Below are 144,179 nucleotides of genomic sequence, written 5' to 3'. Positions count from 1 at the left end.
TCTTATCTGTCAGGTAAAATTTGTGGAATGGAGAATTATGGGATCTGTAGTCCCAAAATCCAAAACTCCCATCTCTACTTCAGACTGCAAGTGGGATTAGTCACATTTTTCCTTTCCTTTCCCTCTTAAGCTTACAAAAAATTCTTGAACAACATAAAATGAAATATTTGGATAACATGAAGTAGTTCAGTTATCTTGGAAGAATGAACAACAATAAATTTAGCAATTACTCCTGAAAAATGACAATTTTTGTCTTCTAATAGTTTAGGAACAAGGTCTTTAGAGAGTGGTGTTTCCAGTAAAGCAAATAAAGTTTAATGAAATAGTTTCTCAAATTTACATAAAAAGCACAGGAGCACAATTTATAACACACCTCCATTTATAAGACAACCCCCCCTTTTCTAACCCCAGAATCAAGAAAACCTTGCTTTGAGGATTCAGCCTCTTGGCTCAGAATGTCGGACATTTTGTCTCTGTTGAACCTACAGGCTCCACCTCTGAGGAAGTGTGTTCCAATTGGTTTGTACAGCATCAGCTGACATCAGTTCCATAAGGCTCATGACTGGAGGAAGCTAAGTCTCTTGACTGTAGGAAACTAAACCTCTTGGCTGAAGGAAGCCTGTTTACAGAGGCATGGTATGTTTGGTTTTGTTCTCTCCTCAGCCATCTCAGCTTACTTCTGTGTAAAATATGTGATAAGCTTGGTTATGAAAGTTCATAAAATGATTTATTGGTGGGATTTGCAATCACAAAGTTAGCCAGAATGAATTCATCTTGGTTTCTGTGTGTGAGTTGAGAGTGGAAATTTCCAAAGTTGATTCCTAGTTGTGCCTCTGTACCGTCCAGCGTGGCCTTATCTCGTAACTAAGCAACCTGGCTAGTACAGAGTGAGGAAGACTCAACAACTTTTCCCTAAGCCTCATGGGAAGAAGAAGGTGAGGAGAATTCCAACACGAGGGAAGCAAGAAGATGGATGCCAACAAGGACTCGGGATGGACTATATAATTCTAAGGACAGTAAGACTGAGCTTTTCTTATTGAGCAAACATATTTTTGGATTTCCAGAAGCCTGATGTATTGTTGTTTTTATAATGAACAATGGAATCTACAGTTTTGCTTTAAAATGTAGATTTTGCTGAAGTTGGAGGGGAGGTCCGCCTTCCCCTTCTTTTTGTTAGTTAGCTGTTTTATTATTTTCATTTTTTCTAGAGGAATTCAATCTCTTGTCAATGGGGATTGGATTGGAAATATGTAAATATGCTTTGCTATGTTTTGCTTAAACTGATTTCTCACAGAACTATATTTTTCTAATAAAAGTAAATATGCCTAAGATCTGGAAATTAGCTTCTTGAATAGACACAAGCTGTTATAAATAATTAGCTTATCTAAATTGATGCATTTTACAAGGCCACGTATACTTAACGCTACCAATTTGGGTCCAACTGATTCATGAGTGCTAGAAGGATGGAATTCCCTGGTACTCACATGTGTGGCTTAGTTCTCAATGAAATCGGTTAGACTTGGTGCCAGAGTAAATTTTAGCTGCCCTAAGGTAAAATTTACGGACCCTATTTTGCCTGGTAAAGGAGCGATTTACTTTGGAACCTCTCTGCCCGTGGCTGAGCAATTTCTTAAGAAATTGGCTTTGCTCACAAAATATGCCCCTCAATTTTTAGGGTAATGATTTTAGGAAAAAGTAGCATTTTCTTTCCTTTTTTAAAAAAAAATACATTATATTAGCTGGGGTTCCGGTTCCGGTCTGAGGGAGGAACCCCGTTGGTATCAAGCTCTGCTCCCTTTTTAATCTTTATTTTTAATACTTACAAAGTATTCAACTGCTCAAGTTGATTCATTAAAATAACTTTGCTTCCCAGTGGTGGCTGGAACTAGAGAGAGCAAGAAGCATTTAGTCTCCCTGAAGGAGTTTGTCAACAACACAATTTTTGGAAAGGACAGATTGTTTCGAGGAAAATTCAAGGCTGTACAAGAACTACACCGCAATACTGTGAGTTATTTAGAAGATACTTAGAAGTCAAATGTCGGGGGTTGCCTGAGCTATCTGATAAGGAGACATCACAGAAGGCAAGGTAATAACAAAACAAAGAAACCACAATAGGATCTACACTAGATTTTGCAGACAGCTCTAACTCTCTTGGTTGCAGCTGTGATTCAACGGCATGTATAAACATTACCAATGGTTGTTACTAGAGCTCAGAAAAATTGTGCTGGAAGTAACAGTGCTCCCAGAAGTAAAAGTAAAAGGCTATAGTAGACTTCTGTGTGCCTTTAACCTCCATCAGTCAACAGGACTTTTCCAGTTCCGTTGAGCAAAAGTTTCTAAGGGAATTTATCTGAAGTACTCCATCTATCTCAGACAATCAAGATTTGAATGTGACCATCAGAGATTCCCAAAGAAATGATGTGGCTGAAGACCTTTCTGGCTACTTGATTGGCAATTGGTCAGTGGACCCAGAATTGCAGGAAAGGTCATCAATTTTATCAATGGACCTTCCTGAGAAAAATCCAAATTTATCAAACTCTGATCCAACTACAGTAATATATCCATAGAAGAACAAATAGACAAATCTTATGGGCTTGATAATGAAGACATCAAAATTATCTGCAATCAATTGCGTGAACAGTGCTTCCTATCTGCAAAATCAACTCAAAGCATCTTCAATAAACTACATGCATTACATCAAGAAATATTCAACCTGAAAGCAACTCTCCAACTCATAGCCACCCTGATAAAAACAGGGATTTTGACAGCAGCACCCACCCAGACATTTCCTAACCCAGACTCAAACTTCCACCAAACAGGAAGTGCAATTCATACACTAGAAACAAACAAGAACAATCCCTGCCTAACTCAAAAAGAACAGCATCTTATACAGCGATTGGTGGACATAGAGTTGGCCACAAACTTTGAAAAGATTCCAGAAACTCAGGCTGAGAATTGCAATGCAAGTAAAGCTGCTGAGGACCTGAATTTAACCTTTTCAAATGTAGACTTCATATTAATTGATGAATGACAAGATGTTATCCTAGACATAAATGGCCCACAGTCCTCATTTATAGCTCCTACAGATAGGGACAACATACTGCCGGACAATACCTACCTACGACCTTATGGAAGTAGACTCCGGAACAGAGAAGCCACAGTCTACAGTCTCACCAACTAACACTGTGAGTCATATTACTATATACAACTGGCCTTTAAAAAGGTCAAATAATACATGGGAAATGAACACTGATGTAACACGGGATATCTTGGACATTCTGAGTAAAGACTGGGATCCCTTAATGTATATGAATTGCTCATGTATATATCCTTTAAAGACTGAAATGTGGAGGGGGAGGGTGTATCTGTCATTTAAAGAAAACGGATATGCTTATCTTTTTTGAAGTTTAATATATAAGTTTGAAGACATACCAATATCATTCAAATGGGGAATGCATATAACACACTGTAGGCCTAATTTCAAGTCAACTGCAAAATGAAATTTACAAAGACCATTCAAAACAAACAGACAGCCGTATGCTGTGAATCACGGGGGCACTTTTGATGGGAGGGTAATGGTTGATGAATTTGGACACGATGTAAATTTTAAAAATATTCCAATAACTCATGGAAAATCAGAAAGAACTGTTGAGCCCTGTGCTAATTATGAGTACTCTAGGTACAGGGGAAATGCCCCCACCCACGCTGGTGTTGCACCCCCTGAGCCTAACTTAAACTATAGAGGGAATGTCCACCTTTTGTATCTGCCCCCAATAATATCTTGATTAATCAACCCTGTGGTTTCGTAAACCTATGTAACAACCAGAGAACACAAAAAAGAGATGCTCCATTGGTGTCAACAAGTCACAGAATTTATCAGACCATCAAGGGAAAGAGCCACCTACCCAGTCACTTCAGAATTTCCAGTAGGTCTAACTCTGAATGGCACCTGGACAACAGAGATGCCCCTCTAGCAGCCCTCTCCCAAGACTGTCTAACATCAGATAAGATACAATGTCAGACTCTGAATTTTGGAATATTGCAGGATGGAAGAATAAATTGGTTGACTCAGATTTCATACAGTACCTTCATTCATTTGACATAATTTGCCTGCCAGAGACTTGGCTTCTGGAGAAAGACTCTTTAAATTTACAGGGATATAGGACATGGGAATTCCCAGCTCAAAAAACTTCAACTTCATGCCGAGGAAGTGGGGGCTTGGCTATTTCAATTTCCTCCACTACTGGCTTGAAAGCAACAGAGATAGTTGAACTAAACTCTAGCTATTGGCAAGTTCTAACAATACATGGCTGCAAACCGGGTCCTTTGATCTGTGTCAACATCTGTCTCCCACCGAGAACAATTGGTACTGCTTCAGAGGCTTGGGCTAAATTGGAGGACCTTCTTGATACATTACTTTCTGAATGTCCCAACTATATTTTTATAATTTGTGGTCACTTTAATGCTAAAATGGGCAACAGTGTTTGTATGATGGGGAAAGCCCCTGGCTTGGAGCTTGAAATGGATAAAAGCACCTCCCAAAACTCCCAAGACAAGGCAACCAACAACTATAACAAATTCCTCTTTCAATTGATTTCAATTGATTTACAAATTCCATCTTGTATGCCTAAATGGTTCTCACCTGGACACCTCAAATGCCTACTACACTTTTCTAAGAGAAAAAAGGGTGCTAGTGTGGTAAACTATGTTATAGGATCTTCTGCTGTTCTCCCTCATGTGTACTCTCTAGCAATCGATGACAGGCCAGAAAGTGACCATCTCCCCTTTAGAGTGTCTTTAAGATTCTAACAAAATCAGTTAGAGGTATTAACAGACCACAAAATGCTGGGCCACGTTTTAGGTGAGAAAAGGCTTAAATGGTCTATTAAAACTGATGACAGTATAAGGCAGATGCTGAGCAATAATAAGCTCCAAGAGCTATGACAGCATGCTCTTCTGGGGATCCAGAAGAGGACTACAAGGATATAATTCTTGCGCTTAAACCACACCTAACCATCACACACCCAGAAAGAACATCTGAAGCTCAATGGTCCTGGTTCAACATGGAATGTAAGACCAAGAAAAAAGAGCTGAGCAGAGCAACAAGACAGGCTAAATATATTGGCACTGATGAAGCTACAGCTTTCCTGCAACATCTACGGAGAGAATAGGAATCTCTACTTAGAGGAAGAAAGGAGGCTTTCTGCTTAGAGAACTGGGAATCTTTGGGCCAGGCCCTCATTAAGGGTAATGACATCAAATTCTGGAAGCAGATAGAAAGAGGCTTCTCACAGAAAGCCTTTGAGATCACCAGCTCCATCACACCAGAGGTATGGGTCTCCCACTTCAGTTGCATTTTTGGGGTAGTATTCATAGAAATATTACACATGAGACCCTCTCTAATTCCACTGAATGGCCACCCATTTCCCCCAAAGAAATTGGGGACCTGATTCAAATTTTTTGGAATGGCAAGGCTCCCGGTGAAGATATGATCCCTGCTGAGGTTTTTGCTATTGACATTCAGTGGTGGTCTCCCATTCTAGGCAGTCTATTCATCCACATTAATAGTACAGGCAACCTTCCAACAGGTTGGCAAACTAGTATTGTTGTGCCAATTTTTAAGAAAGGTGATCCTCTAGATCCTTGTATCTTTAGACCTATCAGGCTTCTCAGTGTGGCCTTTAAGCTTTATGCTAGATACCTCCTGAATAGGCTTCTAGATTGGGACAGCAAACATTCTATCATTTTTGAAGAACAGGCAGGCTTCAGAAAAGGCAATAAAATAGATCAAGCCTTTGTTTTACATTATGTAATTAGTAAATACACCAAACCTCCAAACAAATATATTTACACTGCCTTTGTGGATTTTTCATCTGTCTTTGACCTGATAGATAGAGAACGCCTATGGTATAAAATGGGAAAAAAAAACATTGATAAGAGACTCCTGTGGCTCATACAGCAACTACATAAAGTATGATGCAAGTGCGTATAGGCTTACAGGGAGCTCTATCACAACAGGTTCACAATAGCCGAGGGGTGAAACAAGGTTGTATTTTAGCACTTTTTCTCTTCAACTTTTATATAAACAGCCTTATCCCTCAAATGGCTTCCCCCACATTCTTCCCTCCAACCATTGACTGTAGGAAGATGTCGATACTGCTTTAAGCTGATGATCTGTTTTTGCTATCTTTGAATAAAATTGGTCTTAAAAGAATGCTGTCCAAATTTGGGCAGCTCTGTAAAGAGGAACAGCTAACCATCAACTATACCAAAACAAAAATCATGGTCTGTGGGAAGAGAGACCCTAAGCATAACTGGTCACTGGATGGGCGTGCTATTGAGCAGGTACACTCATTTAAACATTTGAGCCTTCAGTTTTGTGAGAAACTCTCAAGGACACAGCATTTAAATGCTACCATCTTATTGAGCACCAGATCAATACTGCAATTAAAATATTTTTCTACAGCAGAGGAGGCCAGCTGGTAAATTCTGCTCTTAAGGTGTTCATTGTCAAAATTCTAGCACAAATGCTCTACAGGACAGAACTATGGAGAGAGTCAGCTAAGCCCAAATTAGAAATCCTGCAGAACAAATTCATGAGGCTGATACTGGGGCTCCCCCCAGGAATTGATTTAGGCCTACCCTCAATTGCCGCCAGAATTGATCTGGCTTATCTTAGATATTGACATAGACTGAACAGTTTGGAGGACTCCTCCCTGACAAAGTGCTGCTGGTTAGAACAATTAAAGTCTGGTGGATGGGCACAACAATGTCGCCAAAAATTAAAGGTCCACAACCTTCTGATGGAAAAGTTCCTTTAAGCTCTCGTGACCTTAGGAACTGGATCTTTGATCTTGATGCTAGTCAGGATAGGGTGGCTATTGTTGGGTCCCATTTTTCTACCTAGTATCCCCAACTTCAAGTGAATCATGCAAAACCAAAATATTTTGAATCATTGATTTTTTTCCCCAGATTCACAGAGCTTTTACAGAACTTAGATGTGAACAGATGGCCTCAGCATACCTCGAAGGGAGATATAAAGGAAGCCCAGTTGAGGAACGAAAATGTCTCTTTGGCTGCAACCAGATTGAGGATCTAACTCATTATCTACTGTTTTTCCCCTCTATAAAAACCCTAGAGAAAGATTTCTGTCAACCACCATTCAGATGTATTTTAACTGTACCACCACTGAAACAGTAGTAGGATTGCTTGCTGATGCACAGTTGCACATTACATATACTGTAGCACAATTTGCACTAGCAGCTAAGAAGGGATCATAATGCCACATAAATGCTGAATAGACCGTATGTATGTATGTATGTATGTATGTATGTATGTATGTATGTATGTATGTATGTATGTATGTATCTATCTATCTATCTATCTATCTATCTATCTATCTATCTATCTATCTATCTATCTATCTATGTATCTATGTATGTATCTATGTATGTATCTATGTATGTATCTATGTATTCTATTAGTTTTTAATTTTTTAATTTTTATTTTAATACAACATAAATCTACTACCACACAAAAAAACTATAAAAACAATTTAAAAAATACAGAACAATAAAATACAATTACACAAGTGCCCCCATCACCTTCAGGACTAGCATTAAACTTCATTCAATCCATTTTCACTCCAAAATTTCATTGTTTCTTCCCTCGGTGTATACCCCTTCCCTCTCCGAAATACATATTTCAAAAATACATTCCATATTTTCTTAAAATCATTATTTTTCAATTGGCCTCTTCTTATTTTCATATCACATGTCAGTTTATTATTAATTGCCATATCCCATAATTCTCTATACCATTCCTCTAAATTAAATTGATTATCATTTTTCCAGTTTCTTGAAAAAATTAACCTTGCAGCCGTAATCATTATTACTATTAAATCCTTATTTTCTTTCAACAATTGATCCTTCTTAATCACATTCAGTAAAACCATTAGCCATTAAATAATTAAAATATTCAATCCAATTATTTCAGATATTTCTTTAAAAATTAAATTCCATTCTTTCTTTCTTGTTTCACATAACTACCACATATGTAGATACGCCCCCTTCTCTTTTTTACACCTCCAACATAATGTTGACACACTTTCATCTATTATATTCATTTTAACCTGCATTAAATACCACCTCCATATTACTTTGTAACAATTTTCTTGTATCCTTACTGACATGTTCTTCATAATTTCCTGATCCCATATTTTATCCCATTCTTCACTTATTAATTCTTCATCCAAATCATTTTCCCATTGCATTTTAATCCTTGTGTATCCTGTTCAGCTTGCATTAATAATTTATATATTTGGCTTACAATTCCTTTTCTTTCTGTCTTTTCCTCTGATTTCAATCTTTTTTCTATAATCTCTTCAAATTTTGTCATTTTTCTACCTTTCCCTTCTTTAGTATTCCAGTCACTTGTCCACCTTTCTAATTGAATTATATTTAACCATGAAGTTCCCTCTCCTCCTAATACCTTTTTATATCTTCTTTTCTCTCTCCAATCTTTTAATCTATTTATTTCTTTACTTTTTAATATATTCTTGAAGTTTTTTAGATTTTCCAGAAAGTTCCTTAATTCCACCACGTGAGATAAAGGAGAGTTCGGTGGACTTAATAAACCTCTAAATTTTTTCCAGTTTTCTAACATACTTTTAAGGAAAGGATTATTAATCTTTTTAACCTCTTCTCTAATTTTTTCTTTAAAGAATATACTCTCCACTCTTTCTTGTAGACCCTTCATTTCTATATCTGTCAAGATTAAATTTTTATTACCCTTAATTATATCTGGGATATGTCTAAGCTGATTCACTATAAAATATAATTTTATGTTAGGTAATCCAAGACCTCCCTTTTTTGTTTAACATACCATAATTTTTTATTGATCCTCACTCATTTATTTCCGTTACAATAACAATTTATCATTGTCTGCCACTCTTTCAGTTGTTTTTCTGTAATCTTTATAGGAAGCATCCAAAATATAAAGTTCAATTTAGTAATTATTTTCATTTTACATAATGCCACTCTGCCAAACCATGAAATCTTTAATTTCTGATTTTCTTTTATCCTTCTGTTTATCTGTTTTTAATCTATCCAGGTTTATTTTAATTATTTCTTGTAAGTTCCAGGTGATATTAATCCCTAAGTATTTCATAACATTTCCAATGTTATCTTCAAATATTATTTTCATTTTTTTCTCCTCATCTGAAGGATTTAACAATAAACATTCTGACTTTCCCCAATTTACCCTTAACCCCGTTATACTCTGAAATTCCTTCAAATGTATTTTAAGCCTTTCAATTGTTTCAACTGGATTTTTAACTATTAATAATGTATCATCAGCAAATAATTTTATCTTACTATTTTCTTTATTATCTCTCCCTCTAATCTGTTTATTGTCTCTAATTATCTGTGCCAATAATTCAATTATCATTGTAAATAGTACTGGAGATAAGGGGCAACCTTGTCTTGTACCTTGGCCTAGATGTATTATCTCAGTTATACCATCATTAACTATTAATCCGACTGTATTCTGTGAATAAAGTTGGTGGATTATCTGATTAAAATTAGGTCCAAACCCGAAATAATTAATTAATATCTTTAAAGAATCCCATTCCACTGAATCAAATGCTTTAAATATGTCTAACAATATTACTCCAGCCTTAGAATTAATTTCTTTAGCTAGGTGCATTAAGTTAAGTACCCTCCTCATTAAATCTGACATTTGCCTACCTAATATGAATCCATTCTGATCTTTTTAATATATTTCCACATAAACCTATTCAATATCTTTGCCATTATTGCCATGAATAGCATCTTGATTTATCAGTGATATGGGTCTGTATGCTTCCATAGTTATAGGATTTTTATCTGGTTTCAATATTAAAACAATGAGTGATTCTCTCCATGATAGTGGGATTTTTTCTCCCTTTAATATCTTATTAAATAACTCTTTTAATTTTGGTATGAGAAACTTTTTAAATGCTTTATAATACTCTGGGCTAATCCATCTGTTCCAGGGGTCTTTCCTGCCTTTACATTATTTATAATATCCTCTGTTTCTTTATCCATAATCAGCTGTTCCATTATGTTTTTATCCTCATCCGAGACTTTCTTATTAAAATTATTTTTATGTACTCTTCAATTTTTATTATGGAAGGATTTTTACTATTATATAAGGTTTTATAAAATAATTGAAAAGCTTCCAGTTTCTCCTTCATTTTATTACATCTTTTTCCATTCATATCTTGTATTACACCTATATTGCTTTTATTCTTTTTATAGAAGATGCTCTAGCTAGTAAGTTACAATTCTTATTACTATATTCAAAAAAATCTTTTTAAATAAATTAAATTTCTTTGTATCTTTTCCAAATGAATTCCTTCCAACTCCTTCCTCTTTGCTTGCAATTCTATTATTCCTTTTTATCTCTATAACTATTTTTTCTAATTCCTTTATATTATCTTCTAATTCCCATATTCTTTTCCCCTGGTTTTTCTTAAGCATATGTGACATCTTTCATGCATACATACCCTCTTTTCTTTATATAATCGTTTAACCATTTCTGTCTCCACATTTTCTATCCTGTCTATAACAATATCATATCTAATGCATGTTCATTAAGTACTATTTGTTTGTCCCAACCTTATATCTAGCTTCAATATACCACAGAAACTGTCTTTGGACAAACGCTGGCTCTATTTCTGCCATTGGAATTGTCTCATAAATGGAAAAATACAGTACCTTAATAATGGCCCACATTTCTCTATAATGCAAATGGTCTCTGTTCAGCATATGCAGTTGATGTCTGAAGAAAGTGTTTTCTGGGTGGTAGAAAGCTTAAAAGACTACTGGCATAGGTTAATTCTTTAGAGATGACATTTAACCTAAATCTGTGGTTCCCAACCTTTTTTGAGTTGTGACCACCTTTTATAATAGCCAGGTAACACACTCCACCACACTGGTATAAAGAAGGCACTTTTAATGTGGTAAAGTCACCCTTTGTCAGAAAGTAGAGACTTATTTCTCCTCCCCACTGGCCTTTTTCTCATACATACCATATACGCTAACTTTAATATCCCTCTCTAAAGAGTCAAGGAAGAAATTATTAAACAAGTGCTACAATATATATAAGATGACCCCACATACACAAACTCCAGAAAAGCCTCCAAAGAATAAAGTACGATCAAAGATCAGTCTTAGGATATAAGATACTCTCATCAGGCCTCAGGTTGGCCAAGACCTGCACAGGTGTCAACCTGGGAGCCCCATTGTAGGCTACTCTGACTCCCCAAAGAGGGACATAATGACCACATTGGTAAATAAACAGCAGTTTGCCTTTATGTAATATCGAGATTAGATTACTGTAATGCACTCTACGTGAAGCTTCCTTTGAGACTGATGCGGAAACTTCAAATGGTGTAGAATATGGCAGCCAGACTTCTCAGTGGGATAAGAAAATATCAGCATATTTCCCCCACTCTGGCTGTCTTACATTGGCTGCCTGTTTGTTTCCACATTGATTTCAAAGTGTTAATGATGACATATAAAGCCCTAAATGGTTTAGGATCTCGATATCTAGTGTAACGCCTCCTCCCACCATCACTTGTTCTAGCCAGGAAGGGCGGTTAAGGGGCCTACACAAGGGAGAGAGAAAGAAAAAGAAACCGGGCCTTCTCAGCAGTGACTCCTCGCCTTTGGAACAATCTGTCCTCAGAGATCTGTCTGGCTCCCTCTCTGGGTTTTTTTAAGAGTAAACTTAAGACCTGGTTCTTTAGGCAGGATTTCCCTCCTGTCATCACTTGAATTTTTTCCCCATCTTGAACTACATTACTATTGTTGTTTTTCATTTTATTATATTGTTTTTATTCTATTTTTTTTATTGTTAGCCACCCAGAGTAGACTTCGGTCTAGATGGGTGGGGTATAAATGAATGAATGAATGAATGAATGAATGAATGAATGAATGAATGAATGAATGAATGAATGAATGAATGAATGAATGAATGAATGAATGAATGAAAATAAGGAGCTAGAAAATAAGGCCAGATCTGAAGAAAAACAAATGGAACTAGAAATGAAACAAAGAGAAATTGATAGGAATTTTGAACTAGAAAAGGAGAGAATGGCATTTGAGATTAGGAGGCTAGAGCTGCCAGCCCAAGCCAATAATAACAATAACAACAATGGCAGATCTAATTCTGAAGAGAGACATCTGTCCAAGGCAGACCTTAAAAGATTCCCAGTATTTAGAAAGGGGGATGACCCTGAATCTTTCATGATTATGTTTGAGAGAGTGTGTGAGGATTTTGAAGTGAGGGGATCTGAACGCATGATGGTGATGAGGTCACAAATTACTGGAGGCCTCGCGGACATTTACGCAGAGATGCCAGAGGAATTAATAAAAGATTATGATGAGTATAAAAAGTTAGTTTTTACTCAATATGGCATCAATGCTGAGCATTTGAGACAGAAGTTCAGGGCTCTAACAAAGAAACCTGAAGAGTCTTACTCTCAGTTAGGGGCAAACTTGACCAGATGTCTGAACAAATGGCTTTTACAGGAGGGAGTTGAGACAGTACAAGATATTAAAAACATCATTGGACTTGAGTAATTTTATTCACTCCTACCTGGAGAACTGAGGTATCTAGTCAGGGACAAGAAACCCAGAAATTTGCAAGAGGTGGGGGAGGCTGCTGATTTTATTTTCCATATTAGAAAACCAATCTTTTCTGAGGGAAAAGTAGTGAGGAAAACGTGGGAGGGCACAAATAAAAATCCCAGAGGGCAGTTTAAGAACCAACAGAAAGGGCCATTTTGGAGAGAAGCCCTCAGAGTCTAACCAGATCAGAAACCAGAATTTGGAGGGAAAAGGAATTAAGAGCTCTGGTAATGATCAAATGAACTTTAGAACTTGTTTTCTTTGTGGAGAAAAGGGACACATTTCAACCCAGTGTGGTAAAAACAGAGAAATTGTGCCACAAAAGGGAAATTTGACTAGGCTGAAAGCTGTATACTGTTTACAGCAAGACCAGGTTACCACTCAGAGGGAGGAGTTGGGCGCCATGGCAACCCAAGCTGAGCTCCCTACACAAGCTGAGAATATAGAACCAGATCTTCCTGTGGCATAAATTAGGTATTGTTACCTGATTAAAATGAACCAAGAGCTTTTTAAAACATCTGCTGATAGTATTTATATTAATAACAATAAATATATGGCTCTGAAGGACTCATGCTTTCAAGTAACCTTATGTCATCCTGAAATTGTCCCTCAGGAATTCATGTTGAAAGGGGAAAGCATGACTGTTAAGGGGATTGGAGAAGCAGCTGTTATTTTGCCAGTCGCTGAAATACCCATCAGATATCAAGGGTGGGAAGGAAAATGGAGGGCTGGTGTAACTGCGCAATTGCCAACGGCGGTTTTGATTGGGATTGATCTCTCTGAGCATGTGAAGAGAGTTTTAGTATTGACTCGTTCCCAAAAGGAAAATGAAAGGACAGCTGAGGAAAAAGATGAAACTCCTGTGGAGATAATGACAGACAATAGTGACTCAGCTGAGTTACTACAGCTTAGTAATCCCCAAAATAATACATTTACTCAGGAACAAAAAGCATATTCCACGCTGAAACGCTGCTTTGGAAAAGTTAGTGTAGGACCATTGTCCACAGTTACCCTGAGGGGAGAGGAACCTACAGCTGAATCAGTACTAATGGAGAGACCACTAGAAAACTCCTTTAAAAGGGAACAAAGTACAGATCCCACGTTGTATCAGTGTTTTGAGCCTATTGGTGAAAAGCAGTTAAACCCAGAGAGTCCAGATAGGGTCTTCCCAAGAAAAGACCATTTGGATAGGGAGGCCTTTGTGGATCCCAGTGGGGGAGGGGAGAATCACCACCAGCAGCTGGTAGTGCCTCTCAAAAATCCAGTGGGGATAGAGGAGCAGGGGCATGCTGGTACCCTTGTATCCCATATGGACAGGACAAGTACTAACCAAAGATTAGTACAAAACTGTGACTGCCTTAAAATGGAGGAGCAGTTAAAAGAATTTGGCCAGAGGGGTGAAGGAGGTCAGAGGCCAGAGGAGGGCAGTGACAAAACTGACACCAGGTGATGTCCTTTACCTGCCATTTCGAACTCAGTACAACGCAGTGGTTTGGATATAGGTAGACGGTTGCCCAGAGTTACCCTGAGGGGAAACGAATTCAGTTGGAACATAACTGAGGGTGCCGCACGTTATCCCAAAGGAGTTCCCCTGAATAATATTCAGGCTCAGAACATTGGAGATGCTCTGCTGAGGCAGTTGGGTAGCAGCAAGTTTACTTCTGAGCTCATCAAGATTTTGGGAACCTATTCCCCTCACAAGATGATGCGAGTAACTTCCCAGGTGAACGAGGGAGATTACCTCAATATGTTAGAGGGAAAGACAAGCCAGACAGGGGACTAGGGGAAAATAATCAAGCCCTTCTATGAGAAAGGAGACCTTGTCTTGATAGCATTGAAAGGGGCAGACAAGGAAAGAATCAAGTTACCTTGCAGGGAAGGAAGGTGTGAACTCAAATACCCATCAGAGGAGGACCAAGTCAGTACCTTAGTTTCCCCAGAAAACCAAAAAGGAGCTAGAGCCATGCTTCAGAGGGCCAGGCAGGTTTTCTCCAACAAGCCTGGATTAGCCAGGGGTGTAGTGCGCAGGTTTGACACTGGGGATGCACGCCCACAGTGGGTTACACCTTATAGAGGTTGAACCTATCTAGCCAAACTTTGGGGCTGGAATGCAAGGTTTGTCCAGAATAAGAGAAAGGAAAAGACCCTGCGAAAACATGCATGGCCATATTGGGAAGGCAGAGGGGTGACCTATCAAAAGATAAATAGACCCAGCCTAACCCAGCCAGGGGTGCTGACAGAAAAAGGATTGAAAGTTAGGCTAGTTCTGGCTAGGCCTTGCTTAAAGGGCTTAACCAAGAGCAGCATGTTAGCAGCTCCAGAGGGAGAGGTGAAACTCTGTAGAGCAGCTAAAATTACAAGGCAGAAAGAGAGATGGAAGACAGTGCCGGAAGCAGACCGCTTGTGGAGAGGTCCCAAGGGCCAGAGAGGTGTCACCATCGCGAAGAGGTCCAGATTCCAGACAGGAGCCATGCCGAGCCAGGCAGATGACTGCAAGATCCTTCATCTGAGGTTGTGCTGGAGAGGGAAGCAGCAGGTTGGCGAGGGACCCCAGCTATCTGCAAGTCGTGAGTTTTGTGATGGTACAGAGGGAGTTGGACTTCACCACACCTCCTGGTGCGCAGGAGGGTAGGACATTTCCTTAATGCGCACTACTACTCCACCATAACTACAGTTTTGGACTCTCGAAGAGGACAAGAACGTGGTGGTAAGAGAGAACTCTTATGCCACACAACCTGGACTGAGAAAGATTAAAGTGCAGGTGAAAGAGACTCATAACGGTGTTGCGGATGCATTCTCAAGAAGACCAGAAAACTAAATAAGATGTAAAAAGATTCTAGTATAACGGTGTAAGCAATAAAATGTTTATGTACATATTGTCGAATATTATATGCTTTGTTCAAAGGAAATTACATGTAAGTATTTTTAAATGTTTTGGTAAGTTTGATTATATTGTTGGGTTGATGTTATAGTGTATAGCTCCTTGTTGTTCATGAGGGTAAAGCACTATAACTTTCCCCCCATGAAACAACTTGTTAAGGGGGGAGGTATGTAGCGTTCAGCCCTGCCCTCACCTGTCTGTCACAGCTGAGCAGTGGAACAGCAGCCAATGAGGGGATGGAAGGTGGTGCTAAAGGGGGAGGAGCTGGGATATAAATGGGGGTGTGTGGAGTGTGTGAGGGATTTGTGAGAGAGATTTAGTGAATCTGTGGGCCTGTGAGCCAATAAGTCAGTGAGAGTAGAGTTCTGTGTGTCAGTGAGTTCACTGAGTGAGAAATATTGATTATCAACTTGTGATTTACCTATTTTATTTTGTTAACCAAATAAACATGTTTTTAGTTTCAAAGCAACACTTGTCTCCTTATATACTTGATACTGAACTGAAGTATTGGTGGCAGCAACTGAGTAGAAGAGGGAGCAGCTCCTAGAGGCCTGAGATATTAGAGGCTTCAGTGCGCTCGCTACAATAGAAAGAGTGGAAGGGTACACTTTGAACCATGGCCCTTACGGTAAAATCTGATGGTACACAGCATTTATCACTGTTAAGCAAAGCAAAGCATGCTGCTTATATACTTCTCCATAGTGCTTAAAGCACTCTCTGGGAGGTTTACAATTTAAAGCAAACTGGATACTCAATTTACCAACCTTGGGAGGATGGAAAGCTGAACCTCATGCCAGCTACCTGGGATTGAACCTGGGTCCTGAGCAGAGTTTTGGCTGCAGTATTCCAGTTTAGTCACTTCACCACAAGGTTCCTTAAGCTATTTTAGCACAAACCTGTACCAGTATTATCACTTCTTTGAGATCCTCATATGCCCTGCAATGTCTGTCTATTGTCACTACCAATGCCAAAGGTGAAAGGTCTTCCATTCCCCATTGAATTTGTTTGGTCTAGTGCTGCATCAGCGCATTAGCACTTTCCTTCACCTTTCACATGATTTATCAGAGAAAGTGACAAAATACACTGCACTGATCAATCTCTCTGGTTTAATTGTGCAAGACAAATCATAATGACTATGTTCCTTGGCCAATGAGGCCAAAATGCTGTTTCTCCATACTTAATGTGACACAACTTGGATAACTGTAATTACTGTGACAAGATAAGGGGAATTAGTTAAAACTTAATTAAAGCATGTGACTTGCAAATTTGACACTGTACGTATTTAATAACTTTAATACTTTGTTTTCTGGTTTATTAAAAGGGGAAAGGGTTCCATATGAATTTTCCTTTGCATTTGAAGTGCACCAATTATGGAAGAAAATTAAAACACTGATTGTGAATAACAAGATAAAAACCAAAACTAAAATTAGATATATACTTTGGATCATGGCCAGAAATGAATTTCCACAAGGATACCTGTTTGCAAAGGTTTCTTGCCCTTGATTGTTTGCATTTAATTTTCTTCCTTATCCCAAAGTGACGTAAAAATGTAAAGACATATGTGACAGTGCCAGATAACAGAGAGCACAACACTTCACTCACTGCATTAAGCTAGCTCCATGTATTTCTTATCATGTGTACATACTTGCCAATAGGCTAATGGATCATTTTTGTTATGTTCATTTTTTTACTTTCTTTTACTCCTCAAACATTGTTCTGCCTTATTATAATTAAAACTGCATATACATACACATTGATTCCTCAGCTTTAAAGCAATTTATTTATGTCTAAAAACGCTTGCAAAACTGCTGCAGTCATTGGGGAAGACTGAAAACTTCCTACAATGTTAGTTTTTTATTTTAGTAAAATGTAGACTGAACTGATTGGGAAAACAGAACATTAACGTTGCTTGACTTCTTAATTATTATTTCTATTCATTAAATTGGGGTGGAAAAGAAAAGAAATAAGAGGGGAATCATGGGGTCCAAATGCTGTCCCACAAGTTCCTGTTGAGGCAGGCAGTGGGAGAAACAGAGACAGAGAATGGGATGTGTGTGAAAATGAGCTGACCACTAAGACTGAAGAGGATAGATGGATAGACAGATACTGAGTGCATGGAAAACAAAGAGCAAGATGAGGGGTTTGAATGCTGAAATGGGATCACGAGCAGAAGGCAGGAAATGGACAGGCTAGTTGAACTCAAACTTTAAACCTGGAATTTCAAGGAAGGTGTTACCTTTCAAGCATAGGTTGAATCCATATTCCCTGATTTGCTGTCTAATTGATCACAAGTACCTTTGTCTTGTCTGACATGTATCACTGGTTTAGGTATCTTGTTGCGGAACCAGAGGTTGGGATTTCGACTCCCCACTGTGCCTCTTTGATAGAGGCTAGACTTGATGATCCATCAATAATCCATAGGGTCCCTTCCAGCTCTGCAGTTCTATGATGATGATTTGTCTTCATGCAGATGATTACTGAAAGTGGGTTAGAACTAAAACTGCTTCCTCAGTCTACATGGAAAGAAGCAATAGAATTGGATGTAACTGGCATACTGGTGGCACAAATCCTGAAACTTTGGTGCATACTTTGGGAATCTCTGCCCTTGGCAAAATTTTCCAACAACATTTGGTTCTGCTTTGTTCCCTACTTTTGTGTTCCAGTCACCTATGGTTATAAACATGTTTTGTTTTGGTGTGTGATCAGTAGTTTCCTCTTGGATGCTCATGCAAAAGTCTTCAATCTCATCTTCTTCAGCATCTGTACTTGCAGCATAGACTTGAATGGTTATGTTGATGGGTTTTCCCAGAATTCTGACTGATATTATCCAGTCAGACCTTGCATTATTTAGCCCCTAACTGCCTGTGCTACATATTGCCCCAGTATTAGCCACTCAATTTCTTTTGGGTTTGTCATATCTGAAGTACTGTAGCTCTTTATAGCTGTCTGACTGTAAATATTCCATTCCAGTCCACTTTAGTTCACTGACACCAAGCACTGCAATGTTTATACATTCCGTGTATTGCTTTACTGTTTCAAAATTACCTTGATTCACATTCCTCACATTCCATGTTTCAAAGTGTTGTGCAGCATCAGACTCTCCTTTTACCTCTCTGCCTGTCAGCCACTAAATATCCATCCAGCTTGATTTTTGCTGTCTCAATAGTGGCAGCGCTATTTGTAGTTCTTTGCTCTTCCTCATTAGCTGCTTGCTTCCCAACCTGGGAATCTTATCTTCCAGCACTATCTCTTGCTTCACTTTGAACTGTTTCATCATAGGGTTCTCATGGTAAGAAAAGTTCAAGAGGGGTTTACCATTGCCATCTTCTGTGCAGTGCTAACAAAAATTACCTTGAGTATTACCACCGTTGTCTCCTCTGCCAGTATCACCTTCAGCTACTACCGCTGCCCAGTAGCTGCCTTAAAGAGGGTGAATGCATCTTAGTCTGGAGTCTCAAATGTGACCATTCTACCTCAGGTCAGCCTGCTAGGAGTCCAGGCTCGTAATGGTCTAGTCTCTTGATAGCATTACTCTCTCCTTCATTGCCATATTCAAACCTTTTCATGTTAAAAGGTCCAAGAGGGTTGTGTCTGGTGAAATCATTTATGACAGCTAAGAATTACTGGTGCTGAATTTTTGTTTGGAATTAATATCTGAATCACACTCCACTCCATTAGTGCCTTGATGTATAGCTTGCAAGGCTTCCAGGTCAGCCCACTTTTTGACGGAAAGAACAGAGACAGTTCCTAGCATATCCTTTACATACCTTCCTTACTCCTGATGCCCTCCCTTGTTTTCCAACTTTGCTGATGCCCCTTGAGAGAGAAAAGCTTTAGCAAATCTGCAACCTCTTTTTCTGGCAAACGTCCGACGCCAAGGGACAAGTGCCAAAATATGTGCCAGAGAAAACTGACAGCAATCCAAGGTAAATGGAGCCCAGGATTTCTCAAGTGTCTCCATTTTAGCTCAGAGAATGTGTTTTCCTGATGTTTAACACATTTACTCTGCAATCTTGCCAACTTGCCTGGATATTAACTCCACAGAAAATAAGGACACTTACTCTTGAGAAGATATATGTAGAATTCCTCTCTCTAATTTTTTAGCCCTAAATGATATCTGAACCCACCATATTTAGAAAAGGAAATGGCACTGTGCTTGAAAAGACATATTGATTAATTGTTTCATAGCAGAGCTAAATCCAACATTAGTTCTATTTAGAGTAGACACATTATTTCAATGGCACTTGTATAATGCTGCAACTACACAGTGAGAGGAATGTGAATCCATGTTTCCCTGGGTCTGTTTGTATTAATTGGCCACACAGGGAGGAAGAAATTGGCTAAATAGCCTTCTTTGCAGCTTGTTAACACAGGTCTCCTATAGCCTTGCAGGATGTGTGGTTACAGGAGAACTACTTAAACAAGGGCTGAGTGGCAATTTCTTCCTATTACTTGTTTCTTTCTTGCCCTTCCTTTTCTTTTTTCTTTCTTTTTCTGTTTTCTTTTTCTAGATGTTCTAGCACAACACCCCACTAGCACCAAAATGTTTTTTAAAAAAATATATTTGCCCCCTTCCCCAGCTGCCATACCATCACACCACGCACAGCATACACTTTCATGCATCCTTTCAAGTGATCACGTTTTTGAACCAATTAAAATGGATCCACTGTGGAAAAAGGTAGAAGCCTCAGGAGTGGAGGGAAAAACTAGATTGGTTCTGAGCTGATTTGCTTTTGCTTTTATGTGGTCAATAACAAAAACATACGAATCAGACCATTGCAATCCTGTAGCATTTCCGACATTTTGGCTGAGTCAGGCATGTTTTCATTCATATTTTTAAGAAAATATATTCATTTTGAGTTTATTTCTCATATCACTGCATGGATCAAAGCTTTTGTTTGTTTTTCTTTGAATTCAATACAGTGGTACCTCAACTTACGAACTTAATCTGTATTGGAACAGCGTTCGTAAGTCAAAATGTTCATAAGTCAAAGCACCATTTCCCATTGAAATGCATGGGATCAGGATTAATCGGTTCCAGCATTTTAAAAAAATACCAAAAACAAAAATAAAAATAAACAGACCAAATCCCACACTGGGACTGCAAACACACACACACACACACACACACACACACAAATCCAAAAACAAGACAACACAGCACAAAAACATAAACCTCCCAGTCCAAACCCACCCTCCAAAACCCACCCAGAACAGTTTTATAAAAAGGAAAAACCAACACCTTACCAGTCCCGGACTTCCACTGCTGCTGTGACCACTGCCGGCGGGAGGCTTGAGCTTGGCAGGGGTTCTTTGGCCTCTCGCCTCCCAACTCGCCTTCCACTTGCTCCACACCACCCTCCATGGGCTGATGGTGGGAAATTCAAATGGCGGAGGGTGGTGGGAACAAGCTGGAGGCGAGCCAGGAGGCGAGCAGCCAAAGAAACCCGGCCAGCCCAAGCCTCCTGGCACTCCGCTGCCTCCGCCACAACTGGGGGTGAGTGGCCAAGCACCAGGCCGGCTCACGCCTCAAGGCACTCCATTTTCCCTGCTGGGGCCAGGGGTGAGTGGCCAAGCGCCCAGCCAGCTCAAGTCTCCCGGCTCTGCGCTGCCTCTGCCATGGCCGGGGGCGAGCGGCCAAGCACCCGGCCAGCTCAAGCCTCCTGGTGCTCTGCTGCCTCTGCTGCAGCCGGGGGTGAGCGGCCAAGCACCCTGCAAGTTGAAGCCTCCCGGCACTCCGTTGCCTCTGCCTCGGCCAGGGGTAAGCAGCCAAGTGCCCGGTGAGCTCAATCCTCCCGGTACTGGGCTACCGCTGCTCCGCCACCCCCAACGCTGCCGCCAGAGCACCCAGGAGGCTCAAGCCTCCTGGCTCTTGGTCACCTCTGCCCCTGCTGACCATGCCAGACCACCCAGGAGGCTCAAGCCTCCTGGCTCTGGGCTACTCCTGGGTGCTCTGATGGGGTGGCGGGTGGTGAGGGTGACCCAGAGCCAAGAGGCTTGAGCCTCCTGGGTGCTCCAGCGGCAGCATCGGAGGTGGCGGAGGCAGCAGTTGCCCAGTGCCAGGAGGCTTGAGCTGGCCGGACGCTTGGGCAGAGGAGCACCGGGAGGCGTGAGCTGGCCGGGTTTCTTTGGCTGCGTGCCTCCTCGCTTGCCTCCTGCTCGCTCCTTGCCGCCCTCAGCAAATTGAATTTCCCACCATCAGCCCATGGAGGGTGGCGTGGAGCAAGTGGGAGGCCAGCTTGGAGGTGAGCGGCCAAAGAACCCCTGCCAGGCTCAAGCCTCCCACTGGCGGTGGTCACAGCAGCAGTGGAAGCCCGGGACTGGTAAGGTGCTGGTTTTTCCTTTTTTAAAAACTGTTCTGGGTGGGTTTTGGAGGGTGGGTTTGGACTGGGGCGTTTATGTTTCTGTGCTGTGTTATCTTGTTTTTGGATTTGTGGGACTTGCTCTGTTTATTTTTATTTTGGTTTTTGGTTTTTAAAAAAATGCTAGAATGGATTAATCCCATTCCAATGTATTTCAATAGGAAATGGTGCTTCGACTTATGAATAGTTCGATTTAGGAACGCCGTTCCAATACAGATTAAGTTCGTAAGTCGAGGTACCACTGTAATGCCAACAGCTCAACTTTCAGTGGCAAACTGTTGCACATTAAGATAACTTAACAGAGAGCACAACCCTGGCTGGTGCAAAACAACATGGCTGCACTAACTTGTGACAATTCACCCCTCAAAGTTCACCAAAGGCTTGTTGCTGATGTGCCAAACAAATAGGATTTTGTAATTGTGATTCTTGTGCACTTGAACAACACCAGCTTGCAGAATGATCCTGAAATGGGGATCAAACTGGAAATAGACTGGTCTATCCCTTTCTAGCTGGACCCTAAAAGTATCCCTCTGAAGCAGTAGATATAATTTTAGACAGTGGTGTCCAGGACTAGATACAGTATTCCAGATAAGGCCTCATCAGTGCAGAACAGAACAGTGCTATTCTCTTGGTCTGAACACTCTTTATCAGTACAAGCAACCTACTATTACATTATGAGTTTTGCCACCTCATCACACTGCTGAGCTCTATTTTAGCTTGTTTTCTTAAAGTGTATGTCCTTTTCACATATACAATCATGTGAATAGGAATTAAGAGGGGTGATATGATAGCGCTTTCCAAATATTTGAAAAGCTATCATAAAGAGGAGGAGCAAGATCTGTTCTCAATCATCCCAGAGCGCAGGACATGCAACAATGGGCTCAAGTTAAAGGTAGCCAGATTTCGGTTGAAGATCAGGAAAAACTTCCTGTTAGAGCAGTACAACAGTGGAACCAGTTACCTCGGGAGTTGGTGAGTGCTCGAACACTGGAGGCATTCAAGAAAAACTTGGATAATCACCTGGCAGATATGCTTTGATTGTATTCCTGCACTGTCAGGGGTTGGACTTCATGGCCTTGTAGGCCCCTTCCAACTTCATTTTTCTAGGAGTCTATGATTTTATGTGAAAAAAAGTACATCCTCTTTGAATTGTATGGTTTTATGTATCATGACATAATAAAAATCATCTGGTCCTTAGCAGGTCTGAAAATTAAGTAAATAAAACCTCAGATGAACAACAACATATGGCATATTACTCCATGTCATGATTTATTTTACAAAAATAAAGTCAAAATGGAGAAACCATGTGTGAAAAACTAAGTACACCCTTACTGCTTCCATAGGAATTAAGAAGCTAAGTAGTAGCCAGGTGCTGCTAGCCAAATACACTGAATTGATCATCAGCAAGTGTGACCACCTCTATACAAGCCAAAGTTTTAGCATTTTGCTTGTCTAGAGTATTCAGGTGTGTGTTAACACAATGCCAAGGAGGAAACACATCACTCTGGAAACAGATAAAAGGCCATTTCCAATCAATTCAAAGTCCATCATTCTACAGTGAGAAAGATCATTCACAAGTGGAAAACATTCAAGACAGTTGTTAATCTTCCCAGGAGTGGACATCCAAGCAAATTCACCCCAAGGTCAGACCATGCAATGCTCAGAAAAACTGCAAAACTCCCAAAAGTTACATCTTGGACTCTACATGCCTCAGTTAGCATGTTAAATGTAAAAAGTTCACGACAGTACAACTAGAAAAATACTTCTCATGTATGGTTTGTTTGGAAGAGTTGTCAGGGGAAAGCCTCTTCTCTCTGAAAAGAACATGGCAGCATGACTTAGATTTGCAAAGTTGCATCTGGGCAAACAGCAAGACTTCTGGAACAATGTCCTTTGGACAGACTGCAGAGCATTATGTTTGGTGAAAACCAAACACAGCATATCAGCACAAACACCTCATACCAACTGTTCTGATACATAAAACCATAGAATTCAAAGAGGGTGTGTTTTCTTTTTCACATGACTATACAACTATAAAGCCAGATATTACTCACCTGATACCTTTGCACCTAATTTTTTCCTGCCAAAATGCAGGACTTTACTTTTTTTTTCTCCTGTTGACACTAATTTTTGTTTGTTTTGACCTAGTTCACACAAAAAGAAAGGTACCACAGAGAAAAATACTTTTGATAGAAATTATAATTTCTAATAATTTCATAGAACGGTAGGATCATAGGAGACTAGGGCTAGAAGGGACCACAGAAAGCATGAAATCTTCCTTAAGCATCCCCAAGCACCTTCAGTGTTCATGAATCCACCACCGTACAATTGTCAAACAGCTTTCTTCTATTGTCAAACAGCTTTCACTGTGAGTAGGTTATTCCTAATGCTGAGTCAAAATCCATTAGTTTGGGTCCTGTGGAACTGAAGAAAACAAGCCTGGTCTGTCTTCTATGTGACAGCTCTTCAAATATTTGGAGATGGCTATCATATTACCTTTCAATCTTCTTTTCTCCAGCCTAAACATTCCAACGTCCCTCAGTCATTCCTCATGGTGACATGGTAATACAAATAAATAAATACAGTACTAGTACACCTCCTCTGGATATATTCCAGCTTCTCAATATTTTTTTAAACAGTGGTGCCCAGAACTGTTCCAGGTGAGGTCTGGCCAATGCAGCATAGAGTGGTATCACCTTCATTTGGATATCATACATCTGTTGATACAGTTGAGTATTGTGTTAGCTTTTTTTACTGCCCCATCACACTGTAGGCTCATCTGTAGACTCATGTTACCATGCGGTCTAATAAGATCCTTGGATCCTTTTCACCTATACTTGTGCCAAGCCAGCTATCTCTAGTTAGTTATGTACTGTCAAGTCAGAACTGAAATATAGTGACCCTAATAGGCCTTTCAAGGTCTTTTAAAGATTTTTATGAAGTGTTTTTACATGTTCTACTCCCCTAATGAGTTTCCATGCCCAAGTGGTATTCAAATCCTAGTCTCCAGAGTCTTAGTGTATTACTCTACACCATTTAGATCTCAGTATCAGTTATATAGCACAACAGGATTGTACTGGCTTGCCAATAAAAATGCTGTTTGGCTCTGAGCCTCTGTTGTTTTGTCCTTATGGTACAGCTGTTCACACAATCCAGTCTTACATTGAATATGTAGAGAAGAATGACATGTTTCATACTTCATCAACCTACAGTTTGTTTGAAAACTGCTTATTTTGGAGAAATAATGCAAGATAAATTGAATGTTTTTCTCCTTCAAATCTCCTAATTTTTCTCCTGTTGCTTCAGATACAAACTACAATAACAAAGTAATATTTTATATTATAAACATATTGGGGGGTGGAAGTGGTGAAGATATAAACAAATATTAAGGATAGGGCTGCCTGATGACTGGCTTTAGCTGAAAAAGATAATTCTATGGGCTTTGGCTATTTTTCTTATTATGTTTTAAATTGTATTTTATGCTGTATTTAACCATACTTTAGCAATGGTAGGTAGCTGTCAGCTGTATGGTCTAAGAAGGGGAAACAATTTTAGAAACAAAGAAAACATATTTAGCTTGTGGTGTGAATACATTTATGTCATTATTATCATTTTCCACCTTTATGACTGAGAACACACAGAACTTCCTGATACCATAAAATCATAGAATCATAGAAAAGTGATGTTTGGAGGGGCCTACAAGGCCATCAAGCCCAACCCCCTGCTCAATGCAGGAATACAATCAAAGCATATCTGCCAGGTGATTATCTAAGTTTTTCTTCAATGTCTCCAGTGTTTGAGTACAAACCAACTCCCAAGGTAACTGGTTCCACTGTCATATTGCTCTAAAAGTTAGGAAGTTTTTCCTGATATTCAATGGAAATCTGGCTTCTTCACTCTCAATATAGAGAGATTAAAGAGCTTTCCATCTGATCTAGTCCAGAGATAGAAACCTTCTGTTGCAGTTCCAAAGGTGTGCTTCAGCATGACAGCAAAAAAGATCCCAAACAGTTTTGGCACAAGGACACAGCCCTGTTTCACTCCGCTTCGGATGTCAAAGGGATCTGATGTTGAACCACCAAAAACTACAGTGCCCTTCATTTCCTCATGAAAGGACTTGATGTTGTTAAGGAGTCAAGGTGGACATCCACTCTTGGGAAGTATTTTAAAAAGGCCATCCCTGCTAACCAGATCAAAGGTCTTTGTTAGATCTATGAAGGCCACAAAGAGTGGCTGTTGTTGTTCCCTACATTTTTCCTGCAGCTGTTGGAGGGAGAATACCATGTCAGTGGTGGATCTATTAGCTCGAAATCCACACTGTGATTCTGGATAGACTCTGTCTGCAAGTACCTGGAGCCTCTTCCGCACAACACAGGCAAGCAGCTTCCCTACAACGCTGAGAAGAGAGATGCCACAGTGGTTATTGCAGTCACCCCTGTCTCCTTTGTTCTTAAGCAATGTGACTATGTTTGCATCCTTCGTGTCCTGTGGTATTCCACCTTCCCTCCAGCAAAGACAGAAGATTTCATACAGCTCAATGGTGATGATCTCTTTACAGCACTTTAGCACTTCAACAGAAATGTTATCCTTTCCAGGTGCCTTGCCGGAGGTGAGGGAAACCAAGGCAGCTTTTATTTCTGCTAAGGTTGGTTTGCTGTCCAACTCTTCCAATACAGGTAAAGGTAAAGGTTCCCCTTGACAATTTTTGTCCAGTCGTGTTCGACTCTAGGGGGCAGTGCTCATCCCCATTTCCAAGCCATAGAGCCAGCGTTTTGTCTGAAGATAATCTTCCGTGGTCACATGGTCAGTGCGACTTAGACACGAACGCTGTTACCTTCCCACCGAGGTGGTCCCTATTAATCTACTCGCATTTACATGCTTTCGAACCGCTAGGTTAGTGGGAGCTGGGACAAGTGACGGGCGCTCACTCCGTCACGTGGATTCGATCTTACAACTGCTTGGTCTTCTGACCCTGCAGCACAGGCTTCTGCGGTTTAGCCCACAGCACCACCACATCCCCAAGACAGGTAGCCACTCAATATTATTTAATGCATCTTCGGTTACTACATTCTTTCTGGAATACAGCTCAGAGTAGTGCTGCACCCAGTGTTCCATCTGCTGTGCTCGGTCCTGGATGATCACGCCTGTAGCAGACTTCAAAGGAGCAGATTTCTTCTGTATTGGACCTGCTTGATACCATCATACATTCCCTTGATGTTACCTGTGTCCACTGCTATCTGTATCTGAGAGCAGAGCTGAAGCCAATAATCGTTGGAATATCTCCTGGCAGCCTGTTTGACTTGGCTACAAGCAGCTCAAAGAGCTTGCAAGTTGTACTCACTAGGACAGGCTTTGTATGCTGCTAGAGCTCTCCTCTTATCCTCAATGGCTGGCATCTCCTCCTCCGAATGGGCTTCGAACCAGTCGGCCATCTTTTTGGTCTTCTTGCCAAATGTTGACAAAGCAGTGTTATAAATAGTGTTCTTGAAATTTTCCCATCGTTCAGGCGCATTTGCAAATTTCTCCACTTTTCTTTGATCCAGAGTCTTGCTGATGTCAATACATGGTCTTCCTTTTTATGTGATACAATCTCTTGTTCGCAGTTTTACTCTACTACACACCAGGGAGTGATCAGTATCGCAATCAGCACCCTGATAACTGCGTGACTGTAATACTAGGAAAGCTACAGCGTCTAGTGAGGAAAATTAAGAGGAATGTCAAAAACTAATGATTTTAAAGAAATATGGAATGTATTTCTAGAGTATGTCTTTCTGAAAGGGAAGGGGTATACACCAGGAGAAGAATCAATGTATTTCTGGAGAGAAATAGGCTGATATGAATGGTAACAACAAAGAATATGAACCTAGTCCGGAGGAGAAAAGTGGCATGGGTGGAGAAATGCCAATATGTGGTTTAATTATAGCTGATGCAATGTTCAGTTCTGTATTTTGTATTTTTGTTTATTATCTGTTTTATAAAAAAATTAAAAAATTAAGTCCTGTTCTCAGAAAGTCATCACCTTTTTATGTTTCATGATGCCTAAAAGGCTACACTGAATTCCTGTACCTGAGAAACAAACCTGCTGATTGCCTTTTTATTATAATCACACCCATCTGTTCATTTAGCCAGATGTCCACTTACAATTTATATTTCAGTGAATAACTATACTACACCTGAGGTGCTAATGCAGACAGATGCTCTGTTTGATGCCATATGTGGACTTTTTTTTCCAAAAGAGGCTTCAGTTTTCACCTATACTAGTAACAACAGACAACCTTATTATTTAATTGCATGGGTGGACAGTTCATGTTCCTCCAAAAACCTGAAAGCAAGCATGAATGAAAGGTGATAAGAGTTAACTAATCTTGTATTCCACTTGTACATTAAGTAATGAGCCTATGAAGTTACGTTGAGGTAAATCACAGAATGTTCCATGGGCCCAAAGAGAGTCAAGACAGTACACTGGAAGGAGAAGGCTTTCATAGGAAATCTGAGGGTTGTAAAACATTTAGTCATTTTCCTAATGAAGTCTTACAAGACTCAGAAGATTGATAAGAGCTTTACTGTAAATTTCTGCCTTGGGAGAAAAAAAGATGACATTCTCCACAGCTTAACCTGTCTTGAGAAATTAGCACCTTTTGTGTTCCTAGAAAAGGTGAGAGAAGCAGGAGCACTCAATGCCTTTACCCAAAATGTCAAGGTTTCTTTCTGTCTGTCTTTTTAGTAGTGTGACAGGGTAAGATGGGAGCTATGGAAGCCACAGCAGTGTGGTCTTTTATATACATTCATTTTCCCATGTGGTCTTTTATGAAACATTATTTAGGAAGAAAACAAACTATATTAGGGGGTAACACCAATGGATACAAGAGGCCATGCAGACCTCTCCTTCAGCAGGTGTTATGAAAATATTTCTTGATTAAACTGTCAAAAGCTGTGAGGTATAAAGTGGTATCTCAGATACATCATCTTGCACATTATACAGAACAAGATGGACGGCCTGTGGCTTCTTTAGACAATTCAGCTCATATTTTTGAAATATTCTCCTATGCAATATGCTAGTACATGAAAGAAAAATATGAAGCACATACCTTTCACCGGTGTGCTAATTTTCAACACAATGGGAATAAAAATATGAGTCATTGATCTAATCACCTTCCATTCACAATGGTATACCTAATTGTATGGCTCTAAAATTGTTGTGCAACAAAACCCAAAACACAGGAGCATACGGTAATGATGGGCAACTAATTTGTCTCACTGGATTAATTTTAAGGTTTACAGTAGGACTGCAGTTTCCATGGGGATTGGTTCCAACTGCCCCCCCGATGCCAAAAGATGCAGTAGTGAACACTATACATAGCATTACCATATTTTTTCCATATATGAAATGACACTTTTTCCTAAAATAATTAGATGAAAAATTGACTGTTGTTTTATACAGGGGAGGCAGCAGCAGGAGGTGGAGACTGAGCAAAGAAGCAGCCACGCTTTGCCACCTCTCGTGGCTGCCCATTGACTGCTGCCGCCCCCTCCAGCGATCATCTCCTTGTGATTGGGCAGCAGTGGCAGCTGTCAATAGGTAGTAGTGAGAGGTGGCCGAGCCGGGCTGCTTCTTTGCCTCAGTCTCTGCCTCCTGCTGCTGCTGCCTCCTCCACTGGAACCCTTTTCCATCACTTTTCCCTTCCTTTTGCTAAGCTCCGTGGCTTCACAAAAGGAAGAGAAAAGCGGCTGTCAAAGTGACCACCACTTTTCCCTGCCTTTTGCAAAGCCATGGGGCTTAGCAAAAAGGAAAGGAAAAGCAGCGCTTCACATTCGGCTTCGTAAAAAAGGGAAAAGCAACGGTCACTTTGATAGCCATTTCCCACTGCCTTTTGCTAAGCTCCATAGCTTAGCAAAAGGAAGGGAAAAGAAGGGATCAAATTTTCTATTTTGGGATTAGAAAAGGGGGGTCATTTTATACATTGGGTCATCTTATAAACAGAAAAATCTGTTATCTCTGGCTACCTCTAGTGGCTTGTTCTGGTAAATACACCATGGAAATACATATACGTACAGAAGAACTATGGTATCCATGGGTGATCAGTTTCAAGCCCCCCTGCAGATGCTGAAAAACATGGATATATCAAGTGCTATACATTGCACAGTTCTTGCAAATACACACAGAAAATTCATATAAATAGGTATTTTGAGGGGTGGAGTATTTGGTATTTTTAGCCAATGGATAAGTGAATCCATGGATGCTGATTAAGCAGATGGGGGGATCCTACAGTATTTCCCATATGGTACAGTCCAACCTTTCCAAAGCAACTGTCTCCCCTTCATATACAGTGTTTATAATGGGCTGAAGGTAGAAATTAGACTGCAGAATCAGCAGCACACAAACATTCTCTCAAGATTGCCAGAACCAGCATAAAAGGAAATTGCCCAATATTGCTGCAAAATATTGTGCCAATGATGCCAGCAGGAAAAAGGATGACAAGCTTTATATAGCAAAGGCCAGCCTGAATGGTGGCAACACCAATGGCAGCAGTCAAGATGGTCTACAGGACACCCTTTTCTCCTCATTATCATTCACGCTTGTTGAAAAACAGCCCTGATCATTTTTTGTGTTTGGGTGAGAAGTGATGAACTGATGAAAAAAGGAATCAGCTTCTGGGATTTCCCCTTGCATGGTGTCATTTTGTGAATGGTAGTGGTGTTAGGGGACTTCAGTTCAACACCATGACCTATGGAGTGTCTCAGGGTTCCATGATTCCCCATACTATTACCTACATGAAAAACCTGAAACAGGCTGTCGAGAATTTTGTAGTCTGATACCACCAGTGTGCTGATGACACTCAACTCCATCCGGTTTTTAAGATCTTCCAGGAGGCCCTTCTCTCAGTCTCTCTCAGATCTCCACCACCTCTGCCAATTTCACCCTAGTATCTACAGTACTCTCTTAAAGAGCTGAAATTCTATTATTAAAAAATAACCTTACAGTCATTATGTGTTTTCTGTTTCATCAATTAAGAAATTCAGTGTGAAAAACAACAGTATGCCCCAAGAAGAAGAAAATGGCAAACCATTTTTGAATACTCTGTATCATTTGCTACCATTCACAAAGTGACCTCATGGGAGCGGAAATCTGTCTCCTTTTTTCATCAGTTCACCACTGCTCACCCAAACACAAAGCCATTGTCAGGGCTGTTTTTCAACAAGTCTGAATGGTGGTGAGCAGAAGAGGCTGTCCTGCTGCCATTGGTGATGTCAACAAACAGGCTACCGTTTGCTACCGTACTCTTTTTCCTGTTGGCAACATGGGAACAATATTGTGCAGCAGTATCGGGCCATTTCCTGGAATTTTGAATCATGGATACAGAAGCCCAATATCCTACATTCATAAACCAGAGGGTTTTTTAATCCACAGACTTGATTTTACAAGAGCTGTTGAGGACAAGGTCACCATGAGTCAGGGGTACCCAACAACAACAGAGCAATACAGCTCCAAAAAGAAAATGGCAGTTTAACATAGTTCTCCACATCTACTTTGTCACTTTGAGAATTATCATTCTAGGTAAAACATAATTCAAGCCACAATACAAAAATGCATTCCATTTTTCTCTTCTCCATATAACATAAATGATCTATTATTTTCCTTTCACCATGGAAACTGGCATGGAGTTAAATCAGCTTATTCTGCCAGGTTATCTTACTGTACTGAAACTGTAGTATAAGCTGTAATCATGGAGCATACTATTCTAATATACTTTCACTTTTAATGCACTAATCTTAGACATATTTATTGAAAAAAGTTTCACTTTTAGAGCAACAACCTAGCATCCCATAAATTCAATATTGTTGGATTTTAAAATCAGAATGAACTAAACCTTAAAAGGGTTCAACACAATTAGTCCTAAAGGTAAAAACAGAACAACAGAACAATATTTATTCCCATTGCTTGAGTAAAAAAAAAATTCTTAACAAAGTAAATAAGCATTTCAAACATTACGAATATAAAAAAACGTAAAATATTCTGAAACAGAGGCATGAATAAATAATGCAAATGGGCTAGTTTATTTGGAGAACACTTATCTCAGGACAAAAAAAATGTGTCTGGTATGCCTATAACAGAAATGTAAGTGTTTTTGCAAAGAGTTTGTGTCATATGTAATTCGGAAACTGCTCTTTTCCCTCAGGAAGGCATATCCCACAAACATTAGGGTGATCTGTAAGTACTCCCACTTGCTGGAATCTTTTTTTTATTTATTTGACTTCTCCTTAGCTTTTTCTGTCATAAATTTGCATATTTCCACAGGGAGAGTAACAATGTTTCAAATCTCAATAATATCTTAGTATATGTATATAAACACCATCCACAACAATCACTTTCATGTTTAACTAAAAAGTATGACATTTATAAAGGCAAATAAAAAAATTTAAAAAATACAGGCTGTATTCACGAAGGCTTTCATGGCCGGGATCTAATGGTTTAATGGTAAAAATACAGGCTGCTTATGTTTTGGTATATCAATACATAGCTCAGTTACCTTTTGAGCTAGGAGTGTCCGCAATAGCATAATAATGTTCCTGTCCAATCTTTTCTAAGAGAGAAAGAGTACCAAGTACCCGAGGGAAGGGCAAATGTCTTTTTTCAAGGAATATTATCCAGATTTACATATTTATTGTAGAAACATGTGGCTCTAAACAAGGAAGGAACCCAGGCAAGCTAAGGGCCGTATCATGAACCAGAAACAAAATAATGAATCTGAGCATGAAAAAAGGACACCAAATCATAAGCCAGATAAAGTTTTCTTATAAAATACCTCTTTCCATCAGATTTACAAATAACTTGTGGTGACAAAGGATTTTCAAAAAGAGTCAGATTTCTGGCAATAATAACTCCTAGCCTTTTCAGTATTCAACCTCTTCTGAAGGTTGAGTTGTTTTGTGGTACCAGCTATATGGGCATCTACTGGCAGTAATATAATTTGGTCACTAAATCTGACCTGTTCAGAAGTCAAAACATGGTCATTCATACTTTCAAAAAAAGGGGGGCACACACATGATTTCACAGAATTCTTCCTCAGTTGCAAGTAATTCTGGGGAATACTCTTGAGCCTGGCTACAAAACATTCTTGGAAGAAAAGAGTGGGAGATTTTTCTCAATTTTAAAGGCAAAACTAGTTTTTTCTGTGTTACATAGCAGTCCTCAGCAAAATTTACTACATTACAGTGGTGCCCTGCATAGCAACATTAATCCGTTCCAGGATTAACGTCGCTAATCAGATTCGTCACTATGCGGGGTGGGGGAACCCATAGGAACGCATTAAACTCCATTTAATGTGTTCCTATAGGATGAAAACTCACTGCTATGCGAAGATTCCCCCATCTGGCCGCCATTTTTGCCGCCCGGTAAGCAAGGGCAGGGCGTGAAAACGGAGCGGGCAGCCATTTTTTCTTCCGGTGGCCATTTTGGAACTGCTGATCAGCTGTTTTTAGAACATCACAATGCGAAGATCGGTAAGCGAAACGCTTACCGATCATCGCAATGCGATGTTTTGCCATTCAAAACATTGCAATGCAATCACATTAGCGATCGCAAAAAAATGTGTCGCTATGCGGATTTTTCGTTAAACTGTGCCCTCGTTAAGCGAGGCACCACTGTATTTAGATTTGCAATCTTCCTTCTTTGTTCTCCGGTCACCTTTTGAAACCTATCACTCTCTTCCTGAGCAACCCCTCAAAAACCACTGCCGTCTTATACTCCTCCTCCACAGAAGGGCATCTAACCCTGTCCAGTTCCAATGCCTGCTTTTTCTTGTCTCCACTTGTTATTAGCTTAAACACAATTATTTCTTAGTTTAGATGTGTGATGTCTCAATTCTTATTGTGAGGTTTCAAAGTGATTTGAAACAATTTAAAACACTTTGTTCAGCATAAAACATCAAAAAATAAGTTTGTTTTCACAAAACCAATCATAAAACATCCAGTTCAGATGTTTTGAACTTAAAAACATTTAGAACAATGCAAAATTGCTGAGGACTTTCAGTAAGATCCCATTTAGTGTCATCTTCTACAAAAATTTAAATGATAAGACTGAGCCTCGGAAGCCTTCAAGGTGAAATGTCTAGTTTGTCATGGGATTCATAATTTTTCTGTCTCTAGAGCTTTGCTCATCATAATTCAGCCAGCAAAACCATTCTTTTCAATAAACAATACTTTAACAGACATCAAGGATCTAACAAAAAGAGAACACAGACTTGGTGAAAGTAAAATATATTCAGAAAGGAGAGACAACTGATGTGTTGTTTCCAGACTTTCTCCCTTTTCTTATATTAATAACCCAGTTTTTTACGTGCTTGTTGGGGCCCAAAATGTGATGGATGGCTCACTCACTTGGAGTTCTGCAAGGTGCCGGCTTATAGTTGTTGGGGGTGGATGTACCTCCTTTTGCTCATTTATCTGTAGAGCTAAAAGTTCAATTTTGAAAGTTCCATGATAGTCCCGAACTCTGCACCAATTTTTCTGTGCTGGGAAAAAAATTGTCTATACCCAGACTAACCCAAATCAGCAGCTAGTACAGGTGTTGTCTTGAAGATTGCTAACATCCTCCACATGGCAATCGGACAAAACATTCAGCCAGACCTGGGTGTTATGGGAGCTCATACTAGTGCTGCTCCATGATGGCATTAGGTTTGTTTGTTATTGTTTCTTTCTCTTCTTTTCTCTTCTTTCCTCTTCTTTTTCTTCTCTTTTTCCTCCCCCCCCCCGTATTTATGGCAGATTCAACAGTTAAACAGAACACAATTATTTTCTTATTAAACAATGCCAAAAATATTAAAAGAACAGCCAGTATACAGTTCCCAGAACTATCGCTCCACTATCTGCCAATGACTGGATTCACCAACGAGTTATAGGTCCATTAATCCTGGCACTCATGGATACAACACCAGGTAACTGGATACAACACCAGGCTGGATCCCTAGATTCCAAGGGATTTTCCAGAGTCCTGAGTTCTGTCGGTCTCTTCAGTCCCCAGATTCCGGAGATGGTTTTTACAGGGAGGGGGGTGACTGGAGTTCTAACCCAGTCAGAAAAAGGTATTTCACCAAGTTGCTACTTTGGACAAAGACCTTAGGAGTGCTAATCTAGATCTTCCTACCAAAGTGAGAAGCCAAAACCTTTCAGGCATGGGGTTATGCTGCAAACTCAAAAGCCAATCAGTCTCTGTAGGTCTGTTTCCAAGGGTGGTGATGGGTAGGCAGGGATGGAGAAAGGTAAACTTTAAAATTTCAAAGAATAACTCAAAGGCTTGAGAGGAGACTTCAAGCCCTTGAAGAAAAACTTCCAAACCTTAAGGAAAAATAGGTTCAATACTTTTAAATGGGATTTCCAAGAAAGAAAGAAAGAAAGAAAGAAAGAAAGAAAGAAAGAAAGAAAGAAAGAAAGAAAGAAAGAAAGAAAGAAAGAAAGAAAGAAAGAAAGAAAGAAAGAAAGAAAGAAAGAAAGAAAGAAAGAAAATATGGTGTAAAACGAAACCTTTACCTTACCTGGCCGGTGATGATACGTGTGCTTCTTTTTCAGATCCCCACATTACTAACCATCTGAATTTTATATGGGTTGCTTTTCTCTTTTTAAGTTGGATCCTTTTGGAAAGGATGCCTGTCTCCCCCCCCCCTTCCAACCAGTTTTGACCGAAAATTGGTCTATGGGCACCTTGTTGTCAGGGGGAAAGGGGGCAGATGGTCCTACTCACCAAAATCTCCTGATTGGCTGGCCAATTTTGTAAAATGTAGGTGAGTTTACCCTGACAGGGTAAACTCTTTTGGGATACCAAAGGAAGAAAGAATTAACCCAAATTGACACAAAAATATGGATTTTTTAATATATGGGGTTTATTAAAGAATAATAGGATCTGCAGAAACTGAGAGGGCAGGAGCATGAATTTAGCTCAAATCATGCCATCTCAATAGTAGGAAAAGAACACATTACCTTTATAGGTCACAAATCATAACAAACTTGGGAAACAAGATTGAGAAGTTCCTGTGTCAAGGATAGTTTGGCCTGTAATACTATCTGCCTTAACTAGGTTACAATAATATATGATTTGCAGAGATGCACACAAGTGTTAAAGTCACTGGTGGCACTAATACAATGTGTACTGTAGAATATGAAAACAAACTTGAACTTAGAACATGGGTCATGATGGATATTTCAGTTCTAGTTTTTATCATGTCATGAATATGTCAATTGCTTTGAGGTTTCATTTTCCCATTTTTTGGTTTCTTCTCTGGACTTGCTGGAGACATCTGTATTTATGACCTTGCACATCCTAAGAAAGCTCTTATCTAGCAGAGGGTACCTTTTTCTGCTGTTTCTCTGAGTGAGGCTCTGTTACTAATTTCTAAAGCATTAGCAGTTTAAAGACGGGAATATAATGAGTATATACATAATATATGTAATATATGTATTAGGGAGAAAAGAAGGGGAAATAGATTTTTCCTACAGAGGGAATGTTGACCCTACATAAAAATTATGTGGATCCATGCGTATCTGTGCACCAGATACATGTTTTTGCACCACTGCAAAGCCATGCACTGGACAACCCCTAATTTTTATTTTGTAGTCTGTGGCACTGCTGGTCGATATGACTGGACGGTGGTGTTGGGATGATCCTGCATAAAAACCATGTGGATCCATGAGGATCCATATATCATATCCATGTTTTTACACCACTGCAAAGCCATGCACTGGGGATGCATGATTTCTATGGTGTAACCTATGGGCACAAATGGGGCCTATGACTGGACAGTGGTTTAAGGAGGATTCTACATAATAATCATGTGGATCCATGAGCATCTCTGACTTACATTGGTGTTTTGAGTCACTGAAAAACATGGGGGACCAATGATTTCTGTCTTGTAATCTGTGGGCACTGATGGTCCGTATAATTGGACAGTGGTTGGAAGATGATCCTGCAGAAAAATCATATGGATCCATGAGGATGCATGCTTCAGAGTCATTTTTTGCACCACTGCAAAGCCATGCATTGGAGCAGAGGTCATGGAACAGGGGTAAATTACCCCAAATGGGGTAAAAATGAAAATCCTGGGGGTAATGAGCAGAGCACTCCCCCCCACTCCCACCCCCTGCAGCTGAACTTCAAACTGGAAACCACCTCTCCCTCGTTCCTTGGTTGCGGCACTTATAAATCCTCAGTTCTTTTAGAGATCGGAGATAAGGTGGCTTAATTGGTTACAGCTGTAGAACATCCCCAGGCAGTCAATCCAGTTTGTGAATGACTGCTTCCGCCAGAGATGACTGCAAGCAGAAGGAGGGAAAGCTCCAGTTAAGGAGGGAATGAAGGTGCGAGAGCATGACGGATGGCTTCATCAGCTTGTTTAAATGTATGTAGAAAATTGAGGGAGAGAGGGTGGATGTGTGTGTGTGTGTGTGTGTGTGTGTGTGTGTGTGTATGAGATAGACTGACTGAAAACTGAAAAAAGGAACAGGCAAGAAGGATGGAAGGCTTGAATTAAGGGGGGGAAATGGCTTCATCAAGCTTGTTTAAATGTAATGAGAGGAAATGGACATACTGAACTGAAGCAACTAATTGTTGAAAATTGAGTGAGGAAGGGTCTGTGTGCATGTGCATGAGACAGACAGACAGACAGACAGACAGACAGACAGACAGACAGACAGACAGAGAAACCTGACTCTTCCATAAAACATGAAAAGGAACCTTTTAAAATTTAATCTCCACTGCACTTAGCTCTGCAGTTTCTGCTGAGAACAGCAGAAGTGTGAAGTGTGTAGCAATCATGTTTCTCTATTTCTCATCCCCAAAGTAGGCAAGAGTATCATAGTTTATTCCCAAAATCTGAGTCTCAATCTTTCTGCTCCTGGTCCTACTTGGACTGTACCACCAAACAAAAGACTGTGGGTTTCTTTATTGAGTCAATCCATCTCATGTGCAGTTTTCCTCTTTTCCTACTGCATTGCACCTTTTCCTGCATTACTGCCTTTTCCAGTGAGCTTGTCTTCTTATGATGCCACTGTAGTACAGTACCTTTTGTTTGGTTATTTTAGCTGCTAGTGAAAGCTCACACTTAATTTGCTTTACTTATCTTTCTGACAAGTCATAATAGGTTTGTCATCGCTTTCCTCCCAAGAAGCAGGTGTCTTTTAATTCCATGGCTGCTGTCACCATCTGCAGTGATCATGGAGCCCAAGAAAGTAAAATCTGTCACTGCCTCCATATCTTCCCCTTCTATTTGCCAGGAGGTGTTGGGATCAGTGGCCATGATCTTAGTTTTTTTGATGTTGAGCTTCACACCATTTTTGGTGCTCTCTTCTTTCATCCTCATTAAGAGGTTCTTTAATTCCTCCTCACTTTCTGCCATCAGAGTGGTATCATCTGCATATCTGAGGTTGTTGATATTTCTTCTGGCAATCTTAATTCTGGTTTGGGATTCTTCCAGTCCCGCCTTTTGCATGATGTCCCACATACAGATTTCTCAGGAGATAGCTAATTTTATTATTTATTTGATTTATTTGATTTATATCCCGCTAAGGTAGTCAGGCACTCCAATTTCTTTAAGAACTTACCATAGTTTGGTGTGGTCCACACAGTCAAAGGCTTTTGCGTAGTCAATGAAACAGAAGTAGATGTTTTTCTGGAACTCTCTGGCTTTCTCCATAATCCAGCGCGTGTTAGCAATTTGGTCTCTAGTTCCTCTACCCCTTCGAAATCCAGCTTGCACATATTGCTGAAGCCTACCTTGTAGGATTTTGAGCATCACCTTGGTAGCATGTGAAATGAATGCAACTGCACAGTAGTTGGAGCAGTCTTTGGCACTGCCCTTCTTTGGGATTCAGATATAGACTAATCTTTTCCAATCCTTTAGCCATTGCTGAGTTTTCCATTGATGATTATTTCAAAAATAGTGCCCTGGTCCTTTGATATTGGACTGTGGCACCAAGGTGAGTGGCATGATCTTTAGCCTGGCTTGTTCCTTTTTGCACACCACACACAGAATGATTAAAGTGGTAGGAAAAGCCACCACCCCCAACTCTGCCTTGGCTGTCTCTAGCAAGCATGTCATTGCTAGCACCACTCTGACAGCCATTGATGATGATTAAACCTCTGCAAGCTAGCAAAAATTTAATGCAACTTGCTAGGCACATTGGACACCTTACTACCCCCTATACCACCCCATGGCTGGAGTGCAATGTGTTCCAGCAGAAATAGTGCATATCTTTATTAAATTTGGTGCATCCTGCTAGTTTGGTAGATAGCCTGGCAGCCATTGATACTGATGATATATCCTGATAGTTCAGTACACAGCCTGTGTAGATTCAATAATATTTTGAATTCAAATAATGTATGATTTCCTTCCTTTCAAATCAAGGGAGTAACGTTGGCGTATATAAATTTTTTGGGGGGTAAAATGTAAAAAAGTTCCCTGACCCCTGCATTGGGGAAACCCATGAGTTCTGTGGTGCAATGTGTGGGTACAAATGGGATCTACTTACTCATGAGTGAACCAGGTAAATGTACTCATGAGTAAGCCAAGTAAAACATACTTTAAGATCAAAACTAACAACAAAGCAAAAAAACATAATTCCACAGTTTGAATGAGTGAGCTGATGAATATCATTATCTATTTTCAAAAATGTATTTTTAAATATTTTCACAGGTTGGAGCTAAAAATGTGTGGCCAGCAAGGAGTTAAATGCTTTTTTTCACACTGATCACATTCTGATACCTTCCCTGTATTAGCTGCCTGGCTCCAGACACATTCTGATTGACTTTAATGCTATGATATGCAAATAGTTCCTTCGGAATGCTCAAAAGTTATATAAAAAAGGAATGATTTCAGAGGTTTTCTGGATTTATAAAATCTCTGAACCATAAAGGCTCAATTCCCATGGATGAAAAAAAGAGAGGCTAAAACAGATTTTCCCTAAATATGCAATTTTGTCTAATCTATGTTTTTTATCTATTTTCGATCTAACAGCTGAAAGTCACTTGCATGTGGCCAGGGGTAAAACAATGTTACTTTTTTAAAAATCACAACTCAAAAGCCCATTGCCCAAATGTTCCCAACCTTGGCAAATAGCAAGAACAGACTTTCTGCTACACTTATGCCAAATTTGGTGCTGATCCAAGGTGCAGTTTCATAGCTATAATTTATTGTTTGCGGCATCTCTATTTTTATTTGACTTATAGAACACCTTTTGTTTCTAAGAGCAAAATATATTTCAGCTTACAATGTCTCTATTTAAAAGAGAAAGAGATAATCAAAATAATTTCCAATTAAATGCATTAGATTGTTAAAAAAACTAATGAGAAACTGGAAATTGAGAAGTCTAGACAAAACAGAAATACTTTTGAGAAAATAGTGCAGGAGTTAGATATCTTGGTTGTTAAGTCTGGGATACAGAGAATAATTCTTTGCACTAGTCAAGTTAACACTCAACAACCTTGGTAGGAATATACATTTAAGCAGGCTGAGGGTAGCATGATACTACCTTGTATCTGGAAAAAATAGAATAGAAGCGACAAATTATATCACTATCAAAAAAAACCCCACACATTAAATACAGTAGGGTGGGTAGTTTAATTTTAAACTATTATTATTTCTTTTTCTGTCAGGCAGGAATATAAACAAAGTGTTTAAAAGCAATGAAGCATTTTTAATTGAAGAAAGACAGAAATCTCTATTGTGTAGGAGAGAGACTCAGCCTTTTCTCCTCTCCCAGAAGCATCCCATATTCTTATATGTGACGTTGCCTTGGCAACCACACTTGGTGACCTCGTTATTTCAACCTAATCCTGCTTTGAAATTATAGTTGCTCCACCCTTTTGCCTGGCTAGGTTGATAACACAATTGTAAATGTAGATTGGGCAGGGGGAAAACAGCAAGATTCCATTTCTTTAGTGAGGCAGGACAGTCACACCTTATCAGGAAAATATACCAACAATTAAAGTGCATACATCTCAGTGCCCCAGAAAAAGTAGGATTTGGAGATTATTAATTTTTATGAAGTCTGCCATTCCGCTTTGCAAACTGCAACTGCCACAGTGTGTTGCTTGGATTTGGAAATTAAGACCCATTTTACATATAATTTTGTATTATTCTTATTCGCCATGACAAAAAAAATCTAGGCGGCCTTAATTGCACATTTCTTTGGACTTCAGACAGTCATTTAATTACTCATTAAAGGCGGACTCCCTGGTTTTATGTTGTGCTCCTTTCTTCAGCCTTTTGGTTTAAAGCAATAAAAACCAGGAAGAGCTACTTATAGTCTAGCTGCTGTGGAAAAGAAATGTATTTTCCTGTCATGCTACATGAACTTTATTTTTTCTATTAGAAACAAAAGCTTAACTTGACTGAGGAATACATTTTATTGACCTCTTTAGGGTGATTTTTATTTGATAGGTCCTGTCCAGATGGGGGAATTCGGAGCAGTCTGGTTTGCACTTTAAAAAAATCTTATCTGCAATCTATTTTATCTTTCACCTGAGCAATCTTTCTGTTCCTACTGGAGAAGTTTATTACCCTGCAAGAAGAGTCCATGCAAATCTTTCGATTGCTAATTTAATTGCAAGTAAATTCACCCAGTTTCCTTGCAAGTAAGGAAGCAACAGTGGGGCAGGCTCGGGGCAGCCGTGATACTTGTGTGAAGGAAAACCATTGGGGTGAAGGTTGGGGAGATGGGAGGTAACCCACCCCCTTTTCCACCTTTCCTGTTAGCCAGGATGCTGCCAGCATTGCGCCATGCAGATGGAGCCCATAGAATTAACATAGCTGTAGACAATGCACTTTTGTTTTGAACCAAACCATACCAACAGTGTTCCAAATACCGATCTATATATCCCTCTGGACAGTTCCTTAGAATGTGTGGGGTAAATGCAGTTTTATATTTGTATTTTTACTGCAATTAAGGATTTGTAAAAACATTTTAAAACCACCAGTAATAAATTCAGGCAAAAAAGAGAACGTCTATACTGTCATTTTTATCTGTGCATTTATTTTACATTTGTTCTCCCTTTCATCTCAAGTTGATACTGGCAACAAGATTAAACAGGTGCGAATGCAACACAACCAGCTGTTAGTTTCAAAACACAATAAATATATTAGCACATTAATACATAATTAAATCAAAACATATCAATAAACAAAACAGCACCCAGCTATTGAAAGCCCCATCCTCAGCAGGGAGGTATCTGCCGGAAGTAAGAAATGACATTTGCATGGTAGTGAAAGGATAACAGGAAGAAAAGCATTCTTAGAAAACAAACCCACTGTTAAATGTATTGAGAACATAGCTATAGAATAAATTAATAAATGTATAAATCAATTTAAACTCTGTCTTGTTTTAGTGTCCATGACTTCTATTCAAAGACATTTTAGAACATATGTGGCAAGCTCCCGGGTGCAATTTTTAGTCTGCTGGAGCTTCTGCAGTGTGCAACAGCCCTAAAATTTGTAAAATGAAACTAAAATGAAACTGGAAGCAGCCACAAGTTCACATCAAGTTTTATCAGTTTGGGGAACAAAATAAGGCACTGTAATGCTGTATCGTGTTCTAAAAAAGAATAGTTTGTCCTGGATGCTTCCAGGTGTAGGACTCTTTTTTTTTTACAGGCATTTTTTCAAATAAGAACAGTTCAATGTGTCTGGGGATCACAGAAATTTAGCCCACCTGCGAGAGGCGGGGCTTTGTTGCGGTGCTGCCAGCAACTTCAGAGAGGAGCTCTCTGGAAAAAGCTGGAACCCTCCGGTCCGGGATCCCCATTCTGAAATGGGGATCAAAGGAGAGTCTAGAAGAAGTCTCTCTGAAGCAGATGGTGAGCAGCAGAAGGAGAAGAAAGGGAGGCAGACCCGGACTTTTTTCTTCTGAAGAAATCACCGTGCACGGACTGGAGCGGGCGCCATTTTTTGGCACTGAGCCGCGAGGAACCCTTTACCGGGGGAGAGGAGAGCAATCAATATAAACTAAAAATATATAACAAGTAAGTAAGCCGAAGCCTCTGATTTATGAAACAGCCTCATTAAGCTGAAATAAGAATGAAAATATTTGGCTGAAAGAATAAATGCAGCGGCGGGTTTATCTTATCAGTCTGACTCAAAAGTGAAACTAAGCTTCTCCAAGTGAACTATTAAAACGCCAGGCTGATTCTAAAGCCGAGAGTCTGAGATGGAAAAATAAATCTTATGCTTCTGGAGAAGAATCCCAGACAGCAACACCGTCTGACTGGATTTAAGAGACTTCGGTGGATGCAGTGTGGCTGGGATACGTTACTCTTTGCCTTCTCTGGACTTTGTGAACTATAAATAATAGAATCTGGTGGTTTTCGGGAGAAGGAGCTGACGTGGCCGACTGGACTAAGGAGCATTAAGGGGTTAATGAAGATCACAAGACGAGCTCCAAGGACAATCTACTGGACAGTTTGAGACTCTGTGACTGTTGTTTTGTTTGTGACCGCGTGTGAGTCTAATAATAGAAGCTTGCTGAACTCAGGAGAAGAAGAAATAACTGTGTCACGGTTCTAATTGATATTGTATTTGCTGGGCTAAAAGTTGATTTTTATACTACAATATTTGGACAAAGATTGGAGGGAGATCTAAGGGGAGGTTTATGATGAGGGGTTTGAATTGTTGATAAAATTGTGGAAACTGTGGAAGGATTTCTAGGGGGTGATTATTGTGGTATTTATACAAACCCCAAAGCCTGAGATGGACCCCAAAAATTCAAAAGAACAAATGGAGACTTGGTCTGTTCAATCCCAAAGTTCTGGAATAGTGGTGCAAGAAATAGAAAAGGAATGGCAGATTAATATACAAAGGCTAATATTATCAGGGTTCCAGCAAGTGAATGCAGGTCTTAGCAAAATAGAAGATTTGATGAAAGGGACGAAAGAGGGGACAGTAGATGTCAAACAAAACTTAAATGAAGTTGTACAGACTTTAGAATCGTCTGTATTAGACATGACACCAGGTAATATGAATGCAGTAGAGAGTTATCCAGTGACCCATGCAGCTTCCAAAATTAAAAAGCATTATGACAAAAATCTTAAGGAGGCAGAGATACTGAAACCAGATAATTTTATGGTGAAAATATGGGAAGTGAAAAAAATGGATATTCTGTCAGATGGGCTGAAAGACTGTTCAATTCAAAAAGAAACTGAACGATGGGATGTATTGTATAAATGGCAGCAGCTACCAGGCAATGTTGGAATAACATAGAATAAAATTAAAATTAAATGATAAGATAAAAGCAGGAGGGTAATCAAACTGTGAAAAAGCAAAAAGTTGATATGTATTAGTAATATGAATTGATTGGATGATGTTATACTTTATGCTCTCCTATCCCCCAAAACCATTTTTCCTTTCCTATCCCCTCTTTCTTTTTGTACCCTCTATCCCTGTTCCTAAATAATAAAAAAAAGATCCAAAAAAAAAAAAGAAAAAAAAAAGAAATTTAGCCCACCTGCCACTTGTGAGCTAAAGGATTCACCCCTGTTCCACAATTCAAGAAGCAGAGGTGGAATTGGTAGTTCTTCTTTGGGCAACAAACAAACAAACAAAAAACAAGCTTGACTCCACCCTTGAAATCAAGGAAACACCATGGAGATAAGCAAAAGCAAAACAGGCTATGGTTACACAGAACTACAAAGAATGCCACTTTTTGTCCTTTTCAGGAGATTGGGTGATTATGGTGATCTGCGTGTTTTTGTTGTGAGTATATTATTGTGATAAAGGGGAGAAATGACTTATCACCGTGATTAATGAGTGTTGTTAGCTGGTCTTTTGTGTGCAGTGATCACTGGTCCTTGTGGCTGGGTAGAGTTCGTTGACCTTTTGCAGGCTGTGTTTTCCAGTGCTGGGAGCCAGGCTTTGTTAAGTTTTAGACTTTCTTCTTTTTTGTTGAAGCTCTGCTGATGTTTGTGGATTTCAATGGCTTCCCTGTGCAGTCTAACATAATGATTGCTGGTGTTGCCCAGTACTTCTGTGTTTTGAAATAGAATTTCATGCCCAGCTTGTTTCAAGTCATGTTCAGTTACTGCCGATTTTTCTGGTTGTTTTAGTCTGCAGTGTCTCTTATGTTCTTTGATTCTGATGTGGATGCTGCATTTTGTGCTTCCAATATATACCTGGCCACAACTACAAGGTATCTGGTATACTCCTGCAGTGGTGAGGGGGTCCCTTTTGTCCTTTGCTGAACATAACATTTGTTGTATTTTTGTGGTGGGCCTAAATACTGTTTGTAGGTTGTGTTTTTTCAAAAGTTTCCTCATGCACCAGAGCACAGACATAGTTCTGTCCTCCAAAGATGCCAGCCATAGAGACTGGTGAAATGTTAGGAAGAAAAACCTCAAAAACACAGCCAGGCAACCCGAAAAACCTACAACAACCAATGGATCCCAGCCATTAAAGCCTTTGAGAATACATTATCTGAGCTGTTTCATATAGTACACAAGCCAGGGAACTGTGGGGACAATGGCTTGTTGGTACATGCTGCCCCATCAATGCTGCTTGCTGGGGCAATGGCTAAAGAATCTCTGAAGAGACCTTTGGGTAGGGTTGGCGGCATACAAATTAAATAAATAAATAAATAAGTAAATAAATAAGTAAACAATAAAAATAAAAGAGCAAATAAGAAAGACAAAAATGTGGTGGCATCTTAAAGACTAATTGTTATATTTTTAATGTGAGCTATCGTGGATAAGTCCACTTCCTCATACATAAGAGAAAGAGAAAAAGTTTGCTTGGCTGTTCTTGCTGTGAGCAGGAGGAAAGGCTTTGCATTCTCACTGTCTACCAGGGAGATTACCCAATCAAAAAATGAGGTAAGATTAGTCTGGCAGGATTTGTTCTTGACAAATTCGTGTTGGGTTCTATTTATTACTGCATTGTTTCCAAGATACTTGCAGAGTGACTGATTTATAATCTGCTCCAGAATTTTCCCTGAGACTGATTTCAGATTGACTAGCCTTCCCTCTCTGACTATGGCCTTCCCACTCTACCTAGGAGCCCACCAAACAGATAATCAATACGCCCATAGCCAGAAAGCCCCCCCCCCAGCCCTGATGAGAGATGGGTTTGGTAGTTGTGAATAAAATAATAGTGAAAATAGATGCAGCAGAAGTATTACATTTGGTAATGATGTGATGTGTGCAGGTTTGGCCTGGATCAGGTGAAGAACCAGAGAGAATTAGGACACAAAAATGGAGACCAAAAGAACCAGAGGAACTATGGGATTTTGTATTTCTAGTTAGGAGCCCTCATTGTGAGAGATTCAACTTTTGAACTGTGAACGTTTTGAAATAAGTTAACAAAAACCATCTGCTGAGGGAGTGGAGAAAACTTGAGGATTAAGAAGAGCCTGGTACGAGGATCCTCCTGATCATAGCAGATTCCAAACCTGTCCACTAAGTGATGGAAGACATATTAAGTATTCCACACTTCACAATAAGTGATAAGAACCATATATCTAAAGAAATCTCTACCACACATGCCCTGTGAGCAACCTGAGACAAAGAAATGTCTTCTACGCATGCTCTACTTAAAAAACCTGCCTAAATAGAATATAAGAAGAGGGATCTGGGAAAACATTAGACTGTCTGTCTGTCTGCTGAGACCAAAAGGTTTTTGGAACTACTTTCTTTGGAACTTGGACAATGCAAATAAAGATTTCTTCTCTCTTTGGTGAGTATGTATGTGGTATGAATGTGCTAAATGCATGTAACCCCTTTATTTAGAATTGTAATCAATAGATAATAAAGTATATTTATTTTTGCATTTATTAATGTGTCTTGTGAAGTTCTTTGCTGTTTAATGTTGTTCTTCTTGGGATACAAAAGAACCAGTAGTCACCCTTTTGTGACAATGACTTCAGAAACCTAGGCTTATATTCAGTCAATTTATATGTGTCCATCATGCCTATACATTTTATCTCAGCTGTTTCCCTCTGTATTCCTGATTTGTAGTTATTCTATTCTAAAATTGTGACTTTCAAAGCTTCCATGGAGTGTCCTGGTAGGTTGAAGTGATTAGAGACAGGTTTCTGTGTATTGTGTTTTTTGATATCAGATGTGTGACCGTTGACTCATTTTCATAGAGACTGTCCTGTTTGTCCTATTTACGTAGGAGAAACGGGACAGTGCAGAGAGGCAGAGGAACAACTACCAAGCCCAGCTCTCATCACAAGGCTCAAAGGAAAAAACTATCAATATTCCATACATTCACACAATGGGATTCCTCTGCCATCTTCTTTCACCTTTATATTTAATATTCTCTTTTAAAAATCTCTCTTGAGTTAAATGAATCCTCACTTCAAAACACACACACACACACACTTCCTCTTTCTTCTCTGCCCCCCATCTTTGCCCAGGCTTGGTGTCTACTTTTTTTGTCTCCTGAGGAATTTTTACAACAGAGCCCTAAAACAACATAAGCCGAATTAATGCATGTAAATGTACCATACACACAAGAGCCAATAAATATTTAGTAAAAAACTGATATTTCATTCAACATTTAATTCTGTTTCCATATGTCTGACAAAGTGGACGTGTCCATGAAACTCACATTAAAATATAATAGTTAGTCCTTAAGGTGCCACATGTTTTTGTCTTGTCCTGTTTTTTTCTTTTGGATTTTTCCTGATAGACTTGCACAAACTAACATGGCTACCTCTTCCAAAACTACAACCAGATACCCAGTATAGTACAGAGGAAAGTAACTATTGTTAGTAAGACATTCTGTAAAAAATTTGTAGTTCTACACAATTGTCTTCCATTGAGTCAACCAACAACTAGACTATATCAACTATACCAAGTGGATAGCGATAGACTAGGACTTGGGAATCCTGAGTTTGAATCCCCACTCAGTCATGGAGAATCACTGGTGGTGTGGAATTGGTTTAAAAAAAACACTCCTTAAATCAATATCTCATTTACCTTGAAAATCCTATTAGGGTTCTGACTTGACGTCACATAGCAAGGACATAAATAAATAAGATTCTGAACACTTCAGAACACGGCCAAGAAGCCCAAAAAACCCACAACAACCACAAGATTCTGATTCTTTATCTAGAAGTAGTGCACTTTAAGAGGAAAATATTTTCTGTTCAGTCTAATATCTTGCTTTAATCCACATTTGTCAAAACACTTTTCTTTCTTTCTTTCTTTCTTTCTTTCTTTCTTTCTTTCTTTCTTTCTTTCTTTCTTTCTTTCTTGGTTAACTGGAGAGATAGCTAAGCTTTGTTTGATGTCTCAGATAAGCAGCTTTCAAATATTTTCATGTCTTTAGGGATAACATTGTAAGGAGAAGGAAGAAATACATACGTATTTGTCTTAATATGTGATCTGACTCTCAGGTTTTTTGCTACTCTTTGTATACATTAAAATTATTTCCCCAGAAGATTAGTAGCAAAATTAGATTGAAAACAATTTTTGCTCCACTTTTGATTCTGCGTCCTCTTGTTTCCCCCCCCTCTCCCTTAGTGTACATTTGATCAAAATATCGGTGTGGTTCCACATTGATTTGACCGCTGTGATCATGATGTGTAAAATATACACCCCCTCTATGTTAACTCTGCAATTACTCAGTCGGGCTGGCTGAGAATTAGGGAGACTGATGCTACTGATTGACTGTAGAGTTTTGGTGTGTTGAATTCATAAAGCATATACATAAAACAATTTGTAGGTGTAACTATATTGGTTTCTTCTTGCAGCAGAAACAAGAGTCATACAATACATCTAAAGTAATGGACTTCAAGCAAAAAAAAAGGTATTTACTGTTTTCAAATCAGAGTTTTTAGTTTACATTTGAGTCTGATAAGATCTATATAGAAACCTGTCATTGTCCTTATTAAAGTTCAGGATTGCAGCAACAAGTAACAGAGAAATAATAATATTACCTTTGTAATTCAGGATATATCTATACTAAGGAGAATCCTAAGGAAATTTAACAACTAGATCGCTAGCTAAGAAGGCCTTTGGTTAAATTTTTTTCCAGAAAAAAAATGGTTGATGAAATTTGTCATAAATGCTGCATTTTGATGACAATGAAGCAAGTCATTTCTTTTTTCTGGATCACTAGTGACCCCCAGTGATGAAATTGAACAGCAGCATAGAATCAGTAAAAAGCAATGCAGTTAAATTTCCAAATGTAGAACCTGTTGACAAATATAAGTTTCTTAGAATTTATTTGACCAAACAGTGGGACCATAGCTACATAGGATCAGACTGGAGACAACTTCATCTTCTTCCTTAAAATGAAGACAATAATAAACAACAAATTGGCTTTGAATGTATGCATTGTGTAATGTGCATTTTTGGTTTTAAATTACAGCATAGAACGATGGAATTTGACACAAGTTACTGGAAAGAAATGGAGTAAATGCACATTTATCACAGTATACTACGAATTTCATACATTTAGAAGCTAACCAGCAATTAATATATGGAATGAATAAATATCAAGAAATCATAAATGTGGAAAGTCATACTCTTTTGACTTCTTTGTTCATGTAATAAGAAATAAAAACTACTAGATTTTAAAACTGATAATTCAAAGCAAAATCAACGAAAAATAAGTGCAGGAAGGAAAATACTTTATTCACTGAAAGACATTGAAGACTGACCTGAATGCAATTCAGGACCATTTAAAGCCCCTGCATCCAGTGTCAGAACATGATGATGTCCAATCAATGGTAGAAGAGGAATGAGAAGATAAAACCTGTGGGATATAATTTGTATTTGAACGTGGCAACTTACAGGTGGAAAAAGTAACCTCTGTTTAATCTTGTTTATTAATGTGATTAAATAATTATTAAAATATTTAAAATTAATTTAACTTTCTGTATCACCTTCAGAAAGTATCACCATCGGAAAGTTTGATGCTGCAAAGAAAAATACTGTATGGTAACCTGGCATGTAAGATCTATGGACCTTGGTAAGCTGGATGTGGTCAAACAGGAGATGGCAAGAATAAACATTGATATCCTGGGCATCACTGAACTAAAATGGGCGGGAATGGGCAAATTGAATTCAGACAATTGTCATATCTACTATTGTGGGCACGAATCCTGTAGAAGAAATGGAGTAGCCCTCATAGTCAATGAAAGAGTGGGAAAAGCTGTACTGGGATACAATCTCAAAAATGATAGAATGATTTCAATACAAATCCAAGGCAGACTGGGCAAAGGGCAATGCGAATCCAAGGGCAAAGGCTGATGGAGTTTGGTCAAGAGAACAAGCTGGTCATCACAAACACTCTTTTCCAAAAACACAAGAGTTGACTCTATACATGGAAATCAGCAGATGGGCAATATCGAAATCAGATTGATTATATTCTCTGCAGCCAAAGATGGAGAAGCTCTATACAGTCAACAAAAACAAGGCCTGGAGCTGATTGTGGCTCTGATCATCAGATTCTTATAGCAAAACTCAAGCTTAAACTGAAGAAAGTAGGAAAAAACACAGGGTTAGTCAGGTAATGTGGTGGCACTGTGGGTTAGACCACTGAAGCCTCTATGCTGCAAGGTCAGAAAACCCGCAGTCGTAAGATCGAATCCCCGGGATGGAGTGAGCCCCCATTGCTTTTCCCAGCTCCCGCCAACCTAGTGGTTCGAAAGCATGCAAAATGCAAAAATGCAAATAGATAAATAGGTATCACCCCGGTGAGAAGGTAAATGGCGTTCCGTGTCTAGTCATGCTAGCCACGTGACCACGGAGGATTGTCTGTGGACAAAATGGGTTGGAAACGGAGATGAGCACCGCCGCCTAGAGTTGGACACGACTGGACAAATTGTCAAGGGGAACTTTTACCTTTTTAATCAGGTATGACCTAAACCAAATCCCTTATGAATACACAGTGGAAGTGAAGAACAGATTTAAGGAACTAGATTTCATGGACAGAGTGCCTGAAGAACTATGGATGGAGGCCTGTAACATTGTACAGGAGGGCAGCGACAAAACCATCCCAAAGAAAAGCAAATGCCAAGAAAACAAAGTGGCTGTCCAACGAGGCCTTAGAAATAGCAGAGAAGAGAAGGGAAACCAAATGCAAGGGAGATAGGGAAAGTTACAGAAAATGGAATGCAGACTTCCAAAGAATAGCAAGGAGAGACAAGAGGGTCTTCTAAAATGAACAATGCAAAGAAATAGAGGGAAATAATAGAAAGAGAAAACCCAGAGATCTCTTGGAGATATTAAAGGAACATTTTGTGCAAAGATGGACATAATAAAGGACAAAAATGGCAGAGACCTCACAGAAGCTGAAAACATCAAGAAAAGGTGGCAAGTATTGGGAGTTGTAACTCGCTTAAGTTCCAGTAAAATGCACAGCAGAAGGACAGCTACTTAAGGTTAGAATTAGCTAAGGAAGAGAAAGGGATGACAGAGGATGAGATGGTTGGACAGTGTCATCAAAGCTACCAACATGAATTTGACCCAATTCCAGGAGGCAGTGGAGGATAATAGGGCCTGGCATCCCCTTGACATGAAGAGTCGGACAGAACTTAACAACTAGGTAAAGGTAAAGGTAAAGGTTCCCCTTGACACTTTTTTGTCCAGTCGTGTTCGACTCTAGGGGGCGGTGCTCATCCCCATTTCCAAGCCATAGAGCCAGCGTTTGTCCGAAGACAATCTTCCGTGGTCACATGGCCAGTGCGACTTAGACACGGAACGCTGTTACCTTCCCACAGAGGTGGTACCTATTTATCTAGTTGCATTTGCATGCTTTTGAACTGCTAGGTTGGCAGGAGCTGGGACAAGCGACAGGTGCTCACTCCGTCACGTGGATTCGATCTTACGACTGCTTGGTCTTCTGACCCTGCAGCACAAGCTTCTGCAGTTTAGCCCGCAGCGCCACCACGTCTCTACAACTTAACGACTAAGCAACAACAAATCACCTTCGCACTCTTTGTCTTGGTGGCAACTTATTTTGTAAGTAACAGCCATTTTTTCAACATTGTTCTAATGTAACAAAGTCTTAGGTGAACAGACTTACTACACTGGTGCCTCGACTTACGAACATCCCTACCTATGACCATTTTGAGTTACTATGCAGTATTTTTCTTTGCAGTATTGAACTTTCCTTTCACTTCCAGGCACATCTGCAGCTGAGCATCCTTTCGGCTTTGGCCCAACCATTAGCTTTGGAGCTACTTGTTCTTGTCCTCTGCTCTTCCTCAGTAGCATGTTGGATGCCTTCTGACCTGAGGGCCTCATCTTCCAATGTTATATCTTTTAGCCTTTTGTTTCTGTTCATGGAGTTTTCTTGGTAAAGATACTGGAGTGACTTGCCAGTTCCTGCTCCAGGTGGATCGCATTTAGTCAGAACCCTCCACTATGACCTGTCCGTCTTGGGTGTCCCTGCACGGCATAGCCCATAGCTTCTCTGAATTACTCAAGCCCCTTCGCCACGACAAGGCAGCAAACCGTGAAGGAGATTACCTGGTTTACTCATGAATAAAGAAACAGCAGCAACAGCAGTTGAGCACAACTGTAGTATGAGGTGAGAAGATTGGGGTGAAGATTGGGGAGACAGAAGGGATATAACCTTCTCTTTCCCCCTGCCTTTCTCCTCAGACTGGGCTCTGCTGGGTCTGCATTTCTTGTGTGGGTGAAGCCCATGGAGTAATGTAGCCCCCTTCCCTACCTTTCCTCTCAGAGCTCATTTAGGGGCTGGGATGACTTTCCTCTTTTTTTTCTTTTCTTCTTTTTGTTTAAAAATTAAGTGGCATATTGAAATGGCAATGGATCAACCTAGCATAGTTTTAAAATCTCACTGCATAAGTTAGGGAAACATTAGAATTAAAAGATGAAAATAGAGAACAGGGTTTCTCCACCCTCCCTTTCAATGATACAACCCACCTAAAACATCACAAGGTTGACTCCTCAGATACTGCCACTTCTACAGTATCATTTTGGTGAAAGTACCGATCCATGAAAGCTACACAAAGAGTCATTTTGCATCTCAATGAATCATGCCAAATAGATTTGCACATCCTTTGCCAGTTTGGTGCACGACTGCTGTTAGAAGGGAAGTATGGATCATTCTAAGTAGAAACACTATCTGATGAGTTCTTTTCTTTCGTGCTAAAGAGCATCATCAGGGGTCCATATATCATAACTATATGCCAGTGTGGACAGGCTCTATAGAGTTGCTGACTTCTAAAATGTCTTATTATTAACAGCTTTGCTCAGTGTCACATACAGCACTGATGGTACCTGTCTGTCATGGGTTTGGAGGGAAAGTTCCATCCTATGGGGAGTGGAAGGCGGGACATCAGGGGGGAGGAGCTGTACTGTATATATTTGGGGGAAGTCCTTCGTAAGAGAGCTGACGTGGAGAAGTGGAGTTGGAGTCTGTGGGTCAGACTGAGTACAACTGTTCGTCAGATAGTACATACCTGATAGGTTCAGGTTTCTATCTAGGTAGCCAGAACAGATAGGTTCAGGGTCTGTGCGTTACCTTAAAGTGTTCCGTGGGAACCAATCAGTTGTATGTGTATGATTGGGACTATACCAAGTTCCAGTATCCTATTTACCTGATCCTTTTATTTACCTTGTTTGTTTTTTCAATAAACCTTGTTCTCTTGTTTATTAAAATCCATTCCTGGTCTGGGTGACTTGGGAGAGCGAATGGTTGGTGGCAGCATAACTACAGGGTGGGATACTCCAGTAGGTCTGGGGTTGCTACACTCAGATCTTGAAAACCAACAACATATCGTATTAGGTTGTTCGCTTTTCCTACTGCCCCCCTTTTTTCATAAACCATAGGGTTTTTTAAGGATTGAATTATGTACTGCGTGAAAAACAAGCAGCCATCTTACACTCTCTTCATTACAAATGCAGTGAAACATGCAGAAAGTGTGGCAGCAGAAAATCTAAATCTCACTAGAGATCTGATGTAGCTCCCCTGCATCATGCACCTTGTTTTGCCATAACTGAAAGCTGGTTGTTCATAATAACAAGAAAGCTGTTTACTTGTTGTGGCGTTCACCTTTATTATGTTAAATAAGTCATGCATTATTCATGTTTTATGCTGATGTGGTTGAGAGGTGGGACCACTAGAGATGTTAAAAGGCAGAGCCAGAGAGGAGGAGTTTTAGTTTACAGTCTGGATCTGAGTTTGAAAAGAGAGAGAGAGAGGGAGGGAGGGAGGGAGGGAGGGAGGGAGGGAGATAGTTGGGAGATCTGAGGTGTGATTAGTCTGAGGAGTGAATAGTAACCTGTAAGATAATATAGAAGATTGTTATTGATGCTTGGTGAACCTAAAGAAGATACTTATGAATTATTATAGAAACATCTGTAATCAATAAACCTGTTTTATTCAAAAGACTGTGATGAATGGACCTTTGTCTTTCCTAAATAATGTACCTTGATAAAGAAATCAACTGGTGGCAGCAGATGAAAAGGTGTTTTTGTTTAGTTTCCCTTCATTAGCTCTCTGTTTTGGGATGACAAACAGGGGCCTTAAAAGGGCAAATGTCACACTTGAGATAACTATTTTGATGGAAAAGGATGAAAACTTTTTGAATCTCAGAAAACTCTGGACAGGAGAATCTTCTACCAACTCACAAACAATTATGAATTAATGAAATTTAAAAACAAAAGTCCAAAATAATTTATCCAGAATAACATGTACAACAGCATTTACTTCAGGAGTGGTCAGACCGTGGCCTTACAACCTGATAAAGTCTTCAGTCAAATTTCATGTGATCCTCAGCCTAGTTTCAAAAGCCCTTGGCAAGAACAATCAATTTACATGACTAGCAAGAGCAACCATCCTGTTGGTCAGGGGAGCAGGAGGTGAGGAAAGGAAGAGGGATAGTGCCATCCATTTTTGGCCCTGTTGTTTTGGTTGAATATCAGGAGAAACATCCTAACTGTCAGAGCAGTATGGCAATGGAACCAATTACCTTGAGAAAACACTGAAGGAATTCAAGAGAAATTTGAACAACCACTTAGCAGATATCCTTTGATTTATATTCCTGCACTGAACAGGGAGATGGACTCGATTTCCTTACAGGCCCCTTCCAACTTCATTATTTTATGATTCTATCCAGGGGTGCACTGCTGAAGGGCCCCAAGCTGGCACCTCATCTACTTTCCACAATTTCAAGAAAATAATGTACAGTGATTCTGAGAGTTCTTCAGCCAGTTCCTTCAATACTCTCGGATGCAGTTCATCCACCCTTGGACATTCAACTTGTTCAAGCTAATAAGGTAATATTCCTTGATTGTTTGTTTATCAATCTCCAGCTGCAATCCTGGCCCTTCCACTTGAACTTTACATTTGTCTGGAAGGTCAAAATCTGTCCTTTGAGAAGACTGAGCTAAAATAGGAATTCAGCACTGACCCCCAGCTCCCCTGTTTGTTTTCCCTAACACCCAGGTTCGCCTTTGGGCACGACTTTTTCTTTTCCCCCTTTTTATGATGCCACCAGATGATATTCTCCTCACTGTACCAAATATGACTAATGGATCAATGCTGTCAAATATAACAATGTTTATTTATAGGTTAATAGGTAAATCACATAAGCAAAATCATGGATGGCCTTGTATTATTCAGTCATTAAACGTGCTTTGGACTTTAGATATGTTTACTTATATAGATTCACTTTAATCATGGTACTACAATATTCAAACAGTTTATTTTATTTCTCATTACTTTTACGTCCTTCAGTTCTCAAATATACCAACTTTCCAAGTCCTTGTCCTAATCTTAATCTAACTGTCTATCTTAACACTTTCAATCCCTCTATATCTCAGACTCTTCTCTCTAACTCTCCAACTGCCCTAACTGTCCCAAACTGTCTTTTTTTCCTTTAGTTCTGTTGCTTCTGACCCTCTTGTCTTATCATAGGCTCCCACACCACAATTCTAACCTGATGGACAGGAGTGACACGTGAGCTGTCTGTCACAAGCACTTCTGGCTTTTCTTTGTCTTCTGTTATCATTTTTCCATTTCCATTGAGTAGCTGAGCCACTGTTTCCTTTGTCTTTTACTAGGCACACAGCTGAAGAATGCATTTTATTGTTTTTAGTGTCTCTAGCTAACCTTAGCTCATTCTCAGCTTTTGCCCTCCTAATGCAATTCCTTTCTACTTTTCTGTACTCTTCGTTTGTGGCCTGGCCTCCTTTCCATTTCCTATACATGTCCATTTCTGTTTTCAGATCCTCCCTGAGCTTTTTGTGAAGCCATAGTCCCCTTTTTTGCTGTCTCCCACCTTTTTGTCTTTTTTGGAATTGTTTGTAGTTGTGCTTTTAGAATTTACTTTTTTAGAAATTCCAATCCTACTGGGGCTCTTTTTCTGGTTAGGATCTCCTGAAATAGGGCTTTATTTATAGTTGTTCTGAGTTTATTAAAATTGGCTTTTTAAAAATCCAGCATATCGGTGTGGCTACACTCTGGTTTGGGTTCCTTTGAAATCAAGAATTATAGTAGAACATGGTCACTGTTGCCCAGAGTTCCCCTTACTGCCACATCACCAGGTCATCTCTGTTGGTCAGAACCAAGTCAAGGATAGCAAATCCTCTAGTTTCTTTCTCCACTTTTTGTAGGAGAAAATTATCAGCCACACAATCCAGGAATTTCTTGGAAGGGCCATTGTGATTGGGTTCATTTGAAGTCTGGAGCAGTTTCTCTTTTTGGTGGGAAATAAAGACAGAGGTTTTATTTGAACATCATCAACTTTATTTATATTAACATCTGGTGATTCCACGATCACCTCAACGGGATTGAAACAACTTAAACTAGGTAATTGTTCATAATGTGAAGACGTAAATCCAGGTTGGGTATGCGGGAAACTCACGGAGGGACTGGACCAAACTGTTCCCGGTCCATAGGATTTCTCAGAAGGGCACTCCGCACCATGCATATGGTCCCACAGCATGGGTGCCGTGCCCAATCTCCTTCCTTCAGTGGTTGGTTGAAGGTCTGGTCCAGTTACTTTCTTCCCGGGTCCCTGTTCTCCTGGATAAACTACTACTGTCCATTCTAATGCTTCAGCAGCAGGCTTTCTTTTTCTTTCTTTCTTTCTTTCTTTCTTTCTTTCTTTCTTTCTTTCTTTCTTTCTTTCTTTCTTTCTTTCTTTCTTTCTTTCTTTCTTTCTTTCTTTCTTTCTTTCTTTCTTTCTGGGTTGGGTAACAATCCACCTACTTTCAAGTTTGGAAAGTCCTTTAACAATCCGTGGGTTTTCTCATATATAGACTCGTCCTCTTTTTTCTCTTTCACCTCCTCCTTCTCTCTAGTTATCTCTCCTCTCGCCTCTTCTCCCCTTGATCTTTTATATCTTCTTCCCACACTGATACATTTAACTCTTCCTCTTTTCTTTTGTCTCTCTCCTCCACCAGACTTCACCTTTCTTTCTCCTTCTTTCAATTCTATTCTACTCCCTTTTTCTACCATCATTCCTTTCTGTTCAATTACTTCACACTCTTTTATTTCTCTCTTAAACTCCAGTGTTTCTATTCGTGAGGACGGCTCACTCTGTTCTCTTTCCCCTTTCTGTCTCTCCTTCACAACCATACTTGGCAGAATTTGCCTCCCTATATCTGGATAATTGAAATCTCCCATCACTACTACCTCATGTCTTTTTGAAAATCCTGCAATTTGTTTTTCAAGTTTTATCCACTTCCTCTCTTTGATTTGGCGGGCAGTAGTACACTCCAACTACCAAGTTCCTTTTTTGTTGTTGTTTGTTTGTTTTTGCCCCAACTAGATTCATCCAGATGCTCTCAATGGGACAGCCAATTTCCTCCTCCTGCATTTCTGTGCAGGAGTGTGTATTTTTGACACATTTTCTTTTAGAACTACACCTACAAGGTAGGAACTATACAATAATGCCACCTGAGGAACTGTTAACTTCTTCTGGTTACAATCTCTTGCCATGTGCAGATTGATCATTTATTTCTTTATTTGATTTATATACCACCCATCTGGCAGCCAAGGCCACTCTGACTGGTTTACAGGGAGTGCTCAAGGGATGGGACAGCATCCACTGCAGAAGGGAGGAAGGAGAGATAGAGCTGTGTCATCCGCATATTGGTGACATGAAGCTCCAAAACTCCTGATGACATCCTCCAGTGGCCTCATATAGATACTGAATAGCATTGGGGGAATGACTGACCCCTGCAGAACTCCACAACTGAGACTCCACGGAGTGGACAGCATCTCCCCAAGCTAAGCTCTCTAAGGACAGTCCTTGAGTAAGGACCGAAGTCAGGCCAAGGCCTGACCACCAATCCCCAACCCCAAGTGCCTCTCCAGGATATTGTGGTTGACTGTATCGAAAGCTGATGATAGACTGAGGACCAACAAGGATGTATGTATGTCCATTGGCCTCCCTCAAGAGATCATCTTGCAGGGCGACCAGTGCCATCTCCATGCCATGATGCAACCTGAACCTGGACTAGAACGGATCAAGCGTGCTGGTTCCCAGGGGAGCCTGAAGCTGCTCAGCCACCACTCTCTCCACCAGCTTGACAATTAAGGGGATATTGGCCACTGGGTGATAGTTAACATCGTCAGCCACCAGATTAGGTTTTTTTCGGATTGGCCTAATGAGTGTCTCTGTGAGGGCAACAGGGACCCTCCCCTCAAGAAGAGACCCATTAATAATAGCCTCCGCCCATTCAGTTGTTAAAGGTCTGGCTGCTTTCAAGAGCCAGGCTGGGCACGGGTCTAGTGGAGAGGTGGTGGCCCTGTAGCAATCAAGGATCCTGTCATCATCAGCTGACATCACGGGCTGAAATTGTGTTAGGATTGTCGGGCAAGGCAATGTACTGGACGTCTTGGCTCAAGCTACTGGTAAAAAGGAGATATCTAGGTTGTGGCAGATGGCCTCCACTTTGTGTTTTAAAAAGGCCAAAATTGGTCACAGGAGATGCTACTGGGAGGCCTGTCACGGTGGCTGTGATGGAATGCCATCACATTACATCACTCCTGTCTGTCCATCATGCAAGCTCAAAAGGTAAGAGCTTATGATAGGGCAGGAGGGGTGGAGTCAAAGGGACAGTTGAGAAGTAAGAATGACAGTTATGGGGCTAGAGAGAAGCAGGGGATAGATAGGGATTTGAAGAGGAAGAGTTAGGAGATTGAATTGAGAAGGTTAATACATAGATTAAACAGTTGGAGTGACAGAGAAACTAGGGAAAGAGTTATATGGAACAGAGAATAGATAATTAGTAGAAGTATATTGTTGTGAATAAAAACTCATTCAAACCAATGCAGAACCAAATCCTATTTAATGAATGATCCAGAACATCTGTGATTTTCCGATTTACATAATAATAGAACATCTAATTACTCCTGTGATTCTCAAACTTAAAAGTTCAATAAACCTGTTATAGTTGGCAACACACGTGTCTGAAATACTTATTTGGTACTGTGTGAATAATACTTGGTGACAGCATGTAAAGAGGAAACGCATCCAGGGGGTGAACCTATGTTTAAGAGAGAATAAACAAGGGACACTGGGTGGATGCGACAGTGACCAATCCTGGATAAATCACATACAATGCGGAACAGTTCCACTTGATGGTGCCAGGCTTCACTTACCTGGAGAGCGAAGTCAGATTTTCTTATAGCCTTCACCTTGGCTAAATAAATATTCAATGCAATTTTTGCTGCATTTAAATTAGCTGCCATTGGGGCCAGTCTCCAAATGCCCTCTAGCCTGCTCCTACTTCACTTCAACCCCTGCAGCTACTGGTTATATCAAGCAGCTGGCCAGGGGCAAGAATGGAGGAGCGATCATATCAGCTGCCCTGGTGGCTGCCACATACCATTCAGAGCTTTGACAGGAGCGCCAACTAGATCAGCCAATATCTCCCACATTGCATTTTGAAAACCAACAGGATCCAATAACCTGTGGGGATGGACCATCTTAAGGGGTCCCTGCTCCCCACAGGGGGGGGATGCCACTGAGAGGTTGCATGTTATTAGGTGGTGGCCCAACCAGTACAAGGGGACCAAAACCAAGTCAGTCACTGTTGGTCTACTCTCTCCTTGATCTGTTGAGAATACTAGTGTGTGACCTGCCAGAGGAGGGCAGAGCCAGTAGCAGCGAAGCAGCAGGAAACTGGGGCTCCCAGAAGACCTGTTGCATACTGTGGATCTAGGCTCCCTCAATAAATTTGAGGGTGGGGGAGCCAGGAGGCCACCCTGGGTCACAGGGGAGCTGAGAGACCCTGAGAGGAGTGGGCATGCAACCCCCCTCCCTGAGAGACTCTCCTCCTCAGACAGAAGGTCCTGCCAGTACCATCTTTCTAAGGCCAATTCAGCTGTGAGGCTCCGTCAAGAGGGCATTGAGATTGCACCTCAGAGACGTTGGAGATTCCCAGGGGGGAAAGTGAGTAATTGGACTGAAGCAAATGCCCAAGATTTATAGTTAATGAGAGGAAGAACCTTATGACTTGGAATTAGCTGAGCACAGAGGACCACTTTATTTTTGCGTTTTCCACAAACATTGCCTCATGTGGGGGGGAAAAAGGAGGGGAGGAACAAGCAGCTTATAATCGGAGGTCTTAATAAAAGAATTCCAGACAGCAATGAAAACGGGAGAGATTTTCACCCAGAGGAGGAAAGTGTTTGAAAGAACATTTAAAGAAGAGAAGCGGTAGTTTTGGGCTTTACATGTCTGCCGGGGGGGGGGAGGGGCTGTTTTGAACAAACTTTGTAAGATTAAAAAGCCTTAACCTTGGCATGACATTGAAGTCACCCAGACCCAGTAGTCTGGGGAACCTCAGTGCCACAGCCAAGATGAAATCTGCCAGCTCTGGAAAGGAGAGCGCTGGATGGCAGGGCGAATGGTAAACCAGCACCATCCCAAATCTATCCGTTGTCCCCACCAACACGTGGAGGGTCTCGAGGCCTAGGATACTCAAGCTAGAGAGCCTGACGACCTCTAAGGTGTTTTTGTGACAATGGCAAAACTCGCCCTCCCTGACCCTCCCGTCTATCCTGATGTTGGATGGAATATCCGGGTGGGCAAATTGATGAAAGGGTGACACCACCAATGTGCTCACCCAGGTCTCAGTAATGCAAGCCAGATCTGCTAATCATCCAGGATTAAAGATCTGGCATTTAGCACCATCAGGGATAGAGTGAAAGCTCGGATGAGCAAGTTACCTTGTATCAGGCCACTGACATCAAAGCTAGAACAAGGGACAGCTTTCAGATATCTCCCGTTCTTCTAGATCTACTTGCTGTTGTGCCAGCACCATACCTTCCCCTGCCTGTTACAACTGTTATTCATTCCCCTCCATTAGGTAACAGGGCCACAGTCTCTGCTGATAAATACTTGTGATAACTTTTTACAGGCAAAAGAACAGCTGGAACTACAACTGCCCCCCCCAAGAAATCTTTTGTTTTTTGCTACTGGGGTACCTTTTTTTGTCCAAGCCAATGTATCAGAAAAAACAACTTGCACTGTGCCTGGGCAACCCATGACACAGAGACACAAGAATGGCAGATTCTGGTTGTCAGCAGGTTGATCCCATGAGGTGGATTCGGGGTGGAATTGGAATTCTCTAAATGCAAGACCTGCAAATCCTAACCTCATCCCTGCATGGGGTCAGGAAAGCCCAGAAATCATGTAGCCTGTAAGTGTACAGAATTCTACAGAAGTCTAAAACATCACTAAAACGTTGTATTTGAAAAAGATAATGTCTGTCACTCTATATTAACACACATTGTTCCTCTATTGTCTCTTTTAATCATGTTACTGCCTTGTTGGTCTGTGTGTGTGTGGGGGGGGTTTAGGATGTTTACAAAACTAGACTTCAAAAGAACTGAACACTAAACAGGTCATAAATCACTGAGGGTAGTAAATGCAACCATACACCACTGTCCCTTAAGAGTTTGACATGAATGTTTTACTGTGTGATCTCTGTATTCTACCCTCATATGTCTGAAGAAGTGGGCTAAGATGTTTCATGAAAGCTTAGATTAAAATATAACAGTCTTTAAGGTGTCACAAGGTTTTTATGCTTTTTTACTTTGTGTTTTTGCCCAATATTAAAATACATACATTTCTTCAAGATGCCACCATACAGTCCAAATGTTGGAGAAAATGCCTTGAAAAGATGTAAAGTCAGGTCAGCAAAGGTCTGCAGGAGACACGTTTGCTCAGTTTGACAAGGGTTTGATTTGTAGGATATTCTGAGCCTTAGAAGTAGAGCTACCAAGCAATTTTGCAGTTGTCACCAATTAACTGGACACCTTTCCTTTTAACTGGTACCTGCCATTTCACTTCTCTCTCCCCTTTTGAACTTGACTTTCCAGATCATAGTTTTGGCAGCTCCTCCATACAAGATCTATAGAGCTGGGGGGGGGGGGTAAGGACAACTAGGATGGCACCAGAAGCACCCAGGATGCCCAATAAAATCTAAACCACTCTGCTCCTTGTTTAGTCCAGAATTTAACTCATCTACACAAGGCTTTCTCATGTATTGTAATAAAATTTCTGGCTGTCATTTTGCTTCTTAAAAGCAAACAGAACAAAGAAGCAGTAAACCCAATGAAGGCAAGTCATTTGGCCCAGTTCTGCTCAAAGTGCTGCAAAATTTTGTTAGGATCACACAGGAAGTGGCACTTTCTCCTCAGATTGTGCGAAGTATTTTTATGTACATGTAAATATGGAGTTCAGTCCCAAATGGGCACAATGGCTACTGGCCAGCTGAGCGTACATGTGAGCTGAAGCTGTCCTGAATCCAAACCCCTGTTAGCTTAGGGATGCTGGAAATTACTTAGGACTAACCTTGGCCCGTCTTTGTACCATCATTTACTGTGTCCCTTGCCTGCAGAACAATTAGATCTGGAATGACCCATCTTATCCTTCATGAAACCTCCTCCTTTTTTGTCTCTTCTGCTGGCAGATCTTAGCCATTAGAGCAATCTGTCAGATCTCTAAGAGTGGCCACCACAAGAGGAGCCTTCATGTTGAACTGCATATCTGTTGGCAGGAGGCTTGTGCCTAACCCTACCCTGTAGAGCCACTGTATTTTTAGGACTGCACTTTAAAGAAGGTATTAGACTGTTTTATAACTTATCTTGAAGAATCTTCTAGCAATCACAGCATTATAAAGCAAAACTACTACCTCCCACTGTCTCCCAAAATACCTTCTGGTGGATTTGGTTCATACATTAGGAACTATAAAAGGCATATAAACCAATGGGGAGACTTTCAAGAATGAAGAGAATGTTTTGGAAAATTATAAACAAATTTAGGAAAATGCAAGAAGCAAATCCAGTGTTTGGAAATCGATTTATGATTTGCTCCACCATAGACTTTGCAAGCAAGGGCAGGGAAGATAAAAGAAAATAAAAGATTGCTGAAGTGACTCTTTGCTGAGATAAATTTCCATTCTTTTCATTGTATAATCCTCATGAGGACTACCAATTTAGTTTCTTTTGCCAGTTCTGCCGATTACTGAACTGCAGTATTAGGAAAGATCAAAGATATAAGAGAACATCTGCTAGAACAGAGTATCAAGGCTACATTTAAAAACAACAATATACAGACTCCTATGCAACACATTCATTTAGCAAAAACTTGGCTGGTGGCAATGACAGCATCTTGGCTAACGTATGGCCCTCTCTTTCAGGTTTTAGTGAGGTGCTTTGCTGGTGGATAAAATCTGCTGGTAATCATATCTGATCAAGGGTGACCGAAGCAAGGAGAACAATGACCCTCACTAAGCAAATGTGAAGCTGCTGAATGGTTAAATATTTCCCAGCATGTGACTGTAGTATCAATGGGAGGTTACATGATCTTTCCATTTGAACACTGATAATGATACTGCTTTATTATCCCCCGCCTCCAATAGCAGGGTATACTAGCACATGAAACATTCAGAAAGCATAATAAACATCTGGTTTCACTCTTTTCGTTATAGAATAAGGTTTCAATTGTCAACATCTTTGTCATCTATAAATCTTCTTTGTTGTCATGGTTACCTAGCAGATAGAGGATGTGTAGACTTTCCTGACAAGAGTTCCATAGCTTTAAGGCAAATCAGTGGCTTTTTCCCAACCCTGATTTTCACAAACATCTATTTCTTTGCACATTTATACAGATGCCACAAAGGACCCATTTCCACGTACAGTTGAGAGTAAGAGAGAAAGATCTAAATCCAGCTGTTATCCCTATCCAGAGCAGACCCAATTAATTCACTAGGACTTCTATCAAACAGGATCAAACAAGAAAAGTATATGAAATTTGGCCACTAATCTACAAGCAAAAAAGACCTTTTGGAAGAAAATTTTCGAAAGCAATGTCAGGACTATGTACATAAATGTGACTTTCTAAGTAACTACCCTCTCCTAGTCTGAATTCCTATATTTATTGCTTTTGCTTCTTCTCAGCCAATCCTTGCAGATCCTTTAGGTCATTTAACAAGACCCATTCATTCAGTAGACTAAAAACTATTTGGGACTAACAACTGGATTTAGCCTGAAGTGTTTGAATCTTTGAGAAGTAATAGTCTCAAGTAAAAAAAACCCTTTGCAAACACATGTCCACGTGCTTCCCACATGTTTTGTACATCTTTTCAAAAAAAAGAACCAACATTCTTCTCAAAGCATATACATAATCACAAGTGGTACAGTTCAAGAAAGCCACTGTAGTTGTTTCCATGGAACTCATTGAGACAGTAAAGAACATTCAGAAGGGAGGGTTGCAGGATTCCATCTTTGGTCAAGGTTGATGTAACAAGAATTCACAGCCATATCTGACAAAAAGTCATCCTAAATGTCATCCAGGTGGACAACTCATGGAAATACAGAAAAACTTCAGGACAGCAAGCATTCTGCAATAGGTATACATACGCATATTATACAACTGAACTCTGCTTTACCAAGCAGTATCACTGCTTGCTTCTTTTAAGGCAACAAAATGTTAGGCCAATAGTGAATCTTGAAACTCTCCAGCCTGATTTAGAACAAGACACCTTCTGTCTCTCCCCTCCCCTTTTTTTCTTTTCCTTTTTTCCTTTTTTCCTTTTGGTAATTAAGCACAGGAGGCTTACATCTAGCAACACAAACAAAATTTCAGGTCTTCTTCCACGAATAAGATCCTCTAATTGGAACAAACAAAATATGACCACAAAATCACACACTTCATATCTCATGGACTTCACCACTGTGTACACAAACTATCCCTCCCAGCTCAGAGATGGGCAGGTGTAAGTTCAGTCTTCCCTCCGATTGTAACCACCTGGATCAGACTTCCAGAACTTGGGCGGTCTTTTCCAGTAACCCAGTCATAAAACGTTCTGTTAAAAACAAACAAATTTCATTGGTTAATTTCTTATCTATAGCCTCTAAACACTCTTTGAGATACTTTAATAAAACGTAGACATCCTGAAGGTCAAAGATACCATGTTCAGTGCTCTTCACTGTATATTTCACACAGCAATCCTATGCGTGTTCATTCAGAAACAAGTCCCACTGTACTCAAAGGAACCACTCCCTTATCTGTGTGTGTCTACAATCTAAAATGGTCCATTTTAAGGTTCTCATCATTCGTACCTATCCAAAAGTACAGATTTTATCCAAAGACAAGGAGTATCCTCTTTCAATGTTTGGACCCAAACTCTCAGAATTCTCCAAAAATTCCCCTTATAAAATTCTAGGAGTTTCAGCCCACAAACACCTAGATAACACTTAAATGAAAAAAGGCTCACCTCTAAGGCTGGGTGGTCTGTGCATCCTATTAATGTAAGAACAGAAAGCCGTCACAGTGCTTTCTGGGTACCGTAGTTCTTTGGGTGATGCCCTCTAAACAGCATAATGGGCTGTGAGACTACAACTCCCACAAAGCATTGCAGCAGGTTTTTTCATTTGTTCGTTTTTTGCATTAGGAACAAGCAGGACAGGCCATGCAGCCTGAAAGGTAAGCCCTTCTCCAGAGGAGAAAAATGTAATTCTGTAGATGTATTTTTGTAGAATTCTTGGAAAATTCTGGCAGTTTGTGTCCCAAGAAACTAAAATATTTATTTAGACTAAATAAACTTGTTTTGTTATTTGAAACTAACATAACATTTCATGGAGCTTCATAAAGGTAAAACCTTTCAACAAATAGAGAAAGCATGAACATTCCCAATTTACAGGTCCAGGACTAATGCTGAGGCACTAAAGTTGGCTTTACAATGTCCCAGCTTAGTGCTGAATCCACTCTACCCACTGGGTACAGTCATCAGACAATTGGTGAAAGAAATAAATTGAAGACTGCTTCAGGTATAGAAATATTATGGTCCTCATTGAGAAATATTCTCACAGGGATGTAACATTTTCTTATGGACAGAAAAATACACACACGGTTCCACACGATAATAGCAAATATTCATTGCCATATAATGTAAACTATGCTACACAGGCTAGAAAGCTCATTAGAGTTTCTGACTGCCAGCCTTCTCTACTTTCAGATCTAGCTTCACAGCATTTTAAAGGAAGGTCACATCCTTTCATTCACAGGGGATCTGGACCAATGTGCACAGAATAGGTTTTTGTGCACAGAATGGATTTTACAGACAGAAGCAACTGAGATGCAAACAGTGGTGTCCCAAGCCCTTCAGTGAGAAAGCCAATGTTTACTCACTCAGCAATCAAATCTAATGGTGTCCATGAGCTAAAGTCTGCATCAGGCATGGATTTCCTGTTCATAGGTGTATCCAAGGTAACCCTAGAACAGAGACAGATAAGCCCTTCACATGTGCATCTGACAAATGACATCAGCACACCATGTGCAGAATGCTCAGCAGACGATGACAGATTATCCTTTCTTTTAAGATCTAGCATTTTCACTAAAAATACAGAAATAACAATCTTTGAACATTAGAAATTTATTTGCAAGCAAGCATTTATTATGCGAAGGCAAGTAATACACACACACACACACAAGCTTTGAGTGTCATTTGGAAAAAAACAAAAGGAAACATCATTTCAGGAGGGCACACCATTTTGAGTAGACACGAAAGGCTATTGCCATCTCTGGATGTTGGTTCACTGAAATGTGCTTTGGTTTTTCCTTCCAGAGGGTGCATATTTAAAGGCAGCTGATGATGGAAAAGATGGATTAAAGTGAGAGGGGGAAGGAAATCTGGTTAGGAAAGATTACATGCTCCCTCTGTTTCCTTTCGATCCCTCTTACTCTCCTCCCCAGCAACTACTCTGCTCGAAGTCATGTCCATCCATAACAGCTCTTCATTTTGCTTGTGGGACTTCCTTACAGATACTGACTTCTTATATACCATTTCTTCCTCTGATTGTCAGCATGTTTTCCTGTCAAGGAAATATAGTGGCTATCATCACTATATGCCCAGTAATAAGAACTCAGATGCTATTATGCATTGTTTTCAGAAAAATGAATCAGACCCAGTCTAACATAAGATTACTTCCACAGCAGTAATGTCACTTATACTCTTACATGTATTTTGAACTAATTATGCACACGATGAATCTTATTGCTCTAACACTTACGTTTTTTCTCCGATATTCAGTCTAAATCTGGCTTTCTGTAACTTGAATTCATTATTACATATCCTGCACTCTGGAATGATCAAGAACAGATCCTGCCTTTCTTCTGTATGACTATCTTTCAAGTATCTGAAAAGCGTTATCATATCTCCCGTCTTCTTAGTTATGGACATTCAAAAAATTCATTTTCATAACCTTTGTAATTTCAAGTTGCCAAGTTATCTGTTCAAGTAGACTAGAACCCAGTGAGTTAAGAGTTGGTTCATTTAACATGACACATTTTGGGCACACCAGCAGTCTGAAAACAAACAATGTCACCGGACAGATACACAAAACACTTACGGGAGGAGAGCAACTGCAGCAGACCCACGTGGCAAACCACTGCTTGAACCAGAGAGGCTCTGACAAAGCTGGTGGATGGCTGCTTTAGCCATGCCATAACTAATCATTCCTAAAAGAAAAGAAAAAAAGAATTTTGCAATGCGAACGAATTAAGATTAGGAAGCACCGTCTCCTTATAAATTAGCCTTACTGGTTCAATAAAATAGTGTGTCATTTTCCAATGCTTTCTCCTTTATTTAGCAACATTTTTAGAATATCGTAACCCCACTTCCATATTTTTGATCGCAAATGCGTGGGGCCATCTGGGAAGACATTATAGTGCATATTTTGCAGTAAATATGATCCTGCACATTAGACCATATGTGTAGTAAAGGAGAAGTATAAATCAATAGAAAGTGATTCTTTTTGTTGTTGCTACTGTTCATATTCAAGAATACAATCTGTTAGAAAAAAGTTCAGACTATATAGCAAAATTGTATTCTAAGAGGGGTAAAATCAATAAAGTGAAGCACTATTAAATTCCCCTGAAATTCAACTGACAGAAGACTAGGATTGTAATCCTAATACACTAAACAATGAACTATAATGGACTCAGTGCAACTTATTTCTGAATAAATAAAGGCATGATTTTGTTGTTAAGAACGCATTTAAATTCCATTAAAAGACATATACTTCAAGCCCACTCTTATGTTCTCAAAAGTAAGTTTCATTCACTTATTTCAATAGGATTACAACATGAATGTGCCTAAGATTCAAGAGGACTAATTTTTAAGTAGGCAGGTTTAGGACTGTGCTGCACATTCTCCACCACCCTGGAAGGCATGCAGAGGTCCACCACCACCACCGCTGCTGAGAGCCTTCCTGAGGTCTCAAAGGGCTTTCCCCCCAACATTGGAGGAAGCCGTTTGGGAGCTCCAAAGGCAAAAGGGCAGGGAGAAAGGGCTGGAAATTGGAATTTCCAGCCCTTTCTCCCTGCCTTTTTGCCTTCGGAGGTCTCAAATGGCTTCCTCCAATGTCGGGGGGAAAGCCGTTTGAGACCTCCGAAGGCTCCCAGCAGCGGCAGTGGCAGTGAGGAACTTTGGATGCCTTCCAGGGCTTCTCCGCCTGGAAGGTATCTGGAATTCCCCCTCCCGCCGCCGCTGCTGTTGGGAGCCGAGCCACGCCGGGCGAGCCCAGCCATGCTAGGACTCCTGGACTTCCCCCACTGGAGTCTGAGCATGACCGGGATCGCCCGGCACAGCACAGCTCCCAGCAGCGGCAGCGGACCTCCAGATGCCTTCCCTGCCGACGCAGGCTTTCCCGGGCAGTAGACCGGGCCTACCGGGGGAAGCCATCCCCTGGTAGGCCGGGTTCACTCTGGGAAAGTCTGCATCAGCAGGGGAGCTCCGAGAGGCCTCTGGCAGTGGCGCCGAAGCCCTCGGAGTCCTCTAACAGTGGCAATGGCGGCGGCGGAGCTCCGAGAGGCCTCTGGCAGCAGCACTGAAGCCCTCGGAGTCCTCTGGTAGCAGCGATGACGGCAGCGGGGTACCCTGGAAGGCTTCAAAAAGGTAAGGTTATTTTTTTTTACATTTATTTTAATTTTGTGTGTGCATGGGGGGGTGTTTCTTGGGCGGGTTATGAATTAACTGGTTTTCAATGCATTCCTATGGGGACTGCATTTTTGACCTGCGGACTTTTCAACCTATGGACCCCGCTCCAATACGGATTAATTCCGTAGGTCAAAACCCCACTATATAACAGTCCATTCAAATCCAAGGTTGAGCAAAGTGTGTCCCTCTATATATTGTTAACTGTGACTCCTAGCAGCAATAGCCAGTGTAGCCAATAGTGAGAAATGCTAGGAGTGATTTTTTAAATTTTAAAGGCTACTCCTGCCTGTCCCACGGCTCCCAAAGGCTTCCACAGGGCAAAAGGGAGCCTGAAGGAGCCTTGAAAACAGGGGGAATATAAAGCTTTTAATTAGTGTAAATTAAACATTTCTGGCTCCTGATCCAGGTTAGACCAAGTGCAATGTTATGCAACTACATTTTGCCCAGTGTGGCTCTAATGGCAAAGCAAGATGTAATACAAGCACAAGCTATAATGTAAAGTCTGACCACCTGATATCTGACTTAATAAAAAATGTCTAGGCCAAGATCTCCTGTCAGAGTATTAAAAATTTACAGGCCTGAACAGAACAGAACAGAAGCATTAATGAGCTGCCATGATATCCAGGTTTGTAAAGTGCTGAGTCACAGTGAAGAGGTGGTGCCTGGATGATGCAACATCTGCTCTGATTGGGCAAGGGCAGATGCTTGAGTGTATATATTTGAACTGTACAGAAAAGATGTCCCTTCCCTCTTCAACTGATGATTCCATGCTGTGGTGCTGCCACTCTGTATATATGCTGTAAATACATGTGTCGTGCTGGAAGAAGCTGAATGTGTCTGTGTGAGTTATTTTTCCATCAGGACATGATATAGCACTCTCCTAGCTTCCCACGTGTTCATGCATTAACACATCCCTCATTTTTAATTTCAGATTAATCGGGTTTCAATGATTAAAGGGGATACTTGAAGTAATAATACATAAAGACCAAAGAGGCTTCATACTTAAAAGGAAACTCTCATCAAACATAAGGATGATAATAGACATTTTGGAATATTATGAAATGCATCCGGAAAAGCAGATGATATTAATCTTTTTAGATGCAGAAAAAGCCTTTGATAACGTTAATTGGGAGTTTGAAGGGGCTTTGAAGGAACATTTCTACAAACAATTAACGCAATATATACAATATATATAGTTGTCTTCACCAGAAAAAACCAAGCAATTTAATGAAAGAAAATTATCTAGCAATACAGAAAGAAATTCAGAAAAATCTCAAAGAATTGAGCAAATTACAACTCTCATTTATGGGAAGAATATCAACAATAAAAATGATGATTTACCAAAACTATTATTCCTATTTCAAAATCTACCAATACTATTGGACTTTAAGTATTTTAAGGACCTGGATAGCTTGACATCAAAATTTATCTGGAAGTCTAAGAAATCAAGAATAAAACTTAAATTGTTACAAGATTTGAAAGAAAGGGGGGGAGTGGGACTACCGAATTGGTTACTATATTACAAGGCTTGTGCTATGACCTGGATAAAAGAATGGATAACTCTTGAAAATCAAAGACTTATGAAATTGGAGAGACATGATTTAAAAATGGGATGGCATGGATATGTATGGTATGGAAAACATAAGGAACATTCACATTTGGGAGAACGTATCCTCAGGAAGGCTTTAGGGATAGTGTGGCAAAAATTTCAAGCATGTAAGAAAATTCCATTATGGGTGGCCCCTATAGAAGCGTTTACATTGAAAGTGTTGAACCAGAAAGGAGTGCTGACTACATATGAAAATCTGTTAACTAAAGAACAAAATATAAAGGATAAACAAGAGCTAGAAAAACTGGGCGTAGCCGGTGATTGGTCAATGGTGAAATTAGAATCAAGATACAAAAAAGATAAAACTGTGGGTTTCTTTGAGGGCAAAGTTCAGGTGGATAAACCGTAGATATATACTGATGAAAAAGTAATTTTTAAAGGTATATACAGTGGTGCCCCGCATAGCGATGATAATCCGTTCCGGATAAATCGTCGCTATCCGGAAACATCGCTATACGGAACAAAAAACCTCATAGGAACGCATTAAACCCTATGTGTTCCTATGGGGCAAAAACTCACAGCTATGTGGAAATCCTCCATCCGGCCACCATTTTCGCCGCCTTGGTAAGTGAGGAATCAGTGCAAAAACGTTGCAGGTGGCCATTTTGTTGACCCGGTGGCCATTTTGGAACCACCAATCAGCTGTTTTAAAACATCGCAATGCGAAGATCGGTAAGCGAAACGCTTACCAATCATCGCAATGTGATGTTTTCCCTATTTAAACATCGCAATGCGACTGCTTTTGCAATCGCAAAATCCGCATCGCTATGCGGATTCGTCATTAAACGGGGCGCTCGTTATGCGAGGCACCACTGTATATTTATTAGAGTATGATTTGGAGGATGAGAGGGTGAAGGAGATGATGGTAAAATGAGCAAAAAAATTTGGATATAACATTGATATTGATTGCTGGACTAAGATGTGGAATGAAAGTTATAAGATGATTAAACCAGTAAACCTTAGGGAAAATATCCTCAAAATGTTTTATAGATGGCATTATGCACCTGGAAGATTGGCAAAAATTTCAGAGGGTAAAAGCAATATGTGTTGGGAGTGTAAAAAAATGTAGGAACTTATCATATGTGGTGGACATGCGAAAAAGTCAAAAGATATTGGACACAAGTGTGGGAAAGTGAAAGAAATTACTCAGCAAAAATTAGATATAAAACCTGAAATGGCATTATTGAATATCACACCAGAAATTAATAAGAAAATAAAATATTGTCTAATGTACATACTCACAGCAGCCAGATTACCCTGGGCCTAAAAAAGGAAAAGTGAAGAAACTCCAATGATATAAGAGTTGTTAAAGAAGCTATGGGACATAGTAGAACTGGAAGTGTGTCCAGAAGCATTGCGGGAACAACCAAGAGACTATGTGAAACAAAGCTGGAAACGAATATATTCTTGGGCCCAGAGGAGGACAGGAGTTAAGGGCGAATTTGATTATATATGTATTCAGTTCACATTGGGAACCCAGCTGGAGAAAACAGAGTCAAATGAAGCTGGAGTCTCTGACTCCAAAAGGGTGATGGTTTTTTGTTTTTGTTTTTTGTTGGTGTTTTGATTATGTAAGCTGTGTGTTTTGTAGTGTATTAATGCAATAAAATGTTAAAAGAAAAAAAGAAAAGAAAAAAAGATTAATCCGTTCTGTCTGAAGAAAAAAATAACAAAACAAAGAAAATACGTACTGTACAGTAAGCAGAGCAAGCTGTGACAGCTGCCACCGAAGGCTTCCCCAGCCCCGGCTTCCCCATCTCCTGGGGTTCCCCGCTGCCATTACAGCTTCCTGAAGGCTTCCCCGGCTTCCTCACCCCTGGCTTCCTGGGTTCTCCGCTGCCATTACAGCCTCCACCAAAGGCTTCCCCGGCTTCCTTGCCCCGCGCTTCCCTGGCTTCCCCGCCTCCCGAGATTCCCCACCACTGTTACAGCCTCCGCCGAAGGCTTCCCCGGCTTCCTCTTCCCCGGCTTCCTCTCCCCTGGCTTCTCCGCCTCCTGGGATTCCCCGCCACTGTTACAGCCTCTGCAAAAGGCTTCCCCGCCCCCAGCTTCTCCACCTTCCACGGTTCCCAACCGCTGTTACAGCCTCCTGAAGGCTTCCTGGGCCCGACAGGGAACCCCAAGGGGTGGGGAAGCCTTCGGCAGAGGCTGTAATGGCAGAGGGGGATCCCAGGAGGTTGTGAAGCCAGGGGCGGGGAAGCCAGGGAAGGCTTTGGCAGAGGCTGTAATGGTGGTGGGGAATCCCAGGAGGCGGGGAAGCCGGAGATGGGGAAGCCAGGTCAAGGAAGCAGGGGAAACCTTTGGCAGAGGTTGTAACGGCGGTGGGAAATCCCGGGAGGTGGGGAAGCCAGGAGTGAGGAAGCCAGGGGCGAGGAAGCTGGGGAAACCTTTGGCAGAGGCTGTAACGGCAGCGGAGAATCCCAGGAGACAGGGAAGCCAGGGGTGAGGAAGGTGGGGAAGCCTTCAGCAGAGGCTGTAACGGCAGCAGGGAATCCTGGGAGGCGGGGAAGCCTTTGGCAGAGGCTGTAAAAGTGGCAGGGAACCCCGGGAGGCTGAGCCCAGTGAGGATGGTCCGGCAGCTCGTCTTCTGCCAGCGACAGCGGTGGCAGCGACAGCAGCAGGGAAGCCTGGAAGGCTGAGCCTCCCTTTTCCTAACCATTGGGGGTCTAAGAAGCAGCCTCTTCACCACCAACTTTTTGAATTTCCCGCCCTTTACCCCTGCCTTTACCCCTCCCTTTACCCCAAGTCTATAACTCAAAACTCTGGCCGAAAGTCAAAGCAAAGTTTTGCGGCCGGATATTTTCGTATCTCGAAAATTTCGTAAGTAAGGACGTCCGTAAGTCGAAGCCCCACTGTAAAGCAAAACCAAACACTGTTGCTCAATCTGGTCTAGGCGTGCAAAATGAAGCAGGAGAGTGAGTCAGATAACTGTGAAGCCAGTAATCTGTTCATTGCATATACAGGCTTTAAATAACCAAACAAAAAAAATCTACATGTGAATGTTACCAGATGTCCTTTATAAAAACCAGTCTATATCCTATAATTGGAAGTAGAGGATAAAAGAATCTATTCACTCTAATTTCAATAATTTCAATGGCATTCCTAAAGAATGTAAAGGTCCTATAAAGAACAACTTTACATTCCTAAGCTCAAACAACTATGAACCAGAAGAACTATGGATTGAAACTAGAAATACAGTGGTGCCCCGCATTACGACGATAATCAGTTCCATTAAAATCGTTGTCATGCAAAGTTGTTGTCATGCAAAAAAAACCCCATTGGAATGCATTGAAAACCGGTTAATGCATTCCAACAGGGAAATACTTCATCGTCCAGCAAAGATTGCCCACAGATAATCGCCGATCAGCTGTTTTAAATCGCTGTCTTCTGAAGCTTCCGTACGGAAAACAGCCATTTTGCGAAGGGAGGGAAGCCATTCTGCGAAGGGAAGACATTTTGCAGAGCCGGAAAAATTATCATTTTGCAAACAAACGGTTCGCAAAGCAAGGACCTAATCAACGTAAAGCGGATTTTCCCCATAGGAACCATTGTTTTGCGATCGCAAAAAAGTCATCATCAAGCGATTTCGGCATTTACCGGGATAAGCATCTAGCGGGGCACCACTGTATAATCAGCGATAAAGGGAAAGGAGAAGGAAATAATATGACGAAACTATTCCTATAGCCAAAAGATTTGACAGGTAACTGATGAAACTCTTAAAACTGTTGAAGACACGTGAAACAAAACTAAAGAGTGACAGAAAAAGGGTCAGAACATAAATGCAACTTTTCAGCATATGAGTATGAAGAGCATTATTATAATAACCATAGCTAAGAAATAGGGGAACAACAAATACAACATCAAAGGAAACAGATCTCTCCCATAAGACCCAAGATACCAAAGGGACAAGAATGATAGATTACTTCAAAAAAGAATATTTTGATGAAAAACCTGCAATTCAAAGCTCTTGAAAGAAACAAATAACCAGGAAAAGATGGGATACCAATACAGCCGATTTCAAAAATTGCAGAAACTAGCTCTATCAAAATCGTAATAGTATAGGCCAACAAGTATGGACAATACAACAATGGTCCACAGCCTGGAAAAGTTCTACACACAATTGAATCTCAAAGAAAGGATATGCCAAGGAGTGCAGTAACTATAGGGCCACCATATTTATTTCCCAAGGTTTTCCTGATGTGTAACCTATATGCTAGACAAGACAATACTGCTAAATAGATAATGGTTACTGTTTGAATAGAATATGGAGAAGCAGAATTGTTTTTAAAAGACAGATACGGAGCACATTCTGTCTTCCCATCTATTTTATCTATATGCAGAATATACACAATGAAAACTTTGAATAGACTTAGATGGAAAAGTGAAAATTGGTGGAAAATATACAAATAATTTAAAATATGCAAATAACATATTACTGGCAGAAAGTACCAATTACTTGAATTAGTACTGATAAAGGTTGAAAAAGTACAAAAACAGGACTCTGTAACTGATACAGCAATCATTAAAGAATTATGTGACTTTAACACTGACAGTGAAAAACTGAAATTGTTGAAGAGTTTGCATACTTCAATTCAATCTTCCATTAAAATGGAGTGCAGTCAAGAAATTAGACAATTCAGAATGACAGCTACAAAGTAGTAGAAGAGATCCTTAAATATAAGTATGTGTTGTTGGAGACTGAGGCTCAAAATATCCGTATCATGGTATTTTTGATTGTTCTGCATAGAAGTGCTGGACAATGAAGAAACACAACAGATAAATAACTGATTAATTTGGAATGTGGTGTTGCAAGAAAGCCATATACAGATGCCATGGGCTGCTGGAAAAAGCTGAAGGGAGTGTTGAGAAGAGAAAGACACATGACTGCACATAAATCAAAAAAGGAACCCACAGGCTTTAGTTTGTAAAACCTTAACAGGGTTGTTAATAGCAGGATCTTTCAGAGGTCATTAATGCACAGGGTAGCCATAGGTCAGAAGCAAATCAACAGCACATAACAGTAAGTATTATAGTTCTGAAACTGAATCTGCAAGGCTTGCAGATATCCTCAAAGTCACGAGTTGTCTGAATTTTAAAAATTCAGTAGGTTGAATATGAGCTTCTTTTTCTTGCATACCACTCTCCCCATTCTCGTGAATAAGAAAAGCAGAAAAAATCCTGCAAATCTCTTCAATGTGATTAATTCAGGTCACATAATTCAGTGTTTCTTGGTGCAGAATTTCAATCCCGTGTGTAGGTTATTTTTACTTTCGGCATAAGTACAGCAAAATCCTTCCTACTTATAGTTCTTTAAATTGCCTTCTGCAGAAATAGCAGGCATGAAATAATGACAGCAAAGCCCATTTCAAAACTACTGACATGGCTGAAGGTCATTTGTCTTTGAAGCAAGGCAGACTCAGATGTAGTGTAATCCAAGATAAACAAGAAGGGGCACTGCTTACTTTTAGTAAACAAGATATGAGCTTAATCACATCTTGTTTCATAACTTGGGGGGGGGGGAGAGCTATAGCCCTTAAGTCTAGTACCTTTTCTGAGCTCTACTGCACTTGCCACTTTCAACATTTCTTCCAAGAGGATTTCAGTCCTGTGCAACAAAGAATGAAAAACCCAGGATTGGCTTTTCTAAAATGTGAACAACTGAATTCATAAACTCCTGAGCAAATTTAACTCACACACAAGCATGCACACACACCACTTTAATTTTACCTGGTGTTCCACCTAATGCTGCTTTTGCCCCTGTTAGGGTCAATAAGCCTCCTTCCTTCAGGTACCTGGTGGCCAAATGGCTAGAAATCGTTGATGTCCAAACACTTTGCTTCCACATCAGGTCACTGTTTTTGTATAAAGCTGGTAGGCAAAACAATTACAAGACACATGAGACATCAAGGATCCAACACCCCATTTTTTTCTTATTTCTACTTGTACAACTAACCATCTGCTACTATGGGTAACAGTGGATCAGACTTTTCCCTGTCCTACAATAATAGCTGAAAAGACTGACTACTTCACAGGTCCAAGGATTAGGTTTCTTTAGCTGTAGTTGCCATGTACTGCACACTAGGCATGCTGTTCCAATTCAGCTTTCAATACAACCGAATATTATAGTTCTAATTCTATGATTTGTCTGAATCAAGGTAAAAGCTAACATGAAAGCAAAAGTTTATTTTGGATGCCCCTACAAAACCATATTCTCATGCACATCAATTTATGGTTCCTAAAGGATAATGGAGACACCACAGCCCTATTCAAGAATTCAATGCAAGGATTAATCTGAATGTGAAAACAGAGGGAGAAGACTCACTTTGCCTCCTTCATCTTAATCTTTTATGTGTTGCGGCCTAAATGTTAAGGGCACAGTATGGAACACCTCAGTGTAGCCCAGGGGTCTCAAACATGCGGCCCTCCAGGTGATATTGTGGCCCCCATCTTGCCTCCCCCCCCCGAAGCGCCCACCCATCCTCTGCTGTCAAGAGTCAAAAAAGCCTCACCTCGCTCGCTGGATGTCTCCCAAGACAGCACCTCTTGCACCCTCCATCCGGAACTGCAGCCTGCCAGCTGGCCCGCCTGTCTGCCAGCTGGCAGGCTGCAGTTCCAGATGGAGGGTGCAAGAGGTGCTGTCTTGGGGGAGAGCCGGTGAGTGAGGCGCGCTGCCGGCCCTTTTCCCAGAGCGCCCGAGCTGCCGCTGAGTGATGCCTGAGAGCAGAGGTCGCTTCCAACCCATCCTCAAACAGCGCCTCCAGGCCACCAACAGCAGCTGCCACCGCCACCTCTTTCAGGGAAGCGGCTCTCTGGCTCTTTTTCTCTCTTGGCACCCCCAGCACCATCCCGGCCAGTGGCCGCTTCAGCGCCTGGCGGTGCTTCCTCCTCCTCCTCCTCCTCCTGCTTCAGCCGCCTCAGCTCCCTGTCATGATGGGGATAGCTGCTGCTGCTGAGTGCACCTTTTTTTTGAGGCGGCCCTCAGAAGGTTGCCGGACCTCCATGTGTGTTTTTTTTGTGTGCGTGAGTGCGCACACACCTGTGTGGGGGCCGCCCCATTCTGTTTAATTTCACATGTTCTGGTGGGGGCTTTTCTTCTTTGGCAAGGTGAATTCTGTGATTTTTTTAAAATCTTATGTCATGCCCTCCCCCCCTCCAAGGAGGAGAGGCTCGCATGCCTCTCCTCATCCTCGGAGCCCCAGCCGGACTAAGGAAACTCCTGGGCGGCTTTCTCGGGCTCTTGCTCCACTTGGCAGAAAATCTGATGGGGCCCAGCCTCACCCAGACTCTGCCTCCAGCAGCCCCCAGGTAAATTGAGTTTGAGACCCCTGGTGTAGCCCCAATCTGTAATTTTATAAGGGGATTCCACTGCCTGGTGAGTCCCCATAATTAGATTTAGCTCTTTACACTTACACACACACACACATACACACACACACACAGAGAGAGAGAGAGAGAGAGAGAGAGAAGGAGGATTGCTGCTTCCTCTGCTTATGCATTCAAGTTAACCCTATCTTGAACAGCCGAGTAAGGCATTAGTGGAGTGTCAACAGACAAACCATCATTAAAGTGTTCCATCAAACCACAGTATTATGGGTCAGACATCATAAAGAAACTAGTCTCCTCCGAAGCCACACACAGAGAGAAAAAAGAAAAGAAGTTTTCAGAGTTACCCATGTTCAAAAAAAATCATTAATTTGTTGCGACAGGATTTTTTAAATTGTTCCAATGGGTTTGCACAATGAACATTTTAGGGCTATTTATTACACACATGATTCCTACTAAAGATCTAGTCTAGGACTCATATAACAGTTTGTTCTGATGTGGTTTATGTCTCTAACAATGGAGACTGGAAATGCTTTATAGTATTATATGAAAACCTGATGTTGATTTCAGACACTATAACTTCCTGGAATTGAACTGGGGAGCAGAATGCCCACCAAACCACTAAATACTAAGAATTTTCTTCCAGTGGGCTTTGATCTCATTAAATGTCAGACAAACGCAAATATCACTAATATGCAAAAAAATGTACGCTTTGAAACTGGAGGAATTTTCATGAACAGTCTCTTATTAGACAAGACAAATAAAAGAGAAATATTAATTTACAACTTACATTTTGCTTTTGCATTACCTCCAGCCCATCCACCAGCTACACAAAGGATAGCATCAACCTTTTTCTCACCCAAGAGTTTTTCAACATCTTCTGTTACCTTTAAATATGTGAAAATGAAGAGATTTTAAAAGTCCAGGAACATTGCCCTGGAGTTCATAAACATCCTCACATATTGGATTTCAGTTTCCTAGGTCTCAATGAAGTGGTAAAACTGTGTCTCGACTGTATAACTTTAGTGTGTAGGCAGAAGTTTGCTGAACATTCACGTAGTGGTTAGAATGCTAGACATGGATTGGGGAGGCCCAGTTTCAAATCTCCACTGAGCCATGAAACTCACTGAGAGTGGTCTTGGGATAGTCACTCTCTCTCTCAGCCCAACCTAATTCACAAATATGTTCCCCTGGTAAGCTCTTGAAAATTCAGTCTGAACTGGTAACAGTGATGTTACAGATTCACATCTCAATACCCACATCAGGCAGAGACAAAGGCTTGTCTATTCATGTGTACGCCTCACTCATTCATAAATCATAGAGCAGAAGTCTTAATCTTTGTGGACAGATGAGGTGGGAGGGCAGATATCCTTTCAGTAAGAGGGAGAAAACTGCCCTTCTCCAAATGCTGTGCAATTATGTCTCCTCAACTAATTCAGGCAATCATAAAGGATGGTAGGAAGGGCAATCCAACCACAAGAACCCACCCATTTTATGTAAATAGCACAGTCCCCTACCCCCCAAAATCATTACTTCAAGCTATTTTTTCCAATCTGGTGCTAACAAAGAAAGCTAGGAAGAAAACTGGCTGAAAAAGTCATATTGCAGGGTGGCTAGAGGGGAAAAATCAGCTCTTTAATCAGGGTATTACTTTTGATGCAAGGAAAAGGACTCTCTCTGCGTACACACACACCTTACAAGCAGGTCTATCAGGAACCATGATTTTCTTCATTGTGTCACATTCCCCCCCCCCCCGAACCAGATCTTAGAAAGCAATTCAGGGTTCTACGGTTTTACTTTATGGGAACAGGAGACCAAAGTTCAAAGGGCAAGGAGAGCAATAATTATGCTCAGATTGACAGCCCTGGGACACAACCATGGCAACTGAGGAGGATATTATAGGATCCTTTCTCTAATATTTTTCTCTTACAAAGAAGCAATGACAACTTTGCTAATCCTTGCACTAACTGGGATATAAGAAGATATGGGGCAAGGCTTAATATAAGTCTCTGTCTGCCAACATTAAGTCTTGAATCTGTTTTCATACCATAATTCTGGGTTCATCAATTGTTTATAATAAAGGGTATGGCCTGAGCAAGAACAATGGGTGTTTCCTTCACCAATAAAGAATCTCAAAAAGACACTGTCCATCCAGGATTGAAAGGTAGGGCCTCTAGAACAGAGGTCGTCAACCTTTTTCCTACTGCGAACTGGCTGAACCTCTGAGGGAGGCGGGGTGGCCCCTCGCACTCTCAGACGCTTGCACAAAGCGGCGGCAGTGGAAGCCTGGGAGTCTGAGCGTGGCCAGGGTGCTCCCTCTGGCCGCTCACCTCCTGACGGGCTCCAACAAGGCCGGGGGCGTCACTCCTCACCGCCTTCCGAGGGAAATTCAAATACAGCCGCTGGTGCCAGTTCTGGAGCTGGAGGCACCAGCGGGGGCATCGGCCTGCTGAGGGAGGCGAGGAGCTTTCTCTGGAAGCGGTGGCATCTGGGCTTGAGTGTACTAAGTGCTTGGGGAAGTGACCCTAGTGTGCCTTCTGTGCGCCCAATCGGTCCTAGCTTGGAGGGATGGGGAACATTCAAAGGTGTTCTGGGTTTTCTCGAATCACGATGGGGTTGGAAAAAAGGCCTTGCCTGAAGTGCGCACGGCTGCTGCCAGACTGGGCCAGGGACCTGGGTGGCTGACTTTGGTATCGGAGAGAGCTCTCATGGTGCCTGTTTAAACCCACCCTCTGTTTGCCCCTCTCAGCAATTTCTACTTAGGGCAGATGGGGCAGGCGGGGGGCCGCACACAGCCGCTTATGCTTCCCATGCTTTCCTTCAACCCACTGAACCCATTGCTAATTTTTATTTTTATTTTTAAGGAACTGAATGTTTAGCTGTTAATGGGGGTTTTGCTGTAGGGGGGTGACTAGATCATCCTGGCTGGTTCAGGGTCAGAGAGAAGAGGGAATTTAGGCTCCCAGAATTTCCCTCCCTTTGCATGAAGGGGGGAGGGCTGGAGTTTTGCGAGGAGCACCGACCCTGGCCTCGTTGGAGACCACCGGGAGGCCAGCAGTTGGAGCACCTGGCCGTGCTCTGCCTTCTGGCTCTTGGCCACACACCCTGCTGCCGCTGGCCGCGAAGACAGACTTCTTAAGCCCCCCCCGCACGCACTCCCCTCCCCACAACTGCTTTGCATGTGCAGGCATATGCATAAAGGGGTGAGGGGGCGCTCACGCCGGTGCTGGCATGCATGCGCATGAACAAAGCAGTTGTGGGGAGGGGAGTGCGTGTGTGGGGGGGTGGCCAAGAGCTCAAGCCACGGACCGGCAGTGGGCTGTGGACCAGGGGTTGACGACCTCTGCTCTAGAACACAGAACACTATTTCCAGACAGTTTACAAGCGAAAACCCATCATTTTTAGAAAGCAACAGGTGAATATGTTGAAAAGAGATAAAGTAACAGTAAGGCAAGTGAGATGCTGAAGTAGGTGAAGATCACCTGAGATGGACCCTCACTGAGGTTGCATTGCATTCAGTGTTGTGGAGGCAGTTAAAAAGGAATATCAAGCACTGTCCTCTTCATTGTCACTTGCACCTCACCACCACACACAAAAACCTTGACCTTTTGTGCTTGAAGCCCATAAATCTTTAACTAGGTTGATTCTCAGTAGCATTTGTTCACAGATTCATAACGTCCAGCTTCTGTTGGCCTGAGTCAGTTACCAGAGCAGATGCAAAGATTTAGCATGCGACCTTGGCAAGCCTAGAATGAATGGCCTACCTGTTCTCTAAGAGTAGAATTATTTCCTTCCTATCTTGGCACAGTGCCTTTAACAACATTATGACAGGCAGAAATTCAACCAGTATAGCACCTGGAAATCCTGAGGAAGGTAGCCCAACATTTCCATGATTTTTCTTGGCTTGCTCCAAACAACAATACAGAGGACATAAAATCACACATACTACCTGATCTGCTTGTTCAATAAAGGAGTCACTCATCTTCACAATAATGCTGGCATTTGCTTCTTCATTTTCTGCTAAGTCAATGCTGGCCACCCACTGATAAAATAAAATAAGATTTTCCTAACTCAACATGAATTTAAAAACTTGTTGCTTTAATTTAACAGACACACTCACTATATTGTGCAGGTTCATTTCAAATGCAGGAGAGGTGGAAGACAAGTGTCAGCTCTGGAAATGAAACTGAACATCTTGCTAAAATGCACACCAGTTTTCTTCTGACTCTGGAGTGCGTATCTACAAAGTGCTTACTGTGCCTCTTTCATGAGGCAAGATCTGTTAAGGCCGTTTTCATTATACAATCACACTAACTCATTCATGGCAATTTAAGGGTGGTCCAGACAAGATCTTCAACTGGCAACCATCCCCTCTTTCCCCAATGAGGGAGGGGAGCAAAATCTATGAATAGTACCTATGCACCACTCACCTGATTGTAGTTTTTACCTGTGTACATTTAAAGACACACTAAGTTTATGTGTGCCCTCCCCCTGCAGATACCCATGGTCCCAAAACACTTGATTTCTCTCTTCTAAGGAAGGGTGGATGTGTGTGCAAGCATGGCAAACTATAAGAAGCTACCCAACAATTATTTGGGGTGCCGATCAATTAAAATGCCCTTGACTGCTTTGGCCATCCAGATTCTTCAGCCTTGTCTCCCAAACCACACGCTGCAAAGTAAGGAACGCCCCCAAGGTCTGACAAGAACACCTCCTTTAGAAGGAATACAATGCCAAGCTGGGCACTGAACGCCTCCTTTACCAAGCACAACTAAGCGGCAGAAACGGTGGCCTTCTCGTTCGTCAACACGTTCCCGAGTTCAAGAACAGCTTACCCAGTTTTTAGCTCTGAAGCACTGCACGCATTTGGAGCCCAGGGCCCCTCGGCCGCCATACACGAGCACCCGGTGCGCCTCAGCCACTGCCATCATGCTCTCTCTCGGGTGCGCACAGCCACCGCCCCGCCGCGCCAAATCCCCGTCGCCTTCTGCAGAAGGAGCTCCGCGCAGAAGCCTTCCTACCTCCGCCCCCCAACAAGCCCGAAGCGCCCTGCGCGGACCAATCGTCTTCAGCGTCCTTTCTGCTCCCCGGCAGACTGGCAGAAACAGCCTCATCTATTGCGAGTTTGAAGGGGGGAATGGGCGGGTCGTCTGGAAGAGGTGCCATTAGGTTTGCTTGTTGCATGGGAGTAAAACACTGGCGTGGATGTATCCGTTCAGGTAAAAAAGCGGAATCCTGCTCAGCCGTGGAAAATCACTGGAAGGGTGAACCTGGTAAAACCGCTCCTTAAATATCTCACTTACCTTGCAAGCCCTGTTAGTGTCGCTACAAGTCGTTTCTGACCTGACAGTGCGACAACAAAATATAAAAACGTAACATTTAAGAATAGGTAGCTATGTTAGCATGTCCAAACATATCAGGCAAAATCCAAAGAAAGAAAACAAAAAGACAAAAACCTGTGGCACCTTAAAGACTTAACTATGGTAAAGCTCACATTCAAATATAAAGTTTTAAGGTGCCACATGTTTTTGTCTTTTTGTTTTGTTTCATAACATTTAAGGTAACAATGTTCAACAATGTCTCACAATCATGCATAAATACAAGAACAGAGAGAAGCCTAGCCAAGATGTTCAAGCAAGCAAAGCATTCTGTTTAGAACCGATTAAAAAGAAGTTTTAAAACAAATTCATACAGTATTTAAAAACTATTTTTAAAAAGGATGACCATATAAAATAATCAGCCTGAGGAAAACAGAAGTCATGGACCAGGGCGTGGACTCGCCTCCCTTACCGTCTCCACACAAGAATTGGAGGTTGTTCATGACCTCATGTACCTTGGCTCAATGATCTCTGGCACTCTCTCCCTAGATATCGAGCTGGACAAACACATTGGCAAAACAGCTACCATCTAGACTCACAAAGAGAGTATGGCTTAATAAGAAGCTGACAGTGTATACCAAGATCCAGGTCTATGTAGCCTGTGTCCTGAGTACACTCCTGTACTGCAGTGAGTCCTGAACCCTTTGTGCGTGGCAGGAGAAGAAGCTGAACACATTCCATATGCATTGTCTCCGACACATTTTTGGTATCACCTGGCAGGACAAAGTTCCAAACAGAGTAGTCCTAGATCGAGTTGGAATTTTCAGCATGTATACATTACTGAAACAGCCATGTCTATGTTGGCTCGGGCTTGTCGTGAGAATGGCTGATGGTCGGATTCCAAAAGATCTCCTATATGGAGAATTAGTGCAGGGAAATCACCCCAGAGGGAGACCACAGCTGCGATACAAGGATATCTGCAAGCAGGATCTGAAGGCTTTAGGAATAGACCTCAACAAATGGGAAACTTTGACATCTGAGTGTTCAGCCTGGAGGCAGGTGGTGCATCATGGCCTCTCCCATTTTGAAGAGACACTTGTTCAGCAGGCGGAGGCAGAGGCAGTCCCGAAACCAGCAAAATCAGGGAGCTGGACAGGGGTCAGATTGGATTTGTCTTCAGTGTGGAAGGGATTGTCACTCTCAAATTGGCCTTCTCAGCCACACTAGATGCTGTTCCAAGTCCTCTATTCAGAGCACATTATGATAGTCTCTCAAGACTGAAGGATGCCTAATCTAATCTTAATCTTAATGAAATAATGAGACAGATTTGATTGCTATCTGGGAGTTTAGTATGGATGTTGTCTGCTAATTTCCACTTCTTTCCTGGTATTTAACACTATCAGAAGGGTGGTTAGTTTCCTTTTCCCAAATGCTCCAATTCTCAGCTGGACTTTCTGTAACCGCTTGCAACTACCCTCACCACAGCTCTAAAATAGTGGTCCTATGGGTGTGTGTGGTTCCTTCCTCTGTTTATCTATCTATCTATCTATCTATCTATCTATCTATCTATCTATCTATCTATCTATCTATCTATCTATCTATCTATCTATCTATCTATCTATCTATCTATCTATCTATCTATCTATCTATCTATCTATCTATCTATCTATCTGTCTGTCTGTCTGTCTGTCTGTCTGTCTGTCTGTCTGTCTGTCTGTCTGTCTGTCCGTCCGTCTTATTAGATTTATATACCGCCCATCTAGAACGCGTCTACTCTGGGCGGTTTACATGTAATATAAAAAGGAACCAAGATAAAATCCAAATTTGTCCAAGATGGGAAAGAAAAAAGAAGAAGTCTTGTGTAACCCCGTGGAGGTTGCCCACTGGGTTTGTGATAATCCCCATTGAAATGACTGCTGTGGAATTATGGCAGTTGATTGACACAGATGGGATTTTTCACTGGGCCCAAAAGTGGCTAGATACTGCTCTTACCCTGTGCAGACAACAGCTATGGAGGAACTTGGGAATGTGTCCCCTCTCCATCCTTTCCTCAGAAAGGATGGAGAGCGGACACATTCTGAGGAAAGGGTGGAGAGGGCTTAGCTGCTTAGTTGTGGCTGTGGTCTTCTCCAAAAAAGCTATAACATCCAATACAAGTCTCTCTCCCCAGTATTAGCAGTAGCTGGTTGTCAGAAGCAGCCTTACATATGGAAGAGATATCTGAGGGTCAGATCACATTTTAAAACATTTTCTCCTGGGCTCACAAATTTTTCAGTATCACATGACTCTGACAACAGACATGCAAACAGCAAAGCCCTGCCAATCGCCCAGCTAGGAATGTACAAAACGAAAGCATGCCAATTTGCCAAAAGTGTACTGGGAGAAACACGTTAAACACAAATCTGAGGAAATGGACTTGTGCATGAAAGCTCACATTAAAATATAGTAGTTAATTTTTAAGATGCCATGACATTTTTGTGTTCTATGTTTTTTTATTTTCAGTTAGCTCCAGTCAAGACACTACAGCTTTACCAGATCATAGCAGAAAAACAAGTGCTGAAAAATTGCACCTCTGTCTGACAATCACAGTGTTTCTTCTGATTGGTTGTAGCAGGATTATGAATGATTATACTTGATCTAAAGTAACAGATCTAATTGTGTGCTGTTAGCAATAATTTAAAGCTCAGTTGATAGTTATAGTTCCCAATATTGTTTTGGCCCACAGTTTACCCAGACAAAGCTAGTGTGATGTAGTGGATAATGTCAGATAATTCAAGAGACCCAGGTTCAAATCCCTGCTCAGCCATGTAGAGTAGTAATAAACAAATATGTAATATATTTTCAAACCCTATTAAAGTTACAATAATTTAGAAGAAACTCATCAATTTTGCCAGTTGGTAAAAGATTTCAAAGGGCAGTCTTTTACAGAGGTAGTTTCTTCAAAGGATGCTTTATTATAATAAATTTGGAAGGTAAATATGGAAGACTAGCAGTTGCTTGAACATGCCTGCTAACCTTTAAACTGGCATCAAGATTTGTATTTACACAAACAATTGCTTTTTAATGGCTGCTTCTCAAACTGGGAGGAGGTAACAAGTAGTGTACCCCAGGGTTCAATCTTGGACTCAGAATTATGTAACATTTTTATTAATGACCTTGATCAAGGGGTTCAGGGAATGCTAATCAAATTTGTAGATGGCACAAAATTGGGTGGAATAGCTAATACCCTGGAAGACAGAAACAAAATTCAAAATGATCTAGATAGGCCTGAGCACTGGGTCGAAAACAACAGAATGAAATTTAACAAAGATAAATGCAAAGTACTGCATCTAGGAAAAAGCACCAAACACACAGTTACAAGATAGGAGATACCTGGCTCAGCAATACTACAAGTGAGAGGATCTTGGAATTGTCATAGACCACAAGCTGAATATGAGCCAACAGTGTGATGCAGCTACAAAAGAAGTAAATGCAATTTTAGTCTGAATTAATGCTATAGTCTCCAAATCCCATGAGGTACCTTTTCCCCTTATTCAGCAGTGGTTAGATCTCATCTTGAGTACTGTGTCCAGTTCTGGACACCACACTTCAAGAAGGATGCTGACAAATAGGAACAAGTTCAGAGGAGGGCAACAAGGATGATTAGCGGCCTGGAAACCAAGCCCTATGAGGAAAGATTGAAAGAACTGGGCATTTTTAGTCTTGAGAAAAGAAGACTGAGGGGAAATACAATAGCACTTTTCAAATATTTGAAAGGCTGTCACACAGAGGAGGGGCAGTACCTGTTCTCAATCAACCTAGAGTGCAGGGCATGCAACAATGGGCTCAAGTTACAGGAAGCCAGATTTCAGTTGAATATCAGGAAAAACATCCTAACTGTTAGCGCAGTTGTGACAATGGAACCAATTACCTCGAGAGGTGGCGAGTGCTCCAACACTGGAAGCATTCAAGAGAAACAACCACCCGGCATATATGCTTTGACTGTATTCCTGCGTTGAGCAGGGGGTTGGACTTGATGACCTTGTAGTCCCTTCCAACTTCATTATTCTATCATTCTTACCAGTCACCTGCAAAGCTCCTACTATTATTGTCACTTTTGTGGCAGGTGTTGTACAAGGTAGCAACCACAAGCCATAGGAAAAAAACATAATCAGCTATTACTGAGCAAGCTTATTTGTGCTGGCAATCTGGACAAAAAAAGGATAACGTTTACATTTCCAAGCTCAGGCTTGCAACTGTCACACTGCAGGGAAAGTGTACCTCCAAGCTGCAACCCATTTTATGTCCAGAACATTACTCACATGTCAAGGCCAGAAATCAATAAATATTATGTGTCTGTTTCATTTAATAGTCTCAGAAAGCAGAATGCCATCCATTTGCTTGACAGTACTGACATTTAGGAAAAACAAACTCAGAGATGGCTGCTTGATGTTATATAGCCAGGGGAGTTCTGATGCCAAATCTTGACATATTCATCCTGGTTTGCTCCCAGACAAATATGAGAGGTTTCTTAACAAAGTGAACAAACAGATGTTGCAAATAAACATCTCACAGGCCAGAAATGGACGCCATTTGAATATTTAAAACAGCTAAAGAATTTGAGCCTTTGAATGAAACATTAGTCATGTAACAGATACAGTGTTACACTCTCAACAACGAGCACAATTGCTCTGCAGAGCGATTAAGCCATTTGCTTGTGGATTATTACAAGAAATATATCTTTTTGGAGTTATTCTTTTTTTTCAAGCATAATATTTGTAGATTGGAAAAGATGTCATGTGAAACGAGAATTTGGAACCATTTGCATTGCCACCATCAATAATTAAACCTGGAAGGCCTTGAAATATTATTTCTCCAAGCTGTTAGAATGCCCGGCTGCTTCAAATGTACCTTGTTTTTGTTCATTGCTGTATTGAGTTTTATATCTTTTATTTTGATCCTCATTGCACTGGGCACCCAGAAATGGATGGCTGCAAAAATCCTTTGCAAAACAGGAGCTGAGCTGGTCAATGCCACAGATCCAGAGCTTGTTAAATTCATGGGAGAAATTTACTATGGACTTTTTGGAGGTGGCAAGATGCGACAATGTGGGTTAGGTGGGCGGCATTCCAGATTCACAAGTAAGTAGCAGTTTGGTTTCCTTTCTTGAATACATAAAAAAAATTAGATGCATTTGAGACATTGAGAATATGTCACAGACTCTGATATTTACATGAAGTTATTTTATGGCTTCAAGATTTTGAATGGAAATTTATTGGGGGGGGAGAGCTAATTCTTTTCATTGGTCGGGTGGGTTGTGGAGTGAGGGGGTAAAACTATTCCTTCAACTTGGAGAGAGGCCAAGCAATAATATGTAAAAAGTCAGATGGAAAAAGCAGGTAAAGGATATTTGACTTCTTGCTGGGCATGGACAACATTGGTAATAAGCTTCTTCAAAAGGGATCAAGATCCACCCCCCAGTCCTTCTTCATGTACTAACAAAAGGCTAACATTTTCCTTTGATTATTTCGTTGTCTCGTATTTCTATTTTAATTTAAGAAATTATATTAATAACTCTTTTGCATTGAACAAACTTCAGAACAACATCCATAAAAAACCTGATGAATTAAGATAAGTAAAACAGGATAAAACTCAAATGTCTTGAAAAAGTAAGGTCATAAGTAAGGTCATTAAATAAAATGCTCAGTCCTTGTTTAGAACCAAATACTGTAGCTCATTTCTCCTCCCACAATGTGATTTTCTTAGATATGTGCATTTGAACAGGAGACCTGCAACTTAATCATGAGATTACCATCCAGCAACCAGTCACAAAAGAAAATTCACTAGAATAAAAGCTAGGAGCAAAGTGAAATTAAACTGACCTTTACTTTTTCTTTTAATCTCTCCATCTTGGCAAGGATTTATATAATTGTTAAAATTTTGATGTTTTAAATGTTTTTAGGATGTTGTTTTGCTATGTTTTTATGTATGTAAGCTGCCCCGAGTAGACCTTGTCTAGGGGTGCAGGGTAAAAATCCAATGAAAGTAAAAGTAAAGAAAGCTCATGCTGGGACAAACAGAAATCTTTCCGTATTTAAGCCCTCTTTCACCATGTTTTTCAATTTGAACCTCAGATGAGGTTTTTATCACATTCACAATCAGAGAGCACGTCACAGCTACACCACCTTTTCTCATTAAATGATTTACAACAGTGGGGGCAGGGAATGGCAAGAACAGTATGTAAAAATGAGTGGGTTACAATTGGAGGACAATGTTGTCTAAATAAAGAACTCATAATGTCCAGACAATTAAGATGGACAATACCACGATTAAAGTCTTGTCTGAAAGTACCTTAAGTGAAACTTTAGTAGAGGGTCTCCACTTTTTTATACTCCTCAGCAGAGGAGGTGAGTGATTCTAGATCACTACTAGTGGCATTGGAAATGGGGAAAAATAACCTGCCTAATGTGGATGGGCACTTCCCCTAGAAATAGTGTTTCAGGTGATATTGAGCTTTGCCCTAAGTAGTCCCGGTGGCATAGGTCATTAATTTACTAATTATTTATTTGAAATATTTTTATCCCCCTTTTCTCCATAAAAGAACCCAGGGCAGCTTACATCATTACGCATTATCCCATTGTTCCTTAGGTAAGCCTGGGGCATGGCCTGCATCTCCTCCAGCACAGAGAAACTTAGCTCTGATTATGCACTCTCTGATAACATGCAGGATTCATTACAGTAACGTGAGAAAAAGATCTGGATTCTCTTAAGACCTTATTGTGAGGAAGTGGACAGGAAAGCATGCATCCCTGTTCATGTGCCATCCTCTCCCTCATCTCACACAGATAGGGACATCTCCTATTGGTATTGCACAGATGTGGAGGATTCAGGGAGGGAGAAGCTCGATTTAGAAAGTAAGGACAAGAAAGGAACCAAGGAGTGGGGCCACCAATGAGAGAGACTGATTTAGGCAGGAATAAAAATCTGGGAAACCAACCACCAATAACAGAGGGGTATCTGATGGTGGGAGAATCATCGAAGCATCATAGGGTTGGAAGGGACCTTGGAGGTCTTCTAGTCCAATCCCCTGCCCATGGCAGGAGACCTCATACCATCCCAGACCTCATACCATCCTGGACAGATGGCTGTCCAATCTTTTCTTGAAAACCTCCAGCAATGGGGCAACTACAACATTAGGAGGCAAGCTGTTCCACGGCTTAATAGTTCTCACCATCAGAAAATTCCTCCTTGTATTCTCGAAGACTTTCATGGCCGGGATCTGATAGTTGTTGTAGGTTTTTCAGGCTGTTTGGCCGTGTTCTGGAGATTTTTGTTTAGGAAGAAAAACTTCCAGAACACAGCCAAACAGCCCAAAAAACCTACAACAACCAAATTCCTCCTTATTTCCAGGTTGGATCTCCCTCTGATGAGTTTCCACCCATTGGTTCTTGTCCTACCCTCAGACACAATGGAGAATAAATCAATGCCATCTTCGCTGTGGCAACCCTTCAAATATTGGAAGACTGCTATCATGTCTCCCCTCAGTTTTCTCTTTGTTAAGCTAAACATACCTAGTTCTTTTAGTCATTCTTCATAGGATTTAACCTCCAGTCCCCTTATCACCTTTGTTGCTCTTCTCTGCACCCCTTCCAGGGCATCAGCATCTTTTTTGTATTGTGATGACCAGAACTGGACACGGTACTCCAAGTGCAGCCTTACCAGCACGGTATAGAGTGGTACTATCACTTCCCATGATCTTGATGCTATCCCTCTGTTGATGCAGCCGAGGACTGTGTTGGATTTCTTGGCAGCTGCAGCACACTGCTGACTCATCCTTAGGTGGTGGTCCACCAGGACACCTAAATCTCTCACAGGTACTACTGTCAAGCAAGGTACAACCTATCCTGTACCTGTGCATTCTAGTTCCCTCCACCACCTTTTGGATGATAAAGTTGTTAGCCAGGCATGTCAGGAACCTGTTGGATCTCCCACTTGCTGCAGAGTTGGCTTCCCAGTTGATATTCGATTAGTTAAAGTCCCCCCAGAAGAGGAAGATGGCATAGGAACTGAGGAGGATATAAAGAAGGAAGAAATAAAGGGGGAGAAGGAGAGTGACTGGGGCAGAGGAAGGAGAGCAGAAGGAAAGGGTGATAGAGGAATTGCCCGAAGGGTGGGGATGGGTCAAGTTGGAAGTTCCATGGATCAAGGAAATGGTTTGGATGAAATTTGCTAAGGAAGAAATAGAGAAATGATAGAAGTGTAAGCCCTTGCTGAAATTGCTGTATTAGGGAGAAGGAAAAAGGAAGACATTCAGGAAGGAAGAGAGGGAGTATCAGTTCAGTTAGCAGAAACAGAGGGGATAGAATGGACAGTGTTGTCCTAGCCCAAGAAAGGGCTCCCTGGAGGAGGAAGGAGCCTTAAGAAACAACTGTGCCCCAGGAGAGAGTTACCAAAGGGGAACAAGCATGTCACCCATATTGCAGAAACCTTTTGTGAGTTGATTCTCACCCGTTTGCAGACCTACTGACCGCAAGACGTTTGGTGGAATGCCCCATTTTTAAAAAGTGATTGAAGTAAAAGAGTTGGTTTGAGTCCCTATGGTTACTGAGTGAAGAACCCAATGAAGTTGTTGTTGAGAAACCACAGTTACTGTTAAATAAATCTCCATTAGTTAAGCCAGACATCTTCTCATTTTTACAGAGGGAAATGGGAGAACTACCTGAGCCAAAACCCAAACCCAGTCACACCCATGAAAATTTCAGTTAGTTCCCAGGATTATAGCCACAAACCTTATAACTAAAATTATAGATGCCACAGCAGCCCAGTTCTTAAATCATTCTGAGAACAATTTAAATTGCTTTCTGCCCTTTAATACTATACAGCATTGTGAATCTGGGTTCTTGAAGGAATGCCTAGGTTCTTGAAGGTAAATTGCTTATATCAATTAAAATCACTGATATAGACTCTTTTCTGGGAGTCTCTAGGAGGTGAGGTGAGGTGAGGTAAGGCAGAGAAATGGCTTCTTACTGGTGTGCTGTCTTTGCATATCCTGCATGGGATTCTCTTCTTGTTCTCCCAAGCTTTTTATGGGCCATACCAGAGGTCATTAATGGTCTTTTAAAAATAAGTAGCAATTGTGGTGAGTCCAAGCTGAATCAAGACTTCCACATCTGCCATTTCTACTGGAAAAAAAATTATCATTTTGATTGTGGATTAACTCTCTTAATCTGAAACTTTGCTTTTAAACCCCATTTTATGCAAATAGGCATTGCTTGACTTGCATCTTGCTCGGTGTGGCCCTAAGCTGTGCCTGTTAATGTGATCTACTCTTTGAATTACTGGATTTATTGAGTTTACGCAGTTTCGTAATAATGTTAATTTTTAGCAGATCACTTTGGAATCATTGGGATGAGGGATAAGAAAGAAGTGAATAACTCAAAATAAACATAGAATAAAGGCCATTATCATTTTAATTCACTGGCATTTGGAACCTGAAGCTGCCAAATCATGCACATATCCCAATTTTGCTGAATTCTTACAGGTCAGAGGGTTGCATCTTACATTAATCTTCACGACTCACTGAAATAAATGGAATTTACATTTGTTGTGGGCAACAAATTGTAGACATTGCAATGGGCCTACTTTAAACAGGAACAACCATAGAATGCACCTTTTCTTGGTTTAGAACTTGCTTTATTTGGGTTATACATCTACAGTGATAATGACAATAATGATAATAGTATGCTGTCAAATCAATTTTGACTTATGATGACCCTTCTCAGGGTTTTCTAGGCAGAGTACTCAGAAACAGTTTACCATTTTCTTCTTCTGGGGGCTCCCTGGGACTGTGCAGCTTGCCCAAGGCCACAGAGGCTAGCTCTATTTGCAGGAGACACCGTGGGGAATTGAATTCCCAACCTCTGGCTCCACAGCCAGATACCTAACTTACTGAGCTAGCCAGCCAGCTGTTGTTTATATTTGTATATTACATTTATATAGAACAGAATTCTTCGGAAATCAATATATTAAAACTTTACACCAAAACAATTCATATCAGCTATAAAGATGATACATGGCAAATTTTTAACACCAAATGCATGTGGCATGGGAATTCATGACCAATATCAAAGCACATGACATACTGTAATTACTCCCTTACTGTACAGAAGGTACATAGCCCATCAGTTTTTCATATTTTATATCATATTTTAAGTACAGTAGCTGGAACATCTTCTAAGAAAGTCACTAGAATGATTCAGGATGAGAAAGCTCTGCAGCATCCTTCTGCTCTGCCAGCATCTTTTGTTAGTCTTTTGTTCCATCAAGTCCCTGTCAAGTTATGGTGACCCCATGAATAAGTGACCACCTCTTGCAAACTCAAGTCCATCGTTTCCTTTATTAGCCAACTCATTTCATAATTTGTTCTCTTTTACTGCTGTCTTAAACTTTTCCCAGCATGGTTCATTTTCTCAACATGATTCTCATTATGTGCCCAAAGTACGATAGCCTCCGTTTAGTCATTTTGCTTATAGAGTGAGTTCAGGGTTAATTTGATCTAGGACCCATCACTTGTTTATCTTTCCAACAAGTCTGTGGCATCTGCTATCCTAAAGTTCTCCTCTTGCCAACATTTATACAATGAATAACTGTGTGTTCTTTTTTCCTTGTCAGTTTTTCCACACCTTGTGAAAACTTTGAACACAGCTCTTCATGTGGTGATCATCTTCTTCCTTTGTATGGCATTTTCTTTTGCCCTGACCAGTTTAGGATTCTGCATCTTAAACATAATAAAAGTACCCTATCGGGCTATTAAAGGTCCAGCTGGAATAGCTCTATGGAATTTACTTGCAGGTAAAAGTTAAGTTTAAGAAATAGTTTTCTGTTAGCAAGCACACAATAAAATGATAATGTAAATTGACAGGCAAAGTATTTGTTTTGTGTAATGTATATGGATATATAAATAATCTTATGAATGCTCTTATTCCTTAGGAGGTAGTTCAGAGAACATAATTTATGGCTTCCCATGCAAAACATTGGCAAATAATCACAAGCCAAGCAAAAATGTTCCTTGAGCCATATTATAATTGTTATTACTTATAATGAATGGTTAGAATTAGAAATGGGGGTATTTGTATTTGGATACGAATATGCCCGCACGGCTGGCCTTAATGAGGGTCCACTCACCAATCCGACATGGACGGCACAATTCTATGAATGGCTCTGCAGTACATGATCCACTCGCTACTCCTGGGAGGAGGCAGGAGGACAAGCCTCACTGCAAGGTCGAAGAGTGGTGAGTGGATTGCGTGCTGCGGCACCATTGGTAGAACTGCACCATCCACATCTCCAGCGGATCATTGAGTGGACCGTCCAGCGCCATGGGACTGGACCCTTGTTAACACCTCCTGTGTGGGGATAGTCATATTCGTATACAAATACAATTAGCTCCATTTCTAGTCCGAATTCTATTGGTGTTTGTGTTATCTGCCACAAGTTTGGCAGGATGTGTCTTCATTTTTGTCATGTGTCTTATCGGACTCCTGACTGGGTAATCAAGATGCACCATGGCACATCATCAGTTAGCCACAGTTAGCTGTAGTAAATTACTCAGACCTTATATAAACACAAAAGGGGGGCCAACCACTACATATTTATTTCCATGACTATTTATAATATGAAAAATGGTAAAATAATGATCTCATACTGCATGTCAGAATGTTACCCTTTATTTTGCTAAGTTAAAACCTGGGTTTCAATATATGTACATATTATTACAAAAATCAATCAGTGTTAGATATAGTTTAACAATGTATCTGATGAATTCTTACCACCTTCTTGCTCCTAGGCCCTTTTTCTGCTCTAGGCAAGGAGTTGGGTGCTTGGAGAATATGCTGATATACTTGTTGAGTCCCTGTGTTGAAGCCAACTGGACTAGCAACTAAATCTTACTTCAGAACTAGTGATGGAACAGCATACCTCCATTACTGCATCTGAAGGCATTAGGCTGAGGATGTGCAGCACAAGCTGTTTGGTACACTTAGTTCTGTCCTCCAACATCTGTCACTCTCCACCTCTCTAGCATCTGCTAAATGAAATGGCTTCATGCCTTTGCCCAATGGTAGGCTCTAACTCTCTTTTTTCATAGTTAAAATATATATTTTGGGGGGATTTTTCTTTTAATATTTTTAATATTTTCAGACTGTGGATAAGTGAATCAGTGGGTACTGCTCCTGCAGAGAAGGAATCCTACCATATGGGCCTAAGATGACAGTTCATGAAGTAATTTTCAAGGGATCAACATGCAGATACAGACTAAACCATTTTTAATATCGAGCAAAACAATTAAAAACAGACAAGATTCAGTCACCCACGCTTCCAAGTAAGATGCAGTAAGGGAAGCTGTATATCTTCCATATGTTTGGAAATTATACATTTTGTGACAGTAGGCATTCATGGGTTCACAGGTTAATGGAAAACAAGATGAGTGGTGATTACTCAGCATAGAACAGGTTCGAATGAATGGCAGCAGAATCAAATATTTTGCATTTAATGTACAATTTTTCTCTCTCTTCGAAATTCTCTTTCAGGTGTCTTTGCAGTGCTGGCAGTGACTAGCTTTATGGCTGCTGTTCAACTGCATAACCTTACAGAAAGGATTGCCAATTTCCAGGAAAATATCTTCCAGTTCGTCATCTTGGATGAACAATATGAACATTCTTTTTGGCTTTCTGTAGCAAGTGCAACGGTTCACGGTGTGAATTTGCTGCTAGTTGCCATCAGTGTGATTCACTTTCCTGCACTGAAAACTAAGACAGAAGAAGCAAATGTTACAGCAGAAGATATAATGTACTAAATACCTACCTGTCCCTGTTTGCCACTTGCCCATTTTTAGACTTCCATAATCTATTGATCTGCACTGTCTTAAAAGGTGTTAAAAATACTGGCAAGGATCAAATAATTGTATAGGGCATATGGTCAGCATCACAGATTTGGTGGTTTGGGCAAATGCAGAATGAAAAAAAGCCTAGAGATTCCATCACACCAACAATGTATTAATTTATTTAATTTACATCCTACCAACGTAGTGAATTCACATTCACTAAGCACTGTACAAACAAGTAAAACCCCACAATGTCCACACACTTCATTCCCATAAAAACATGATGATATAATCAAAATGGTTATATAATTGAATTGAGTGAGGTGGTCTACAGAAACATCAAAATTTACATCATTTGAGGGTAAGAAGTCCTTAAAGGCTGCTTTATATTTCTTGAGTAATTTTTTGACTATTGGGAGGAACAGAGCCCGGCACACCTCAACTGGTAGTTTATTCCACAAAGTGGACGCTGTTACAGAGAAACCTGATTCTTCGTCGTTATTTTTCTGGCTTCCCGTTGTGGTGCCAACTTTAAAATTGTGGATTGAGAGCTTCATGTAACACAAGAAGCTATTTTTGGGAGAGACGCTCTGACAGGTATTGAGGTTCTCAGCCATTTAGGGCTTTAAAGGCTTTAAACCAGCACCATGAACTGAGCATGGAAAATAACAGTGAGTGAATGTAAGTGGGCCAAGTCTGGGGACATATGATTGATTTAAAGAGTCCCACAGATCAGCCTAGAGCCTCATTTTGGACCTGCTAGAGTTTCTGTACTGTTTTCAAGGGCAGCTCTATATAGAGAGTATTACAGTTGAAATTACCAATGCATGCACTACTATTATTTGGCATTTCTTATCCAGGTAGGGTACAGACAACTGCAACCAACCAAAGTAGATAGAAGGCATTCCTGACCACATGATTTCCACATTCCCTTCAACTCCTGGGAGGATTGACTGCAGCACATTTTTCTCATGCTATGCCAACCTTCAAAGAGCCCAGAACAAAGCAAGAACACCTTTTTCTTGTTGTTCAAGGGACCTTGTTCATGGACCTCTAAAACAAGGGAGAAGTTTTCATTCAACAACAGTGCTGTGCAATGAATAATTTATATTTGATCTCATTTAATGAAAGCACATCCTATAGCCTGATACTGCTACTTCAAATAAGATTCCTGAATGCTCCTCACATAGACCTCTGTATATGCAAATGTAATATAGTGAAAAGAGGGCTATGCTAGAAATGCTTCTCCTGTTAAGTCATCTTTGATAATGAAGAAGTATTCAAATATGTCAACTTCTGTTGTAACAAAATGTAATTCTGTGAGTTAAGAAAATAAACTTCTTCTGAAAACACAGGGGGCACTTTCACATGATAAAAGAAGTAAAAATGAATACTAAGCCTGGTGCACACAAGCAGTTATAAGCGGGTGAATTTAATGCTGCCACTTGTTTTGCGAGGTGGCCAAAGAGGTCTGGTAGTCTGGGATTCAGCCAGCACTCACTGCACTAAAGACATGAAGAACTTCCTTGCAGAGAGAAGAATAGATCAAATACAGTGGTGCCTCAACTTATGACTGTCCCTACGGTATGACCAATTCGACTTATGAACAGCTCCAGTTGCAAAATTTTGCTTCTACTTGTGAACGGAGCTTCCATTTACGAACAGAAAAAGGCAGGGGGAAAAGGCGGGAAATTCAAATTGCTAACTGTAGATGGTGAAAGAGGCTGCTTCTTTGTAGCTCTTTCGCCCCAACAGTTAGAGTGAGTGCGATCGATCGAGGAGGGAGTGCCTGGCTTCTGCTTCTCAGTGAGCGTGTGTGTGTTTGCAGGGAGGCTTGGGACTGCCTGTTAGGTAAGGCAAGGCGCTGTTTTCTGCTTTTTAAAAACTGTTCTAGGTGTTTTCGCGAAGGCTTTCACGGCTGGGATCTAATGGTTGTTGTGGGTTTTTCAGGCTCTTTGGCCATGTTCTGAAGGTTGTTCTTCCTAAAGTTTTGCCAGTCTCTGTGGCCGGCATCTTCAGAGGACAGCACTCAGTTCTAGGTGTTTTTGCAGCATGGTTTTAGGGTGGGGGTTATGTTTCTGTGCAGTTTTTTGTTTGTTTTTTTGGGTTCCCTCCATTTCTAATGGGTCTTGGGGAGGTTGGTTGCTTTTTGGGGTTTCCCCCATTTCTGATGGATCCTGCATGCTTTCCTTGCCTTTTCCTTTGTTTTCTTTGCATTTCTGACCTTGTCCCTTTGTTCTCTGTGCATTTCCAATCTGCTCCATTTTCTGTGCATTTGCAATGGGTCCTGCATGCTTCCCTTGCTTCTTCCTTTGTTTTCTTTGGATTTCCAACCTTGTCCCTCTGTTCTCTGTGCATTTCCAATCTGCTGTTTGTTTTCTGTGCATTGGCAATGGGTCTTGCACATTTGATTGCTTCCCCCCCCCCTTCGGCCAGAAGGGATTAATCACCTTTCCAATGAGTCTTGCAGTAATTTTTTTGGTGATTTTTTTCTTTGGCTGGAACGGATTAATGGGGTTTCAATGCATTCCTATGGAAAATGGTGCTTGAACCTATGATCATTTCAACTTACGTCCATCTTCCAGAATGGATTATGGTCATAACTTGAGGCAACACAGTAATGATTCCTACAGGCATGACTCTTGGTATTCCAAAAAACAAGCCATTCAAGGACACATGAAAATCAATGACTATATTGAAAATAGAATGGAGAGAAATCAGTGTGGAAACCTTGTGAAGCCTAGACTGCAAGAGATTGTGACTTGGGTGAAGAATTCATGGGATAAAATCACTGACAGCTGTGTTGCCAATGCACTATGAGCAGGCTACATGGACAAGAAGTGCTCATTTAAGGAGAGCTCTATTGCTAGACATCAGAGATTGGGGCCAATGGTTCTACAGGAAATGGAGTCACAAGAAATTCAGGCCAAAATTCAAACTTTGGAGAGTTATGATGATGTTCCAGAAGAAGATGACATGACTGTATTTGAATAAATGTCGATTGTTGTACATGAAAAAAATCTTCTGAAAATAAGCCCTAATGTGTTTTTGAAGCAAAAATTAACACTGTCTTATTTTTGGGGGAACAGGGTATATTTTCAAACCAAAAAAAATGTTGTTGTTTTATCCTGACATTTCATTAACAATTTTTGGTACAAGTATTAGCATGACTTAGCCCAGAGTTTGGGCTTTTGTGTGTATGTAAAACATAGTACATCCCAACAATATATCAAAGCAAAGAGCTACACTGATTTAAAAGAACAAACAACAAAATACAAAAGAGATAATTACCAGGAAACTGAGTGCACCTGTAATCAGTCATGGTGCCAGTATCACAGATGATCACAGTTGTAACATGCCAGCACTCACTGGTATAGAGAAAATCTTAAAACTTGCCAAGATATGTCATGTGTGAGAGAGACAGTTAGTGAGTGAGTGAGTGTGTGTGTGAGAGAGAGGTTGAGATTGATGATATTCCAATACATATTCAAATGAGAGAAAAATTGTGGCTTGTTCTCTGTCTTCCCAATTGTCACCTAAGGGCTCTTGCTCTGCTAGATTATTAACCTTTTGGCCTCCCATGCAGCTTTGTCTTGTTCTCCAACCTCTTTCTTTGTTTTTGTTTTATTCTTCTTCTCATGGAGAGACATTCCTAGTATTCCACAGCTATGTGACACCTCACATAAAGTCATTCTTCTAATCTGAGCAGCAGCATGTCTTCTACTTGATCACCTATATAATACTCTACAAATATGGAGGACAACTTTCATCATCCACAGTAAACATGAACATGACAAACCTGGTTACCTATCCTAAGAGAGCTGGAAAAGGCCAAGATGTGGAAGGCTGTTCTACAGCAGGTGTCTCCAACCCCCAGACTGCGGACCAGTACCAGTCTGTGGTGTCATGAGATCGAAGGAGAATGGATTTGTAGTCAGATATTAAAGGAAAATGGGAATTGTAGTCAACGAGAAAAAGAAAATTGAGTCTGTTCGGTTTTAAAAGTGAAAGGAAGACATGGGAATGTGAGAAAGGCAGAGAGGTTGTTTTTCTTAATTTACAACCAGCCTGGTACAGCGTGAATCCTGATAAGCATACAAGGATGGGGAGGCACAGAGAGAACGAAGACCCAACACATTCTTTTCTAATTGGAATGGAGATAAACTACCTGCATCTTCATGAGAATTGTGGGTGGAATGGACAGTTATGCCTCCTTGAGTTGATTGGTTTATGTTCAAGAAGAAGGAGGTCCAGAGAATGTACAAAATGGACGATGGATTATGTGGGAGAGATTCTTGTTTGCTTCTTGTTCTAGTCGAGATCCATGATGATGGATTGATGGTTTCAGTATGTGGCTTGAAGGAAAAAGAGAATGTAAGTAAGGGAAACAAGAAGGTGGGGCTAGCCCACCTTAGCCCAGTTTAGTGTTTGTTATTTTTAATGGGAATTAGTTGTATTTAACTGTGTATTCTTTTGAACATGTTCTTTATGCTATGCTTGAGCAAAAACAAACTGTTTCTGTGAAACTATATGTTTTCTTAATCAAAAATAATTATAAAAATCTTCACCAAGGATTGTCTTTTGGATCAGCAGGAGGAGTGGTAATGGCCAGAGAAGTGGTAATGGCTATTGACTAGCTACCAGAGAAGTCCTAATTAACTGAGCTGTTGTAGGTTCTTAGGAACTATAAAACCCATGTGTCTGTACTTACAAAGTACTGAGTAAAAGTAAAGTGTTCATTTAAGGTCAGGCTCATTCTAGGTGCAACGGACACCCAGCTGCACTGCTGGATGTTGAGGACTTGCCCCAGCATAAAGGCGGTAGATTTGTGGCTGAGGAATTCCCTGACCAAAGGATTCATGCTCCTTAGGGAGATTCAATCCTGACACGTGGCCTTTGAAGGACCGGGCCGCCAAGACAAATCTTTGAGAGCTGAACACGTGTGTATGCGTGCGCACATGCACTCCTGCCCTCACACACTCATGCACACACCCACTGCATGCACACAGGTGCCTGCCTGTCTCCCGCATGCACACACATTCCTGCACACACACACTCGCACACACACACTCCTGCACACACACAGAGATGCATGCACAGACACATGCATTTCAGCTGGACTTTGCTCTTCGCTCTCAGTCTAGAGAGGTTAAAGAGCTTTCCTTCTGATCTAGTCCAGAGATAGACACCTTGTGTTGCAGTTTCAAGAGCGTGCTTCAGCATGACAGCAAAAAAGTTCCCAAACAGAGTCGAGGCGAGGACACAGCCCTGTTTCACTCCACTTCGGATGTCAAAGAGATCTGATGTTGAGGCATCAAAAATGACAGGGTTCCCTACATTTCTACTGCAACTGTCTGAGGGAAAATACCATGTCAGTGGTGGATGTATTATCTCAAAATCCACACTGTGATTCTGGATAGACTTTGTCTGCAAGCACCTGGCGTCTCTTCAGCACAACACGGGCAAGCAGTTTCCCTACAATGCTGAAAAGAGAGATCCCATGGTAGTTATTGCAATCATCCATTGCCATTGCACCTATAGAATGTGAACATGTTTGCATCCTTCATGTCCTGTGGTACTCCACGTTCCCTCCAGCAAAGACAAGAGATTTCATACAGCTCAGTAGTGATGATCTCTTTACAGCAGCAGTCCCCAACCTTTTTGGAACCATGGACTGCTGGTGGTGCGGGCTCTGTGCACAGGGGGGCAGGGCACCCCACCCTCATGGGTGGGAGCGTCATGATAGCACACCCGAGAGTGTACACTGCCACCCATGAGTGCGACATGCCAATCATGCGCGCATGTGGGAGGGCGGAGATCCAGGGACACCCATGGACCAGCACCATGCCAGGGACCAGGGGCTGGGGACCCCTACTTTACAGCACTTCAACATGGATGTTAATCTTCCCAGGTGCCTTGCTGGAGGCAAGGAAATCCACTTTTATTTCTGCTAAAGTTGTTTCGCTGTCCAACTCTTCCAAGACAGGCAGGCACTCGATGTTATTTAATGCCTCTTCAGTTACTACATTCTCTCTGTAATACAACTCAGAGTAGTACTGCATCCAGCATTTCATCTGCTGTGCTCGGTCCTGGATGATCATGCCTGTAGCAGACTTAAAGGAGCAGATTTCTTCTGTATTGGACCAAAAGCCTGACTGATAACGTCATACATTTCCTTGATGTTACCTGTGTCCACTGCTGTTTGTATCTGAGAGCAGAGCTGAAGCCAATAATCATTAGAATATATCCTGGCAGTCTGTTGGACTTTGCTATGAGCAAGTCGATGAAGCCGCAAGTTGTACTCACTAGGACAGGCTTTGTATGCTGCTAGAGCTCTCCTCTTTTCCTCGATGGGTGGCATCAACTCCTCCAAATGGGCTTCAAATCAGTCTGCTGTCTTTTTGGTCTTCTTACCAAATGCGGACAAGGTGGCGTTATAAACAGCATTCTTGAAATGTTCCCATCGTTCAGGTGGATTTGCATTAGCAGGGCCTAGAAGAGTTTCCTCAAGTGCTAGAGCAAATTCCTCCACTTTTCTCTGATCACGAATCTTGCTGATGTCAGTACGTGGTCTTCCTTCTTTTTTTGTATAATACTGTGATGATTTGTGTTTTTATGTGTATTAGAATGGGATATATAGTCCTAAGATTGTCCCAATAGCATCCATCTTGATTTAATGTCTGTGTCTGTGGTAGGAAAATTTTACATGCTATTTCAGAGAAGCTTCGCTCTCTGGTTATCTCGTTGCTAAGATGAGTAGAGAGCAGAGACTTTCGTAGTCAAAATAATTCTGCCACAAAATATGATAACAACTCTCAAGCTCCCATGAGAAAGTTAGGCGGGACAACAAGACCCAGGAGGGGGTGTTCCTTATGAATAATTCTGGGAAGAAGAAGGAAGTGGGGAGGAGAAGGAAAAAGATGGAGTTTGACTGAGAAAGGACAGACACGTGCTTTTTCCCAAAATGGATTATAACTGGAATCTAACTTTTCCTGGTGGATCATGGACTATGGAATCACAGGAACGTAAGAATGACTATGCTTATGCATTATTCTAGTTTAGAATGCTTTTAATTATTTTATTTTTCCAGCTGGAGTGGTGGGGGTGATCTGACTGCCTTGTTATGAAAATGTTTCTAACTGAATTACTTTGCAATGATCTGAATTCTTTTCTGAACCATCCTTTTTGAATAAAACAGTAATGATTTAATGATTTAGAATTGCATGCATTGGTTTCTTGAACAGACTAGTCTTTCTGATTTGGCCATGTGTATTTGCTACCATATATAGAGCCCAGATTAGCCTGAGTTTAAACTCATGGATTTCTCTCTCTGTGTGTTGCTTTTCTTAATAAAGGAGGTGGATTTGAGGAAGAAGTGTTAGTCAGGGCCTAGCTGAGAGTCTTGGGCTCATCTTAGCTCCAAAAGGACTGACTAAACTTTGGAATCTCTCCATTCTCCGGCACCCCGTATTTCCTTGGAGATGGGGGATTGCTGACAAATACAGTCTCTTTATTCGCAATTTTACTTTGCTACACACCAGGGAGTGATCAGTATTGCAATCAGCACCCTGATAACTGTGTGTGATCGTAATACTAGGAAGGCTACAGCATCTACTGAGCATCAGATCAAGCTGCTGTCAATGCTTCAATCTTGGATGTCTCCAAGAGACTCTGGGTTGAAGCTTCATATTAAAGAACATTTTGCTGACAGAAATACCATAGTAACAGCAAAATCCCAGTAAGCACTGGCAATTTTCTTTCATCTTCCCAATGCCAAAACGGCCTAGACAAATGGGCCAAGAATTGAGATCAGCACCAACTGTAGTGTTAAAGTCTCTGAGAATGAACAGTGGCTCTCTCTTGGGGATTTTTAAATAGTAGCTGCCAGATTGTCATAGAATTTGTCTTTGACTTCTGCTGTAGATGACAGTGTTGGTGCATATGCACTAACGACAGTGACCGGTCCTGCTGATGACTGGAGCTGCAGAGACAGGATTATTTCACTCCCCGCAGTAGGTGGAATAATGGATCTCAGCAGAGTATTTCTAACCGCAAAGCCAACACCATATTCCCTGGTCTCATTCAATGGTTTTTTCTTGCCAGAAGAGTGAGAATTTTTTTTCTTTGACAGATCCTGAGTCTGGCAAGCTTGTCTCTTGCAGGGCAACAATGTCCATCTGCAGCCTACTCAGTTCCATGATGTGTCTTGTGCATGTGATCTATTTCCTGCAGGCTGTCAGAAAAGCCAGGGGTCATTGTCTGAACATTCCAGGTGCCCAATTTTTGGACAGAATTTGTCTTATGATTATTGCATGATGCAGGGTTATCGATCTGCTTGTCAGCTTTTACCCTAAACCTCACACATCCCGTGAGGTTAACAGAGCATGACAAGGCAGCACCTTACTGGCTGGGAGCTACCCAGCTTAAGGTAGGCAGTAGCTACCTAGTGAGGTGTGATGACCTCTCCCACTGTTGGAGGTAGCCCCTGGCATCATGCTCTATGCCAATTGAGCAAAAACTTATAACCGGTAACTGCTACTTTCCGTGTTATTTCAACACTATATGTGAAGCTGGAGTGTCCTCTCCAGAGCACAAAGCCTGGGTAAAATAATATGGAGAATTGGAGTTTTCCTTCTCCTAGATGGGCTGCCTTCCAAGGCTAATGAGCCCCATCTACCCAGACATCCATTTCTGAGATACATATATTTGTGATAGGGCAATGTCATGCAAAGGGGAAACATATTTTAATGGGTTATTTTATGGGCATGCATGATATGTGTGACCTGGATGCAATTAAGGTGGTGATTTAGCATATACTGTTTAACCTGAAGATCCATAACTTGGATCCACGTATTTGTATCAAGCTGTTCTCCAGAAATTAGGCATCTGTGCAATCTGCAGACATATATGAAACCTATGATTTGGCAGTTTTTCAGTACGGGTAATATAAAAGAAGTTCATGGATCCATGAGGAAGAATTCCTCGTAACAATGTTTTACCATTTAACTTCTTCTCAGACAGCCTGGGACTGTGATGCTTGCCCAAGGAAAAAGAGGCTGACTGAAGTAGAATGTGGAAATGAATTCTGTGGTGTTGCTTGCGTGTATAAACTTATGACTTGATGCTGGTTTAGGGGTGATCCTAGATGAAAATCATGTGGATCCATGACTCAGATCAATTTTTTCCTTGACCTGCAAAGCCATGCACCAAAGGACCCATGACTTCTGTATTGCAATCTATGGACATAAATGGGGCTTATGACTGAATAGTAGTTTGTGGGTGATACTATATAAAAATCATGTGGATCTGTGCCTCAAATCCATGTTTTTGCATGACTACAAAACAATGAAGGACCCATGATTTCTGTGGTGTAATCCATGGGCACAGATCAGTCTGATGATTGTTCAATTGTTTGGGGATGATACTGCAGAAAATCAGGTTGATCCTTGAGTTGGATCCATGTTTTTGCACCCCTGCAGAGCTCTGCGGTGATGGAACCATGATTTCTGTGGTGTAGTCTGTGGGCACAGATGGGGCTCATGACTGTACAGTGGTTTCAGGAGGATTCGACATAAAAATCAGGTGGATCTGTGAGCATCCATGCATTGGTGTGGTGTTTATGTACCATTGCAAAGTCATACACCAAAGGATCTATAATTTCTGTGTTATGATCTACAGATACAAAAAGGATCTATGAAGTAACAGTGGTTTAGGGGAATTTCATTTAAAGATCATGTGAAATCACAAGGATCCATGTCTTGGATCTGTGTTTCTGCACCACTACAAGCCATGCACCAAAAGATCCACAAATTCTATGGTGTAATCTGGGGGCATATATGGGACCTATGATTTGATGGTTAATTGGTAGTGTGGGCGGCATATAAGTTAAATAAATAAATAAATAAATAAAATAATTGGCGAGGATCCCATGTAAAAATTATATGAAATAATGAGGATCTGTTCTTGATTTCATGAATCTGCCTTTTTCCCAGACTAGAGATGTGGGTTTTCATATACAAATATGAGTATCCCCCCCCCAAAGGTGGAAATAATGAGGGTCCAGCCCCATTCTGCCACGGACGCACGCTTGATGGAGCCTTCCTATCGCACCATTGTCTGCAATGGATTAGCCACTCCTGGCAGCAGGCAGGATGACAACCCTCTCTGTCAGGTTGCAGAGTGGCTAATCCATTGTGGACAACAGCACAATAGGAAGGCTGTCGAGGACACGTATGCAGCAGAATGGTGATTGTTATCTCCACCTGTGGGGGGGATATTTGTATATACGGATACCCCCATCTCTAACCCAGACCCATTAGAGGTCTGACCATGACCCAAGGCATCCAATTTCCTTAATATGAAATTTGTCTGGGAAACTCATGGAGAACTCACTAACTCATTTTTGGGTAACATTTCAGAGATCTAGGAAAGGCCTGACTTCACACAGCAAATTTATTGCAACACCATCATGTTCTGAGATCTGTTCTTACTTCGCTAATACAAAATTTAAAAAGGCACATGGGATTACAGTATCTAATTTTACTAGAAGCCAAAATCTGGTGGAAAAAAAGCACACCTTAAAGTTGCTCAAGTCCAAGAATTTGCTGCCACAGAATACTAACATATTTATAAGGTTAGTGCTGCTAACTGCAGGTATGAAGCAAAAAAAAATGGTGGTGTGTGTACAGAAGTGGGTTGCAAGTCAGCTTGAAGGATATACTGACCACAAGGTTATTCCCCCTATTCCACTAGTTCTGGAGAAGAATTAACACATATGGTCTTCTAAAAGAGTTTAATCATCTAATCCAGTGGTCAGCGAACAGGGGTAAATTACCCCAAATGGGGTAAAAATGAAAATCCTGGGGGTAATGAGGATGAGCAGAGCCCCAATATTGATGCTCTCATATCCAATATGAAGCAACATCATTTCTCCAAAACCTGAAGTTTTCAAGTAAGTTGAAGCTTTCAAAGTAATTTTGAATAGACTCAATAAGATTTTGAATTCAAATAATGTATGATTTCCTTCCTTTCAAATCAAGGGGGTAATGTCGGTATATATAAATTTTTTGGGGGGGGGGTAAAAGGTTAAAAAGTTCCCTCACCCCTGATCTAATCTCATTCAAAAACGGTCCTGGTAAGAAGTCTTTGCTCACAATAGATGACAAGAAATCTGGTAAACCTGCAGATGCTACAGAATTTCTTTTGGAGCAGCTACTATGTATATATAAAATCTCTGAAAAAAAGCGTTTTGCTGGAAGTAGGAGGGTGCATTTCAACTAAACTCATTCACAGAGCTAAACTGTATCACTAGTACCGACGGTAACTGGCCCCAAATCAGCCAGAGAGCGATGTACGGTAAAACGAGGTAATTAACTGCCGGGTTCCTCTAACACTCGACGACAGTAATTGTACCAAGACGGCTCTTTTGAAGACTGCTTGACAACAATAGGGTTTTGAATTACAGCTACCAGAATCCCACCACAACCACTGCTGCTAGATGGGGGGGGGGGAGGTTCCGGGAACTGTAGTCTGAAAAAAGTAACTATCCCAATGTACTCTTGAAAGCGGGGAAACTGCCGCAAAATGCATGTTGCTTCCCGAGGCGCTCTTCCCACGCGCGCGCCTTTTCTCCTCCCGGCGTTTCGCAATCTGCTTCTCCGCAACTTCTCCGACTATGGCCCTTCTTGCTCCAGGCCGCCCTCTTGCCTGATAAAGCGAGCGGCGCCTCTCGTCACCGAAGGGGGTGGAAAGGGAAGGGGCCGCCGGGGTGGCGGCGCGAGCGAGCCTTTCCTGCCTTTCCTCCCGTTGAGGGAGGGGCTTTAGGGCCGCCCCGCCGCCGCCCGACCCGCACCCGCGACCATGCGGCTTCTGCTCGTGCTGGCGAAGGGGAAGGCCCGCCTCGCCCGCAACGCTCTCTCCGTCTCCATGGCCTCCTTGCCGTCCGTCTCCACCCGCGGCCGCAGCACCGTCACGGGGAAGCAGGTAGGGGCTTCACCACAAGGGGAAGAACAGAAGGGAACGGGGACGCGGGAAAGGGCGAGAGACGTGCTTGACGAATTCAAAGCAGGGCGCCTCGGGGTCGCTGGGCCGTTCCCGGAGAAGGAAGGCGGGAGTGCGCGTGCGCGTCCTACTCTTGGAAGGTCTTTTCGAGTTGCCAGTCGGGCTGCTGTTCTGGAGCCTCATAGGCCCTTATGTCCGAAAGCAGCAGTGGGGCCCTGCGAGGACTAGCAGAAGCACCAAGAGAGTCGGAGGGGGGGGGGGTAATTAAAAGATTAAGAAAGTTTATTTGGCATAAGTGGCTGTGAACTTTAGCCTGCTACTATAGTAGTGGGACTGAAGTCCAAGAAAGCGCCTGTTCAGTAAGCAGGAAGTCTTTTTGTTAAGTACTGTAACTGGCCTATTGAAAGAGTAGAGCATCAGCCTAGCATGGTATTAAGAATTGTGTTGCATCAGTTATGGAAATATTTTAAAAAGATGACAAAAATAGAGGAGGGAATTTTTCCGCTCTCTTTTAACATCATAAACCACATGTTACATCGCATGTTTGTCACTTCAGATAATGCTTCCCACATCATTTAATGCAAAATAACCAATTGCCCAGGCTAAGCAATGAGTAATCAGGAGTGCACTGAATTGTACCAAAAAAAAAACAAAAAAACCAGAGTCCCTTGGTGCTGTACCAGAAAGGAGCAGGCCAGCTCAGAAAAGTATAAGACAGTTCAATCTAAATGGAAACACATGTGCATATGCTGTACTGTAACTTGGTTTAAACCAAATCATACCAACAGCAATCCAGACAGTGATCTATTTAGCTGTGTGGGAGGACCGTTAGTCTCGAATATCCTGTATGGCAACGCTCCCCCATTGGGTTATAAGTAACTCAGTCAGTTAGTATGTTTGTTTAAAATGGTGGGGAATCCTTGGACCTCTACATATTTTGGACTCCTGTATCTATAGTCCCTTATCCTTAACCACAACATCTGGCAGGCCAAAGCATCTGCATTCTTGAGCTATAATGTTAATCTTCAGTTAGTGAATTGGGCTCTATCACTGCTTTTCTTGCAAAAAAAACCCAAAAAAACACCTGTCCTGCAGGGTGTTGAAACCCTGTGGAGTACTTTTTTTTAGTATTGCAGAAGTTTGCAGCAGCAGAGGGAGGTCATTGAGGAGAAGCAGGTCCCAGTCTAAATGGCACTGCAGATGGAAATACACCTATTGAATCTTTGCCTAGGCACAAATAAAATTTTAATGGTTGTCTGAAATAATTGGTAAATGCAGCTTTTCTTCCTCGTGTGAGATGCTGTACCTTCTAAAATTTTCTTGTATGGATAGCTGTTAAAATAACATGGGATGCCTGATCTTCTTAACCCCAAAGGGAGAAAGCAAAAATAGGCATAATTATCCAACAGTGAGATCCATGTTGCAGTCTGAAATGGCTAGAGATTACATTTCTTCCATAAACTCCTTTGGAATGAATGGAGGTAGTTGAGTAGCTGGAAACACACTTATTGAAATCCAGAGTGAGTGGGCTTTTGTCTCTTTTGTATTCAGTAACAAAACAAGGTACTGTATGTGTGCTTATTTTAGTCCTTAGACTCCTGCTACACATCACATACTTTTTTCATTCTGAATGCCCCTCCTGGCTTGTTCCTTTGTTGTTTGAGCCAACATGAAATTAAGATTAGCAACAATGTATTTCAGAAATGCAGCAGACGTCTTGTTCCACTGTTTTGAATCTTCAAAAGGACTAACATCCTTAATTGTTTTGGCACACCATGCTTTGCTCTCCCTTACTTTTTTGACCACCCCGTGCTGCTGCACACTGAGTATTCTGAGTTTTTTCAGCCCCAGTTATCACTAGGAGGAGATAATAGGAGGCGGGACAAAATGCCCTTCCCTGCTATAAAATTGGTGGCCTTTGCTCACTGCTTTTAGAGCTCAGGAAACCAGGGGTGGAAGTCATGCAGCCGATAAATGTCCAACATGGTAGTATTTTGGGTTCAAACAAGGTAAGTAATGTTGAAGTATTGTATGATCATCTGCTTAATTGCATGTTGTAGAGAGTTTAGGACATCCTGTGATAAACGAGCATAAAATGTGCTCAACTTTAGCTATCTCTTCTGTTTAATCCTGTTTAGGCTGAAAACAGAACCAGGTGGAATAACCATGGCAAAGCCTCTGGGAATATTCTTTTCCAAGTGAGAAACAGTGTGAAAAAAAATAAGTACTAATTGCCTCCCAATATAATCTTAGCTAACTTTGAGGGAAGCACGTAGCCCCTCCCTTCTGTGCTCTTGCTGTCTACATGGAAAGCAATGTGTCTACCACAGAAATCAAACTGAATCTTAAAAATATTTAGTTGTCCATGCCATGTTTACATGCAAACAGGAATGTCTCTGTGGTAGGTGTATTGCTTTTCACCTGTGAAAGTGATGATGGTGAGAGAAAGACTACTTGCTCCCCTCAAAGTCTGGCAAATGTATCTGTGGAGCTCTTCAGGACAGCTTTCCTGTATGTATTGCATTCTGATATCTTACCATAAATTTTTCCAACTCATTTTGGAGCTTCCCATGCACAATCGTGCCATAACTGGTTCATTCTTTCTAATATATGCTTCACAGAAAAGTAATTTTTCAGTATTGCATGCAACAAAATTGGTGAAAAGGGAGCTAACTTATTACACTGAATGTATTCTCAAAATTAATATTTTAATGTAAATTGACCCTTAAAATGTGACTCATTTGTCTTTTTTTAACCAAGCTAACTTGTTATAATCCTGTTCTGTCTTCTTTGATTATCCTACTGGTTCCTTCATCTAGTTTCTTTCATAATAATTTATCAGGGATACACATGCCGTAGGTAAACTTGAGCAATCAGACAGTAATTTAGGTCACTCTTCCAGTTTGACTGCTAGTGTTTGATGTGAGGTATTCAGAAAGATAAAGTATAATAAGTATGCAAAACCTCTTTAGGGATGACTATGTAAGGAGCAACCCTCAGACCAATAATGGCAAGTTGCCACAGAAATAGTCTCAGTCCAGCTCTGTTAATGCTCTCTGCTTCTTGATTAATAAGGGCACATCAGTTAATTTGACTGGTTAATTTTTAAAACATCTTGTTACACATTTTCCTTGTTTCATGTTTTCTTCCAGTTATCTTATTTCATTAGCGTATGCCTATCTGCCTTAGTGATACAGCTTTGTGCTTCTGTGAGTATAGGTTTGTTCTTTCTCCTCTTGTACCCTGGAGGTCTTGTGATTATTTTGAGGGATGATATCTAACTAGTAATCCATCTTTGTTTAGGGCCTCATCCTAGGATTGTTTGCCAGTGAGAAAGAAAATGAAGCTTCTCAGTTTACCAGTGCAGGAGATGCCTTTGACAAGGTTGTGTCTGGAAAGCTTAGTGAGTTGTTGACAATGTAAGTATCAAAATGGTTTTTGTCTATTTATTTCAGTCATATATTGCAGAAATAACACAAGAGGTGAAAATTTTTTTGCAAATAGCTAAAGGGAAAATGCACCTTCCCACCAACTTAACTTCTTGCCTCCTTCATTGCTGCTCCTGGCACCTGGCCTTACTATTAGGCACAGTGAGAAACTAAATATTGGGTGTTATGAGAAAGGGATTTATTTTTGGTGTTCCCAGGGATGGAAAGCAGTTCTTATGGAATTTTTCTATCTTACAATCTGACTGCCATTGTGTGCTGCACACTTTATTTGTGTTTTGTGTGTGTGTGTGTGTGGAGATACTATAATGCTGCTCTGTCTCTGGTACCAGAGTACCTTAGGTAGGCCCTACTGGCTTAGTTTCTTCATCCTTTTTTGCTTGTTCTTATCTGCCTATTTGCTGTGACCTTGCTCCAGTTGGAAGGAGCATTATGAGCCTTGTTCCAACTGTTTTGCTGTTCCTTTCTTATGTGGTAGCAACACAGAGTTCTTTCTAATCTTTTCTTGGGTTTCAGGAGTGTTGTAACACTGGTCACCATACAGAGGATCCACTGACCACTCAGCCACACTACTTTTGTTTACCCTGGATGGGAAAAACTTTGTGTGTGACCCCCTTCCCAATACTTCTGAGCCTGCTTGCTCCTTTAGAGTTCCAGGGATAGACAAAGAAACTACAAGGTTGTTGCTTGTTGCTGCAACCAACCCTGCAAAGTAGTACTTAAAAAGAAAACCACACATAGTATTCAGAGTACAAGGCACCTTCTTCAATGCCACCAATGCCGGAAAAATATATTTTTATTGAAGGTGTTTCAAAAAGATATACTGTACATGTTCCAAAGCAGAATTAAAGCTTCCAAAAGGATCAAAATGACGTGAAGCAAATCCATAATGAAAAGCAAACAATAACAACAACAAAAACCAACAAACCCTTATTCAGAGACCAGGTAATTTAGAATAAAACTCACAAAAAATAATAAAATTAGCTAACTACATCTATACTTACAAAGTACTAAAGCTTTAGCATAGTTCCAGTACATATGCAGAGTTCAGTAGAATAACATGAAACATTACATTCTCCTGATAGATTAAGCAAAGCAAGCAGCAGCTGGACAAACACCCACTTGACAAAAGCTTGAGAGCTCCATTATTCAGCTCCTCCTTATATTCCATCATCCCCGATAGATGTTTCAGTCCTTTTCTACCTGTCATGTTTCTCTCCTCCCTGAAGCTTCTGGTAGGTAACTTTTTACAAGAATGACTTGTTTCATGAATCTCCACCACCAACGCCCTCAGGCGAGGCAAGACTAGCAATTAATGTACTATGGGAAGAGGTTTCTTACAGCTTTCTCTGGCCTTGAAACTTTTAGATAACATTCCAAACAGCTATAGACAATTCTCTTAATTGAAAGATGCTTCTCTCACCTTTCATCTGTCCAATTCCACTACCAGGCACACACTTTCAAAGACCACAGGGAATGAATTAACCCTCTGTTTGCCAAGTCCTTCACAAGCAACACTCACTGCTATCTCAGCAGTTATGAAGTGATGATAATGATAATTTATTTCTGTCCTGCACATTCATTGATTATCTAATAGCATAGTGATATACCAAGCACAGTGATCATCTGACACAATATCAGTAAGCAATAAACAGTCACACTTAAAATCAGCCAGCATCCTGATCTGAAGTTGCAGTGTTCTTCTCCATGCTACCCAAAATTTTACTGCAGGTACTAAGTATTATTTTAGTCTGTCAGCAGTCCTGCCTGTCACTCATTCTTCAGTGACCTCATGAGAATATCTGTGCTGTATTCTAGTTCTGGACCTCCACTGAAGAAAGGAAAGACACGGATCTTTCATGGCTTGCATCAGGTATGGAATTAATATTTAACCTTTTAAAACTGTGACTTCATAGTATTTCTGCGTAATTGTATCTTATTTTTATTGTACTGAAGAAATGAATCCAGCAACAATGTAAAGCTTTGTTTTGGTTACGCTTCTCTGGAACTAGAATTCTAGTAAGGGTCAAACCAGACAGTACATTTTCTCAGCCCCCAATCCACCCCCCACTCCAGTGCTAGTGCACTGAGACCAGAGCTGGAGACTGAAAAACAAATGAATGAGTTCAGATCCTTAGGGTCAGATGAACTGCATCCAAGAATATTGAAGGATGGTTATTGTAGGTTTTTTGGGTTGTTTGGCCATGTTCTGAAGGTTGTTCTTTCTAATGTTTCACCAGTCTCTGTGGCCGGCATCTTCAGAGGACAGGAGTCAGAACATTGTTTGTGCTCTGGTGCAGTTTTGTGGGATAGTTGAGTATTTATAGCTGTGAGATCGACTTTTGTCCTTTTCAGGAGGTTGGGTGATTATGGTGATCAGCATGTTTTTTTGTTGTGGGTGTACAGTGGTGCCCCGCATAGCGACGATAATCCGTGCAGCAAAAATCACTACAAAGTGATTTCGTCGCTGTGCAAGTTTTAAAAGCCCATAGGAATGCATTGAAACCCCTTCAGTGCTTTCCTATGGGCTTAAAACTCACCTTAATGCGAAAATCCTCCATAGGCCGCCATTTTCGCTGCCTGGTAAGCAAGGAATCGGCACGAAAACACAGCGGGTGGCCATTTTGTTTACCCAGTGGCCATTTTGGAACCGCCAATCAGTTGTTAAAAAATCATCGCTTTGCGATGATCGGTAAGCGAAGCAGGGTACCGATGATCGCAAAGCGATTTTTCCCCATAGGGAACATCGCAATGCGATAGTAAAACCGATCGCAAAAAAATAATCACTATGCTGTTTCGTCGTTAAACGGGCCGCCCGTTAAGCAAGGCACCACTGTATTGTTGTGATAAGGAAAGAGATGATCTGTCACTGTGATTGATGGGTGTTGTTAGCTGGTCTTTTGTGTGCAGTGATCACCGGTCCTTGTGGCTGGGTAGAGTTCGTTGACCTTTTATAGGCTGTATTTTTCAGTGCTGGGAGCCAGGCTTTGTTGAGTTTTTTCTTCTTTTTTTGTTTTTGTTTGTTTATTGAAGGAACTGGCCAAAGAACTCTCAGAACCACTGTCCATTGTTTTCTTGAAATCATGAGAATTGGGTGAAGTGCCATATGATTGAAAGAGAGCCAGTATTGTCCCTGTCTTCAAAAAGGGCAAAAGAGAGGAACCTGGAAAGTACAGACCAGTTGGCCTGACATCAATCCCAGCAAAAATTCTGAAACAGCTTATAAAGTGGTCATTATGCAGGCACCTAGTAAACAATGCAGTAATAAAACCAGCAGATTTGTCAGGAAGAAATCCTGCCAGAAAATCTAATCTCATTTTTTATTGAGTAACCTCACTGATTAGACAGAGGGAATGCTGTAGATATCATATATCTTGACTTCAGCAAAGCTTTTGACAAAGTGCCTCATGATATTTGATTAGGAAGCTACCTAAGTGTAGGCTTGATAGAAGAACTGTCAGGTGGATACACAGTTGGCTATAGAATCATACTCAGAGGGTGATGATTAATGGCTCCTTTTCAAACTGGGAGGAAATAACAAGTGGGTTACACCCCAGAACTCAGTTATGGCCCCTGTGTTCTTCAACATTTTTATTAATGACCTGGAACAGGGGGTGCAGGAAATGCTAATCCGATCTGCATATTACACAAAATTGGGTGGAACACCTAATACAGAAACAAAATTCAAAATGATCTGAATAGGTTTGAGCAGTGGGCTGAAAACAAGAATGAAATTTAACAGGGATAAGTGCAAAGTACTGTACTTAGGAAAAAAGAAACCAAACATACAGTTGCAAGCCGGGGGGCCTGACTCAGCAATATTGCTAGAAGGACTTTGGAATTGTCGTAGATCATAAGTTGAATATGAGCCAACAATATGATGTGGCTACAAATAGGCAAGTGCTATTTTAGGCTGCATTAACAGAAATATGGTCTCCAAATCTTGTGGAATACTAGTTCCCCTCTATTCGGCTATGGTTAGGCCTCACCTTGAGTACTGTGTTCAGTTCCGGATGCCACACTTCAGGAGACATGCTGATAAATTGGAACAAGTTCAAAGGAAGGCAACAAGGATGTTCAGGAAACTGGAAACCAAGCCCTATGTAAAAAATTGAAAAAAATTGGACATGTTTAGCCTTGAGGAAAGAAGACTGAAGGAAAATGTGAATACTTGAAAAGCTGTTATACTTGAAAGGCTGTTATACAGAGTAAGGGCAGGATCTGTTCTCAGACATTCCAGAGTGCAGGACATGCAACAATGGGCAGGTTAAAGGAAGTCAGATTTTGTCTGAATATCAGGAAAAACCTCCTTTTAGAGCAGTATTGCAGTGGAACTAATTATCTTGAGAGGTGGCGAGTGCTCCAACACTGGAGGCATTCAAGACAAATTTAAACAACCACATGGCTGATATCCTTTGATTTCTATTCCTGCATTGAGAAAGGGGTTGAATTCTATGGTCTTATAGACTCCTTCCAACTTTATTCTATGAAAGGCAGTTACATTCCAGCATCATTAGATCTGGTAGGGCATATGTTTCTCCTCTTTTAGAACAGTGTTAGATTGGCCGGAAGCTGAGAACTGAACTTTGGAGCAAAGCATCTGTGGGCTCTAGGTAGAATTCTTGTGAATCTTGTTTTTGATGCTTGCTTTTCTTAAACCTATCAAACTGGGCAAGAGGTTTTTAGCTTTGTTGACCTTGTGATGTGTGCTGAGAGCTGCTCTAGGAACTCTGTAGGACACTTTTAACTGGCGTGTAATTATTATTATTTATCATTGTAGAAGAACATGTTCCACACTCCATAGTTTTTTTTTAATTTTTCTGAAAGCAAGAAAAAACAGAAAACAGCTATGGGGGAAAACCTGGAGAAATAATTTTTCCCCCAATTATTCTCTTTTCCCCCCAGGTCTTCCCATTTCTGGGTGTAAATATTTAAAGAAATATATATAAGATAGTAAAAAAATTTATAAACCACAGCTATTGCAAGATGTACAATACTTGTATATTTGAGAAAATGTCGCCATGTGATTTTTAACTTTAGCAAAAATTCTGGGAAGAAAGAGTAGATTTGAGGTTGTATGCAATCCTGTGCTACATTATGCCTTTCAGTGATGTTCATTTGCCGTGCAGGGACACCCAAGACAGATAGGTCATAGTGGAGAGTTCTGACTAAACATGATCCACCTGGAGCAGGAACTGGCAAGCATGCTCCAGTATCTTTGCCAAGAAAACTTCCATGAACAGAAACAAAAGGCTAAAAGATATGATGCTGGAAGATGAGCCCCTCAGGTTGGAAGGCATCCAGCATGCTACTGAGGAAGAACAGAGGACAAGTACAAGTAGCTCTAGAGCTAATGAAGTGGTTGGGCCAAAGCCGAAAGGACACTCAGCTGTGGATGCGCCTGGAAGTGAAAGGAAAGTGCGATGCTGCAAAGAAAGATACTGTATAGGAACCCGGAATGTAAGATCTATGAACCTTGGGAAGCTGGATGTGGTCAAACAGGAGATGGCAAGAATAAACATTGACATCCTGAGCATCAGTAAACTAAAATGGACAGGAATGGGCGAATTCAATTCAGATGATTATCATATCTACTATTGTGGGCAAGAATCCCGTAGAAGAAATGGAGTAGCCCTTATAGTCAACAAAAGAGTAGGAAAAGCTGTACTGGGACCTTTCAACATTGCAGTAATCCAAGATTATGCACCAACCACCGATGCTGAAGAGGCTGAAATGGACCAATTCTATGAAGACTTACAACGGCTTCTATAACTGATACCAAAGAAATATGTTCTTGCATTATAGGAGTGGAATGCTAAAGTAGGGAGTTGAGATAAAAGGAACAACAGGTACGTTTGGCCTTGGAGTTCAGAATGAAGCAGAGCAAAGGCTAATAGAGTTTTGTCAAGAGAACAAGCTGGTCATCACAACACTCTTTTCCAACAACGCAAGAAGCGACTCGACACGTGGACATCACCAGATGGGCAGTACCGAAATCAGATTGATTATATTCTCTGCAGCCAAAGATGGAGAAGCTCTATACAGTCAGCAAAAACAAGACCTGGAGCTGATTGTGGCTCTGATCATCAGTTTCTTATAGCAAAACTCAAGCTTAAACTGAATATAGTAGGAAAAACCAATGGGCTAGTCAGGTATAATCTAAATCAAATCCCTTATGCACAGTGGAAGTGAATAACAGATTTAAGGAACTAGATTTCATGGACAGAGTGCCTGAAGAACTATGGATGGAGGTTCGTAAGATTGTAGAGGAGGCAACAAAAACCATCCCAAAGAAAAGGAAATGCAAGAAAGCAAAGTGGCTGCCCAGTGAAGCCTTACAAATAGCAGAGAGGAGAAGGGAAACCAAATGCAAGGGAGATAGGGAAAGTTACAAAAAATTGAATGCAGACTTCCAAAGAATAGCAAGGAGAGACAAGAGGGCCTTTTAAAATGAACAGTGCAAAGTAATAGAGGAAAAGAATAGAAAGGGAAAAACCAGAGATCTGTTCAAGAAAATTGGAGCTATTAAAGGAACATTTTGTGCAAAGATGGATATAATAAAGGACAAAAATGGTAAGGACCTCAGAGAAGCAGAAGACATCAAGAAGACATGGCAAGAATAAACAGAGGAATTATACCAGAAAGATTTGGATGTTCCAGACAACCCAGATACTGTGGTTGGTGACCTTGAGCCAGACATCTTGGAGAGTGAAGTCAAGTGGGCCTTAGAAAGCATGGCTAATAACAAGGCCAGTGGAGGGGATGGCATGCCAGGTGAACTATTTAAAATCTTAAAAGATGGCGCTATTAAGGTGCTACACTCAATATTTCAGCGAGGTTGGAAAACTCAGCAGTGGCCAGAGGATTGGAAAATGTCAGTTTACATCCCAATCCCAAAGGAGGGCATTGCCAAAGAATGCTCCAGCTACCATACAATTGCAGTCATTTCACACGCTTGCTAGGTTATGCTACAAGGCAGGCTTCTGCAGTATGTGAACTGAGACCTCCCAGAAGTACAAACTGGATTTTGAAGGGGCAGAAGAACTCGAGACCAAATTACTAACATGCGCTTTATTATGGATAAAGCCAGAGAGTTCCAGAAAAACATTTACTTCTGCTTCATTGACTATGCAAAAGCCTTTGACTATGTGGACCACAACAAACTATGGCAAGTCCTTAAAGAAATGGGAGTGCCTGACCAACTTATCTATCTCCTGAGAAACCTATATGTGGGACAGGAAGCAACAGTAAAACTGGACATGGAAAAACTGTTTGGTTCAAAATTGGGAAAGGAGTACGACAAGGCTGTATATTGTCACCCTCCTTATTTAACTTACATCCAGAATACATCATGCGAAAGGCAGGACTGGATGACTCCGAAGCCGGAATTAAGATTGCCAGAAGAAATATCAACAACCTCAGATATGCAGATGATACCACTCTGATGGCAGAAAGTGAGGACTTAAATAACCTCTTAATGAGGGTGAAAGAGGAGAGCACAAAAAATGGTCCGAAGCTCAACATAAAAAAACAAAACTAAGATCATGGCTACTGGCCCCATCACCTCCTGGCAAATAGAAGGGGAAGATATGGAGGCAGTGACAGATTTTACTTTCTTGGGCTCCATAATCACTGCAGATGGTGACAGCAGCTATGAAATTAAAAGATGCCTGCTTCTTGAGAGGAAAGCAATGACAAACCTAGACAGCATCTGAAAAAGCAGAGACATCACCTTGCCGACAAAGGTCTGCATAGTCAAAGCTATAGTTTTTCCAGTAGCAATGTATGAAAATGAGAGCTGGACAATAAAGAAGGCTGACTGCCAAAGAATTGATGCTTTTCAATTGTGGTGCTGGAAGAGGTTCTTGAGAGTCCCCTGGACTGCAAAGAGAAAAAAAACCTATCCATTTTGAAGGAAATCAAGCCTGAGTGCTCACTGGAAGGACAGATCCTGAAGCTGAGGCTCCAATACTTTGGCCATCTGATGAGAAGTCTCCCTGGAAAAGACCCTGATGCTGGGAAAGTGTGAAGGCAAGAGGAGTTCCAGGAGGCAGTGGAAGACAGGAGGGCCTGGCGTGCTCTGGTCCATGGGGTCACAAAGAGTCGGACACAACTTAACGACTAAACAACAACATAACTGTTTTATGCCGTATCCAAGACAATTAAGAGTAAAACGTGTAACTAATTGCATATGTAAAAGGCATAGCCAAAATTAAAGCTTTTGCTCTTTAAAATCAGAATTAAATAAAAAATAAAATAAATCCTCAGATAATGAAATGTGGACATAGATATTTTTCTGAGTATTAAAAGGAAGGTGCTGTAGGGCTGCTATAAAAAGCTAGTGTTGCTGCTTTTCCATTGATTTTTGTCTTTCTATCTAGCAGATGATGCTGCCTACTTTATGGAGTCTGTCAGCTGTATAGAGGTCTCTGACTATGGTGCACTTCAAAAATAACTTTTCCATTCATTTTAGTTGAGGTTCTCTAGGAAATATTTGGTCCCTAATTATCTGTTTTTATGGTCATCTGTTCGTATCAGCAAAGTGATATAATCATTTTAAGTATGAATTAAGTAAAAGTTGGATTTACATCTATGTTTCATAAGAACATGATTTTTGGTGTGAATAGAAAGTTTAAATAAGCTCATATGCTGGTTTTCTGTAGGACTTTTCAAGCATAGTAGTTGTTGGCTTGGGTAAGAAGGGAGCAGGAGTGAATGATCTAGAAAACTGGAATGAAGACAAGGAAAACATACGGACAGCTGTTGCAGGTAGGTTGAAATGAAATCTTTATTTGACTATTATCTTATTTATTAAATTGCTGCTTCAGCTGGATACACACTGCATTGTGAAGATAAATGTGAGTTTTAGAGCTAGAAGCTAAGATTGCAGTCCTTTGCATACAAAGAAAAAGATGGGTAAAGAAGAATTAAACTTAAAATCCATTGTTGATATTACCATTGCTTTATTTCTTTTTTAAAAAAAACCCAAAAGAACTTCAACTGCACTATGGAACTTTGACAGATACAGCTTGTATAACAAATGACCTATGAGAGCATGGAAAAAGAATCCTTATGGTTTATCCTTATCTTATTCACAGCATTTTGCAAGCAGCTCCTTTCTTTCTTCTTATCTTGCTAAAGCATAAACTTAGTTACATATTTCCATGATTAGGAGGACCATAAAGTAGTTTTATAAATCAAACTGTTCCCATGCATTGCATGAACATATGGCCTTCTTAAAGAAAAAACCCTAAATAAGTCATATTTTCTTCAAAAGTCCTTTTATGGTGTAGTTTTAAAATAATGATTATAGACTTTGACCAGCAAAAACCACTTACTCAACATTGTGCTGGTTGAAGAACTTTCCCATTCTTGCTAAACTGCTTTGCAAACAGAAGTTGCTAGGTAAATGTATTGAAAATGTATTGGTTGGTAATGGATTAATAAATAGCTTCTTCATTTAGTTGTTCTAAGTGCAGATAGGAATTTTAATGCACCGGTCTGTATTACCTGATGGATTGAGTTGCTTGCTTTGCGTCTTTTTCCTTTCTATTTCTACCTCCCCATTTCAGTTGTTCATATTATGGATATTTATATTTCATTCTTCAGTTGGATGCAGGCAGGTTCAGGACCTTGAGGTCACTAGCGTAGAAGTTGATCCTTGTGGAGATGCTCAGGCTGCAGCTGAAGGAGCTGTCCTTGGACTCTTTGAATATGATGAACTGAAGCAAAAAAAGAAGCCCGTGGTTGAAGTTCAGCTACATGGAAGGTGATTAGCTGAGAAATCACGCTTGTGTCTGGAATCAAATTTCATAGTTGCTTGTCTTTTCTGTTTGACTGTGTCATTTAAAAATGGCTCATGGTGTGTTTTAAATGTTGCTGCTTCCTTGGTTTACTGCAGTAACAAAGGATTCTTTAAAGAAAAGTGAAGAGTGGATAAAGAACTGAGTATTGAACCAGGTTCAAGTATAAATGAACAAGACCTCAAGTCTTCTTCATTTCAGCAACAAGTGTCAACCGTGTTTATAGTCGTGTCCAGATCTTGGAAACAGTGTATTGTTAGCATTGTTGATAATGTGCTAGCACTGAATTGTTAGAGATTTAATTAATTAGTGTTAAGCCAGTAACAAACTTTAATGAAATTAATGTGTTCAGTTTATCAGCTACGGTAACTCTTAACATTGTTAAATTTAGAAAAAAATATTTAAATGTAAAGAAATAACTAGTAACAAATTGAAGTAAGGAGAACTGGTGACTGTTACTCAAAGAATACTCAGGACCTGGTTAGGGATGTGAATGTCACTGAGCCGCTAGGAAATAGTGACCACGGTGCAATCTCTTTTGCCATGCATGTTGGGAGGAGAGTGTCAAGCAAATCTAACACAAAAACCCTTGATTTATGAAGGACGGACTTTCCTCAGATGAGGAAACTAGTTAGAAAGAAGTTGAAAGGGAAGGTAAAAAGAATCCAGTCTCTCCAGAATCCATGGAGCCTGTTTAAAACAACGGTAGTAGAGGCCCAGAGGCCTTCTTTCCACAAAGAAAGAAGGGCTGAGCTAAGTCCAAGAGGGTGCCGGCATGGTTAACGAGCAGAGTTGGAGAGGCTTTGAAGGGCAAGGAGGGGTGCTTCTGAAAATGGAAATCCTTCCTAAATGAGGAAAATAAAAACACACACAAACTCTGGCAAAAGAAATGTAAGATGATGATGATACGGAAGGCAAAGAAGCAATATAAAGGGTAATAATAAAAGCTTCTTTAAATATGTTAGAAGCAGGAAACAAAAGACTTTGAGCAGATTCCGCTGCCCGGACGGCCCCTCCTGACTAATGAAATAAATCAGATACAGGTTAGAAGAGAGGATGTTTTAGACATAATTGATAATTTAAGATCAGTAAGTCATCAGGCCCAGATGACATCCACCAAAGGGTTATTAAGGAACGGAGAAATGAAGTTCTGATCTCAAAATATACAACTTGCATCTTAAAATGGCCACAGTGCCATATGACTGAACTGGGGCACCTCTCTTATGAGGAAAGGCTACAGTGTTTGGGGCTCTTTAGTGTAGAGAAAAGGCACCTGAGGGGGGACATGATTGAGATGTATAAAATTATCCAGGGGATGGATAAAGTGGATAGAGGGAAGCTCTTTTCCCTCTCGCACAATACCAGAACCAGGGGACATCCACTCAAATTGAGTGTTGGGAGAGTGAGAACAGACAAAAGAAAATATTTATTTACCCAGTGTGGTATTAGTCTGTGGAACCCATTGCCACAGGATGTGGTGACGGCATCTGACCTAGATGCCTTTAAAAGTATTGGACTGATTTCTGGAGGAAAAGTTCATCACAAGTTACAAGACATGATGGGGATATACAAGCTCCAGGCTTAGAAGGAAGGTACCTCCAAATGCCAGGTGCAGGGGAGGGGTATCACAAGACATTTATCTAATTGTCTCATGTGCTCCCAGAGGCATCTGGTGAGGCCACTGTGAGATGTAGAGAGCTGGATTAGATGGGCTCTTGGCCTGGTGCAACAGGTCTCTTATGTTCTTATGAATAACATTTGTTGGTGTTCAACAACTAAAATAATGGGATTTTAGAGAGTTCATGAACATTTTAATAATTCAGGGGTAATGAATAAACCTTAACTAATTATTTTCAAGTGCTGGTAAAGCAGTATCTAACATATGCTTAGTTTGATCTGATTTTGATCTTCTTCATCAGCTCTGTCACTCTGTCATGCGTACCAGTGTATATTGAATTGCTGAATTCTGGCTTCTCATTTCTGCACGGATTCTTCATGATAGTCTTTGATTTATTCCTTTCTAGTGATGGAACTGAAGCCTGGAAGAAAGGCCTTATGTATGCAAAGGGCCAGAACTTGGCCCGATACCTAATGGAGGCTCCAGCTAACTATATCACACCTACCAGATTTGCTGCTGTTATTGAAGAGAAACTCAAAAGTGTTGGTAGCAATGTGACTGTACATATCAGGTAAATTTTGTTTAAATGATTCTGTTGAAATTGTTGAATGAAAACTGTGAAAGCAACAGTACTTGTTTCTGGTTGTTTGCTGTGACCCAATGCTGGTTTGCTATCCTTTAGTCAGATGTTTATTGGTATGTTAAGGAATCTGTGTATTCTTGAATTAGATTGTAGGCGGACAGATTTCCTTGTTTCAGCTTTCCTCCCCGTTCCTTAAAGCTTATGCAGCTATGCTAAAACCATTTTATTTATTTATTTATTTATTTATAACTTGTTGGCAGTCAGTAGACTGGTTCTACCTGCTCTTTCATTCTTTCCTCTCTCCTGTTTGCATTTTTGCATATTGGAATTGAGAGGTGGATTTTTTATCATCCTCTTTTCTTCATTTGAAAAGCCAGGACCATGTCCTTTGCTATCAATACACAGAAAGGCCACATTCTAGTTTAACCTTTGCAGTAAATAGGTAGTAAAAATGATTTTTTTTCATCATCATTCTATAGTCTTCTTGTTCCCAGTTGTCTTGTAATTTAAAAAAAGATACTTTGAATTCATTATGTCTTCTGTTTCCTTTAGTTTTGTAACAAGTGTAACTGGGTGAAGTCTTCTTGTTGCAGGGATAAATCTTGGATTGAAGCACAACAGATGGGATCTTTCTTGAGTGTTGCAAAAGGCTCAGACGAACTGCCAATCTTCTTGGAGATTCATTATAAGGGCAGCAGTGATGCCAATGAACCTCCATTGGTATTTGTTGGAAAAGGAATTACTTTTGATAGGTAAGTATTTTCTGGTGCATATTTTGGAAACAAAACCTGAAATTCAAATAAGATGGCAACTCCCCCTTGCCATTAAAAGTTTGCACCAGTTACAATGACATCTGTGTCTAGTTACATACATATGACTCTTTCTTCCCAGTGGTGGCATTTCTATTAAGCCATCTGCCAATATGGATGCCATGAGGGCTGATATGGGAGGAGCAGCCACCATCTGTTCGGCAATTGTGACTGCTGCAGAATTAAAGCTACCCCTTAATATAATTGGTAAGTGTAAGAGGGAGGAAGAGAGGGATAAAATGCATGGAAAATGTCCAAGAGAGGTTTCAGTATGTGTGTATATACAGCATACCTTGCAAATATGTGAAGCTGCTTACATCATACCATTGGCATAGTCTTCCCTGACTGATAGTGGCTGCCTGAGATAATAAGTGGAGAGTTCATCATCAGGTCTATTACCAGAAATATCTTTAATTGGAGAGACCAAAATTTGTGCCAAAATTTCTGCATGCAGTGTGTGCTACTGCTGGCTTTGGCTCATCCCCAAAATATTATGTAGGACAGACACCCAGAATAGCCCTTTTCATAGCTGCTTTTGCTTTCAGCCTTTTGCTTTCAAAATCAGATCTGATAAAGCTGAGTGGTAGGTCAGACTTATTCCATAGTCAAGAGAATTCCTAGGTGAGACATTCAAATAGATGAACCCCAATTCATAGTTTTTCTGTACAAACAAGCACCAGAAACATTCTAGAAACAAGGTAGAAACAAGCATCTCAGCCAACTGCTGGGTGCCTATCCCATAGGCAGTTGTAGCCTTTAAGGCCCCTCTTCTACATCTTTTTGCATTGGGAAGGAGAGAGCCTTTATCCTAACATAGCTGGCTCTATGTTCCCCAGCAACAGTTTCAGTGTGTTTAGGTCTTGACCAGTGGTAGCTCTGTTCTTCTTTGAAGCATGGGACAGAGACAGGGCTGAAAGTGAAGTCAGTGGATGCCAAGGCATTGCTGCCTGATTTGCTGTAGAGACTGCTAGCTGCGTTGCCCACTGGCCATATCTTCTAACAGTTTACCTCAGTAAAATGGTGAACAGATGAACTGATTCTGTTGTTTCAAATAACTGAATATCAAAGAATCAAACTTCTAAATAAAAATGCAGTGCAGTGCTTCTAATTAAATCATCAAAGTAAATTGTGAAACAAAGTTTTCTAATGTTCCATTGAAACATCCAGTAACGTTGTGATGTCCAATTACAGTAATAGCTGACTTCTTTCATTTTTAAGGTTTGACACCCCTTTGTGAAAACTTACCCAGTGGAAAGGCAAACAAGCCTGGAGATGTGGTGAGGGCCATGAATGGCAAAACAATTCAGGTATGTGTAAGATATGCATTTAGAATTATTTAAATAAACCTAGTGATATTTAGCTAATGCAGGTTTCAAAGCCATAAGAGTTTTTGCTGGGTCAGTACCAGTAAAGAAAATAGAATTTTGAATTCGCAGTTGGTAGACTTCCTTCTAAGAATCATTTCAAAAGGGACCAACTTTGCAAATGTTCCTTTCGCAGAAGTAGTACATAGTTTTGATAGTTGTGTCACAGCTGACAAGTGTGAGCCAAGGACTCACAGTGCAGACTTTCTTTCAACTCAGGTCTAGTAGAATAGACTTAACCACTTTAGACTACATAAAAGCCTTATGGCTTTGAATATTCCCTGGCTTATTTATATATATATATATAAATTTCTGTAAGATAGCAAGAACTGTTCTGGGTGACATCCTTTCTTTCAGATCTGCTTGATTTTTTTAAAATTTGCAGAGACATTTTAAATGTAACAATATACTTAGAAGTGACTGTCCCCACCCTGGCCTCCAATATTTAGTCTAAAATAAGACAGTTCCTGTTTTGCTGTATCATTCTTCTGTGCAGAGATCTCATTAGGAGGCTGTAGGCAACATAGTCTCAAATCTGCCCTCCACAGAACTACAATGTGGGGAATAGTCAAAATACGGGCGTACTTTTGATCCATGGTAAATTTCTGTGAAAAGCTTTGTATATTCTGACATACTATTGAAATTCTAAATTGTCTCTTGGTACACAGAAATAATTCTTGACAGTTAAAAATAATTGACAGTAAAAACTGACAGAAAAGGCTGGGACAACAGGAAGGGAGTATCCTCTTTCAATAAAAATTACCTCAGTAATATCCAAGCTAATGAAAACCATTTTAAAACAAAACCTTTATTCTTCTTCGTGGCCTGTGTGAATGCACACAATAGGGTTTAGTCTGCGCTTGCATCTGACTCCTCGGAATATTCTAGAGCTTAGAAAAAGTAACATTGATTGAACGTTGCCCTTATAGCGCATGCTCCGTCTGCATGCTTTCTTCGAGTGGACCTCTGTCAATTCACAGAGGTCCACTTGAAGAACCATGGTTACAGGTAAGTAACCTCTCTTTCTCAGAGCAAAGTCTAGCGAGATGAAATAACCTTGAGGGAAAAACTAATAATTCCCTTTACTCTGGGCATAGGGAAAATAAGTAATGTGATGCTTATGGTAAAGAAGGATATTTGGGGTCCCAATGTGAAGCTCAGAAGAATGGTAGTTTCAGTCAGCCTAAAAAAGTATTTTGCCTTCAGCCTTTGGCAGTTGAGGCCTCTAATGGCTGCACTGTTGCTAAGAAAACGGACTGGACAGAGAGCCCAAAGCTTCCCGAGGGCAGAGTGTAACAGTGTTATTTAATCCAGTGTGACCAAGACTTATTGGAAAGCTCTGGGGAAATGATTTTAATGATTTTAATCAATGGGGAAAATATCTAGGAATTAGAGACTCATGTTCTCAAGTTACTATCTGTCACCCAGATATAATTCCTAGAAAGAACAGGTTGGAACAGGAGATCACTCTTAAAGGAATAAGTTCTGATTTTGTAATATTGCTAATAGAGTAGCGTTGAATTACCATCGGTGGCCTGGTATATGGAAAGTATCTCTGTCAGATCAAATACCAGCTCTTTGTCTAATTGGTTTCGATCTCTCAAAGCATGTGCAGAGTGTTTGCAAGGTAACCTGCTCTCAGGGGAGGCAGATTGCCGCCGCTGAGGAAAGCATGGGAATCCCAACCACTGACACTCTCATTGAAAGACCCAGTTTAGGGGAACACTCTGAAATAAGGGAGACTGCTTATTTGGTGCTGATGAAAAATCCTAATTGTTTCTCTTTTATTAAAGAACAAAAAGAAGATAGCACCTTAAATGATTGCTTTGAAAAAGTTAAGGAAACTTGGGCTTGGTGCACTCTACACTGAAGGTGTATCTGTCAGCCATTGTCTCCTACCAACCTGCAGACTTGAGTGCTGCACGTCTTTTTTCTCACCCCACAGTCAAAAGATTCTATCCAATATCTGTCCTCCAGTCAGGACTCTGGTCCCTCAGTGGTCCTTTCAGATGGTGCTGAAGGCCCTTACAAAGCCTCCCTTCGAGCCCATGGCCTCGTCTTCTCTCAAGCTTCTGTCTTTGAAGACCTTGTTCTTGGTTGCTATTACATCGGCAAGGAGAGCCAGTGAATTGGCTGCACTGTGGAATGACCCGCCTTATTTATAGTTTTACCCTGACAGGGTTATCTTATAACCTGATGTTTCATTCCTCCCTAAGATTGTTTCTAGTTTTTATGATACTTCCCACATTATTTCCTAATCCGACTTCTGATGTTGAGCGCATGCTCCACTCCCTTGATGTTCAATGTGCATTGACTTTCTATGTTTCTTGGACTAAAACCTTCCGTGCTTCTCCTAAATTGTTTTCATGTTTTAATGAACCTAAGATGGGACAACCTGCCTCCTCTCAAATGATATCCCAATGGATATCATATCAGATATTGGGCAAGGCTCCTTCTGTTCTACTGAGGGCTCATTCCACCAGAGCTGTGGCTGTATCTACTGCCTGGTTGCGTGGAGTTGACATTTCTGACATCTGTAGATGAGCTACTTGGTCCACTCTGATGAGTGGATTGCTTCTCACTACAGACTTGATGTCAGAGCCAAGAAGGAGGCAAACTTTGGAAGGGCGGAATTAACGTATGTTCTCCCGTGATGGCCCTCCTTCCGGTAAGTGAGCTTGCTAGTCACCCATTCGTGTGGATTCACAGAGTCCATGAAGAAGAAAGAGAGGTTACTTACCTGTAACTCCGGTTCTTCAAATGGTACTTTGTGAATTCACACGTCCCGCCCTATCTCCCCTCCATCACATGTTGTTCTAGTTTTTAGGCATATAGCTTTGGTAGCAGCGGACAGTTGGAACTGAGGTACCTCAGGGCGGGTGGAGCATGCGCAGTGTTTGGAAACGTTTTTATTAAATGGTATAATAAGCTCTAGAAATTTCTGAAGTTCCTGCACAGGCGCGGTTTAACCAATTAGAGTGAATTCACAGGGTACCACTTGAAGAACCAGAGTTACAGTTAATTAACCTCTTTTTTATCCACTATTGATTTTGCCACCAGATACCCAGAAGCAGTACCTCTAAGAAACATAGAGACAGAAACTGTGACAGATGCATTACAGTGGACTCTCGACTTAGACTGCTCCACTTACAGACTTTTCCAGTTACAGACTTCTCTGGTCGCAAAATTTAGGTTCGACTTGCAGCCAGAGAATTGACCTACAGACCGGGAAAAAAAATCCAAAATTGAACAAAAACGTCCGGTTACGGATTAATCGGTTTTCAATGCATTGTAGGTCAATGGAGCCTCGACCTTCAGACTTTTTGACCTGCAGCCACAGTTCCAATACGGATTAATTCTGTAAGTCGAGGATCCACTGTAATTAGTCATATGTGCTGAATGGGTTTTGCATCAGAAATAATAACAGATTTAGGAATTTCCTTTATTTCCAAATTAATGAAGAGACTATGGCAGGTCTGTGGAATTTCCCATGTGATGTCATCTCCTTATCACCCCCAAATGAATGGGTTAGTGGAAAAAATTAACGGAACTTTAATGAGAATGATATGTGCGTATGTGGCAGATAACTCAAATGCTTGGGATAATAAATTACAACCACTGCTCTATGCTTATCAAGATATCCCCCAAGAAAGCACAGGTTTTAGTCCTTTTGAACTTTTGTTTGGTCATAAAATAAGAGGGGCTTAAGATTTGTTACAACAGAATTGGGAAGATTATAAAGAAAAGGACCCTGAGTCGATTGTAGAATATGCAGATAATTTAATGAACACCTTAAAAAGATCCCTAGAGATAGCTGGGGCAAACTTAAAGGAGGCCCAAGATAGACAGAAAAGTTGGTATGACAAGAAAGCCCAAGAAAGAACATTCAGTCCTGGAGAATAAGTATTAATGTTGAAACCCATAAAAGGAAATAAGTTGCAGTTAGCGTGGTCTCCAAAATGAATGATGTCAATTATATTCTCCAAAGGGAAGATGAAGGCTGTAAAGTAGTCCATGTCAACATGATAAAACCGTATTATAGAAAAGAAAACTGGGTTCTATATTCTGCCAAGGAAGACCCAGAAGAGAAGCAAAAATTGCTATGCTGGGAAGGCAGGGGGGAATTTAAAAATAATCCTGAAGATGTGGTCCTTAGTCCAGCTCCATCATCAAGGCAGAAAGAAGAGGTTTGTACTCCTGCAGAAATATGGGTCAGCGTTTTTGCACAAACCTGGAAGTGCCAATGGGGTACATAGAATAGACACTAGGGACGCCCAGCCCATAGCTGTCACCCGTTCGGGGTAACAGCTGTATACAGTAGACAAGATTCACACCAAGTGGAGTGAGATGCTAAAGGCTAATATTATGCCATTGATTAGTCCATGGGCTGCTCCTATAATATTAGTGAATAAACCAGATGGGAGCATCAGGTTCTGTGTGGACTATCGAAAACTAAATCATATTACCAAGGCAGATGCCTATCCAGTGCCTCACCTCGACAACCTTATTGAAACAATAGGGAAATGTCCATATATATCCAGTTTGTATCTAACTAAAAGGTTTTGGCAAGTGCCCATCAATCCTAAGGACCAAGAGAAAACAGCTTTTTGCAGTCCTTTAGGATTATACTAATTTCAGATTATGAGTCTTGGGTTAAAAAATGCACCAGCCATGTTTAAAAGGCTGGTAGATAAAACCCTGTATGGCCTGAGGGAGTTCACTATGGCATACATGGATGACATCAGTATTCTTAGGCAGACCTGGGAGGAACATAAGTCCCACCTAGAGATTGTGTTGCAAAGGTTATGTGATGCCGGTTTGACAGTGAAAGTTGCTAAATGTCAAATTGGGAACTCTGAAATAAGATACCTAGGGCATCTAGTCGGAGGGGGAAAGATCAAACCCCTAGATGCCAAGATAGAAGCTCTGTTACAACTTGGAAGGAAATGCGAAAAGGCTATTACAGAGGATTTTATCTGTTCTCACAATGTACCGGAGGCAGTAGCTATGACCCTGGGGGAACCTTGGATTACAATTCCAGTGGGAAGGAGGCAGTGGCGGTGGCTGAAATGGAAGGAGAAAGAGAGGTTGTCATCCTGGTGTTTCCTTAAAGTTGAGTAAATCTCCACACAAGCATCCAATTCCAAGCATTTTTCTTACCAATACATGATCTCTTGCTAACAAAATGGATAAATTAAGGCTGCAGATTGTAAAAAGCAAACTTTACTAATGACTGCTGTGTTTTGCTAATCACAGAAACCTGGTTTCACTCTTCTATCCCAGACACAGAGGTTAAGCTGGAGGGCTATATAGCTCACTGACAAGACAGGAGGAGGGATACCAGAAAGAGTAAAGGAGGGGGTTTAAGTCTTTATGTGAACAGAAGCTGATGCACAAATACAAAGATTGTTGATAGCCATTGCTCTAAGGATTTGGAGTATATGACTGTTAGATGTAGACCAATATATCTTCCACGGGTCTATATTCCACCTGATGCTAATACCAGTGCAGCTTTGGGACTCTATACTGTAATATGGTGGACAATCAGCAGAATAGGAATCCTGTCGCTGTATTTATTATGGTAGGGAATTTCAAACACGTTGAATTAAAGACTGTGTTACCTAAGTTTAACAGCATGTTAATGTGTTACCAGAGGAGTGAATACGCTGGACAAAGTATGTACCAACATTAAGCATGGCTATACTGCTATACAATTACAACACTTAGGATATTCAGATCATATGTCACTGTTTTTGGCGCCAACATACATTCCTCTTAGAAGACAGACTTTTCCTATAATAAAGTCAGTGAAATCTTGGCCTAAAGATACCTCACAGCAACTTCAGGACTGTTTTGAGAAAACAAATTGGGGCAGTTTCTATCATCCGGACCTGGAGGAGTACACCACAGTTGTTCTATGCTATATTAAATATTGCATACATAGTGTTACTGTGGATAAAGACATATGGATCTATTCCAATCAGAAGCCCTGGATGGGGTGAAGAGAAAGAGTGAGAGTAGGTGGTTGAGACTGAAGAGAGAAGGTTGTTTAGTTGAGAATTAATGACATTGACTGAACTGTTATCACCTGTAACAATAAACAATTTCTACTTGGTTCTTAAATGATACATTGCTTGATCCTCTATCATTAATAGTAAATAAAGTTGATGTAATCTACTCGTGGCAGCTGAATGATACATTGCTTGCACCTTTGGTGAAACAACCAAGGGACAGGTGGGAATGTGACAGCTTCCCTGCAAATTCGATGTCTCTAGGTACTTGGGGACTATTTTATAGGGTTTTAAAGTAAAAAAAAAAGAATTTACATATTGATTTGTCAGGAAAAAAACTTGATGAATCACAAATCAAAACAAATCATAATTGAGCCCATTTCTCATCAGGAATGCAATTGTGTGGGTGACGTTCTCTGTCTCCATTGACAAATCCTTCTAGATTATATTTTCTAATTGCTTTATTGCTACCTTTCCAAGTCTCAGTCTTCTTCTGGTTTCTTGGCTACAGTTTTCATTTGTATTGATGATTGAACCAAGGTATACAAAATCTTTAACCATTTCAGTTTCTTCATTGTCAGCATTAAAGTTTTGTAATTCCCATTCCAGTCAATTTCAGTTCACTGAAACGTTTATACATTTATAGTTTCCTTTGTATTTTTATTCAATGCTTCCCATGTTTCATGTTCCAGTTGTATGTTTTGTGCAGCATTTGACTTTCCTTTCACCTCTGTGCTCATCAGCTTTGATATACTTGTGTCATTAGCATCAGTGCTTTCAAACAAGTTCTTTTCTCTTCTCCAATAATTGGTTAAGTGCTTTCTGACCTGGGAGTCTCATCTTCCAGTACTATCTCTTATTTCATTTTGGACTGTGTCAGCTAGAATTTTCATGGTAAAGAAAGTTCAGTAGTGGTTTACCATTGTCACCTTGAGTATCACTGCTGTTGCCTTCTCCACCAGTGCCACCTTCAGCTACGTTTGAAGAAGGTAGATGCATCTTAGTCTGATGACTCAGCTATAAGCATTCTGCCTTGGGTGAGCCTTTTAGGAGTTCAGGCTAGAATGGAATCTGGCCTCCTGATGGCATTGTTCTCAGTTTCACTGACACATTAAATCCCTTCGTCACATTAAGATGTGCATCCAAGGAGAGTGATAATTTAGTATTTCAATATTTTTAACAAATAAATAACAAAGTATGCTCACTAATATTTTCTCTTTTGGTCCTCCACCATGATAGGTTGATAACACCGATGCAGAAGGAAGATTGGTGTTGGCTGATGCTCTTTGCTATGCTCATAGTTTTAATCCAAGGGCCATCGTAGATGCTGCCACATTAACAGGTATCAAATATCTACTGGTTTGATATTTGCCAGTTACACTCTGATGACTATCTCCTTTGGATAAATAATACCTGTGTTCATCCTCATCGTAGCTCCAAGACTGAAAGACCTTGTCATGGATATTAAGAGTCCCAACTTCAGTTTTAACCTTCCCCCTCTTTACTTCCCTGGTTACATTGTCTATTTTTCTTACTGTAATCAAATGCCAATAAAGGTTTATGTATGTATGATATTAAGAGGAACCTGGAAATGTGCAGCTTGGGGTTATTTTGACTTTGAACTGATCATTTAAGTTAGTCAATTAAAATCTGTCTATAGCTTGCAGTACCATTTAAGTCACTAAAATGGTAGATGGCTCTAACCTTCTCTAGGGACAAGTCTGGAAGCAAACATAAGATACACATTTCTCCACAGATCCTGTACACAAGCTTCCCTGTACAGGGACCCCAGTCTTTTTAAACTGGAAAGGGAGAGAGAGAGAGAGAGAGAGAGAGAATCGTTTCTTAGTGTACCCATGTGGAGGGTCATCAGTTAGATGCCATATTTGAGCCGCAAAAGAAATATAAATATCATACACCAGCTACTCCACTTGTTGCCCTGTCCTTCACTCCATTGTATCTATATAAACAGGAGGGAAGTCTCATCTGATAAAGGAATGGCTAGAATCCTATTGCTATTTGCAAAATGTTGGTGTAATTGTTGTGGCTAACTCAGGCTAGTTCTTGAGGCTCAGGAGTGCAATCTGGTCACACACTCATTTGTGCAGTCGGGATGCACCCTGGCACCTCATCAATTAACCATGTATTGGAAAGTATCAGTCCTAGCCAGTATGGCCAATAATGAGGGATAATGGGGAATTCAGTCCAATATCTGAAGGATCACATGCTGCCCACTTTGTTTATTGTAATATATGTTAAAAAATGAACAACCAAAGTAATCCTTACTTTGCATGATGGTTAATAACCTGAGTTCTGTAATACTGTATAGGTGCCATGGATGTAGCCCTAGGATCTGCAGCCACAGGCGTTTTTACCAATTCAGATAAACTGTGGAACCATCTGTACAAGGTAAGTCATGGTATTGATAACAGGGGTGAAGATAGCAATTGAGGCAAATTTAAACAAATTGATATTCAGTCAGTAGCTGTGAGCCTCAAGAAATGAAAATGAAGCATCATCTTGTGAGCAACATGCTAGAGAAAAATGATATGTGTGTAAGATTCCTGGGAGAATCTCAACATTGCTGCAAGTCAGAGGATGGGACTTTTGTCTGATCCAATAGAATAGATCGAATGATCCTATCTCTGTTATGGTCTGTTTTACAATTCTGGTGTATTGATGAGACATAATAGGTGTTGATTATAGAATGTTAAAAATCCTCATTTTGTCTGAGGGAAAATGAAAACACCAAATTTAATGTGTATCCTGATCAGTGTGGATTTTGTTGTATTAACAAAAAATGAAGAAAGAAAAAAAAGTCCTCTTTGTTCCATACATGAATATGCCCTAACCATAAGTATTTCAGTATCATACTGAAAGGTAGAAGGGCTTTTCCATCCTGGTTAATTCTAAGATACTGCTGAAATGTTTACAAGTGTGTCCCATGGATATTCACAGTACCACATTTCATGGTACATGTTTTTTGTATTGTTGATTATTAAGGTAAATTGTCCATGGTAGAGAGAAATGCTTCTCAAGTGAAACCTTTTGGGCTTTTTGTAATGTTTATTTGTGGGTTTTCCAAGCTCACTGTAAGATTTCTGGTATCAGAACGTTACACGTCTGTGCTGTTGATCTTCGTCATGATTTCTCTGTCTCTCCACTAATTACTGAATGGATGATTTTGTGTGTGCCAGTGCTGGAATAACAAAATAAGAGAGAAAGCATAGCTTGATGTTATGGCCAAAATCTTGTTGCTTAGTGTAATTAATTGCTCTAGAGAAGGTCAGTGAATCAGTGAGGATTTAGTGAGTCAATTTCTCCATAAGTTTCATTGATTCAAATGGACTTACACTTAACTGTGACTTACTGAGCTGAAGTAAATCACAGTTAAGAGTAAGCCCATTTGAATCAATAAAATCTATGGAGGAGTTGACTCACCAAATCCCCATTCACTCAGTCTTACTCTAGTGCAATTTACAATGCTAAGCAATAGAATTTGAGCCATTGTTGCATCATGAATGGATGAAGAATCAGTATGAGAGATACTTATTGCTCATGAAGTGTCTTCTTTAATTTGAATCTAAGGATTTTGTCTAGCTTGTCATTTACCACAGAATTACATTGTATACAGGTCTGTGTAGAAGTATTATGTAGGTTTCTTTACCCATCATGTATTTAAATTTGTAGGCAAGTATTCTGACAGGGGACCGTGTTTGGAGGATGCCTCTCTTTGAACATTATACAAAACAGGTTACAGACTGTCAACTTGCAGATCTCAACAACATTGGAAAATACAGGTATGTTGCTAAATTGAAGTACAGGAACCCATTTTTATGGCTTATATTTAAACCACTTCTGCTAATCTGTGCAGCCGTCATAGGCAAACAGAAGTGAAATGAGCACATGCCTGGCAATTCCTATTCAGGCTGAGAAGGGAGGCGCAGAAAGAACTCATTGACTGGAACTTGTTGCATATGCTAGCAGGAGTGGTCAGAGGCAAGGCTTTCAAATTGCACTCAGATCAGGTGATATTCTTGCATACCAAGAGAGACGTAGCTCTTGTGCTTGACAATCATGCCAAATCACAGTTAAGAAAGGTTTGTTGTAATTTTGAAGTGATGTCCGAATTGATTTCAGGATGGATTGTGACCTACCAAAACTAGAAATCATAGTTTGAAGTGTTTGCAGATCATGTATGGTAACTATGGTTTGGCATGATGTCTGAAACCATAGTTACAGCCCTCACTCTGCTTCCAAAGTCACTTGCGTCATGAAGATAAGAGCAGTTTTGTACCATGGATTTCCCAAGCTTAAATCTTGGGAGGCGGAGCTTTGCCGCGGTGCTGCCAGCTGCCTCCGGGAATAGCTCCCAGGTAAAAGCTGGAACTGCCCGGTCTGGGGTCCCTCTAGAAATGGGGGACCCTCTGAAAATTCACCCAAGCAAGGATCGGATACGCGAGCCATCTTGGCAAAATGGCTGTGAGCAACTCCACCCCCCCGAGGAGAGGAGAACAAGCAATACGGCATTGAAAATATATAACAACAAAGTAAGTTGAAGTCTTTGATTTATAAACAACCCCATTAAGCTAAAAAAAAATTAGAGTGAAAATACTTGACCGAAAGAAGATAAGGAGCGGTGAGTTTTGCTTACCATCCTGGTTCTTCAGAAATGAAACTGACTCTTAAACCGCAGGCTGGTTGAAGGCCGAAGAGAGAGACAGTGAGATGGAAAAATCTTTTGTTTATGGAAAATATCCCAGAGTGAAATACCAACAAACAGGCTTTAAGAGACTGAAATGTTGTGAATGCTGTTTAGCCTGGGCCTTTCTCCCTAGACTGTGTGGGACTTTGATAACAGAATCTTGCTGGGTTTTTGGAGAAGAAGGAATAAGCTTTTGGGAGAAAGAAATTCGACTGTGAATCATCAGCGAGACGACACAAACAACTAGACCGAGGAGCTAGTAAAACCAGGACTGGAGTTTTCTTCTGTTATTGAACCCTTGGATTAATGGAAAGAACATCAGGCAGATTATAAGGATATCTACTGGAGAGACTGACTCCCTGTGTCTGCTGTTTAGTCTGGATTTTTTTTTGGGCTGGACTGTGTGGGACTCTCATAATATTGCCACAGGTGTAATCTAAATTGTTGGGCTAGAAGTTGATTTATACAGTGGTGCCTCGCTTTATGATTGCCCCGCATTACGACATAACAGCATTGCAACAATATTTTTGCGATCACAAAATGATGATCTGAATGGGGTTTTTTCACTTTGCGATGATCGGTTCCCTGCTTCGGGAACCAATTCTTCACAAAACAATGATTTTCCTGCAGCTGATTGGCGGTTTCAAAATGGCCACCAGGTAAATAAAATGGCTCCCCGCTGTTTTCTGGGACAGATTCCTCACTGCACAGGCACCGAAAATGGCCGCCCTATGGAGGATCTTTGCTGGATGGTGAGTTTCCAGCCCATTGGAACACATTAAACGGGTTTTAATGTGTTTCAGTGGGCTTTTTAATTTCGCATTACGATGTTTTCGTTCTACAGCGATTTCGCTGGAATGAATTAACGTAATGCGAGGCACCACTGTATACTATAATATCTGTGCAAGGATGGGAGGAAGAAACTTGGGGAGGTTTATGATTGTAGGTTGGGTTTGTTGATAAAATAGTGGAAATTTCAGAAAGATATTAATGGGTTGGCCACTTTGGTCAAGGATGTACTATTTATACAGACCCTACTTACTTGAAAGATTGTAATGGCCTCAAAAAAATTAAATATCAAATGTTGGGGACTTTGTCTGCCCAATCTCAAAATTTGGGAATAGGGGCAAAAAAATCAGATGAAACATGGCATACTACCATGCAAAAGATAATAGTAACAGTATTCAGCATGTAAATGAGCGTCTCAGCCAGATAGAAGATCTGATGAAAGAGAAGTTATCAGATCTTAAACAACAGTTAAATGAAACTGTACTAACTCCAGAACTGTGTTTATTGAGTAAGGTATACTAGGTAACATAGATGGGTTAAAGAGTTACCCAGTGAGCTATTTAACCACCACAGTCAGAAAATGTTATGTTAAAAATTGGATTACGGTCTTGGATCCATTCTTCTCTTCCAATAATTGGAAGAAAGCAGAGCTACGGAAACAAGAGGAGCGTACTGAGAAAATATACGAAGCGACAGAAAGGGATATTCTTTCAGGCGTGCTGAATGATTGTCCAAATCAAAAGGAAATTGAACGATGGGATGTATTTTACAAATGGTCTCGGTTTTCTTACAGTGCTGGAGTAACTTAGGTTTAAACTAAAATATAATTGTAGGTTGATAACTGGAGGGTAATCAAATAGTTTTAAAAAAGCAGAAAGTTGATTTCATATTGAAATATGGATAGTTCGGATGATTACCCGTATTTTTTGCTCCATAAGACGCACCAGACATTAAGACGCACCTAATTTTTGAATACCAACATTTAAAATAAAATAAAAATAAAGAAACATCAAGTCCCACACTAGGACTGCAAAAAAAAAAATCACCAAAAAACAAAGCAACATAGAAACATACCTCCAGCCCAAATCTACCCTCCAAAACCCACCCAGAACATTTTTTAAATTAAAAAGCAGCACCTAATTTTTAAATACCAAAAAATAAAATAAAAATAAATAAACAGAGCAAGTCCCACACTGGGACTGCAAAAAAAATTACCAAAAAACAAAGCAACATAGAAACATACCCCAGCCCAAATCTACCCTCCAAGACCCACCCAGAACATTTTTTAAAAAAGTAAAAAGCAGCACCTAACTTTTAATACCAAAAAATAAAATAAAAATAAACAGAGCAAGTCCCATGCTGGGACTGCAAAAAAAAAAAAAAAATTACCAAAAAACAAACCAACATAGAAACATAACCCCAGCCCAAATCTACCCTCCAAAACCCACCCAGAACATTTTTTAAAAAAGTAAAAAGCAGCACCTTACCGGTCCAAAGCCTCCTGGAGGTCCTCAGAAGCCAGCAATGATGTCGAGGGCCCCCCCGCGGGGCCTTCGGAGGCCTCCGGAGGCCTCAGAAGCCAGCGATGGTGGCGAGGGGGCCCCCCGCGGGGCCTTCGGAGGCCTCCGGAGGCCTCAGAAGCAAGTGATGATGGCGAGGGGGCCCCCCGCGGGGCCTTCGGAGGCCTCCAGAGGCCTCAGAAGCCAGCGATGGTGGCATCCCCCCCCCCGCAGGGCCTTCAGAGGCCTCCGGAGGCCTCAGAAGCCAGCAATGGTGGTGAGGGCCCCCCCGCGGGGCCTTCGGAGGCCTCCGGAGGCCTCAGAAGCCAGCGATGATGGCAAGGGGGCCCTCCGTGGGGCCTTCGGAGGCCTCAGGAGCCAGCAATGGTGGCGTGCCCCCCCACGGGGCCTTCAGAGGCCTCCGGAGGCCTCAGAAGCCAGCGATGGTAGCTGGGGGAGGCTGTGGGGCCTTCGGAGGCCTCCGGAGGCCTCAGAAGCCACCGATGGTGGCTAGGGGGCCCCCCGTGGGGCCTCCGGAGGCCTCAGAAGCCGGCGAGGGGGCCCCCCGTGGGGCCTTTGGAGGCCTCCGGAGGCCTCAGAAGCCAGTGATGGTGGCGTGGAGGGGACAGTATTCGCTCCATAAGACGCATACACATTTTCCCCCAATGTTTTTGGGAGAAAAAGTGTGTCTTATGGTGCAAAAAATACGGTATATATTCTGTGTTCTCCCATCTTCAATTTTTTCCCTTCCCCCCAATTCCTTTTACCTTTTGTACTCCCTATCCTATTCCTAGTAGTTTAAAAATTAATATTTTAAAAAGAAAGAAAGAAAGCTTAAATCTTGGTTTTTATTTTAAATTCTAGCTAATGCAAACCATGGTTTGGTGTGATCTCTGACCTGAATCTGCTGTACAGCTTGGGATATAGTTCTTGTTATAAGTAAACAATAACAAAAATAATAAAATAATCCATTACTCGTATTTTACTTTTCCCTCAGATCTGGTGGTGCATGCACAGCTGCTGCATTCCTGAAAGAATTTGTCACTGTCCCCCATTGGGCTCATTTAGATATTGCTGGTGTGATGGCAAATAAAGATGAAGTTCCATACCTTCGTAAAGGCATGGCAGGACGGCCCACACGGACTCTGGTAGAGTTGGCTACTCGACTGAGCCAGGAGAAGGAAAGCATCTAGAAGTCTTTCAGTTCTGCAGTTCTGTAATCTCTAGTCTTAAAATTAGTATTACATTGAGTATAATTTAAATTTGCTGAAGTGATGTAAAAATTAGAAAGTAAAATTAGAAGAGAGAAAATATATCCACAGCATACTTTCTGAATATTTTAGAAACAACACCACAATGGACAGTAAAATGATTTTGTACTTATCTTGTCTGTTTATAAACTACTGATTAAAAGACATCCCAAAATTCTATTTGTACATTTGCTGTTGAAAGACTTATCACTTTAAGTAATGGGAAACGTGCATTAAGTGGAAGATTTAAAAACTACCACAAGCAATAAATATAAATTTGGTTATCAAACTCAAAACTCCTTCTCTTGTCTGTCAGTATGTTCTTGTATCTGGAGAAACTCGTGACATCACAAGAGGTTGTAGGAACAAATTTTGAAAAAAGATAATTCATCTGGAGAAAATTTGGCTCGAAGTCATCAAATTTTGCTTCAAGTCCAGAATGTTACTTATTTTGCGAAGTGACATACTTGGATGTCTATTTGAGAATGAGAATTTGATTGTGAATGTCTATTTGAGAATGAGAATTTGATTGGTGTAATCTTATATATCTGATTTAGTAACGTTGAAATCTGTTAATTCATTCATGGGCTAGGAGTCTTCGGATTTTTGTATACAGTGGGGTCTCGACTTACGAACTTAATCCGTATTGGAAGGCAGTTCTCAGGTCGAAAAGTTCTTAAGTCGAATCTGCATTTCCCATAGGAATGCATTGAAAACCATTTAATCCATATCTGATCTTTTCATCCATAGAAACTAATGGGAAGCTGCTATTCCGCCTTCTGCCACTAGAGGAGGATATTTTTTTCTTTTTTCCTTTTAACCTAAGATGACTTAGCTTTAAAAAAAAAGGGGGGAAAAAGAGTTCGTAACTCGAATCTAAGTTCGTAAGTCGAGTCCATATATTCCTATGAGAGCAGTTCGTAAGTCGAAACATTCGTATGTCGAGCCGTTCGTAAGTCGAGACCCCACTGTATTATGTACGGTGTATTTGAAATAATCTGAAGACCTTTTAAATAAAAGTTATTCTATTCTATTTTGTGAAGTATTGAATAACCCAGATTAGATTAGATTGCAGCACTCTTCGCAATTTATCACTTTTTTTCTACCACTTTCCCTTTTGCTCATTTTGAATCACTGTTTTTTTCCACAATTTTCAGTGCATCATTTAGCAACATTCCTACAGTTTCAAGGCGAGTGATTGCTCTTGATAAACCATTGAAGTTAAATTTTATATATGCCATGTTTCTAGCCAAGGTTTCAGAAAAGGAATCTTGCACAGATACAGGAAGGTTTGTAACCAATTCTTTAACTATCTGCTGCAAGGAATTATAATTTGTGGAACAATACATAGCCACATCCAGTCAAGTCCCCCAACACATTACAAGATCTTGGGAAGGAAGAGCCAAAGTACGATCAATTTCTTTGAACTTTTGTTCTCAAAGTGGAGCTTTAACAATTTTTCCCATTTGAAATTATCTGCATTGGGATTCAAATATATTTGGCCACTGTCTAAAACATGTGCAAGGCATGTGATATGGATAATTTTTGGATAAAGAAGTTTATGTCCCTTGGCTGCCTCAGTCATCAGTTGCAAAGAGCAGGATATTTCCCCCCTTTGACACTATTTGGCCAGAGTAGTTTCATAGAACCATTGAAGAACATAGCAGTAACGGAATTGTTTAGTTTTTTAAGAGTCTCACATGTTAGAAGAAATACTTTACCAGACTTTTCACACTTTAGAGTACCAATAACAACATTAGTTACATATCTTATGTTTGCATCACTTGTTTATTGAAACTGCACTTTTCCCTCAGCCACTATAGCCACTTAGGTGAGTCAGGCAGCCCTGTGACTACCTGTCTCCCTCATGTTTTCTGCTGGCTTGTCAGGAGAGTTGCCAACAACCAAAATATAAAGTCTATTACAAAATTAAGCAAAATAAGACGTAACACTTCAAAAATGTAACAATATGACTTTCCAGGCAAAACAATATAATCTTCACCAGATTACTCATAAAGATGTTTACATTTACTTATAAGTTCAAATATGCAGTAGGTTGCAGAAAAAGTATGAAATCCTTGCCATACAAGCCTCAGTTGAACAGCTTAATGTTTGTCTTGAAAAGAATTGAAGTACTCTGTTCTTGTATTAAACTGTAAACTTGGAAATTTGTCCTATTTTATCTATTCTTGCTACAGCATAACTAATTGGAAGTACAGTGGTGCCTCGCACAATGATTGCTTCATACAACGATGAATTCACACAGCGATGGGTTTCTTTGAGGAATTTCCCCCATCGTTTAACGATGTTCTCTATGGGGGAATTTCACTTAACGATGTCCCTTTTTCGCTCCTGTAAAAGTGTCTTAAACTGTTAGAAACCTGTTTTAAATGCTTGCAATCGTTAGCTCACCTCCTGAACCCTATGCAAACTTAATTTGGTGTTGTTCTGAGTCGTTGTTAATTTTTGGTGATTTTTTAAATTCTCCATTGAAAGCCTTTGAATGGTCCATTCAAAGACTTTCAATGGAGAATAAAAAAAATCACCAAAAATTAACGACGACTCAGAACAACACCAAATTAAGTTTGCATAGGGTTCAGGAGGTGGGCTAACGATTGCAAGCATTTAAAACAGTTTCCAAACATTGTAAGACACTTAAAAATGAGCGAAAACGGACATCGGAAAGGACTTCAAAAGCACTGAAGCCGGCTTCGGTGCTTTTGAAGCTCTTCCGTTTTCGCTCATTTTTACGTGTCTTACAATGTTTGGAACATGTTTTAAATGCTTGCAATCGTTAGCCCGCCTCCTCAACCCTATGTATACTTAATTTGGTGTTGTTCTGACGACTCAGAACAACACCAAATTAAGTTTGCATAGGTTTCAGGAGGTGGGCTAATGATTGCAAGCATTAATCCGTTCCAACTGGAACGGATTAACCGGTTTTCAATGCATTCCTATGGTAAATGGTGTTTCACTTAACGATGTTTTCACATAACGATTTTTTTTATGGAACCAATTAACATCGTTAAGCGAGGCACCACTGTATAATTTAGGGGATGATTAAAACAACTCATCCTAGCTTTATCTTCCACAGATGCTGCAGATTTTGCTCCAGATGCTCTGAATAAAGTTTTTCAAGAATTGTTTTTTTCCAGTTGGGGAGGGGACTGGCCTGAACTCAGAAACTGTGAGGCTCTAATCAAAACTATATTGTAAAAGCACCTTATAGCATTACACACTTTTAAAAGTATATCTGGAAATGTCTGGTTTTTTTAAAACTGGCTTTTTATACAGCTGCTGTTGTGGGCGGTGCACGGATGTCTCTCTTCTTAGGGGTGAAGAAATAAGATTCCATGTTTCAGACACTTCCTGTTTTCAGATGTTTTGTGCCCCAATAATCCTGTGGCAGCAACTGCCACAAAGGATTTGGCATATATCTTGGGAGTGGATGGGTGGATTATAAAATAAGGAAAAGTAATTGTGGCGGAACCCCGTCACGCCTGTCCATCATGGGAAACTCAAGGGCAAGAGCCTATGAGAGGACAGGAGGGGCGGAACCAAGAGGACAATTGAAGAGTTAGACAATTAGACAGGGAGGAGAGTTGGAGAAAAGAGCTTGCAGATAGGGAATTGAAGAGAGTTAGGAGATTGTATTGGGAAAGTTAAGAGAGAATGCTAGAGAGAATAAGAAAGAGTTTAAAAGTAGAGAGAAATCAGGGAGCTAGATGGGGTACAGACTGTACTTGTCCTAAGTGTGGAAGGGATTGTCATTCTCGAATTGGCCTTCTCAGCCACACTAAACGCTGTTCCAAGTCCTCCATGCAGAGCACGATACCATAGTCTCTCGAGACTGAAGG

At 40.7% G+C, this 144,179-nt stretch overlaps 3 protein-coding genes and 1 long non-coding RNA gene across 7 annotated transcripts; 3 read left to right on the top strand and 1 right to left on the bottom strand.

The window, feature by feature from the left end:
- Positions 1–30,034: 30,034 nt before the first annotated feature.
- LOC140707484 (uncharacterized) lies at positions 30,035–64,976 on the top strand. Its single transcript, XR_013545543.1, has 2 exons — positions 30,035–46,618; positions 48,645–64,976. It is a non-coding gene; the product is annotated as an uncharacterized LOC140707484 (long non-coding RNA).
- QDPR (quinoid dihydropteridine reductase) lies at positions 63,709–88,744 on the bottom strand. Of its 2 annotated transcripts, XM_020809831.3 has the most exons (7): positions 83,104–88,744; positions 82,218–82,310; positions 79,059–79,155; positions 76,673–76,813; positions 67,748–67,856; positions 66,528–66,611; positions 63,709–65,202 (listed from the first exon to the last, which is right to left on the bottom strand). In XM_020809831.3, exons 1-7 carry the CDS (start codon positions 83,380–83,382, stop codon positions 65,097–65,099), a joined length of 909 nt encoding a protein of 302 aa, XP_020665490.3. In that variant the 5' UTR covers positions 83,383–88,744; the 3' UTR covers positions 63,709–65,096. The 2 variants fall into 2 exon arrangements, with proteins under 2 accessions (XP_020665490.3, XP_078250190.1); XM_078394064.1 differs by lacking the exons at positions 63,709–65,202; positions 66,528–66,611 and adding an exon at positions 66,771–67,210.
- CLRN2 (clarin 2) lies at positions 88,454–100,994 on the top strand. The gene is made up of 3 exons (XM_020809832.3): positions 88,454–88,706; positions 94,237–94,416; positions 96,153–100,994. Exons 1-3 carry the CDS (start codon positions 88,454–88,456, stop codon positions 96,416–96,418), a joined length of 699 nt encoding a protein of 232 aa, XP_020665491.1. The 3' UTR covers positions 96,419–100,994.
- A 7,170-nt stretch (positions 100,995–108,164) lies between these two features.
- LAP3 (leucine aminopeptidase 3) lies at positions 108,165–141,355 on the top strand. Of its 3 annotated transcripts, XM_020809835.3 has the most exons (14): positions 108,165–108,427; positions 110,584–110,643; positions 111,749–111,864; positions 113,710–113,764; positions 120,555–120,660; positions 121,501–121,660; positions 123,719–123,883; positions 124,489–124,647; positions 124,787–124,911; positions 125,923–126,011; positions 133,319–133,421; positions 134,409–134,488; positions 135,770–135,879; positions 140,070–141,355. In XM_020809835.3, the coding sequence occupies exons 1-14, from the start codon at positions 108,305–108,307 to the stop codon at positions 140,263–140,265; spliced, it is 1,647 nt and encodes a 548-aa protein (XP_020665494.3). In that variant the 5' UTR covers positions 108,165–108,304; the 3' UTR covers positions 140,266–141,355. The 3 variants fall into 3 exon arrangements, with proteins under 3 accessions (XP_020665494.3, XP_020665496.3, XP_020665497.3); XM_020809837.3 differs by lacking the exon at positions 110,584–110,643 and having other exon boundaries at positions 108,167–108,427; XM_020809838.3 differs by lacking the exons at positions 108,165–108,427; positions 110,584–110,643 and adding an exon at positions 108,590–110,454.
- Positions 141,356–144,179: the final 2,824 nt, after the last annotated feature.

This window comes from Pogona vitticeps, chromosome 5, assembly GCF_051106095.1.
Source record: "Pogona vitticeps strain Pit_001003342236 chromosome 5, PviZW2.1, whole genome shotgun sequence".
NCBI classification, from domain to species: domain Eukaryota; kingdom Metazoa; phylum Chordata; class Lepidosauria; order Squamata; family Agamidae; genus Pogona; species Pogona vitticeps.
Note: the sequence above shows the minus strand (reverse complement) of the source record. Positions and strands in the feature narration are given on the sequence as shown.

What these genes read in the sequence shown, in the direction of transcription:
- QDPR (XM_020809831.3), bottom strand. Translation starts at nt 83,382, where the DNA reads ATGAGGCTGTTTCTGCCAGTCTGCCGGGGAGCAGAAAGGACGCTGAAG. An exon ending in TTATTGAACAAGCAGATCAG is followed by an intron (nt 79,156 to 82,217) that starts GTAGTATGTGTG and finishes ACATATTTAAAG; the next exon opens with GTAACAGAAGATGTTGAAAA. An exon ending in GCTGCAGTTGCTCTCCTCCC is followed by an intron (nt 66,612 to 67,747) that starts GTAAGTGTTTTG and finishes TCTCTGTTCTAG; the next exon opens with GGTTACCTTGGATACACCTA.
- CLRN2 (XM_020809832.3), top strand. Translation starts at nt 88,454, where the DNA reads ATGCCCGGCTGCTTCAAATGTACCTTGTTTTTGTTCATTGCTGTATTG. An exon ending in GCGGCATTCCAGATTCACAA is followed by an intron (nt 88,707 to 94,236) that starts GTAAGTAGCAGT and finishes TTTCCTTGTCAG; the next exon opens with TTTTTCCACACCTTGTGAAA. An exon ending in TCTATGGAATTTACTTGCAG is followed by an intron (nt 94,417 to 96,152) that starts GTAAAAGTTAAG and finishes ATTCTCTTTCAG; the next exon opens with GTGTCTTTGCAGTGCTGGCA.
- LAP3 (XM_020809835.3), top strand. Translation starts at nt 108,305, where the DNA reads ATGCGGCTTCTGCTCGTGCTGGCGAAGGGGAAGGCCCGCCTCGCCCGC. An exon ending in AAAGGAATTACTTTTGATAG is followed by an intron (nt 124,648 to 124,786) that starts GTAAGTATTTTC and finishes CTTTCTTCCCAG; the next exon opens with TGGTGGCATTTCTATTAAGC. An exon ending in TGTGGAACCATCTGTACAAG is followed by an intron (nt 134,489 to 135,769) that starts GTAAGTCATGGT and finishes TTAAATTTGTAG; the next exon opens with GCAAGTATTCTGACAGGGGA.